The 116470-nt window shown below is 40.0% G+C and overlaps 9 protein-coding genes across 14 annotated transcripts; 7 read left to right on the top strand and 2 right to left on the bottom strand.

The window, feature by feature from the left end:
* Positions 1-3347: 3347 nt before the first annotated feature.
* Positions 3348-4464, bottom strand: LOC127769696 (lachrymatory-factor synthase-like). Its single transcript, XM_052295316.1, has one exon. It carries the CDS (start codon positions 4360-4362, stop codon positions 3712-3714), a length of 651 nt encoding a protein of 216 aa, XP_052151276.1. The 5' UTR covers positions 4363-4464; the 3' UTR covers positions 3348-3711.
* A 19733-nt stretch (positions 4465-24197) lies between these two features.
* On the top strand, positions 24198-25441 carry LOC127758243 (uncharacterized). The gene has a single exon (XM_052283872.1). It carries the CDS (start codon positions 24391-24393, stop codon positions 25102-25104), a length of 714 nt encoding a protein of 237 aa, XP_052139832.1. The 5' UTR covers positions 24198-24390; the 3' UTR covers positions 25105-25441.
* A 9520-nt stretch (positions 25442-34961) lies between these two features.
* LOC127779872 (casein kinase 1-like protein HD16) lies at positions 34962-41747 on the top strand. Its single transcript, XM_052306797.1, has 16 exons — positions 34962-35314; positions 36476-36610; positions 36695-36768; positions 36876-36945; positions 37066-37121; positions 37207-37278; positions 37366-37460; positions 37558-37624; positions 37713-37842; positions 37920-38138; positions 38686-38825; positions 38895-39069; positions 39661-39751; positions 40660-40817; positions 40940-41128; positions 41200-41747. Exons 1-16 carry the CDS (start codon positions 35135-35137, stop codon positions 41257-41259), a joined length of 1911 nt encoding a protein of 636 aa, XP_052162757.1. The 5' UTR covers positions 34962-35134; the 3' UTR covers positions 41260-41747.
* A 5211-nt stretch (positions 41748-46958) lies between these two features.
* Positions 46959-83332, top strand: LOC127781805 (probable RNA-dependent RNA polymerase 4). Of its 5 annotated transcripts, none has more exons than XM_052308867.1 (20): positions 46959-47386; positions 48075-48352; positions 48422-48735; positions 48880-49051; positions 49715-49798; positions 50136-50319; positions 50786-51002; positions 52543-52630; positions 52702-52833; positions 54166-54222; positions 54308-54379; positions 54929-55098; positions 56257-56405; positions 56585-56807; positions 57756-57981; positions 60625-60770; positions 61108-61267; positions 62093-62240; positions 63186-63358; positions 63457-64130. In XM_052308867.1, exons 1-20 carry the CDS (start codon positions 47083-47085, stop codon positions 63709-63711), a joined length of 3552 nt encoding a protein of 1183 aa, XP_052164827.1. In that variant the 5' UTR covers positions 46959-47082; the 3' UTR covers positions 63712-64130. The 5 variants fall into 5 exon arrangements, 4 of the variants coding, with proteins under 4 accessions (XP_052164827.1, XP_052164836.1, XP_052164818.1 ...); XM_052308876.1 differs by lacking the exons at positions 57756-57981; positions 60625-60770; positions 61108-61267; ... (1 more) ...; positions 63186-63358; positions 63457-64130 and adding exons at positions 79275-79503; positions 80300-80445; positions 80770-80929; ... (1 more) ...; positions 82358-82530; positions 82779-83332 and having other exon boundaries at positions 46961-47386; XM_052308858.1 differs by lacking the exons at positions 56257-56405; positions 56585-56807; positions 57756-57981; ... (3 more) ...; positions 63186-63358; positions 63457-64130 and adding exons at positions 78065-78213; positions 78343-78565; positions 79275-79503; ... (3 more) ...; positions 82358-82530; positions 82779-83332 and having other exon boundaries at positions 46962-47386.
* Positions 69077-72308, top strand: LOC127781829 (probable RNA-dependent RNA polymerase 3). Its single transcript, XM_052308897.1, has 4 exons — positions 69077-69550; positions 70511-71198; positions 71314-71443; positions 72290-72308. The coding sequence occupies exons 1-2, from the start codon at positions 69235-69237 to the stop codon at positions 70825-70827; spliced, it is 633 nt and encodes a 210-aa protein (XP_052164857.1). The 5' UTR covers positions 69077-69234; the 3' UTR covers positions 70828-71198; positions 71314-71443; positions 72290-72308.
* Positions 83333-93274: 9942 nt separating the features above from the next.
* On the top strand, positions 93275-98004 carry LOC127767439 (cytokinin dehydrogenase 2). Its single transcript, XM_052292778.1, has 4 exons — positions 93275-93968; positions 94058-94536; positions 96395-96660; positions 97116-98004. The coding sequence occupies exons 1-4, from the start codon at positions 93323-93325 to the stop codon at positions 97432-97434; spliced, it is 1710 nt and encodes a 569-aa protein (XP_052148738.1). The 5' UTR covers positions 93275-93322; the 3' UTR covers positions 97435-98004.
* A 4084-nt stretch (positions 98005-102088) lies between these two features.
* On the top strand, positions 102089-104812 carry LOC127766675 (uncharacterized). 2 transcript variants are annotated; one of them, XR_008016265.1, is made up of 6 exons: positions 102089-102452; positions 103201-103321; positions 103693-103814; positions 103911-104032; positions 104135-104403; positions 104515-104812. XR_008016265.1 is itself a non-coding variant. In XM_052291796.1 (6 exons), the coding sequence occupies exons 1-6, from the start codon at positions 102127-102129 to the stop codon at positions 104522-104524; spliced, it is 861 nt and encodes a 286-aa protein (XP_052147756.1). In that variant the 5' UTR covers positions 102089-102126; the 3' UTR covers positions 104525-104812. The 2 variants fall into 2 exon arrangements, 1 of the variants encoding a protein (XP_052147756.1); XM_052291796.1 differs by having other exon boundaries at positions 104135-104294.
* A 281-nt stretch (positions 104813-105093) lies between these two features.
* Positions 105094-107136, top strand: LOC127759974 (putative pentatricopeptide repeat-containing protein At1g17630). Its single transcript, XM_052284183.1, has one exon. The coding sequence runs from the start codon at positions 105128-105130 to the stop codon at positions 107036-107038; it is 1911 nt and encodes a 636-aa protein (XP_052140143.1). The 5' UTR covers positions 105094-105127; the 3' UTR covers positions 107039-107136.
* A 125-nt stretch (positions 107137-107261) lies between these two features.
* On the bottom strand, positions 107262-111817 carry LOC127759975 (uncharacterized). Its single transcript, XM_052284184.1, has 5 exons — positions 111202-111817; positions 108154-108206; positions 107987-108083; positions 107746-107844; positions 107262-107654 (listed from the first exon to the last, which is right to left on the bottom strand). The coding sequence occupies exons 1-5, from the start codon at positions 111595-111597 to the stop codon at positions 107496-107498; spliced, it is 804 nt and encodes a 267-aa protein (XP_052140144.1). The 5' UTR covers positions 111598-111817; the 3' UTR covers positions 107262-107495.
* Between the last annotated feature and the right edge of the window lie 4653 nt (positions 111818-116470).

Below are 116470 nucleotides of genomic sequence, written 5' to 3'. Positions count from 1 at the left end.
AATAACTCTCTAATATAAGATATGAGTCCCTTTACAGTTAAACTTGCTCTTGATCGCCTAAATTTAGCTATGGCCCATCGTTTCCGGCGAGCAGACGGTGCTGTACTACTGTGTACTCCGCTGGTTAATTAATTACTCGGTTATTATCTCAAAGAACACTGGGTACTGGCCGTCTCTTTAATTTTCGGACGAGAGGAAAAGCAAACGGGAGTTGGCTATTCATCGATCAATTGAATACTCCCTATATATTTTAATTTTAATGTATGACGCCTTTGACTTTTTAAAAAACGTTTGATCTTTCGTCTTATTCAAAAAATTTATATAATTATAATTTTTTATTGTGATTTGATTTATCATTAAATGTTCTTTAAGCATGACATAAGTATTTTTATATTTGCATAAAAATTTTGAATAAGATGAGTGGTCAAACGTTGATTAAAAAGTCAATGGCGTCATACATTAAAATACGGAGGGAGTATATTACTCCCTCCAGTGCTATAATACTCGTTGCTTCGGAGGTAATCCTCACTTATCCAGGAGTGACTATCATTTTAGTAATAGAAATAGTTTACATTTTCGATCTCTATCAAAAGGTATATGGTCTTAAATGAGTGATTAATTTATGTACCTTATCTATTCCCTGTCTTGCACTTTATTAAATATACCGGAGTGGCGCCGTCAATGAGTCGGGTTGCTTATGAGTTCAAAACTCCGTCCAACACTAAACGCAGGCAAGAAGCCAGTAGCGAGAAAAAAAAAAGGATCAAAGTACTATTCAATTGTTGGTAAAAGTGTAGGTACACTCAGCTGGTTAAGCACATAGATCTTTGTCATGTAGAACTAGATTCAATTCGTCGCCATTGGTGAGCCTAGCAACCCTATCTTCACTCTGCTCTGTGAACATCTCAACGTCGTTGGTGAGCCCGGCAATCTAATCTTCGCTCTTCGTTCCACTTGCCGGAGTGGACATCGGTGCTCTTTACTCTCATTCTAGTCATGTCCACTAATTCAAGCGTGCAAGGAATGCCGTAAATATGTTTGCTTATCAACCCTAGCCAAAAATTGAATTTTCGAAGCTTAATTTTATAGTGGATTTTGAGTTTTTTAATCGTAAATCACTAAGAACAAATATATAAAAGTTTTATTGTAAAATATTCTTATTTCTTCGTTCATTGTTCTACGGCTTATCAACCAAATAGCAAATGATGAGCGGCTTTATCTTATTTGAAACATCACCATTGGGCAAAACAGTCCAAAAACACCACTTTCGAGCTCAAACAATAGGAACTCCTGCCACAACACAGAACACTTTAACGTCAAGAATTATAGAGCTGGAGGGAGGAGTATGACATATTTATTCGTCTAAATTAATTAATACACGTGTCTAATAGTAGTAAAAACTAGTGGTAGCTAGGAAAATTTAAAATATGCAAACACATGGCCGAAATGTCACTAAATTAATATGTAACGGCTTACCGGTTTTTGACTCTTCTACGCACATGACATATATGGGGCGTGCCAATTGCCCCACGAGGAGATAAGGACAATTTCTTGGGCTGGGGTTTCTATACATCAACAACGTCAGATGGCGATGGATGTGCAATTCCTCTTTGATTACAGCATAGAAACTCTTGGGGTCAACAGGCGCCCACATTTCCTAGCTGACGAGGGTATGAAAATCGACCGGATATACAAACATCAATGAGTGCACAAACGTCTACAGTGGGATGGATGGAGTATAATGCAATTAACCTCCTTGTTTAAGGTAGCTAAAGTTAATGAATAATTTAATTTGTGTGATTGTTATTTGAAGGCATAAACGAATGAATAATAAATTAGTACACAGTTAAAATTTTATTTTAGATAAGTATTTAAGAAAAATATTATATATTTTTTATAAAACGTTACCATTTAGTATCTTGAAAAATCAAGAATAAAAAAATAACAGGGACAACATGTGCATTTCTTTTAGCATTTTTTTTTCATAATACTCCTACTCTAGTACACTACAATCTCGCAATTCCTACTTAGCGGTAAAGAAAAATACCGTCATTGTAGTACCTTTTTCCCCCTTATGCCCAGATCGGTCCACAACTTCTATGGTACCTTTTGGGGGTCGTCGACTCCACAACTTCTTTAAAAATTAACATGAGATAAAATATATGGATATTTCTGAAATCGAGATCTCTCGATATCATGGAACCAATCTTGCTAATAAAACAGGTAATGCTTATCGTTACGAGCACAGTAAAAGCATATACAATAGCAGGCTATAAGCCAGCTATAAACATATTTTAAAAAGATAAAGAAGGGAGAGAAAAACAGCGGGTTATAGATCTAGCTAGCTGCAACACGGACTCCAAGACGTAATGTGTGTATGACAGGTAGGACCAGATATTAATAGTATAGTAAGCAACTATTATATGAATTGGCTATTACATTGGCTATAGATGATTTGAAACTAGTAGTTGGCTATACTATTAAACTTGCTCTTACATGTAATGCTTATAACTCTAGTCGCAATTAAGCTCTCAAATTGTTTGAGCTACGGCTAATAAGATAAATTAAGTAACTTAAAAATAACTTATAAGTAAAAGTTTTATATTGTGTTATTTGTGGTTTTAAAATAATACTGAAGAATAAAGTACGACGGAAAAAACTTCAAAATAAATTCTTATATCAAAATTTTAAATTTTAGTTTCACCACGACTGATATAAGCTAACCAGCAAAGGAGGACATGCAAGTTGATTTTCACCGTGGATGTCATCTCAAAAGCAAATCCTTCTTTTCGTTTCATATTATAAGTTGTTTTGATTTTTTAATAAAACTTCTTTATATTTAACTATGTTTATAAAAAAATAACAATATCTATAACACCAAATTAGTTTCATTAAATACAACATTAAATTTCTCTTTTATAATATGTTTGATTCACGTATATAAACTTGGTCAAACTTTTTTTAAATTTGACTGGGAAAAAATAAACGAAGGGGTAGCTTCGAGCAGTAGCTAATTTACACCCTATACAATTTTGCGGAATCATGTTGCGCTGGCTTGTGCAAAGTCACACACAACTCTAGGCCTAGTAAACAAAAGGGAAACGATATTGTAAAAAAAAATGTTTCATAAAGTCAATGAAACTCATAGATAAATAATCTTTACATCGTGAATACATAACACTCCTTACAAAATAGAAACAAAAAAAAAATACAGTTCTCAATTGCATACGTCAGCACTCAGCTGCATATTAACTTGATTCCACGGAGGGGGCTCAGGGGAGGCAAAATGGCAGCGGCCAATAGTAAGCACAGCACATGGCAAGCACATGCAGGAAAGTACATGTGAATTAGTCAACATTAAAATTAATCCTTGCATTGACTTCCATATAATAAAATTTACAAATTAAATTACAAAACCAAATAATGCCACGATCGAACAGTACACGAGGAGAGACAAGCTAGAGACTGGTTTTTTTTTCAGTACTTAGTAACGTTTATTCCCATACCCCAAGCACGTACAAACACAGTATACCGTATACGTAGGTAGGTATACGTATGACGTACATACATACGGAAGACGGCGACAGAGTTCGTGTATTTTCATCGAACAATATACGTTTTTGCAGCCAAATTAGTTCACGTATAAAGTTGACCAGCAACCGCGCATATACTGGTATACTGTATCGATCGATCGACGGACCGGACGAACACTCAGACCGCGATAGAGTAGTTGTCCCGGTTGAGCTCGTCGGCGGCCTCGACGCCGCCGGCGGCGATGGTGGCGGCGTCGGCGGCGCGGGCGGACATGAGGTGCTCCTGCACGCGCGCCGCCATGCCGTCGAGGCCGGCCTGCAGGCGCGCGACGAGGGCCTCCTTGGGCGTGCCGCGCACGGGGTCGCCCTCGAACTCCCACCGGAGCTCGCACCCCGGCGCGTCCGCGTCGCCGCCGCCGGCGTCGGGGACGACGCGGAACGTGGCGAAGAAGACGCCGAAGCCCATGTTGTTGTCGTTCATCTCGTAGCGGAAGAAGCGGCGCGCGGCGTCGTGCTCGAGCAGCGTCTCGTGCGCCCAGTCCGGCGGCGCCCCGTCGCCGCGCGGTGTGCCCTCGCAGTACCGCACGACGGAGCCAGGCAGGGCGGCGGCCGCGCTCGCCGCGGCCGACGGCGAGGCGGGGCGGCACTTGGCGACGCGCGGGTGCCAGCGGTGGAAGGCGAGGAAGTCCGACAGCAGAGCCCACGCCTCGTCGGCCGTCGCCGTCGGCACCGGCGACACCACGCACCCTTCCCACTCCAGCGCCCTCGTCATCACCTTCTTCCCCTCCTCCTCCTCCGGCGCCGCCGTCGCCGTCGCCGTCGCCGCCATGTGAGCTGCCTCGCTACCGGCGGTGTGGGTGTGTGGGGGGTGTGGTGGCTACGACGAGTACACGATCCCGACGACGCGATGGCAAAGCAAATTTATAGGTGCACGAGCGGTGCCGGCGGGGTGTCCGGACCATGGGGCTCACATCCTCTATCGTAGTAGCACTATCATTATACATACCGTCGTGTGAGACAATAGAAGAGTGAGAATTACATATCGGTGACTATAACGGTAGTAATATCATGGCCTTAATTTAGTGTTAAATCGGACATTTGACTGGATGTCGAAAGGAGTTTTTGGAAATGAATGGAAAAACTAATTTCATAACTCGCATGGAAACCGCGAGACGAATCTCTTGAGCCTAATTAATCCATCACTACCACATGTGGGTTAATGTAGCACTTATGGCTAATCATAGACTAATTAGGCTAAAAAAATTCGTCTCGCGATTTTCATGCAAACTGTGCAATTAGTTTTTTTTATTTATCTATACTTAATGCTTCATGCATGTATACAAAGATTCGATATGACCTTTTTGAAAAAAAAAATTGGGAACTGATAGAGGATCCTCGCCTCCAAACTATGGGTTCGACATTTCCTATTTCAATATGATGAAGATAAATATTAAGTATAAACACGTAAAATAAAAAAAACATTAGCACCTAATTATTTTAAGTTTAAAATTATTTTTATCTAATATTTAAAAATAATTTCTATATTAAAAAATTAAATACAAAATGTACAGTTTAAAAAACAAGGTAAAGAAATCAAAATAAAATATGTATTTTAATCGAACACCGTACTTGATTTTGTATGATGGATTTATGCGTGGACGGTGCAGCGCCGGGATTGGATATTTGGATTGGCGCAGCGCTCAGGTCTTTTGTTGGGTTGCATGAGATGAGCGGGTGGGGCGCCCCACCGTGACAGGGGTATGCATGTACGCTCTGGGTCCAGTTTTTTTGTGCAGGCTGTAACGTAGCAGGTAATTAGAATCTGCCCCACCTTTGTCGGCCGTGAAAAAAAAATATCTGCCCTACAATTTTGGACGGGGATTAAATGATGCTCCCTCCGTTCCACAATATAAGAGATTTTGAGTTTTTGTTTGTAACAAATTTAACCACTCGTCTTATTTAAATTTTTTTTAAATATAAAAAACGAAAAGTTGTACTTAAAGTATTGTAGATAATAAAGTAAGTCACAAATAAAATAAATAATAATTTCAAAAAATTTTGAATAAGACGAGTGGGCAAACGTTGCAAGCAAAAACTTAAAATCCCTTGTATTATGGGACGGAGGGAATAACACTTACTTGCTCTGTTGTGGAATATGTGAAAGGATGTATGTTGTATTGTAGAAAATATGTATATGTTTAAATAATATGAAAATGATGTGGAGATGATAGTTTGACATTTCCTATATATTGACTTCTAAAAATATAACAGAATCATAAATGCTATATCATGTTTGCATGAGATTTGAAATAGTTTAAATAATAATAACTATTAGTGGGTGATGATGTAGCATGCTTGCATGTGATTTTAAATACTCTAGATAATGATAATTTCTAGTGGGTGATGATGTGGCACCCTTGCATGTTGAGATGTAGAAATTAGTAGATATTAGCTATATAGAGAATATAGATGATGATTCTAAATGCTCGGATTTTTTTTAACCATCTAACAAGCAACATACTGCCTAGATTATAAGCAGCGTATTGTCCAGGTTAAAATAAATAAGTATACATGGGCAACTTAAAAAGTCGAAACTACATGACGCTGCAAGGCCTAGAACTATCTCCTTGTCAACACTTATACTAATTTTTTTCTTTAAAAAAATGTACACTCTAATTATACTATACTTACACCTACAGTCTAATTACATTAATTGCAATTGAAAAGCCAGCCCTGAAACTCACACAAAAAGTCCAGAAGGAAGCCTTCTCTACTCCAATCTTCACAGTTTAACTTTAGTGTAACTAATTTGTAGCTGTTGTTTTGGCTAACTTGCCAACACATCATCCTTGCTCAGTTGGTAGAGCCCTGCAGTTGGTAATAATCCGATCAATGGATCTAATCCCGCTGCCCAGGAGTAGTAGATATTTTTTATGGAACGTTCACGCTAGCACAAAATCTTAATACCAATTGGACGGTGGAAAATCGAGTGATTTCTTAAAAAAAAATGTCGATAAATTTTTAGCAGAACTAAAATGATTTGCTGTACGAAAGAGTTGTACAGTGTTCTCATTGTTGGTGACTTGGTGGTTATTCAACATTTCTTTTCTTCATTCTTCGATAGATGTTTTTACAATTGGTTTTAAGCCAAAAACTTTTTAATAAATAATAGTAGCTCATGTTGAAGCAGAAGCTAAATTTTATCTGTTACTAAAAGAAGTCGAGTGTAAAACAAAAACATGTAAGGAGGCTTGAAAAACCGTTTGGTAAAAGAAAAAAGGGTAATTTTATCTGTTCTAATTTTCCCAAGAAAAAAATACTCCGCCCCTTAATAGTAATTTTACCACTTGGTTACCAACGGAAAAATCGGTGAACCACGATGACCGAGTGTTTATTGTCACATTTGTGAAGCCCGATTTGTAGCTGGCTACAGCCTACAGGTCGGTCGCGGTTGGCTGGATGGTACGCAGACGTCGCGAGCGGAAATAAATGGAGTCGTGCTCGCGGCTGGCTGTGGGGGACGAGTCGCGTGATTGGGCCATCCCAGCGATCGATCGAGCGAGCGAGCGATCGGCGGTCGGTCAGGTTGACGTCGCGACCGAACTGAATTGAATTTGGATGGCGATCTCATCCCTGATCCTGTCGTCCCCGGCTGTGTGGGTCACGGCCAAAGCGCATTGAATTCCCCCTTGGTATCGTCAAGCAGTACACTACTAGTACATGTGGCTGCCGAATGAGAGGCAGTCAATCAGCTACGGATGGATGGATGCTTTGGCTCTTCTCTTCTGCTCCATATTTTAAGCAGAGACGGTATTTTCCGTGTATAACGTTTGATTTTCGTTATATTTAAAAAAATATAAAAAATAAGTCACACATAAAATATTATTCATGTTTTATTATCTAATAATAATAAAAATACTAATCATAAAAATATTTCAAATAAAACGGTCGGTCAACGTTGGCCATAGAAATATACAACTACACTTAAAATATGATGGAGGGAGTACAAATTTTATCATGATTTTCGTTAGCACGTCTGAAATAATTTTTTTATATACAAGTTATTTTTAATATAGTATTAGATAAATAGATTTTTTCTAAGTTTAAAATAATTAAACCTCAGTAATCACGCGCTAATAACTTTTTTGTTTTTTCCCCTAACTTTATCTTTATTCTAAAAAACGAACAGCAACTTACTTTATCTTGCACTGCTCTGCTGTGCTCCTTTCCCGCGGCTGAGCTTGGCTAGCTGCGATGCTGCCACACCGTTGGTTGGTCCTGCACCAATAGCCGGTCGAGCTCGAGCATCTTGGTCACTGGCAAAGGACAACAAAGTCATCTCTGCTGCATCGTACTACTACATAGTACATGGACCTATTCAAAGCTAGCTAAAGCTTTGAGCCTTTGACGGGCAAGACGCCAAGCAAGCTGAGCCCCGGCCTGGCCGGCCCCAACATCGGCGGAGAGCCCGGCCGGCCGGCCAACCTGCGCTGCCGCTGCCACCGAGATCGACCTCACCGACCGGCCGGCCACCACCACGATACGGTTGCCTGCCGCGCGTCATGGCGTGTTGGCACTAGCAAGCTTGTCACCTACTCCCTCCCTCCGTCCCAAAAAAACGAATCTAGAGTTGGATGTGACATTTTCTAATAATACGAATCTAGACATATATATTATATATATTCAGATTCATAGTACTAGGATGTGTCATATCGGTATTAGGTTGTTTTTTTAGGGACGGAGGGAGTAGCTACCACCGCCGGCCGGGACAGTAGGGTTGTTCGTCCTCCGGCGTCGCCGTACACACCAAGGGGAGAAAGCCTGTATGCCCGGCTGGTCTTGTCGACCTCCGGGCTGAGTTCGGGAGTCAAGGTTTCGACACGGAAAACCCAACAAAGAATTAGTATATAATTAATTATTAATTAGGTATTAGCTTATTTTTTTTTAGAAATTTGATTAATATTTTTTTAAAAGCAACTTTTTAATAGAAAAATTTAAAAAAACTTACTATTTAGTAGCTTGTGAAACATATACGAAAAAAAGAGAAAGAGATTGGCAAAGTTGGAAGAAGAACAAAGCCTAGTCCTAGGCCCGGACCCCGGGTGATGCAAGGCTTGACGTACGTACAATGCTGTGGTTGGCCAGCGATGTCGTCGACAAGTTGTCTGATTCCATGGATCAATCAATTGATCGACCAATGTATATATCAAAGCTTATGTTTAAGACTTAGAGGGAGAATACATGTTTACAGCCCACAAAATACACTTAGGATATCCTTAACGTGTTCAAGTTCAATAGAGATATAAGATGAAATTCGCACTCTTATATCCTTTGGTCTATAACACATACTACAATGTATAAGCCGAGACTCACTAAGAGAAAAAAAAAAGACCCTACTCAATTAGGATTCAGAGAACAACATGTATATTGCATAGGGATAAAATGTTCTTTTTTTTTTCTGGTCTAGCCTTAAGTATAAGATTTTTTTTTGAGAACTAAGTATAAGATTGGCCATAGCAATATTCTTTTATTTACTTATCTCTCAAGACAAAAACAAAGCAAAAAATACTGCTTTGCTTTTTAAGGTTACTTCTTGTAACATTGTGGTTGCTCTTATAATGAAACTTCACTAATCTATCCCAGGCGTGTTCAAATTAAGGAGGGCGAACACACGGACACACACGTCATTTTTAAAGGGGTAATGTACGCTGCAGGACGCACTCAAAGCATGCACGCCGCGTATCAATCTTACGATAATTTGTTGTTTTCCGCTATACTGAGATGCTCAACTGATCGTGCATATACAAGGACACAAAGAGACCACCAGCTAGTTTGGCCTGGTTTAGTTCCCAACTTTTTCTTTAAACTTTTAACTTTTTCATCACATCAAAAATTTTTCTACACACATAAATTTCTAACTTTTTCATCACATTGTTCTAATTTTAATCAAACTTCTAATTTTAACGTGAACTAAACCCACCTTTAGTTAAAAGTATGCGCTGTTGCACTGGCAAGCAGAGCTAGCTAGCACGGTCCTGCAGAACTGAACCTACAGATCGAGGCCGATGCATTATCGTCCGAGGAAATTATGATCGAGGTTGCATATGCATGTTGCCGTGTCGGGTGCCGGCCGGCTTTGCGTCGCCCTGTGGCATGTGCATGTTTGCTAGCTAGCTACTGCATGATTTCTAATTCCACATTGCTACTTCCTCTATTCTAAAGGTGTGTTTAGTTTCACGTCAAAATTAAATGTTTGAAGAAAAAAGTTAGAAGTTTATGTGTGAAGAAAAATTTTGATGTGATGAAAAAGTTAAAAATTTAAAGAAAAAGTTGGTAACTAAACCAGCACTAATTAAGTTTATTTTTCATCGATTCCACACGTATCAATACATGTAAAAAACTAAAACACTCTTATTTTATTAAATTCCAGTGTAGCTATATATATATATATATATATATATATATATATATATATATATATATATATATATATATATATATATATATATATATATATATATATGTATACATATATATATATATACGTATATATATATATATACATATATATATATGGGAGCGTATCCTATGCACACAGGCCCTCACGTGTACACACCGTATACACCAACTAAAAATTATCACAAAAAATTCTAGGAAAATTCATACATATACTTTCAATAGTATTACATTTACGTGTAAAGTCGCATCTTCAAATTCATTCTACATAAAGAATAACAAAAAAGATAAAATTCTGACAAAATTGCAACCTTAAAACTGTCAGATTTTTTGTTTTTTTTGTTACGGCTAAAATATAATGAATTTGACGTTAAGATTTTAACCCTAGGTGTAATACAATTTAAAGTATATGTATGATTTTTTCTAGATTTTTTGGTGACATTTTTTAGTTGGTGTGCACGTGTGTACACGTGAGGGACTGTGTGCATAGGATATGTTGCCATATATATGGGAGCGTATCCTATGCACACAGGCCCTCACGTGTACACACCGTGTACACCAACTAAAAATTATCACAAAAAATTCTAGGAAAATTCATACATATACTTTCAATAGTATTACATCTACGTGCAAAGTCACATCTTCAAATTCATTCTACATAGAGAATAACAAAAAAGATAAAATTCTGACAAAATTGCAACCTTAAAACTGTCAGATTTTTTGTTTTTTTTGTTACGGCTAAAATATAATGAATTTGACGTTAAGATTTTAACCCTAGGTGTAATACAATTTAAAGTATGTGTATGATTTTTTCTAGATTTTTTGGTGACATTTTTTAGTTGGTGTGCACGTGTGTACACGTGAGGGACTGTGTGCATAGGATATGTTGCCTATATGTATACATACATATATATATACATACATATACACACACACACACACACACACATATATATATATATATATATGGCAACATATCCTATGCACACAGGCCCTCACGTGTACACACGTGCACACCAACTAAAAAATGTCACCAAAAAATCTAGAAAAAATCATACACATACTTTCAATTGTATTACACCTAGGGTTAAAATCTTAACGTCAAATTCATTATATTTTAGCCGTAACAAAAAAAACAAAAAATCTGACAGTTTTAAGGTTGCAATTTTGTCAGAATTTTATCTTTTTTGTTATTCTCTATGTAGAATGAATTTGAAGATGCGACTTTGCACGTAGATGTAATACTATTGAAAGTATATGTATGAATTTTCCTAGAATTTTTTGTGATAATTTTTAGTTGGTGTACACGGTGTGTACATGTGAGGGCCTGTGTGCATAGGATACGCTCCCTATATATATATATATATATATATATATATATATATATATATATATATATATATATATGCCGCGTGTGAAATACTGAAATTAAGCGTGCATGCTGCGTAAGCACTGACGATCAAACTACGACTCTGCAGTTTAATCACATTGTCCCTGTTGCTCCCATCTTCAACGTGCTCCAAAGTCGCCAACAGTATTTATACGCGACTAAGGCTTCCCTTCAAACTTTCAAAAATTCCATCACATCGAATATCTGTACACATATATAGAATATTAAATGTCGATAAAAATAAAAACCAATTGCACAGTTTGCATGTAAATTATGAGACGAATCTTTTGAGTCTAATTGCGCCATGATTTAAGAATGTGATGCTACAGTAAATATTTGCTAATGATGGATTAATTAGGCTTAATAAATTCATCTTGCAGTTTATAGACGGAATCTGTAATTTGTTTTGTTATTAGTGTACGTTTAATATTTCAAATGTGCGCCTGTATATTTTAAAAAAAATTGGCACACGAACTAAACACGGCCTAAGTATATACCGATCGAAATGCGACTAAGGTTAAGTTTGGGGAGAAGGGGAGAGAGAAGATTGAGAAGATATGCAAAACGAAGTGAGCCATTACCATATGATTAATTGAGTATTAACTATTTTAATTTTTGAAAAATGGATTAATATGATTTTTTAAAGCAACTTCTCTATATTTTTTTTAAAAAAATTACACTATTTAGTAATTTAGGAAGCGTGCACACGGAAAACGATGTGCTTTCTCTCCGATCACCCAACAAACGCAGCTTAAGTACATTACGTACCGATCGAATTGAAATGCATCGTACTTGCACAAATAAATTACCAATAGATGTTTGTCGCTGCAGTTGTACCGTGTACGTACAGACGGCTAGCTAGACGGAAGACATCCGGACATTCAGTTGTGCTTCCCTTTCAGCACTACTGTCGGCAATTGTACTGGTATATTATCTTTCCATCCACAGATATACTCGATCAGTCTTAGGGAGTGTTTGGTCTCCAAAAAATAAGTTCATAGGTCCCTCTTTCCTAAACACCCCTAGAATACGCTTATTTTTAGCTTCTTCCATTTATCTAAAAGTAATTTATTTTTAAGTAACTGTTACATCAAAATTTATGTAGTGAATAAATATGTTAGGAGTTGATAATAAGAGGAATAATTGTGTTGAGATTTGATAAAGTGAGAATATATTCTAGTTTTTTTTATTGGTATGTGTAAGATAGGTGGAAAATGAACTTATTTTGAAATGAACAGAGTAAGTGTACATATATATTGATTATAGTTCTTAAAATTTATTTATAAATATAAGCATTTCTAAAATATAATGCATTCCCCAATCCAATCAAAACACTGCATCGCCAGGCTTGATTTAATTCCTCTAATCAAATAAAGTTTTAGAAATATCAAAGTAACTAGGGGATTGCCCCGTGCAGTTTTGCACGGAGCTATATAATTTACATAGAGTTAGATTTAATATACAACTGAAATTTTATTTCTATAGAAACCATTATATGCAGAAATATAGTTCAATTCATATACAACTCCGAGATTCTATTTTCATATATATAAGATTTGGATTTTATATACAACTTTTAGATTTTATTTCAATAGGTTTGAATCTCTATAGATATAATTGTATTTTGTATATAACTATATTAATCCATCTATATCGTTATTATCGGAACCCACCGCAATCTACAAGATCCTTTTCTTTTAACGTGGGAATTTCTAGTCTCCACAATGAATGTGATGATTCTTTTCAAGGTTCTCTTAATAATATAATAGATTACAAGTGAATTTAATTTCTAATAAAACATAAAAAAATGCTTATATTTGTTGATAGGGGAGTAAAAGTTGATGTAGTGATTCCCATAAGTCAATCTCAACATATTTTGTTGACTTAGATGCACAGGATCGCTTGCTAGCTTCTTTTTCTCTTGAGCTGATGTACTACATATAAGTACATATATATATATGACTTGGGACGAGTTTAAAGAACACAGTTGTCACGCACGTTGCGATATCCCTATCTCCCTCTATATAGATATATTATATATCGAAAACAAGAGGCAGTTGTGGTGGTACTTCTGGTTGGTTTCGATAAGTCTTATCGAATTAATCGTTAATGATCAACTTGCCTGTTTATCTTCAATTAGGGAAAAGAGTCATAGAATTGTTCTAAATCTATACAGCAAGGACGATAGGATCTTGATGCAAATGACGCATCAACGGCAAGGTCGGCAATACGTATGATAATGTCCTTGCTCATTAATGCCCTTTTGGTTTTTTTTATCTGATGGAGGAAGTATATACATGTTGATTAACAAATTAATTTTTTTTGAGGGAAAATTAATTAGTTCTCAAGTGAAATTGATCAAATAGAACGAAAGAGAATATAGAGGACTAGAGGTCGAATTGCCGGGTTGATCATCATATCAATCAAAGCAATCGAAGACACAATATATGTGAGTTGATTGAAAGATGCATGGTACGCTTGGTCGAAAGCATTTCGCCTTCGCCGACGTCCAAATCAAACGAGCAAACTGTTGAATCTTGTGCGATCAGGAGCGTTACATATTTGGTGAGGTGAGGTCTCCCTGTTGCCTTGACGTTGATCATCTCTGCCATTTCATCCTCTCTCTCTCTCACACATTTTACCAATTTTTTTCTCCCTCTGATCGTTGAATCTTAGTTGCTACATGCTCCTTTTAGTCGATCTCTTCGTGCTTAAATTGTACCAATTCGAAGCAACTATTTTTAATGAACCGGTATTTAATTAGAGGGTGTCAATTTCATTGGAAATAGTAGGAGTACAAGTTGTTGTACAAATAATAAGAAAAAAAAATATAGGGTATGCGCCTTTTGCTCCTAAGACCCGAGTTTTGGTCTCCTTGATTTTCACCTCTAGGGATCTTCAGGAGTTTTGTGTTAGAATAATACTCCCTCCATCTATTTTTGATAGTCATATTTTATCTTGGCACACAGACCAAGGATAAGTAATTCTACTTATCATTCATTTAAATATGCTACTAGTCATTCCTCGTAAACAAGCGATTCATTAATATTTACATTTCTCAATGCCCATGTAGCCAATCACGTGTGGAAGAATGAAGAGTCATGCATTAAATCCAAGAAAGTCATTAAGATGATAAGTTGTTGGATTGAAATATACCTATCAAAAATAAAATTTTCAGATTTGAAAATATGACTATTAAAAATAGATGGAGGGAGTATATGGTTTCTCTCCTTTTAAATTTATCATGTCGTTAATAGGAAGATGGTGCGAACTTTTTTTTTCTTTTGTCCCTTAAAGGTGGCCAAAGTCGTGCACCATGACCATCGTAGTTGTACACCGTACCGTTGTTTTGATTTGCTCAAGTGAGGTCCATGTTGAGATCATGTCCCATATTTTTCTCGTGTATCTGCATTTTAATAGGAGGTGATAGGACGTCTTTGGATATGACGGCAAAGCAAGCATTAGGTATTATTTGGCCAGCCACAGATTGCTAGTTTGTTATTAGACATTCACACCCTATTTGGCGAAAATCTTGCATTTCTTCGGCGTCCACTGTTCTAGATCGAATGCAATTGCATTTGTCATCTTCTATTTTAAACTCAGGAAGTACACATATAAAGGAGATTTGAGAACGAATTGGAGAACGGAAGTGTGTACCGTTCAAGTGGGCCTTAAAGGGAGAGGCCCAGTTTTCCAGGAATGGGCTTTGATGGTTAAGGCCCAAAGAACCTCACAAGAATGGAGTCCAACTTGAGCAGGGGAAAAGGTACGGAGAAAGTCCACCTTGACTCCCTTAAATATCGGCGAAAATCTAATTTGTACCCCTTAACAAAAAAAAATCGGATAGAATGACTCCCTGAACTATTGAAACCAGTGCAATTTGACTCCAGCGGTTTTGGAGGGTGGTTTTGCTGACGTGGCGGTGTTGACCTGGTCTTAGTCCCACGTGGCGCTTATGTGGCATAGGAATTAAAAAAATCAGTGGGACCCATATGTTATTAACACACAAAAATATTATTTTGGGACCCACATGTCATCCCCCTCTCTCCAACTACTCTTCCCTTCTCCCATTCTCCTCATCCGGCGGCAACTTCCCCACTCTCTCTCCCGGCGGCGGTGCGGAGGTAGGGCACGGAGATCCGGAGGTGGCGTGAAGGCCTGTCTCCTCTCCCCCCTCTCTCCCGGCGGCCATGGACAACAAGGAGGACGGCGTGTGGTGGGGCAGAGATGTTGGCGCCGGCGGCGGGGTGGTCGACGAGGAGGACGGCAACGGAGGAGGTGGCCCGAGAGCCAACGCCCTCGCCGTCGGGCCCTTGCTGCCGCGCCCTTGCTGAGAGATGTTGGCGCCGGCGGTTGAGGTTGAGAGGCGTACGCAAAGCGCAGCGGCGAACCGCCTCCACCCGACGCCGCCCGAGCCGTCGCGCAGGGCCAACCACCGCCTAGCCTCAGCGTCACCTTCCTCCCCCCGTCGGCGCCTCCCTTTCCACCACCCCCATCCCCCGGCCCTCCCCGCAGAAGAAGAGAAAGGGAGGAGAAAGAGAGATAGAAAAGGGGGAGAGAGGACGGCCCTCCGCCCCTCATCCGCCTAGTTCGCCGGCGACAGCGCAGCGCGGCGCTGAGGCTAGGCGGCAGTTGATGCAACGCGAAGGCGCCTTGGAGGCGGCCCAGGCGGTGTCGGGTGGCCCGGCCGGATGGTGCACGACGGAGGGGGGAAGAGGCGACACGGGGAGGTGGCCGCTGCGGGTCGTGCTCGTGCGGCCGGCTCGGTCGTGCGCGGAGGCGGCGCCCGCGCAGCCGACTTGGTTGTGCGTGGCGGCGGCGGTTCGGCGACGAGCTCGAGCTGGGCTCGGGTGTGGTGATGACGACGGCTTGGGCGGATGAAGACGGCGGCTTCGGTGGTAGATGACGCCGGGGCATCGACGGTGGCGAGGTGGAGTCGGGGCTCCATGTCGCCGGCGTGAGGAGAGAAAGAGAGAGAAGGGAGAGGGATGAGGAAGGAGGGAAGAGAGAGGGTGACACGTGGGCCCCACATTTTTTTTGTGTCAATGACAAATGGGTCCCACACGTATTTTTTAAATTCGAGTGCCACCTAACCGCCACGTCAACGCCACGTGGAAGAAGACCAGGTCAATATCGTCACGTATGTGGCACGTCAGCGAAACCGCCCTCCAAATCCGCCGAGGAAGTCAAATTGCACCGGTTTTAATAGTTCGGGGAGTTGTCCTATCCGGTTTTGCGGTTCAGGGTCATAGATTAGATTCGGCCGACATTTAAGGGAGTCAAGGTGGACTTTTTCCAAAAGGTACATTGCGTGATCATTGGGCTTATACGAAGTGTCCGTTTTGCAGTGCTGGTCAAGCAGAAACACCTTTGAGAATTCTTACCCATCTCCCGTTTTCTTATGATTGCATACTTGCAGTTGCAGGGTGATTAATGGGAATATGGAATTAATACTATGATTTATAGGAAAATCACATTCTAGCACGAGAATATTCCTCTACACCGAATATCCCACACCTCTGCACTGCACTGTGTACTACTACCAAGGAAGGAGAAGGACACGAGCCGCCATGGATGGCACTCTCTTTCTCCACAAACACAAAGAAAAGACGGAGAGATCGACGAGGAAGAAGAAAGGAGGAGACTGCATGCCTAACCAGACCAGACCATAGCCTTTTCCACTTTCTTTTCTGAATCTTCTCTCTCTTCTTCTCCTCTCTCTCTGCGTTTCCATGGAGATGGAGGTGAACACGTACGTGATGAGTACGCGCGTACGATCATCGCGTACACATGTGAGAGCTCTGAGCTCTGGGGAGGGGCGGCTGCGAGATCTGAAACCACCGGCATTATTGGATTAAAGCAAAGCAAAGCAAAGCTCGCTGCAAGCTGTTCGCCAACTCGCCATGGGCGTCGCCTAGCTTAGCTCGAGCTTTTTTCTTTTTCTTTTTCCTCCTTTTTTTTGATCTTTTTCAGGCGTCTCTCCTCCTACCTTTGCTCCTCCTTTCCGTTTTCCAGCCGCCGCGCAGCCAGCCAACGACGAACGTACCACGGAAAGATCCATCTATGATCTATCCATCCAGCAATGCCCACGTTTAGCCCGCGACCAAACATTAGTTTCTTGTTTTGTTTTTTTAAATTTAATTTGCCTGAAGAAATCAAGCTGTAACTTTGTGTTTTTGAGGGGAAAAAACTTTTTTTTCAATTTTCCTGGCATTAATGTTGTTCACCACTTGTGAATTGTGATACTGTTGTTGAGATGATTTGTTTAGTCATTGGAGCTATCTGAAAAAAGACAGGATTTCTGCATATGCAGGTTGACAGGAAGGTTCGATCAGACCAAGAACAGGAGAGGGTTTCATGGAAATTAGTTTACTATCGAAGGAGACAGAAAGCAAACTGCACTAGATATACTATTCAGATATACTCTTATTATAGTATAATGTAGAAACAGCAAGGCTAACTGGTTACTGTACTTGGATAGGCTTGATTGCACAACTCACTGTATCTCTTTTCTCCCAACTCTAACGTTTCTTTTTCCCCACAAAAAAAGGTGATTATATATATGCTGATATGCAGAAGTCGAGATTGCTCTGGTTAGCACATAGTTTCAGCAACACATTGGACTGATGCAATAGGTCAATCTCGCTTGGCCTAACCCAACACATGTCCTGTATTCTTAGCAGTGAAGCTTCCTGTTTCTTTATGCTTATGTATCATGTATGTATGTATGTATGTTAATTCTTTGCTGTTTCTTGTAACAGAGGATGACAAAATCTTAGTCCACTGTTTTGCAGTTTTCCATGGAATCAAATGGTAAGTGTGCAATGTGTGAGACAGCCATGCTTGGCTCAATCTCTTCTTGCTTTGCTCTGTTTATCTGCATAACTTTTAGAAAGGTGTCTGCAAGGAGAAAATGGTTTACACTGTTGACATCTCAAGCTTTCCAATTATTGTAAGAAGAAGGTGATGACACTTTGTTACCAAACTATGCAAGTACGACCAAACAGCCTATACAACAAAAGGAGATTTTGAATCACATCGCTTGCCTTTTACTAGCTTATAAGATGCCCTTCAAATTTAAATTTTAAAATTTAATGTTGTAGTCGATTTTGGTTTTCTCATCGTAATTCATTTTTTTAGCATTGGTTTTTAAACCAGGAATAACACATACATAAAAGTTTTACTTATATTGTTTTTTTTCTTATATGCCATTTTGCTTATTGGATGGCTAAGATTATTTTTTCACTCTACTTTTTTTCTAAAAAATAGTGGAAAATCAACTATTACAAATATTGCATATAGCATGGAATGACCTGAAATAATCTTAGCCAACTGATGGAATCAAGAATGATGGCCATCATTAATTTCTGACTTGTTTTACAAAAGAAGAATGAACGCCATTTTCCTTCTCAACTTCACACTAATTACACTTTCAAGACTCCTATCCTTTTCTGTCCTAGCACATTTCAGCTAATTATAAGCTTTCCAAATAATGCAATCCCCCTTTTTTCTTTAAATCTTCCACAAATTGGAAGTTGATGTGTGGAATCTAGCTAGCTAGGTACTACTACTACCAAGTAGTACCACACTCTACAGCGCACTTAGCCTGACGGATCAAAATCAAAAGCACATCAAGGAAGAAGAAAAAAAAAAAAGCAAAGGGAGCCTGGTTTGGCAAAAGGGTGCAAAGTGCCTAAAACTAGTGTTGCTTTTGATTGTGTTTTGTTGATGGAATTGCCTCTTTTTTCTTCTCTTCATCCACCAGAGGGGACACATATTGGGGAGCACCAGCCAACTTGAGCACCAGGCCTGCTGCCCTACAATTATTTTGGCATTTGGCAGCTAAAACAGTCTCCAAATCTTTTCTGTGGCAACAAAACTGTCATTAAATGCACAAATTAATTAATTATATAGACCATGTACTGCATATGGATATTCAGTTGAAGTGGATCCCATCAAATAAATAAATATTGTCAAAGGTAGTGTTTTCCTCTGAGTGGAACTCAAAGTTCCACAAAGATTGCATAGTTGCACCCATTGTTCAGAATTCAGTTTCTTTCACTCAGCACTTGAGCATAATGCTGTGAGCTGTGAACCTGTAATATTCTGGCATATGTTTCTGTCATTTGCTGTAAACTAACCAAGAACCGACCATGATTAGCAAAGTTACTAAAAGGCACTCACAAACCATGCATTCCTTAGCATCCACTCCATACAGTGGGCTCCCTTAGCCAGGAAAGTAAGTTCAGATATGAATCCAATAAACTCCAAGGAAATTAAAGAAAGCAGAGTAGTACTAATCCTTCGTCTTTGAGCTCCGGGCTCATGAGTGCTAGCTTTAGCCAAAGCTAGCTAAGCTATGCCGCCATACAAGTAACCGAGGAAGAAGAAAGAAAAGCAGATAAATTCCTCACTTGAACACCAAGGAATTTATATTATTTGAACTTTTCCAAAAACCGGGAGTGTCTCTCCTTTTCATTTGACTGGGAAATGAGAACAAGCTAGCTGTATGCTACATCTTTTGAGAGGTTGTTTTGTTTATTTTTTTTAAGTAGGTCTGCTCTAATGTTGAACAATCTCTGTTTATGATTAATCTCTGCAACCAACTTGTTACTTTTAATCAAAGTATCAAACTGAACATGTATATTAGATCAGTGTTGTCGTTTTCTAGAAAAAAAAAAGCACTATACACTACAAAAATTTCTTTTACGAAATTTCACCATTTGCATTATATTCGACAAAATAGGTACATGAGGGACATTCATTTAGAGCATCACCAATGGTGCCCCTACTCCATTCTCCATCCTGGAATTTTAGGACTTTCATCTAAAAACTACTTCAACAGATATCCTACTCTTTTTCCAAATTTTTGAAGTTATCATCCCTGTAATATTCGCTCTCGTCATTTGAGAGGGAGTGACGCTGCTTCTCTTGTTCCCAATCTCGCATTCCCGTGACCCTTCTCTCCTTCCCTCATGAGGGGCGATCTTCTTCCATGTGTGGTTAGAGGAAAACGGGAGATTTTTGTTGGTAGTTCAATAGAATGACCCACTTTTTAGTTTTGGAAAATTAATTTTGGATTTTCTCTAGTTTTTTTACTTCCTACTATATCTAGATTAGAAAACCCAAAAACATAATTTTGGGATGGATTATTGCCAAATCTGTTGGTGATGCTCTTAGGATCTTTGAAGAATTAGAATCAATTTCGCTAAAACAATATAAAGAAAAATATGTGCCAGCATGTTTAAATAAAAAATGTTTTTTTTTCATACCACCCTGCTTGCGACCAGCAAACCTTTCTTTATTTGTTTGTCATTAATTCCATTTTCTCCAACCTGTCCATAAATGAACACACACCAATAATTCAGACCTAATTGCTTCCGTTTCCTTGACACATTTCCCTTTCGTTCTCTGGCTCTTCCTTTCAATTTGCTTTGCTAAAAAACTGTTCAGCAAGCATCCAATCGTCCGTATATTTATACCTTTGTACGTACGAATCCACTATCTTGATCTTATCAACTTGTACAGTTGTAACTGTGCAAAAGAACACAGATACTCCATTTTGATTGATTAATTAACTCACATGTGTACATAGTATATTTATACTTTACGCATCCGTATGATGCATATTGTTTCCTGAATCCTGACCAAGACATGGTCTTGTCGATTATAAATTTGATTTGATTTCGATCTGCCATGCGTGCCATGTGTGGGAACTAAAATTAATTTGCCGTATCATCCCGGTGGTAATTTCGCACCGGCGTTTTAGCGGTAATAAAGTGGCTTTAGGAGATGTTGTTTTCGAGCTGGCTAATGCAAAGCAAAGTAGGCACGTTACGATATACTCTGCAACGAACTTTAGCCACTTTTTACTCGCTTGTTGATCAGTTTGGTTTTCTAATTGCGTTTGATCAGTTGCTGACATTCTCTTATCACCACTTGCAGGGGGCGTGCTTTGATTTGGTATATATAATAATATAATTGAGTATTAGTGCCACAAACTTTATATTCTTTTCTTCGCAGCAGATGTTTATTTTTTCTTCTCCTAGCAGCTTTCAGCTTTCTTCATTGCATGCATTGACCTGATGTTGTGTACTTGTGTGTGTTTTAGTTGTGGTTCGCCTTGTTAACAGTTGCAGCTGCTAGCCGCCGCAATTAGGACTGCTAAAATATCTATCTTCTTTTCAACTTAAAAAAAGGATATTTGGAAAGAGGGGCGTCCCTCCAAATATTTTTTTTTAAAAAAATTATGAGCATGTTAGAGATTACATACAGAATCTTGGATTGAAACCACACACTTCTTACCACTGCACTGTCAAGTACATCTCCATCTTCCTTTTAACTCAGGTGTTAGGTTTCAACTTTTTAGTAAATGGAAGCTGTTAGGTATTCATATACAGTGAAGGAATGTTCACCGGGCTATAGCATCACGGGATGAAGCAGTACATTTATTTGATGGATTCACCTGGTGAAAAGAGGCATGCACTTTGTTTAGTCTTACTACTATACGCATATAGAGGCCTAGCTAGCTAGCAGGCCACTTTGAGTAGTACGTGTAACAATTGTTGGTGTACCAATGATCTTCGGAACATATGAATTTTGGAGAAAATTTACATGTTTTTTGTATGTACTGTGCCACTTCATTTCCTGCAGGATCAAATATGAAAAGCCGCATACAAAAGGAGACTCGACTTCTGAATAGGTTCACAATCCCATTACCGGACCGATAACCGCACAAGCGGTATCTCCGGTTTTGACGAAGGGGTTGTTTAGATTGTAACCAAAATAAATCTTACCAAAATTTTGACAATACCAAAATTTTATCAATTTGGCAATACTGCCAAGTTTTGCCAGGATTTCTTATGTATTTAACAAATTTTGGTGAAAAAAATAGATGCACATCTTTAGTAACATTATCAAAAATTGCTATGGTTTGAAATATCATCAATCTGAACAACCCTGAAAACAATTAGTAAACCCGTAAAAACCAATGAAATTCAGATAAACTTTGAATAAACTGTAAAACTTAGTTTTTCTTTTAAAACATGATCAGAAAACTGAGTAGTTTCTCTTATCGAACCGTTCCGGGAATTCCAGTTTTCATGAAATTCAGGCTGATTTTTGTTGGGATTGTGAACCCTGATTATGAACTCAAACAAAAGAAAAAACAGGGGACTTAAGAAACCTCAAATTCCAGGGGCGCCTCGCTTGCTTAATTAGCGAGAGAAGCGACGGGACCAAAGTTAGCTTGGCACCACAGTACACCACACCAAATATGCATGGCAAAATCGTATGTATCCAGTAGTGCAAGGTGGACGTTGCAAGCACCCGTTTGTATATGTCGCGATATTTCAAGATTTGCAACTTGCTAATGGCACTGTGTGTTCTGCTTGGAAGCTTCCTGGAAGGCGACCGGACCATTAGTTATTTGTAGAGCTAGTGTTATAGCAACATAATCCTCTCTTCTGACTTTCACTTTTATTTTTATCGTGTAAATAATTGGCATCAGGAGTAAAGCTTTCCCTTCAGCTCGTATATTATTGTTACTATAGCTTCACTTTCATAATTGGTGGAGGTATGCACTATAGTTAAATTAACTAGCACCCCCATGCAATGGAATAAGTAATTGATGTGAATTCGTCTAAGAAACATACACAAAGAGAAGAAAAGCGGCTGTGGTTTACAACTTGGAAGATGATCTGACCGATAAAAAAAATAAAAATCGGGCGCCCTCCATCATTCCTCCCTATCGATGGTAAATGTGTGTGCCTAACTATTGCCACCATCGGGAATCCGCACCCAAACTCACCCCCATCCTAGCAACTGTTGAGACAAGCGCCCTTGCTCGCCTCCACACTCCCGTTCTTCCTTATTACTCATCATTAGGGTTTAAATTTTCGGTTTGACCGATTCTATTGGAGATCACCGATATACTGAAATTTTCGAACTTTTGAATAAATATTACTCAAATTTGAACAAAATCTTACCAAATTCAAAAAAATAATTGCAGACAAAATAATATCGCATGGGGGGTTTGGAAATTTCATTCCGGAATTTCTAACCCTGCTCATCATTCCCCCAAGCAATTGTTGAATCCAGTCACACCAAGCTTGAGGGCTTTGGATCCTTAAGTACCAACCGCGAAGGAACGAGGGGAAGTCCGAATCAGCGCAGGGCGATGTGCATGGCTAGGAGCCGGTTGGCATTGGGGTTAACCTGGTCTGAATCGGTGATGTGGGAGGGGATACTAGAAAGGAGGATGAAGCTAGAGTGGTACATTTTGTGACCTTTCGACGTTTCAGCTAATGTATCAAAATGTTGTAGCATGGATTTCGATGGTGTTTCACACTTTTTGTCTTTGATGCATGCTGATATGTTGATGATCCAGTACTTGAAACATAATGTTTTCATACATTAGAGTAAAACGTTTCAAGTGTGATTCGATTGCGTTTCGTGATTTTAATACTTAATTGTATGATAATTTCTTCTGATGTTTCATGCTCAATAGGAAAAACTGTTGATAGGTTGATTACCAAGAGAGATCGAACAGGCAAAAATGTGTTCGCTCGCGGCACGATCGATCAATCCTCGCGATGGCGGCTCGAGCCACGCACCGTGACACGCGCGTACCGTTGCACCACCACCACCACCCGCAACTCGCAACGTTCCCTTCCCCTTTCCTTAGTTCTTAAGTCCCATCTACCACGTGGGCCCCACCCGTGCCAGCTCACCTCATCCCCACCACCACCTCCGGCCTCCTCCTCCTCCTCTATAAATACCGCCCCCACCTCCTCTTCCCATTCGTTCCATCCACCACCCACCCATCCAACACCACCCTTCTCCAAAGCTGCAAAATCCAAAGCGAGAAACCGCCATTGCCACCCACCTCGATTCCGCTCTCGATCTCAGCTCACTGCTGCATTGCGGCTGTCGCTGTCAGCTCGGATCGGCGCCACGGAGGCCACCGCGGACAGGAGGGCCGTGCAGCCGGCCGGCGGCGGCGGCGGCGGCATGGAGCCCGGGTTCGGGAAGCGGCTGATGCACGTGCTGCGCGCGGTGTACCACATGCTGCGGCGCGGGCTGTGCCGGAAGCGCCTCATGATGGACCTCCACCTGCTCCTCGGCCGGGGCAAGCTCGCCGGCAGGGCGCTCCGCGACGTCCTCCTCGCCCACCAGCCGCACGGCGGCGCGGCTGCCGTGGCGGTCATGGGAGGCGGCGCCGGGGTGGCGCGGGGTGGTGACTCGTCGTCGTCGCCGCTGTCGGCGTCGTTCTTCCACCACAACCCCAGGGACGTGGAGTTCAGCTGCACCACCACGCCGTCCTACGCGCCGGGGGTCTTCCCCTTCAGGTTCCGCGGCCGCGGCGGCTCACGCCACGCCGGCGGCGGCGCCAGCAACTACGGCGGGCTCGACGCCTCCGCCGTGGCCCGCGTCTTCGAGATGCTCAACGCCGACGCCGCGGCTGCTGCTGGCGCCGGCGGGGAGACGCCGCTGTCGTCGATGCCCGGCGCCACGCCGTCCCCGTTGCTGGCGCTCAGCCTCGGCCGCAGCCCCGCCGGGACGCGGCAGCTCCGCGTCACCGACTCGCCGTTCCCCGTCGAGCCGCCGGAGGGCGCCGTCGACGGCCGCGTCGACGACAAGGCCACCGACTTCATCGAGTGGTTCCGCCGCCAGCTCCTCCAGCAGCAGGCGTCCGCCGCGCCAACGCCGGACTACCGTGGCTAGCCCGCCGACCGCCGCCGCCATCGCCGCCGCGGCATGGGCGAGCGAGCGCGAATACTAAAGCACGAGAAGCTTATATATATATATAAGGGACTATGTGGCGTCAAAATTGTTTCACTGACATGTGGGTTTCGAGTTTTTCTACCTGCATGGCTGCGTGTAATTTTTCCTCGGTTAATTAATTTCCTCGCTTGTGATAAATCTCTATATATGTAGAGTTCACGAGGAGACGAGATAAAAAAAAGTGGACTTGCCGTTGCATTGCCCGCACAACTTGTATCTGCCATATCATGCATATGAGACGAAATGATAATTTTTGCACTTTAATTAAACTGGTGGCCTTTGCATGCTTAAATTAGTTTGTGTTAATTATTTCAAGTTTTTTTTTTGTTGTTGTCCTTTTTTTTAGAGGTTTTTGTTGTTGTACTATTCACACAAACTAATCGGAAGAAGGCTCGTTATAAATTAATTTTTAACTTAGAAAAAATGGCTCGGTGTTAACTTATCGGTTTCGTACTTTTTCATTTAAAAATGCATTCCTTTTATTTATAAAAAAAAAGTCTAAATACGATGAATAGCATGAGTGATCTAGATGAGGGGGACTCCGAATTACATCTTTGTATACAAGATTACTACTGACTAAACATAAAGGCACTAATGATATCGGTTTAACTTCGTCCTGAAATACCTACAGATAAATATATACTTTATATGTCCTAAAATAATTATAATTCTATGTAGCATATATAAAGAATTGAGGAAAGAAAACTATGGTGTCCCTTACTAGATATAATGTATTGGCAAGAGCGAGAGGGTGGTTAAGGGTAGAATTAAAAAAATAAATGATAAGTTATTGATGGAACAATTGATACTCTATTGTGATAACTATTTTAAGATAAATTTAAATTTTAAAATATAATTATTATAGGACAAAGGTATAACTACCTTGTTAGATACTAATCCTCAAGCATACGTACGGTGTATATGCGTTTATGTTGATTTTGATATGGAATCATCTATCGTGTCTGCAGGTAGTACGTGCATACATACGACTCGCACTTTCTATGGTTCCATTTCAAACCCCACAAAGGAGACAGAAACAGGGGAAAAAATTTAGAGTTTTGTTTTTCAGGTCAATCATGTGCATCAGTAGTTATTATCATCAGTTCATCACTACTAACTGCTCTTCGATTCGAATCAATCTCAATTACATATTTACATGCATGCAGCTAGCACCGCGGCTTAATTCATTTTCGTTGCATTAGCGTTGAACATTTTGGGCACACACACTTGCTCTGTGTGTTGGTTAATTTCAATATTGAAAGTGATTGTGCCAAGCTTATGCTAATCTCCTTCTTGTTGATAGTTGACATTATCCAGTATGTGGATTGAGCCTAGCATCGAATCGTTCTTTTTTAAAAAAATTCCTAGGAGTGTCAATTCTCAAACTGAGGTTGTGTTTAGTTCCTGAAACTGGGGAGAAGTTTGAAAAAAATTGGTAGTTTAGGAAAAAAAAAGTTGGGAGTTTATGTGTGTAGGAAAGTTTTAGATGTGATGTGATGTGATGAAAAGTTAAAAGTTTGGGGGAAGTTTGGTGTGAACTAAACAGGGCCTGAGTTACTGACACCCTCGAGAGAACTAAGTGTCGCCTACTAGATACCGGTCACCAAATCCAACAACTATGTGGGGTTAGCAACCAATCGACATAAATCCTTTTTTAAAGAAGTGTGGAGATAATATCCACACCCGTAGGAATACATATTCCATATGTATATACTCCATCTGTTTCTAAATATTTAACACCGTTGACTTTTTAGCATATATTTGACCATTCATCTAGCTTATTCAAAACCTTTTTGTAAAATATATAAAACTATATGTATACATAAGTATATTTAACAATGAGATAAAAAAAATAATTAATAATTACTTAAATTTTATAATAAGGCGAATGATCAAATATATTTAAAAAAATCAACTGCATCTAATAGAGGGAGTATATGAGATTTGAGATTGCGTATGTTATCTGTCGATCGATCGAGTTTCATGCATATGCATGCATGGACCCGTGTTAGGTATTTTCACGTACGCATATGCAACGACACGATACTCTCTCTTTAATTTCACTCTCTCACTCTTTTTTTTTTTGAACGCCGTCTCTCTCTTTTATTTAGGGAACCAGTAGTATGCAGCTATGCGACAGCATACCTGACACGTAAATTAATTTAGGTTGACGGGTACAGTGCGTAAGCCGGATAATTGGTTTTTAAGTGACATGTGTAACTAACTCGCTCTAGTTGCCGACACGTCATGTCCCATTGTCTGCGTGACGATCCATCTGTTAACTATCCTTCGAATTCATACTTTGCGATAGTTTCGTTACGTAACTGTATTCGGTGCTTAAATTCTATCCGAATTGGGCTGCGCAGCGCAGCTAGCGAACCATATTTATGTATTACGTATATATACGATTGTACTCCTAAATATATTATATTGAGAGCTAGCTAGCGAACACTTGGGGAATGAAAACACTTTTCCTAAAGAAAAAATGAACAGAAGCTAATTAAACTATCAGACTAGCTAACTCTCCCCGTTCCCTTCACAGTCCACCAGCAAAAATCTTTTATATTACAATGAAACATAAGTAATATAGTTATATTGAGCATGCAGTGTACTTTTTGAAAATAAAAATAGTCAAAGTCTGCACATTGGTGATATTCGGTTTTAACTCGATCAAAGGAACCGAGTAAGTATATTACGTTTTCTGTTAGCACGTTTTTAAATTACTAAATGACATGTTTTTATGAAAAAAAAATTATATGTAAAAGCTGTTTTAAAAATCAAATAGATTTATCTTTTAAAATTTATAGTAGTTAATATTTAATTAATTACTCCCTTCGTTTTATACTACACGTCGTTATTCAAACTTTGTTATGTTCGATAAAGTTTATAGAAAAATTTAACAACATTTAAAATATTAAATTGATTTTAGTAAATCTAACATTGTATAATATGTTTGTTCTGCGTTGAAAATACATAATATATTTTTTATAAATTTATTTAAATTTTAAAATATTTGGTTAGGAAAAAATCAAACGACTTATAATATGTTAATGGCTCTATAAAATGCCCCCTATGAAATGATGAAATGGATGGAGTATATATTAAGAGCAGGTACAATATCAGCCTATAAACCAGCTATAACCATATATATCGAGAAAAAAAGAGAAGAGAGAGAAGAAAACGGGCAACAGAGTAGCCAGCTGCAACACAGAGTCCAAAACGTTATGTGTGTATGAGAGGTGGGACCGGGTATTAATGGTGTAGTATATTTTTATAGTTAACTATTGTATGAATGGGCTATTAGATTAGTTATAGATTATTTGGAGCTAGTAATGGCTCTTCTCCTAGGTGGAGTAGAGAAAGTAAGAGCAAGTTTAATAGTATAGCTCATTACTAGCTCTAATTCATCTATAGCCAATCTAGTAGCCAATTCATACAATAGTTGCTTACTATACTATTAATATATATGGTCACACCTGTCATACATATATTACGTCTTGGAGTTCGTGCTGCAGCTGACTACAGATCTGTAGCCCGCTATTCTTCTCTTATCTTTTATCTCATTAAAATATACTTATAGTTGGTTAATAGTCTGCTATTGTATCTGCTCCAACCATATAGGTGGGGGCCGTGGTGGTCAGTGTCTTCCGTAACACTAGCGCTTGGGCTGATTGGTCGGAAGCAAAAGCAGAGGAGGAGGGGACTAGGGGAGGGCGTGGTGCACGCGCGGCCGCAATTGCACGTTACCTCGCACGCTAAGCAAACGTGGGTGTGGCTGCCTTCCATTTTTGCCCTCAGAGCAAGGTCAGTAGTACAGTCGGCTATACTTATCTCCATGTCATTTTAGAGTTGATATTATAGCCAACTAATACAATAGAGAAATTATTGAACAGGCTATATCTCATCAATCAAATTATTAACTGTGCATGCATATACTAAAGTGTATGATCAAAAGTGCACATTACCATTTGTGCGTGATATGCACATGAGCCTAGAGAAAGAAAGCCACGGTTCGTTCATGTGTTCAGAAACGAACACAACAGCAGATAGGAATCGGCAAATCAAAACCCAAACCAGATGAAAGACGAGCAAGCGGCGGGCGGCGGCAACGAACGAGCTGAGATCAAAACCGATTGCTCCTTAAGCATTCACCGGGACTGTGGATCGATCCAAATGCCGCGGTTGGCCAGATGAATCTAGAGCGGCAAGCGAGCGATTTGGCACATATCGGGTCGAGTTTTTCAGCCATGGACCATGGGCGAGTAGCCTCGCAAGATGCAGGCAAGCGGGATTGGAGAAACATTAACGGAGCTGAAGATTGGCGAGCGATGGCGTGCGGCGGCGCGGCGAAGATCTTGTCCGGCATGCAACGGAGAGGAAGAGGAAAACGCACATGGGATCGGACGAAGTGATGGTTGGGCCCACAAATGTATTTTCTATTGGCACCAGGAACTGTACCTACATATGTATGTGTGCTATCGCTAGCGCTAGAATAGTCGCCGGCTTCCTTCTCTTCCTTCCAGGTAGGATTTGGATGATCTAAAAATATTTTGTAGCCTGTTGAATCTTATTGTACCTGCTCTCATACTCCCTCCGATTAGTATTCGGCCGGGCAGCTCGCGCTAATCCTTCTATATTTGCCCCAGCAGACAGACTTCGCTTCGCTTTTCCCGCGTGTGTGTCTGTGAGTGTGAGTGTGTCTCCTCGCCTTGTCTTGCTGCACGCCTGCACGTACCGTGTCGTACGTACTCCACATCCCCACTCGCTGTCCCCTACTTTCTTAGTACCACCAAAAACCAATCTAGTATTAAATACGATGTTTTATAGCCTATCCAAATTCATTTATATTAAAAAATAGGAGTAACTATACAACATTCGATAGTTTTTAAAATGAAAAACTTTCAATTGTAACTATGTAGTTATATTGTACTAACTACTACTATGTAACTACAATATAAGTGATTTCTGAAAATATCGATGGAGCAACTGGTTAGTTGAACGAGCATGCAAGCTGCAGGCCCCGGGTTTGATCCTTGCCGTGAGCATCTGATTTTTTTTTCCATTTTCCTCCACAGCACAAATCTCAAAGCATATTGGATGGTTTAAAATTCGAAAATTTTCACCTCTGAAAACTGTCAACAATAGGATAGCAAATTCTTAAAAAGAAAAAATCCTATTTAGTATTGGGTTGGTTTTTTTTATGTAATGGAGGGAGTAGCTTTATTCCCGTATATTGATTGACAGGTGGACCCTACAATCTCATGGGTGAACAGATGGAAGATATCGTGACAAATATCTCTGCCATGGTACTTGTACACACGGGCAGATCAAGCTCTTTGCCCGTTGATCCCCATATAGAGAAGGAAAGAGAGGAAAGGGGAGGAAGAGGAAGAAGATAATAAGGGCGGGACCGTACCTAGCAATTTCAGACCCTAATATGAAACATAAAACAAGACTTTATGTTTAAAAATATCAATAAAAAGGATAGTAATTTGTCCATGAAAAAATATTACGTAAATGGTGGCAACGCCTTCCTTAAGTAAGAAAATTAAGTGCTTTTTAATGTAGTTATTTGATTTTCTTTACCAAGCGAAAAATGGAATATTTAGTACTAGAACGCTTGTTCATGTAGTCGCTATAAATTAGATGCCATGATTATTATCGAACATCTATTGGACCCAGAAAATATAAATATGTTCTAGGCAAATCAGTACATCAACATGAAAGGAACTTTTAAACAAATAAAATTAATAGGATAATAATATATTGGAAATTAGTGGCTTGTATTGAAATATAAGAATGTTGGGGCCTCTATTTTCTTTTTTTTTTTTGGGGAGGGGAAAGTTGTGCGGTTGATCAGGTGGCACATGGCCATGGATAGCCCTGGCACTCTGCATACGGGCTGAAGGAGAAAAAAGAATATAAGTTCTTCTCATTATTTATGGATACACTCAGAGTACTATACGGCCAAAATTTATAAAGAACAATATTTGATCTGAGTAGAGTCATACACCTACAACTTTATCATAACACCATCGCAATTAAAACCCATCCTCGCTTGTTAATCAAATCAAACGTTCTCCACTAATATTCACTCAATTCACGTAGAAATCAACCATATGCACGTTTGCTCATGCAGGGCGCCTATTTGGCGCGGGCTCGTGCGCTTTTGATAATGCTTTTGCTGCTGCTTTGGCTTTGGCAGTTGGCACACCGTGCGCGTGCGCCCATCGTCCTGAGTGACCGGCTGCTTTGACACGCCAAGGGCGCAGGAAGGAGAGGCAAGAGCACGAGGAAATCGAGCAAATCCGGCGACACTTTATTTTCTGGTGATTTTCTCCCTCTATTTTGCGTTAGAAAAATCGTTGACATACAAAGTGAGCGTAGCTTAACCCTAGGTTTCTTATCGTCAAGCCAATTCATCCAGATTTATGTATGAAACATTATAGATAATTGTTTTTTTAAGTAGTAGGTGATGTATCTGTCGAACGTCGGCGGTCGTGATTTTTTCAAGTGAGTATGCAGACATTATGATTTTTTTTAAAAGAAAGAGAAAACTCGTTGACAGGCCTGTGGATGTGGTGGTTCTACGACCGTCCGGCTAACCTGGCACGAGGCCAATGTGGGAGCGTCTCCGTTGCAATAGTTTTTACGTTGCCACTAGCGCGAAGGCGCGCGCCTTCCAAGCTCCAAAGCATGTGGAAAAAGGCAGGCAAATACGCATGCAAAAGGTGAAAAAAACACAAAACCAAAAGGCAGAGAGGGGTTAGCTGGTGCCTCGCTTTCGCCTTTACGACGCAGCTCGGCAGCTGGCTTTGCTTTTGCTTCGGCTGCAGGTGGGCCGGGCTGCTGACTTGGCCCATGACGCGACCCTTTTCTTCTAAACTTTGAGCCCAACCAGCCCAAAAACCTGTCATTCCTCCGGTCCGGCCAGTCACACGCTTAGCATTAAGCTAAAGCTTTTCTTCTATAATCTTTTCAGATAGCGGCCAGCACTATCTGTTAGGCTGTTACCACTAGCCATTGATTTCGACGAGTGATTAGTGAACGCATTACGCATACGACCTCTTCTTTTTCTTTTTTTTTCTTTTTTTATGATGTGTGTCATGACCCACGAAGAAAATCCACGGTCGAAATCGATGGTGAACTAAAATGGGAACTTTTTTTTTTTGCCGAGTTTGTTTTGTCACTCGTGCTATCGTGACAACATCCAAGGAATATGGCTATACGGAAAAAGATAAGTGAATCGCGATGATGTGATCATCGTACGCACCGCCACAGGTTGCTGTACAAAGTTATAATCAAGACTTGATAGGTCCCTTTTTTTTCTTAGCTTTGCAGAAAGGAGATGTTGATGTGAGCTAATCAGAACGGCGACATATCCAATGAAGACTACTAGATAAGTGAAAACCCATGAAAACCAGACCTAAAAAGTGTATAAATTCATGAGAAAAATAATGTAGATAGATGCAAGTATGAAATACATTCTCACCAAATTTTAAGTTCAGACTCAACTCTATTATAGAGAGAAAAAAGATAACTTTTAAGTGAATAGTAAGAGTAAAATACGTTGCAGGTACCACAACTTGTAAGGTATGTGTAATTTAGTCACCCATCTTGTAATTTGCTCAAATAAGTCACTTAACTTGTTTGGAGGTGCAAATCTAGCTGTAAAGGTGCAACGCGTATTATTTATGCCAAGGTGGACGCCACGTCAGCATGATAGGTTCACCTTGTATGCAAGGAACAAAGATGCAAATTAGCCCTTATATTGTTTCAATTTTTCGTTTGAGTACGTATGTTTGTTTGATACTCCAAATCTTCAATACGTGATTTGCTGCCAGTACTGAATCTTGCCTTATGTACAAGGATATATATTTGTCTTTATATTGGGAAATAAAGCGGTTTGTTCCTTGTGCTAAAACCAAATTTTATATGCACTCTTCAATGTGGTAATTTGACATCATACTCATGGATTAAATAGGAGCGCTCGTGGCCAGCGTTGATGATTTCGCCGACGATGGATTCATACGCAGCCACGCAGGCTATCACCGCGACTCGCTAGATCTGGCGCTGTCCTATCCCGTGCGCACGCCAACAAAAAAACCTACGATCATGGCTTAGCACACGGGCATAACATATCTAAATAGACCAATTAAATTAGCAAAGAGTAATATAGTAGAAGGGTTTTTCTACAAAATTGTATTACTTTCGCCAACTCATCATCACGTCTGCCATCGTATCGTCCACCTTGGCAAAAATAATGCGCGTGACACGTTTTTTATTATATTTGCACCTCCAAACAAGTTGAGTGATTTATTTGAGCAAATTACAAGATAGGTGACTAAATTGTACCCACCTTGCAAGTTGTGGTACCTGCAACGCATTTTACTCGAATAGTAATATAACACTATTCACCTGAAATTTTTTTTTGTTTTTCTCAAATAAAGTTGAGTTTGGACTTAAGATTTGGTATATTTATCTTTAATTTTTTTTTCATAAATTTATAAGACTTTTAAATATGATTTTCATGAGTTCTCACTTATTTGATGATTTTTATTGGATATTTCCCTCACCTGAACTACCTTGGAGTTCCACAGGTAGCTACAGCTAACTATCTTAGTAGCATTTGCATTACTTATGGTAAAACTGTACTGTACTGTAAAACCAAAAACCAAAGATCCTTCAAAGAGTGAGCCGGTATTTGGACGAAGGGGAGGAGCATGGGCAGTCAGGTTCCCCAAACTGTTTTTGTTGGTTACCCGGACAGTCTTATAACTTTGAACGTTAGTTCATAAAGATTTTTTCTTTTCGCGATATTTCACAACAATTGAGCATGCGAGTAAACTAAATTTTGTTTTCTCCCAAATGTAGATGATACCTTGGTTATTGAAGTCGATCCAATTCGCCACTGTAGTACATACTCCTTCGGTTTATATTATAAATCGCTTTAACTTTCTTGTTAGTTAAACTTTTATAACTTTGATCGAATTGTTTTCAATACAAAACAAACATCCTATCAAAATACATTTAATGTTACATATAATGAAATTAATTTGGTATTATAGATGTTGTTAAATTGTTTTTTTAAAAAATATTAGAACATAAAAGGGTTTCAATAGGAAAATAATCAAAGTACTAGGGTGGTGTTATTTTCTCATGAAGATGAAGATTAAGTTTTTTTCGTAAAATAAGGTGATATTAATGTATAGTTAATTGAGTTTTAATTATTACAAACTTGAAAAATAGATTAATATGATATTTTAAAGCAAATTTCGTGTATAAAGTTTTCGCATGAAACGTATCATTTAGCGGTTTGAAAAATGTGACACGAGTATTTAAAATTTTATCCGACTTTTGTTGGAGAAAGGAATAGGGCCAAGGGTTATAATATGAAACCAATGATGCAGTATACTAGAGATTAAAATGATGAGTCACAAAAGATTTTTGGTCCTTCGAAAAAAGAACTCAAGTAGGAATATAATCTTTCTCGAAGGAATATGAGTATAATCTTTAGTGGCAAGAGATGTAAAAAACAAAATCCCCACATGGATACAAGCTAACCAAACATGACGAGTAGTATATGATCTTTCTTGAAACGAATCTGAACTTCTTTTTATTTTTTTTCCTTTTTTTGATAGGACGAATCTGAACTTCTGAAGCCATCATACTTACAACTACACGCCAGTGTGGTATGATCCGCATGTGTTCGAGAGAAGGCGTATTCTACACAGTACGTAAGCTCGAGTCGGCGGCGTAATCCCCACTTACTACACAACACAGCTGTGGTACCAGGATTTTTTTCCCCACGCGCCCTACCTCGCAATCTCCCCCTCCTCCCGTCTCGTCGTCGTCACCGCCGCCGGCTCACCCCCCACCCGTCGCCGCCGGCGCGGAGGCCAAGCCCTAGCCCCAGCGCGGCCGATCGCCTCGCTCCCCCGGCGAGCCGATGGGCGTGCGCCGCTGAAGCATGCCAGCGCGCCGAGGCCGTGGAAAGCGGAAGCAGCAGCAGCCGCCGCCGCCGCCGACGGGCCCAGCGGACGCGAGGCAGCCGGAGGGGAAGCAGCGGGAGGAGGAGCGGAAGGGGATGGAAGGGTCCGACAAGGGGGGCGCCGGCGATGACGGGAGCCCCGCGCCGCTCCCGGAGACGGTAATCGCGGATTATCTATCCCCCCTTGGCTCCCCCACTGCGTGACCTAGATATGGCTGTCGATTTTTTTTTTAGGGGGCGTTTTGTTTTTTTGGTTTAGGGTTCTATTGATTGAATAGACGCTGCCGCTGGTGTAGATGAACTGATTGATCTATGCAAACTGTACACGCGGGATGGGATGGTGGAGTTTTACGCTTGTGGCAAAATAACTACTAGTTGTTCTGGATTCTTAGCTTACTTTCAATTAACTCTGATCCAACTGGTGACAAGAGAAGGGGAGGATAGCAGATGTATTGATTACAAATAGCAGCTGCACAGAACTGATTTTGTAGAGAATTGTGTGGAACTAAATTAGAACTTTTGACTAAATGTGAATGAAGAATGCTTATTGTGTAAATCTAGGATAGCATCAGTACGGGTGATGTTGACCAGAAGCTTATTGTGCATTTCAAGCAGAAAACTGATGAGATAGCTAACATCTTGAGTTCTAGACTCCATCTAGTTAATCTCTAGCATTTGATGGCACTTATAATTAGTGTGCCATGAATATACCATTTCTGGTGTTTGGTGCGTGTTTTTACTGAACGTAGATCTTGTCGGTTGCTTAATTATGTTCATTTCTGCCATGTATACGAAATTCAATTGGTTAGCTGAGTGTTGTTACTGTTTCATGTATTCTCTGTTCCTGTTTTATTCCTAACATTTGTTGAGTTCACATGCTGAGTGTTTGTGTTAAAGTCCAAGCGGAGATTTGATTGAGCATCGGTCTGTTAGGATTAGCTACCATCATGCAGATAAAAGATCTGCCTAGGAACGGGAGAATCTAAAGTGCCTTAATTTTATTGCGCACTATGTTGAGCCATATTGTAGATGCTACTGTATAGGCATTCTTTAGGATAATGGTAGCTTTCCATTAGATCAAAGCAGGATTAGTCATTATACAGGATCGTCATGTCACCTGCACTCAGAGTTGACTGCTTGAAACCTGTTTAGCTCACAAAAGATCAGAAATGTTGCAATGGCTGTTCTGATGATGAAATTTTGTATCATTTTATTACGCATGGAATAGCTGACCTGTCTCCTTTTACACATGTTTATAGGATTTTATATCATGTTATCATAACCATATATTTATTTTGGGCGGTTGTGTGCTTGGACCAGGTACAAATCGGAAATTCACCAACGTATAAGCTTGAGAGGAAGCTTGGAAAGGGAGGATTTGGACAAGTATACGTTGGCCGGCGTATTTCCTCTCCTACTCATGGTAACAGAAATTCTGGTGCAAATGCATTAGAGGTCAGTGTATCTCCTTGAATGATTGAAGTAGTTGGAACTGAGACTATTCGTACTTGCGTCAGTACTCATGTTCATTTCTGTCAGGTTGCGCTAAAATTCGAACATCGAACCAGCAAAGGTTGCAGCTATGGAGCTCCCTATGAATGGCAAGTCTACAAGTGAGTATTTCTTCTTCTGGCTCTCTACTGTGTTAGTTTTTCTTTGTGAATATCAAATTATCTGGATACGTTTACATTGATTACTTATGATAAACCTTCTCTTGCAGCACTCTTAGTGGAAATCATGGTGTCCCACGGGTACACTACAAAGGAAAGCAGGGTGGGTTTTACATCATGGTAATGGAGCATGGACTAGATTTTTTTTTTTTTGCTTTCCGGTTTATGGTTTGATTGGTTTCTCTTTCTCTTAAGAATTATCAACTACGTTTTTTCTAACCATACACATTTTTCATGCAGGTTATGGATATGTTGGGACCAAGCCTGTGGGATGTTTGGAATAACAATTCCCACTCGTGGGCATCTTTTGACTCTTCCTAATTAATCTTGACAGTTCAATGCAGCCTTTTCAATTTTTTAATTTGTGGCCTTCTTTTACAGGATGTCTGTTGAGATGGTTGCTTGTATAGGTATAGAGGCCATCTCCATACTAGAGAAGATGCATGCTAAAGGGTAACTCGACCTGCTCTTCAGATGTTCCGTAAGAGTGTTTCACATGGCGTCTCTGAAGTTTTAGCTAATAAATTTTGTTTATGACAGGTACGTCCATGGTGATGTGAAACCTGAGAACTTTTTGCTTGGTCCTCCAGATACCCCTGAAGGGAAGAAACTTTTTCTTGTTGATCTTGGACTAGGTAATTCTTAATCAACTTTTATCTTTATATTGTGTCAATTTGTTGTCATGTAATTATTTATGTTGCTTCCTTATGAACTTGTTTTGTACCAATGCAGCTACTAAATGGAAAGATGCTGGTACAGGAAAGCATGTTGAATATGACCAGAGACCTGATATCTTTAGGTTTGAATAGAAAGTTTATTACGATGCCTATCATTTTGCACATTACTTTATTGATGCGCTCTTCCTGTTTGTCTGCTACTGTAAACAGGGGTACTGTTCGTTATGCTAGTGTGCATGCCCACTTGGGAAGAACTGGATGCAGGAGAGATGACCTTGAATCCCTTGCATACACACTTATTTTCCTTCTCCGTGGCCGCCTGCCTTGGCAAGGATTCCAGGTTAATTTTGATTGATTTTATGACTTTTTTGTTGCTACATGCACTAATTTCGTTTTGTAATTCATGAATGAACTTAGGGAGAGAATAAAGGTTTTCTTGTTTGCAAGAAAAAGATGGCAACCTCTCCAGAATCTTTATGTGGCATTGGTCCACCACCATTTCGTCAATTTGTTGAGTATGTTGTGAACTTGAAGTTCGACGAAGAGCCAAACTATGCAAAGTGCATTGCTCTTTTTGATGGCATTGTTGGTCCAAATCCAGATGGAAGACCATTAAACACCGATGGTGCCCAGAAGGTACATTATTCCTTCAACCATTTTAATCTGCATCTGTATCATCTGTCAGAAAAAATGATCGTGTAGGAATCTCAGTTCCAATTCCCTATTTCTCGGATCAAAATTCAAAGCACTAGTAAATAATTAAAGTTACCTGATTCTATCCTTGGGCTTGAGAGTCATCACTAGTGTTATAACTAATATTATTTCCCAAGAATTCCAATTAGTTCAATGCCAACCTTGTGCTTTTAGGTTTTAGTGAAGGAAATCTATGTCCCACTATGAAACAACTCAATTGTGAACCTGCCTTTGAACTTCCTGTCCTGGCTTTCTGTAATATGAAACACCAAATAACGAGTATGACCTGCATAGACTAAAACATAGTCAATGTCCTGCCATTAAGACCACATGGTCAGATTGGTCTTTAGAGACAGTGACATATTCAATATCAAATGTATTTTGGTGGTAAAATAGTTAACTGGCAAAATCTAGTGACATATTAAATAATTCCTTATTTCTTTATGTAATAGCGGGCTACCTGCATAATGCTTTGTTGGATTGCTGCCAGCTTGTATATCAGGTTGGTCAGAAGAGAGGCCGCCTCACAGCGGCTGAAGATGAGGAGCAACCTAAGAAAAAGATTAGAATGGGAATGCCAGCGACCCAGTGGATTAGTGTGTACAATGCCCGTCGGCCAATGAAACAGAGGTATGGCACAGTAATCTGCTTGGTAGCAGTAAAATAATACTCTATTGTCTGACCACATTTATTTTTCAGATACCACTACAATGTAGCAGATGATAGATTAGCACCACATATTCAAAAAGGAAATGAAGATGGTTTGTTTATAAGTTCAGTTTCATCCTGTTCAAATCTGTGGGCTTTAATTATGGATGCTGGCACTGGTTTTACCGCCCAAGTACATGAACTCTCCCATTACTTTCTTCACAAGGTAAATAATTGCGTGTCATCCTACTATTGAGTATGTATTTTTTTTCCTATCTGTGGTTGGTTACTAATCAAGCATACTCAGCTCTATCCTAATTGTCATCTCATGGTATTGTTTTCTACTCCCTCCGTCCCAAAATATAGTAACTTCTTGCATTCAAAATTTGTCTCAAAATGTTGCTACTTCACCCATTCCATCATCTCAACCAATCACCGCCATCTCTTATTTAATTTCTCCATCTACTTCCTCATCTCAACCAATCACAACCATCCCTGTTTTAATTTAACCTCTCCTTAACCCCCTGAAGAACTCTAGAATTGCCTATATTTTGGGACAACAAGGTGCCAGGCACTAGTCCGGCGGCTGGGGGGCGCCTAGGTTAGGCTAACTAGTCAAATCCAAGAAATTAGCAAGCATATTGCATAAAAACAAGACTATATAACACTAAAATAGCAAGGAAACACCACCGAAGTTAGTTCAGCCTCTTAATGCACCATCTAATGCCTAATCGCGGCGGCTAACCGGCGCCTGGAGCTGACTTTTAGAACACTGAGATAAATGTATAATCACAACTTTAACTGTGCGCTTTGATAGGAATGGATAATGGAGCAGTGGGAGAGAAATTACTATATTACTTCTTTGGCTGGTTCAAATAATGGAAGCTCGGTGGTGATCATGTCAACAGGTATACAGTTTCATTTTGATGCCTTTAGTCCTGAATTTGCATGTTCGGTGCCAGGATCATTATGTAACAAGCGCAACGATTCATCTCAGAGAAGAACTACAGTAAACTCATCAAATGTGTACTGAAACACGCAATCGAATACTAAAAGAACAGGATATTAATCAAAACCATGATAAATATTTGATTTTAATAAAGACAAATTCGCAAACAAATGTTCTCTTTGGGGTAAATCAACACTATGCTAAGCAGCATATAGTTGATAACATTAGTACATGACATGGTTTTAATATATAAAATCAAGGTTTCATTGGTTGGCCTAATAAGCCAAAGCAAAAGCCAAAATTTGAATTTTCAAACTTAATTATGAAGTTAATTTTAAGATATTTTGAACATAGTTTTTTTAATATTGGCTTTTAAGTTGCTAAGAACACATATACAATTTTTTACCTATAAATTAATTTTTATTTCCTAATAAATCATTTTGGCTTATTAGGAAATATGGGTAACCGATGAGGCTGTCAATCTTTTGCCCCTAGCTATGATGAAATCACTATAAACTGCTAGACAACATTTGGATAAACATACCACTTAATATTGTTACCTTGACCAAGATAATACTGGATGAGGTGAAATTTGTTAAATGTTGATGCATCAAAGTATTCAGAAAGTACCACCGTTAATATGTGTAGTGAGAAGCCATTCACAGCGCAAACACTTGGGTATCCTGTAATGTTTACTGTTGAGGTGAAATTTGTTAAATGTTGATGCATCAAAGTATTCAGAAAGTACCACCGTTAATATGTGTAGTGAGAAGCCATTCACAGCGCAAACACTTGGGTGTCTTGTAATGTTTACTGTTGGTATTTATTATGAGCAAGAAGCCAAGAACTGACTTGAATGCTTCTCAGGAACGCCATATGCACAGCAATCCTACAAAGTAAGTGATTCATTTCCCTTCAAATGGATAAACAAAAAGTGGAAGGAGGGGTTCTATGTCACTGCCTTGGCCACAGCAGGAAGCCGATGGGCTGTGGTTATGTCCCGGAACGCTGGTTTCACACATCAGGTACGTTTGGAGTGTCCAAGAGCCTTGTAAAATTGAATTCATTTTAGCAGCAAGCTACACTGACTATCAATTGAATATGTAAAAGTCTTGAGATTTTATTATCTCGCATATCTCTTTTGTAGGTAGTAGAACTTGATTTCTTATATCCGAGTGAAGGAATCCATCAACGCTGGGATAGTGGTTATCGCATAACTGCAACAGCAGCCACATGTGACCAGGTGGCTTTGATCTTGAGCATACCTAGAAGAAAGCCTAACGATGAAACACAGGAGACACTGAGAACATCTGCTTTTCCTGGCCAGCATGTAAAGGTGACTATACCTTCTTCTTGTGCCTTGTTTGAACTGCATATAACAAATAAATCTGATAAATCTATTTGCAGGAAAAATGGGCAAAAAATCTTTATTTAGGCTCCATATGCTATGGAAGATCAGTGTCGTGAAGTGCATTTTCCCGAGCTGGTCCTTTGTAAGATTAAGATCTAATAATATGAACAACCGGTTTTGTGACAAGATAATGGGGGGATTTTGAAGTGCAAACTTTAACTTACTCGTAGCCTTCAAAAATATAAACTAACTATCCTAACTAACCAAAGCTAACGTTAATATGATGAAAGACTAATTTTGTTTTTGTATAATGAGTGCAGAACCATTTCCATTACTGATTTATTGTGCATAAATTATTCAATATGTAAAAGAAAAGAAAAAACAAAACTGCATTGCTCACATGTATAGACAAACTTAGTGATTCTGTACCGTGAGATTAGGTTTTAGACTTTGCTAAATTTTGGAGAGAAAAAAAAAAAGAGATGGACCTTATTGAGTAGTAGTAGTAAGCTTGAGGAGGTGAGCTGATTACCGCACCCAAATATGCGGTAGGCATGACTGTTGATTTTGCTCTCTTATCTAATGATAATCTGATTTCCGACTATTTATTCTTGTGGACTGCTATGACACTTCATCGCTGTAGCTTGCTTAGTGGTAACTGGTAAGTAGTGGAGTACTACTACTTATCTGATCTAAACGTGGTTAACAAATTTCTGTCACTGCGGCTGTATGGCTTATAACATTCAGATCAATGGTTTATTAATTGCCGCAGTAGCAAATGCTCCAGGAATCCAGGTTTTCCTTGAACATTAGGAGTACTTCTATCTCCTTTGGCAATACTGGCAGCGATTTGGTCTAGTGTGATATGGTACGACCCGGGTGCGCGTAATGTCGGACCGTCGGTGGACCGAAACATCGAAGACCCATGTTCTCTTTGTCTTGTTTAGTCTTTAAACTTTTAAATTTTTCATCACATCAAAATTTTTCTACACATAAATTTCCAATTTTTTTATTACATTGTTCCAATTTCAACCAAACTTCTAATTTTAGCGTGAACTAAACACACCCCTAGAGCAAATAGAGGAGTGGAGTAGGAGTACTTGGGAGTATGGGTGTGTTTAGTTCATGCAAAAATTGGAAGTTTGGTTGAAATTGCAACGATGTGACGGAAAAGTTGGAAGTTCACATGTAGGAAAGTTTCGATGTGATGAAAAAGTTGGAAGTTTGAAGAAAAAATTTGGAACTAACCAAGTCCTATATTTGGAACTAACCAAGTCCAACTTTCCATCATATCACATTATATCTAAAATTTTCCTACACATATAAATTTTCAACTTTTTTTTCTAAACTACCAACTTTCCTCAAACTTCTCCCTAATTTCAGGAACTAAACACAGCCCTACGGTTTATATGTTTTTCTGGCTTATCCGTACAGAATTACTTAAAATGTTACTCCTTTTGTTTCAAAATATAAGAATCTAGATGTTTAGACTATGTACTTTTGGAGGGGTTGAGAACCCCCTCCCATCCGCACGCAAAACAGAGCGATAGAATAAAGCATGATTAATTAAGTGTTAGTTATAAAAAATTTTAAAAAAATATTAATATGATTTTTTTAAAACAACTTTCATATAGAAACTTTTTGCAAAACACGGACCGTTTAGTAGTTTGAAAAGCGTGCGCGTGGAAAACGATTGAGATGAGTTAGGAACTTGGGGAAAGAACTCAACCTTAATGTATCTGGATTACTCCCTCCGTTACAAAATATAAGAACCGTCCCAAAATATAAGAATCTAGGACCAGGTGAGACATTTCCTATTACTCCATCTATCCCGTAATATAAGGTGTGCGCACGTTCCAAGATTCAACTTTAAAAACATTTGACCAACAATTATTATAATATAAAATTAAATTTTATTTGCTAAAATTAATATCATTGTATTGACATTTAAATTTACTTTAAGATGGTTATAATTTTGTTACAACAAACCTTGTAGTATATAAGAAATTATAAGTCAAACATTAGTTTTGAAGACCGTGTCAAATTTGACCATGCCTTATATTAAGAGATGGAGGGAGTACCATGTATCTGGATTACTTCTTCCGTCTCAAAATATAAGAATCTAAAATTGGATAAGACATTTTCTAATACAATGCATTTTAGATAGACTCTCTGTCCAGATAAGAAAATGGCATATTTCTAATAAAAAATATAAGAAAACGACATGTTTCCAATAAAAAATTACAAATAAGCCCACGTTGTCAATGACACTGGCCAATGACCTATTTATAAATATTCTTTTATTACAAATAAGTCATTTTTTTTAAAAAAAATTCACATATGTCCTCGACATCAATGATATTGATGTTGCACCCTTTGCATAAGTAACTTAGTTTATATGGAGAGGCTAGTGGGATGATGCCATTGTAATTGGTGGTCATATGGGATATGGGATCACGTCGCTAATGATGTTGGCCCTAAAAAAGGGTTTATTTTCGAAATAAGTTTTAAGGGTCTATTCGTGAAATAAGTTTTCAAAAAGACCCAAAAAATTGAAAAAATAGCCAATCTTTGGCATATGATAATTGTGTAGATGGATAAAAGAGCTGAGGATGGTCCAAATTGGCACAAAGATTTGTATCCGATCTAAAGTAAAACATTGGTTAAAGGATGGTTTAAAGCAGAACATTGGTAATACAAGGTGGCTCCAGGTGAAAATCACTAAAAACTAATTGCAGAAATAGATCGTAGGCTCAAAGCGAATCTCATTGACGCTGAGGTATAAGGTCACCGCGTCAATATTATTGGTGTCAACCTTGATAAGAATCCCGTCGCTATTCCCTCCGTATGTTTTCGAAACAACTGTTTTACACATGTAATTATATCCTTTTTTTTTTGTTTATGCTTTTCTGCATCCTGTATTTTGAAAAAAAATAACTATTATATATAGGTGACTTATTAGATTGGTTATAAATAACTAGTACTGCTAGACTATTAGTTCCGTAGTTTTGTTAGCTTTTACAACTTCTTTTTTACTACGAGCGCGGTTTTTAAAGTGCTAAAATGTACATTTTCTTAAAGAAATTTGTATAGTTTTTAAAAATTCAAATACATATTTTTAATCTGTAATAATTAATATTTTATTAATCATACGATATAGCATATATTGTTTTATATGCCATTTAAATTGCAAAAACAAAACTCCCGGTCAAACGGGTATCCTTGGTTGTTTTCATTAGAGTAATTTTCAGAAAATGACAACTATAGTGAGAAAATTATCGGTTTGTTACAACAATAGCGTGAAAATTTATCATAAAATTGTAATTTTTACATGTCACGAGCATACTGTTGTCACCTACATGTTTTATTGTTGCATACCACGTAAAATTACAGTTTTGTGATAATTTTTCATATATTAACGTTACAATAAATTGAAATATATATTACTAATGTTACTTTTGTTACGGGTGTAGTTTTTTTGAAATTCACTTTTTTTTTCATTACTAGTAGGAGTACTACCCCTCCTACTACCACTACAGAGTTTGGAGGGTGTATTTAGTTCAAACTAAAATTGGAAGTTTGGTTGAAATTGGAATAATACGATGAAAAAGTTGAAAATTTATGTGTTGAAAAGTTTTAATCTGATGTAAAAGTTGAAAGTTTGAAGAAAAAGTTTGGAACTAAGGCTGTGTTTAGTTTCTGAAATTGGGGAGAAGTTTGGAGAAAGTTGGTAGTTTGGAAAAAAAGTTGAGAGTTTATGTGTGTAGGAAAGTTTTGGATGTGATGTGATGTGATGAAAAGTTGGAAGTTTGAAAAACATGGCCTAGTTTCTAAAATTGGGGAGAAGTTTGGGGAAAGTTGGTAGTTTGGAAAAAAAGTTGAGAGTTTATGTGTGTAGGAAAGTTTTGGATGTGATGTGATGTGATGAAAAGTTGGAAGTTTGAAAAACATGGCCTAGTTTCTGAAATTGGGGAGAAGTTTGGGGAAAGTTGGTAGTTTGGAAAAAAGTTAGGAGTTTATATGTGTAGGAAAGTTTTGGATGTGATGTGATGTGATGAAAAGTTGGAAGTTTGAAAAAGTTTGAAAAACATGGCCTAAACAAGGGCTTTGGATGCTATAGTTGGATTCGTATCAGGTGCAGTCACAGTAGTGACTGCAACTTTGGCAGTACCCAATCATCCAGCCATCCAGCACACGAGGGATGGCCCAGATTTAACCGTGTCATGCATCATTTTAGCTATTTGAACAAGCATAAAACAGCTTCAGTTCAGATTTTGCCTGCAATTTCTCTCCCTTTGATCTGAATTTTCTTGAACTTTAAGACAACCCAAATATTGTTAAAGAAAAGTAGACACATACTTTATTTCATTATATTGAACTTCATAATATCTTGCATGCATAATTGACAAAACGAGCTAGAGTTTAAGCCCTTGTTTAGTTCCCAAAATATTTTTTCAAAAAACGTCACATCGAATCTTTGGAAACATGTATGACGTATTAAATATAGATAAATAAAAAAAGTAATTGCACAGTTTGCATAGAAATTGCGAGACGAATCTTTTGAGCTTATCTTTGATCTTATTTTTCTATTATAATATATAAAATAAAAAAATGTATATTTACTTTTATTATGGTGCTTTGAAAGACAAATCTATATATGTTGTCCTTTAAACTAAATATTTTTAAAATTATTGATGGTCAAAGTTATAAAAGTTTGGCCTCAACCTTATCTAAAACGTCAAATAATATGGAACCGGATGGAGTACATGATAGCTATAAGTGCTACAGTAACCCATATGTGCTAATCACGGATTAATTAGGCTTAATAAATTCGTCTCACGATTTTCAGGTGAGTTATGAAATTAGTTTTTTCATTCGTGTCCGAAAACCCCTTCCGACATATGGTCAAACGTCCGATGTGACACTCAAAAATTTTCTTTTCGTGAACTAAACACACCCTAACTATTTTCGCTTAAATTGGGTGTCATGCATCCACTGACACAAAAGCTTTCAAAATCAACTAGCTATGCTACTGCTAGATTAACCCAGTTACAAAAATTTTCATGATCCAAAAGTAGATCATCATCTGCTTCCAAAATCAGCACGATGCCTTCTAAGTTCTATTGACCTCTTCAAATGAACTTTTAAGATAAGATGACATCTTCAACATTAATAGAACCCTAGGGAAAAAACGATAATATCCAAATTCATTGCGTGTGATGTGCAGCAGTAGGAGGTAAAGTATGCTTCCCATGGTAGAATTGGCGCCAATTCTTACTTCTCTCTTAGACTTTTTCCTCCAAAACACATCTGCTCGAGTCAGAGAGTAGTTGAATAGCTGGGGAAAATTAAGCAACGAATCTAGACCATCCCTTATGTGCTGGATGGTTGGATGATGGATACTGCTAAAGTTTGTGACTGCACCTGATCCGAATCCGCTATAGTTTGGAACTTCGGATGAGATGGCTAGGTAGTAACTTTTGACGCGTCACTGCATCTGCCGATTCTGCCGCAGAAGCACACTAGCACAGGGAGGCCGGAAGTGTACTCCATATTCCAGTCCAAGCAACCAAAAGGAATCAATCCTCCACTCTCTGGCACCTGGGTCCCACATTAGGCACCGCCCTCCGAAGCGCGACACGTGGCCGTGCCAGGGAGTAGTCACAGTTGAGTACCTCGCCTCCCAGTCACCCCCCACAATCAATCCACCTCCCACACCCACTGCCATGTGGGCCCCCCCACCACCTCCTCCTCCTCCTGGCCCCCCAGCGTGGTGTGCAACTTTTAACCCCGCTCGCGCCTTCTCCTCCTTTTCCAAATTTCCTCGCTCCAAACCTCCAAACCGATCGATTCCTCGTTCGATCTCCACCGCCGCGGAGAGGCGCGGCGCGGCGTGGGTGGGTGTGTGTGGCCGCCTTAAACCCTAAACCCTCTCAACCATGAATCCCCACGGCGGTGGGAACAAAATGCGCGAGCCGGCGCTCCCGGCGGCGGTCGGCGCGGAGCTGGAGCGGCTGGAGGCGAGGCTGGGCCAGCTCGCCTGCGCGGAGGCGCGGCGGCAGCTCGCGGAGCTCGGCGAGCCGGCGGCGGCGCGGGTGCTCCGGGCGATTGGGGAGGCGCGCCAGGTCCGTACGCTCTCCGGCTTCATCAGGCACATGGCGAACCAGGAGAGGATGAAGCGCAACGCGCGGGGCATCCCCACCGCCCACAGCGCCGCATGCATCTCCGGCCCCTGCCGCGAAGGTGAGGGGGTTTGCTGCTTGGCATTTTTTGTTCACCGACTCTTTTTTTTTTCTCATGCGAGGCCAATATTTTGTTCACCGCCCATTTCGTTTTTTTTTTTGTGAGGAAAACCCTTTTTGAATTTTAATCTTAATGGATGGTCGCAGAGGAGGATTAGCTGCGTTTGTGCTTCCTATGGCAGTGCGTTTTAGCTTGTTTTTTTGGCTGCAAAACCCGCACTGTTTGGGAGATTTTTTCAGCTCTTTTTTTTTGTTGCGCCTGCGCCCCTGTTTAATGCTAATGCACTTTTCGTAGGTGGAAGGGAGTATCTTCCTTTTTTTGTTTTTGTTTTTAGTTGGGCTATCGATTCCTGCTCTCGATTTGGAGAATCTTGCCAAGTTGTGATAGGGAGCAACATTCTGTAATGGTGACGCTCAGTTTTCGAATTCAATGCTTGTCGATCGTATTTTTTTTCTCCTTAATTTTGCCACCCTTAAGTCGTGGTTTTGGTAACCGGTTGATTTTAGCCTCGTTGGTTCAGCTTAGTATGATGGCATTTTTCTATTTTTTTTTCTTTTTACCTTTGCATTTCGCCCATTTGGTATGGTTGATTTGGTTTGCATGTTGTTTCTTTCTAAGGTCTTTGTAGCTGTTATACATATCCTAAATTGTGAAGTACTTCTTACTAATAAGTCTTGTGGTTACACAGAGGAATCTATATCCACTCCACTGTACTACAATGAGGTTCAAATGGATGCTCAAACACCCAACGACATGGTGGAGGTTGGGAGTCCCAACCAACAGATGCCGCTCCGTTTGCATGACAATGGCGGTTCTGTCGGACATATTGCTCGTGTGGTTCCGGACCTTGCTAACCCAGCAGTTGGGAGCCCATATGGTCGAATATCTTCTGTGCTGCTGCAGAACCAGAACTGCGTTGAAGGTTATACGCCTTCCCGTGGAATGGTTTCTCCTGCGTCCAACCAGGTGGCTGTGCAGATTAACTTTCCTACCCAACCAATGGCTCATGCTTTGCCTAATGATGTTATGATGCAGGTTGGTAGCCCTGGCCACCGCATGCCATCTGGGCTGCAGAGACATATGGAGATTGACAGCCCCATCCAGCCGATCGTTTCTACTCCAGAAAGAGTTTCCACCCCGAGCCCTGTGCGGGATCTATCAAGATGTGTCGAGAATATGGCTGGCCCCTCAGGAAGTCCTCCATGTCCCATTTGGGTGATGCCGCAAATTCCTCCAGCAATCTGTCCTGACACGGCCAATGTGTTGAGGGAGGTAGTGAGCCCTCAGATGCTAGCGCTGGGAGAGTTGGAGTTCAGGAAGATATTTATGATTTTTGCTTATCTTTCCTGGTTAGATTCTCTTCGGTTTATGCTTTTTACATAATAAAGAACAAAGATGTTTTTATAGCAGAACATGGACTATTTTCTAAGGCTAATATGGCTTTTATCTGTGTTATGCTGTTGCTAATACACCATTTTCTCTTTTTGTTACAGGAATAAGAAAGGAGTAAAGCCTCCATTATCTACACCAAAAAGTAGTAAGATAGAAGATGTCCTCTCCGTGAACAGTATCAGATCCTTGAAGTCAATGTCCATGGCTCAATTTGAGTCACGAATCTGGAGCACATTTGGTCACGATAATATATCATCTTCAGATAGAGCAAAGGTTATTGCAACACCAGTACTCTTAATAATTTTCACTAAAGGTCTCTAAAAATGATCAAACATGATGATCCCTTTTCATATTGGATCATGATCATTGTAAATGGAACTACCTACGCAAGTCATTGTCCTTGAATTTTGTATGTGCGTAGATAACATAATACATGCTTACTCTAGTGCACATTGGCTCTCAGCTTCTGATGCCTTCCAGATATCACCCTTTCTTCATTATGATTCTAGGGTCCAGGTTTGCTAGATGTACTTCTGACTTGTAGCTCCTAACTTAAATGTCGACTTGGTTTACTTAATAACTACAAAAAAAAATTGAAATGGGTACTTGATTACAATCATATGACACTGCATACAATGATGGATGGAACAAAAACTACCTTTTGTACCCAGGTTTTGAGTGGCCAGTTCTTCAGAATGCTGGGACGTCACAATTCATTTCCTACGATAAGTCTGGGCCGGCTGACATGTTATCCACAACCATTATATCTTTTACATCTTTCTAGCAATACAATTGTGCATGTTTTTCATTCACAGTTTCCTTATGAGAATATTATGCTAACATTTTATTTTTCTGTTTTCCACTATTTGTTCCTTTTCCTCTATTATAAGTTATAACTTGAGCCTGATGAAATTATTCTCCATGTAATGCTTGCAGAACCTTGATTCTGGTCCAGGTATGTCAAAAGTCTACCGTTGTAATGTTGAGATAAGAGGGGGTACAGTTGTCAAAATTTTCAAGGTATGTGGTGCTTTTGATACTTTTATACGTGCTCATTGTTTAACCATGATATTTTTAGATGGCCTACTATTTGATGTTCTCCTATCTACCAGTCATGATTGTGTAATGTTCATGTTCATTGCTGTTGACTGTTTGCGAATCTACCCCTCACATAAAGGCCTATATCACCCATGCATCCTTCTTAAGCTGCCTAAGATTTTTCTGGAAGTTCTAATATAAAGACTAATTGCAATAAAGGTCAAGGCGCCAAAATCAACAAATGCTGCACTCTGTGATAATTTATTTTGTAAGGAACTTAAGGTGCCATCGTTATATTTTTAACATTGGCTGGGTGCAGGGACCATATATTGAGAATAGGAGGACTCATCTTCAGAAAGTTCTTGGTGATGATAACGTCCTTGTAGTAAACTTTATGGAGATATCTTCAGACACTGAGACTGATTTGTCTACCTATTTGGAACACTACCATAAGGTTGCTGAAGAGGGTATTGTTTTGGGTTTGCGCCGCTATCGATTTTTCCGTAAGTTACCTTTTGTTGCAGTGCTGGATCTATTTGGATTTAATACGAGTGGTAGGCTGATGAATACACATAATGTAGAGATGGTTATTGCAATTTATGATATGCCATTAGGGTCAAAGTTCTCGAATGTCTTCATACAAACAATGGTAACAGATTTTTTGAAGACATGAACTTAGGGTGATTTGGGTCATGTTAACTGGCATGGGGATGACACACATGCTTTTTTTAGAATTGTCGGAAAAAAATGGATTACTAGTAATAGTACTGTAATTATATGCAAATTAGAAAGCAATATCCAGTAACCAGTATGAGGTTGCCAACAGGTCAATTTGTTGCTGAGAAACTAGTGCCATTTTCTGAGTTGTAAACTCTTGTATTGTTACCAAGTGTCCCCATTATGTTTCATGGTTCCTAATTTGTCACTGTTTCATGATTGGATCTGCATTGATTAATGTGCCTTTTTTAGTTTACAAGGACGGCGGGAAAGAGAATAAAATGAAAGAAGAGAATAGAGAAGAAGAAAACAAGAAATGTACTTCATCTGTCAGATGCTACTTTGTTCGCACTGAGTCTGGGTGGAACATGGATGAACCTTACATACTCTCTGGCAGAACGATTGGTCAGGCTCGTGACCTATTCATGCACATCCGTACTGTTCTCACCTTGGCGAAATATATGCTCAGGTTTTTCCTTGACTTTTGAATAATATCAGTTAATCTATGCAGCATGGGTGCAATTACTGGGTGATGTCGAGCTTAGTTGCAGAAAATGGTTTTGCTACCATGATAGCAACATGTGTTCTTATAAAATACTCCTTATATGCCATGGGAAGTTCACTGGTTTCTTTATATGCCATTGAAAATTAGTTATTCTTTTTGACGCGAAAGGTAGAGAAGCTCTACCTTTTAACCATTGTATTAATGGTGAGCCATCGAATAGAATTTCCATGCTCTCTTATGCTATCCACATCAGTACATCACCATGATATTCAGTTGCCAAGGAAAAGTACAAAATCACCCTTCTCCCTTCTCTCCGCCTTTCCTTTTTTTTTCAGGAGATCTGCCTTTCTTCTTCACCTTATGTACCCTTCTCTCTCCTGGATTCATTTTCCTCTGTCAAAAAAAAAAAGATCATTTTGAAGGTCCGCTTTTCTGTATAACTGCATTAGCTCCGCTCAACAAAAGTATCTGCAAGTAGTGTAGGCAGCATTGATAAACCAAGGTTAAGGTTAATGGGCATGATTTATTTCCCTCTTTTCTAGCATCCAGCAATATATGGATACACTCCTCTGGCTGAGCCATGGCATTAATTCCATCAGCTGGACCTAGGAAATGGAGGAGCTGAGCTTCTGGTGCCAAGAGGTTCCTTGTGTTGTTTGGTGTTGGCCTCATCCACGGTGGCGGCGGTGAGACAAGGATCTTAGGACAGAAGGGCTATACCATATTTCAGATTTGGAGCAGCATACCATGATTAATTATCATGGCCTGTATGTGCGCAGGATGACGATCACGCCGGTGCATGAGGGGCAACAATGCTGTCTCTGTGCAATGGGCATTGGGAGGCGGCTGTGGGGGCAATGGGCATGCAGAGGACAACAGTGCCTGGCATTGGGATGATGGGAGTGGGACCCCACCGCTCTGCCGCTGACTGGAGCAGGGGGTGCTGGTGCAGGGAGGATGATGCTGGTAGCATGTGGAGAAACGTGCCAATGACGGGCTGGGAAGACGCTGGTGCTTGGGCAAAGGGAGAATACCAATGGGAAATATTGTGGATTTAGGGAAGACAGTAGTGGGGATAGAGACGAGGGAGCCAAGGGCAAATTATGTCATTCTTTTGACAATACTGGCATTATTTCTCTTCTTAATAGTGCCATGGTGACGTGGATGCCAGAAGATGACACTGAAATTTATTTCGATGGCATAGAAAGGAATAGCTCATTTTTATGGCATTTAAGGAAAACAGTGAAAATTCAGTGGCATATAAGGAATTTTCTCTAAAATAGAAGGATGTGCATTTTAGAAGGATTGAAATTTCTTAAACTGGGAGATAAGCTTGTATTTCCACAAGTCCATTGCCTACCTTATTGTTCATTTTCATTATTGTTGCTATCGAACTATTGGGCCCACTTAATAGAAGAAAACTAACTGTTGGACTCTGATTTCACCTCTTGCATGTGAGTGTTCTGTTACATTAAACCTCATGTCTTCTGTTGTAACGTTGCAGGTTTGCTTTGATAGTCTCCAAAACTATCACATTGGATGTTGGTTTATCAGAAGTTCTTGTCAAACTCATTGATGATGAGCCTTGCTTGGTAATTCTCCATCCTCTCCAATATTTGGTCTTGCTTCTGGAATGTAACACCTTTTTATTGTAATATCTCAGGATGAACATGGCAAAGAAGTTTTTAGAGATGGGGAGCGGTTGATACATACTGACGGGACAGGCCTTATATCTGAAGATTTGGCTCAGAAATGCACTTATAGTAACTCAAAGGGAAAATTGTTGGAGCCACAGGTATGTTTGTGAACTTGTGTCACTCTTATTACCTTCAATGAATTTCTACCTCCGTTTCATATTATAAGTCGCTTTGATTTTTTCTTTAGTCAAAATGTTTAAAGTTTGACCAAGTTTATAGAAAAACGTAGCAACATTTTTAACCCAAAACAAACATATTATAAAAATATATTTTCTGTTACATTTAATGAAACTAATTTGGTGTTATAGATGTCGCTAAATTTTTCTATAAACTTGGTCAAACGACTCAAACCTAAAAAAGTTTGACTAGAAAAAAGTCAAAGTGACTTATAATATGAAATGGAGGGAGTCGCTCGGGACTTTTGTTGCTATATACTCCCTCCATTTTTTAATAGATGACGCTGTTGACTTTTTCTCACATGTTTGACCATTCGTCTTATTCAAAAAATTTACGTAATTATAATTTATTTTGTTATGAGTTGTTTTATCACTCATAGTACTTTAAGTGTGATTTATATCTTATACATTTGCATAAAATTTTTGAATAAGACGAATGGTCAAATATGTGAGAAAAAGTCAACGGCGTCATCTATTAAAAAACGGAGATAGTATATTTTAACCTGTCAGACATTTTTTGGTTACTCTGAGGGTTATGGTTTTGTGAAGCATTTTTACTAAATCAGAAGCATTTGTGGATTATCTGATTGTTTATAAGGTATAAGGTGAGCACATGCACACCAGTGAAAAAGTTTGACAAACACAATTCATCAAAGTGCAGCATACTAGTAAGAGAAAGGAACAATCATGGTGTTGCTCATACATATGTACACATGCCTGAAACATCATTACGACTTTGTGATAAAGTTACAGAAAGAAGGAACTGAACCCTAGCTCAGTTGGTGGGAAGTGTGGATGTACACCACTACATCCTCACCACCTTAGTTCGGGTCATCTTTGGCTCTAACTTGTCCGCTTAATTAAATTGATACCATTTTCGTTCTTGTTGCCCCTCATATGGGAAGCAAATGACTGTTGGTACATTGTTTTTGCATTACCAATATACTGTTTTGTGACATTATTTCTCGTTCCTAATTGAAGTACCTCTTATGTTAACTTTTATTTGTGTTTATTCATTTCATTATTAGGTAGGAATGTGCCAACCCTAAAATTTTCCTGCTGTCATATCTATTGCACAGCTTTTGCATTCAGTTTCAGGGTGGGCTCAAATGTTATTGCCACTGACTTATAATTCAAAAATCCAGATATAAATATCAGCTGCCATTAACTTCTATTACTGTGCTTCATTCAACCTTAATGGCAATGTTTTGTTCCACGCTTTAAGCTATCTGAGAATTTTTCCCATTATTTCAGGACATTGTGGATTGTGCTGCAAGCAAATTGATGGGGTCTAACAACACCACTGAATATGTATTGTATTAACTATAAGATGTTCTGATTTACCCCTTTTCTGTTTTTTCTATGTTTGTTATTCTTATCTATTTTATTTTTCTAGCCTCTTCTTATTCAACTCCGCCTGTTCTACAATGGATCTGCTGTAAAGGGAACAGTCCTAGTTGACAAGCGGGTATGCACTGTTTTCTAAGACAATTAGTTTGTAAGCAGGTTTGGTATCAAAATAATTTCTTCAGGATTACCTCTTTATTCCAATCTTGGTTCATAGTTGCTTGAACATCTATATATTAGCGCCTTCCATATGTTTGTGCCGTACAATCGGAGATTGTCTAGTACGGGTCTTGCAATTTAATTTCATAATTTTTTATTTATTTTTTAGAACACGCAGGAGAATTTCATAATATATGATTATGTAAAAGTAGTATACAAGAAGAGCCGTATTTATCCGTGCTTCATTCAGGATAGGTGTGCTATTTCTTGCATCTCATCATTTCCTAAGACCGCCTGATCATTTCTTTGTTTGTTCATGTTGACATAATCTTTGCTGATATCCTCTTATTGTCATAGTTGCACTGGCCGAGTGGCCTTCACTGTCTTCACCAATATATGCATTGTTTACATAATTTTGAAGTGTACAGATCATGTCCTTTTTCTATCTTATCTTGACTGACCCTATATCTTGAGTGTACTTTATAAGAAATAATAAAGTCTCCTGTTGCAGCTTCCTCCTAGGACTATACATATCCGACCATCAATGTTAAAAATAAAAACTTATCCAGAATTATCTGGTGTCCAATCTGTCAACTCATTGGACATAGTCTCTGCACGAAATGCCAAGAAAAGTCTATCTGGGGTTCAGTCCGTGAATTCTTTTGAAATAGTCTCTACAAGGTATGCCAAATATCTGAGTTGCATTGCTATGTTAGGTATGGTGAATAATGGCTTAACACATATTAATGCTTTGTATTGCATGCCTACATCTTTTTAGATCCTCTGCAGAGTATAATTATGCTATCAAGTAGCATTATTTTCATCCCTTTCGTTTTTTTAGTTATACGTCACGCATCACGTGTCATATTTCGTAAGTGTGGTTGAAGCCAGAAACTTTGAGATGTTAGTTTTGCCTACGGTCGCTGTTAGTTTTTTTTTAGAGTATTTCCAGTGCATCCTCTTTTAGGCAACGCAAATGGCCATGAAAAACTGCAAACAAGGAAAACACTGGCTTTGCAATTCATGATATAATCAGGCATGTACGAAATTTCAGCTTAAAATCCATGATGTGCTAGGATAAACACAGAGGACAAATTTTGGTGAATTGTAGATCTCTCTCTCTCTCTCTCTCTCTCTCTCTCTCTCTTCTCTAAAGCCCAGGAGAATTGTGCTTCATTTCATTAAGACGGAAACAAAAAATATATAAGAAAAATAATTAAAAAAATGGTGAATTGTATCTCTCTCTCTCTCTATCCAGATTTCCTATACGGCAGAATGAATTTTGATTTGAAAATTTGATGCTGATAGATTGATTTTTTGTCAAGGTTGCCATTGCCATTCTTCTTTTCCAGAGTTTTTCAGGACCATCCACACAACCCACCCGGATATATTTTTCCCAATTTCTGCTACAGTTGCTATGAGGTGGCATAACTTGGAAATCAGAACAACAAAATACGTTTGATGTGTTAGATGTGAAACTCACTTTTTTTTCTATAAATAGGATTACTTGCCTTTGCTTAGTAATTTGAGTTTAGGTTTTTGGATGAGTTGTTGGTACATGAAACTCAGATGTCCAAAGGAACGAACTCTGCATTTAAATCATTGTGGTATTTGGGATTTTGGGTGGGCTGGTGGCCAGACTTGGAGGTTCCTTACTGTGGTTTAAGTGCTGTCACATGTCTAATCCTCATGGTTGGGGCCGGTTAGGTAGAGGCAGGAGGGAGAGTAAAGCTGAGCTCATTAGGTAGGTGTGTAAGGGGTAGTAAAGCTTTTTGATTGGCAACAGGCAGTCAGTTCTATTTTTTGTTCACAGTAAGTAATATCGTTTCTTTTTCTCAGCAATCGATCAGGAAGGACATTCACATCAAATAATTTAATTGCATTACTTCACTATGGAGGAGTTCCAGAAGAATTCTTTATGGAGCTTCTGCAGACTGCGATTGAAGAGGCTGACAATGCTCGTTTTGATTATGCTGGCGCACTGAACAGTTAGTTCGAACTACCCTCATTGCATTGCACTGTGTTCTGTACAATTTGTATATATGTGCTTCTTCATTCTGTAGAACCTGTACTCATCTTACTAGTTGTAATAGAGTTACTATTTTCTTTATATTTTTCAGTCACCTGTCCGTGTTTGATCCGGACTAATATTCTCATGTTCTTGCAGTTGCATTCAACTATGCTGACATGGAAGATTCAATGCCAGCACGGATGATTCTTTCCGGAATCCCACTAGAAGAGTCGTACTTGCAATCTAGGCTGGATTTCTTGTCTCTACTGGAAAGAAAAGGAATCAAGAATGGAAAGATACCAATTGATGACTGCTATTATTTGATGGGTACTGCAGACCCTACAGGAAAACTTGGACCTAATGAAGTCTGCGTGATACTGTTAGTAATGGAAATACTCTTTTGCTTCTTCTTGGTGTTTGAGTGTGTGTTTTTCTGTTATGCTTCAGTGATCCTTTGTTACCACATAAGATAGGAGTATCATTATCCACCATGGGCATCATTGGAACTACTTTAATGTCTTACAGTCTTCTTTAGTTGTAACGCACCAACATTACCATTTTTCTTACTATTTACAATCCTCAATTTTGAATCACAACTCAAAGGTTAGATTGGTTGGCATGTATTCTCTTTTCGCAACCGGACTGTATTTTTTATTCAAACTATCCGAAAATAGTGGCAACAATATTGGTTGCAATTGTGAATTTTGTCAGCAAATGGAGTCTAAAGAAAGTATTGAACTGACAACATAAGATCATAAATACATGTCATGTATTTGGACCCTCGAGACTTTAATGCCATTCTTTAGTTCATTCAACCTAATTTTGAATTTCTTGAGTATATCTGTATATGGCCTTTTTTAGCTCAGTAATTTGATCTGTTTAATTGTTTTTAATAGTTAGGAAAAAAAAATTCTACCAACAGATACTACTTCTGTTTTTCAATAGATGACGACATTGATTATTGATAGAACGTTTGACCATTCATCTTATTAAAAAAATTAGTGTAAATAACGAAAATATAATTCATGCTTAAAGTTTTTTTAATGATAAAACAACTTGCAACAAAATAAATGACACTTGTATAATTTTTTTGAAAAAGAAGAATGGTCAAATGTCATGCCAAAAGTCAATGATGTCAGCTATTAAAAAATGGGGAGAGTATATTGGATTACGAAAAGGGGTTTGAATTTGCCAAAGATAATAACTTTGTTCTTTGCTATATATATTCCTTGCATAAATGTGCATCAATATACAAGTATTAATTTGTAGCGTGCCTGTTATGTTTTGGGTCTTTCTTTACTTATTTGCTTTATATGTGGTTAAACAGTGATTATGGCCAAGTTTCTGGAGATGTTCTTGTGTATAAATATCCTGGCTTACATCCTGGTGATATACATGTCTTGAAGGCAACATATAGTAGCGACATAGAGAAGGTTGTGGGAAATTCTAAACATGCGATACTCTTCCCTACTACTGGACAACGGTCTTTGGCTGATGAGATGGCCAATAGTGATTTTGATGGTGACATCTACTGGGTCTCATTAAACCCAAAGGTATGTTAATTCCTGATTGACATTTTACTGTGAAGTTTATTGGAAATCATCGTCTTGGGAGATGCACCTAATATTGTTTTTGTGCTTGATTATCTTTTATGGTCAGCAAAATCCCTGACAGAGTTTTGCTCAGTTGCCCCTAGTCCACAGCGTAGTTGTTCCATTCATACAGCAGTTATGCTACTTTACCCATGGTCTATGTCGATTGTATTTATCCATGTAATGCTCTTGGAAATGATCTGTTCTTTATAAGAGAAGTGTCCGATGTTATAACTCCAGAAAAAATGGCTCTTTCGCCAAACCTGAGGAGCTAATTTGGTCACTGCACCCAAACCAAATGATATTAAATGTCATAGCTCCTTTGCTTTTAGAAGAATTCAGTTATTAGTATGCTTAGGTTTTAATGAGGAAAAGGCTTGTTTTACAACATTAACCTCAACCTCAAAAGTAGACACTATTCAAAATCTGGACGATCAAAATCGTCCACTTTATACCTTAGCCTGAATCGGATTGTTTTTACATGACATTCATTAAGGTGGCAGTAAGGGCCAAGGTTGAAATTATTTTTGAATTTTTGGAATTAGTGAGTTGACATAAAAAATATGGACAAATTCTTTAGTCGCACCTTGGAGTATAGTTAGTCTCAAGTGAAACAGAGTATATTTTAGTCAGTGAAATGAAAATTGGCTTATTTAGTTTTGAACACACCTTTTTCCAGATGCTTATACTTTATTTTTCTCGTACTAAATTTTCTAGGCTATATATACACCATAATATTATTGAGAATTTTCCAGAACTGATTCAGGTGTTTTCTGATTCTGAATGTTAAAAAATATACACCAGGTATAAATGGTTTTTGAATTTTTTATGATAACTAAATGACTTAAATTTTCTTTTTGATTGGTTGTTGGGAGTATTGAAAACTTGGATAAATTAGTCGAACATTTATATAAATTTGTAGGTATTTATTTTTTAACATTATTTTTGAAGGGCCAGTTATACTTTATCTAGGTCCACTGTACTGGTTAGAGGTTTCCAGAACGTTTTGAAATAGTTTACTAAGTCAGTTTAAAATTGGTTCGGCCTTGGGTGACATCGTCATGTTGCCAAAACAGGTCTGCGTTTGGGCTGAACTTGAAAGGTGATTGGTTTTGAAGTTCAGGGTGGTGTTTTAAGACCAATAAAGTTCACTTGGGAAAATATTTTCTCGTAAACGCAGGAGAGAAAAAAAATCCATTTCATTAAGAAGAAGTATAACACACTTACAAGTTACAAACGAGGGCTTACGAAAACCCTCCCACAGAAAACACACCACGGAAGGTGACGCACGACCACACCTTCAAGGACAACCTAGCTGCCCGAGGCAAGCAACCTACAGAGGAACTCTTGGAGCGCATGCTCTCCAGCTAGACACCACAAACTAGCCTCGGTTGTGGTGGTGGACTCACAACCTACAGAGGACTTGATCCATTGAACATGTAATCATTCTGGTCTTTCCAAATCTCCCAATCTACTACGATAATCAACGAGTTCAACCCCTTACGCTGCTCCTTAGGAATCTCCTTGACAACCTTCCACCACCATCCTGAAAAATGGGATACTGAAAAGCTGAGGGGCCGCATCCACCAATCCCAGTTTAAGATCAAGGTCCATACTTTTCCTGGAAAAGACACATGAGACAAGAATATGCTTCATGGTTTCATCCTCTTGATGACATAGGCCAGGTGTGGTAAGCCACACTTGGCTAGACGGTCTGATGTCGAACATCGATTGTCGACTGCCAATCACAAGGAAAAATTATGTTGTGGAGGAACCCAACTTCTCTAAATTCGCTCCCAAGTTGCAAACTTGATTGATAAGTAAGCATTGTATGCGACTTACTTGTGTAGAACTTGTAAGCTTCTATCTATGCTCATCCAGAACATCTTGTTGCAAGATTATCCCATCCACCAAGTCCCAAATATGTAGATACTCACAAATAACCTGAATTGTGAGTTCTTTAATATCAGCCACCCATATCCTATTAACCAATTCCTTTGCCACAGTGCGTTGCTTCCTTACTCTTCGGGGAATTGTCTCAAGAAGGTTAGGGTCCAATTCAGCCAATGTTTTGCGCAGCCATATATCAGTCCAGAACTTGGTGTTCTCCCCATTACCAATTATAGTTTCCGTAGCTACGTAGAAGAGCGCATGAACATTGTGACTTGTGAAATACTTGGATAGGCAAGCTGACCCATGGTCTAGAAGAATCAATTATTTGAAGCCTTTCTAGGTTATGTATGTCAAGACCACAATACTGTATTGGCCGGCAAACATGTTCCCAAGACAAAAGACAGTTGCTTTATCCTGTCCTTTCCAAAGAAATCCTCTGCTTTTCTTATAATAGCTTTGAACGCCCATTTGGGTGGATCCATAGCCATCTTAAGGTAGATAGGGTCCTAGGGTAGCTGTTTTTTTTGTTATGCCATGTTTGCTTTTTGTTGCAAAATTGTGCATCGCTGTTTCATTGTGTCTTTGCATTGTTTCACTATATGTTTGCTTATTATTCTTGCATGTATATGGTTTTGATATATAACAGCACATTCTCTCTTTTGAGCTTTTCAAAGATTATTGCTGCTCTGATAATAAAAATGGTCTTTTCAGCTGTTAGAACATTTTAAACCTTCGAAACCATGGGTTCCAGCTATTACACCAAATGGGACCAAGCAAAAGGGACCCGAGGATTTTAATGAATCCGAGCTTGAAAGAGTGCTATTTCATGAGTTCTTGAAAACAAGATTTGCACCTAGGTATTAATACCAAGCTCAGTTTTTCTAATGTATATTTTTCATTAGGAAACCATTTCTCTACTGTAAAGAAATTTACCTCATTTAACTTCTAGTATATACAACTTATTGAGGTGTTCAATACTTCAATGGATGTCCTCCCATGTGCCAATGATGATCCCTTGACCGAATTCAATATTTTTATAACTACAAGTGCTTGGGTATCTTTTTGTATGAATCCGATTAGTACATTTTTAAATATCTAATGTTGGTGACAATTTTCTGTAGCTTTTTAATATATACAACCTTATAAGTTTTGTACGATCTAACATGAGTTTGGATTTCTTTTTTCTCCTTTCAGTTATGCGCGTGCTACGGCAGCTACTAACTGGTTAGTATATATGGATCGGCTATTAACTGTTTCACTTGACGAAAGTGAAAAGAAACTAATTGAGAAAAAGATGCTCAAGTTAGTTGACCTTTATTATTTGGCTTTGGATGCTCCAAAGATGGGGAACAAGGTTAACTTCAATCTTGGGCTTACACAATGTTTGTTGCAAATGCTTTTACATGGAACTGAAATCCTTATTAACTTATGCTTTCATCTGGTATTTTGATAAACACCGGAAAGAAGGAAACAAATTGAACCAAGACCTTGTAGTAATAATTAGTTAATAACACCTTGATTAAGTTTGGAGTGAAATCAATTGGACTATTCTTATATACATGTCAACATATGAACTGAACTACTTATGAAATCATACTGAGGAATGTGCTGACAAGTCAGCCTATCCAATTCAATCCATATATGCTATTGGGTAGTGCGTGTGAAGGTTATTAGTTGCTATTATATTCTATTCTGGTAGTAAGTACTACAAAATTATAGCAAAATCAGTCATATGCACCTGAATGTTGCTATCTGCTGTGGATACACTACACTGGTCTTGATGTACATAGTTATGAAGTCACTCTTTTATTAAATTAATATACCATAACATGATGATTCTTTGTTCCATTAGTTGCGTCTTGATTGTGGTTGTGTGAACTTTTAACCATATGTGTTAACTCTCGGTATATTAGCGTGATTTAAGAATGGATGTACCATGCTTAGTTATGGGAATAACTCGTTGGTATTTCATATTTGGTTCTTATATATTACTTTTTATATGTACAGATGCATGGCCACATGAATGCATTTGACATATGAAGCAGTCAGATTAAGTAAAATTACAAGATACAAAATGAAATGTGCAATTGCATCTTAGTTATTTGAAGCTTTGTAATATGAGGGTATTGAATGCATATTGTGCTTTAACAATTTAAGCTTTGCCCACCAATCCCGACAGGTCAATATTCCACGTGATCTAATGGTAAAACAATACCCCCACTTCATGGACCGCAGTCCTTCGTACCATTCGTCGTCCATACTTGGAAAAATCTATGATAAAGCAGGTGATCCAAAACCGCTGCGATCTGATAATGTTCAACCAACCAGTAAGTTGTCTTTTTTATTTAGCTCCCTTCTTTTTTCAATTTGTTTATCTGTAGTAGGGATACTCCACACATTCTCTCTATTCTACCTGTAGCACATAGTAGGCTACAACTTAGCTTGAGCTTGCAGCAGTTAAGGTGGCAATGAGGATGTTGATATTAATAAATATATACTTCCTCCGTTTCACAATGTAAGACTTTCTAGCATTGTCCACATTCATTTAGATGCTAATGAATCTAGACATGTGTATGTGTTTAGATTCATTAGCATCTATATGTACTCCCTCCGTCTCATAATATAAGGGATTTTGAGTTTTTGCTTGCACTGTTTGACCACTCGTTTTATTAAAAAAATTTGGAATTATTATTTTTTTTTTGGGACTTACTTTATTATCCAAAGTACTTTAAGCACAACTTTTTGTTTTTTATATTTGCATAAATTTTTTGAATAAGACGAGTGGTCAAACAATACAAACAAAAACTCAAAATCCCTTATATTATGGGACAGAGGGAGTATATTGGTAATGCTAGAAAGTCTTACATTGTGAAACGGAGGGAGTATGTGGTATCATGGAAAGAGTCTAGGACTCTAGGTCAGTTTTGTGAGACTATAGGATCATATTCGTATAATTTATATGTAAAATTAATGGAGAACAATTACATCTATTCTAAAAAGTTGTCTGTGTATAACCCATGGTATGCTGTATGTCATCACTTTTTTTTTCTATTTAACTTTCAAAAACAAACGCTGCAAAAAATTTTGGCCATGCCATCCAATGTGGTGTGCTTCGCAACATTTAGAACAACTCATGATTTTGGCACAGAACACGGTTGATGTGAATTGTGATGTGGTGTCACAAGCAGGTTCCATATATTTGATGAGACAAGTACTTTATGAATGTTCTCTGTAACATGACATTCCTTTTCTCTTTTGTTTTTGATAATAAGGTATATCATCGCTCCCATGTTTCGCGGAGAGAGACGTGCCTCCAGCAATCAAGCAACTCTGGCAACACCGCTATAACGAGTACTTGGCTGATAGTTCACTTCTCTATGCCGAAGAGGCGGATGAAGAAGAAAAGAAGATAAAGTTTCAGGAACTCTATGAAAAGTACAAGCATGTGAGTGTCCTGTATTCTTTTGAATACCAGCTTTTTTTTTCCTAATGGTTGGAAAACAGCTTCTGAGTTCTGACCCAATCGCTCTTGCCAACATTCAGTTGCTCTACGGTGCATCTGAATTTGAAGAGACACCGAGGGACCTCGACGACGTGTTCTCCGAGGCCTGTGCAATCTACCAGATCGCGTATGAGAAAGCACGGTCTGCCAACAACGTCGCCAGATGTGGCTTCGCTTGGAAAGTTGCCGGCCGTGCATTGTGCCATTTCTACACGGTCAAGAATGAGGGTAACGCTGTGGTTTGCTCGCTCCAACTTCTCCGCAACTTCAGATTTACCAAGAAGTACCGCAAGTGAAGTAGCATCGCATTTAGGGATAGTTAATTTGTATGAAGTTTGGCGTATGTAGTATTGTAACAGCAATATAGGAGCAGGAGCGGACTAAGGACTTCTTAAGCTGATGGTTTAGTAGGAAAATGTCAGGACAGACTTTATAACTAAGCTGATGGGCCTATTAACATGGCTGCTTGAAGTGAACACAAGCAGTCAAGCTAAAGATTGCTACGTTAGCTCTGGAATCATTTCAGCATGCATGCATGCATCATGTATCACTGAACAAATGCACATTCAGAGCTTGCATGACTGACATGTGAAGTCTAAATGAAATATCAAGAGCTTGCATATTCACAGAGTGGAAACGACTTTAATATTGGTGGTTGTGTTTTATATGTGATGGCACATGTTCTAACACCGAATCATCTGATGAACTGCAGCATATCAAAGCTGGTACCGTAGTGTGTAGATGCATGCTGATTCGTGCTGTATCTTCAATCTTTGCTACAGCGGAGGGAATGGATGTTCCAATTTCGCTCACTGCGGCTTGGCTTCTACCGTGCCGTTGTCCACGATCCACTTGTTCAGCAGATTGCACACTTCTTCTGCCGTTCTCCCGAATGAATTCGTCCCAGTTGGGACACTTTGCCCGTTGGCCAAGTCTTATTCAATTTGTTAAAGATAAAAGGGAAAGACTCATGTATAGACAACTTTTAATTTGTAGAAGATAAAAGAAAAAAAATGCATGTATACCGTGAGAGTTTAGATTAACTGATTTCTTTTTTTCCCTTTTTGGAAAAAGAAGAGAGGGACTTTATTGGGTATAAGCTTGTCGCTTGAGGATGTGAGCTGATTACAGATTACGGCACCCAAATATACGGTTTCGTATGACTGTTAATTCTGCCCTACTATCACACTTTTAGGGTGCGTTTGGATAATGAGAAATGGAGGATGGCATTGGGATTGAGATTGAGAAATGAAAAAAAGGTTAGGATTAAATGGAAGAGGGAGAATGAATGGTTAGAATTTAAAAATGGGTGGAAATCATTTCCCTTTGACATTTGCCAAACACTTCCTTATGGATTGATGAGTATAACTGCTCAATAAAAACTGCAAGCAATCTGAGCCATCCATATTTTGATCTAACTATTCACATTCGTTACTATATGATGTATAAAAATAATATTTTTACTACAGTGATATGCATTGATATGATTCATTGATTTCTCATCATGTGGTGCTGAGGTGGTGTTTGGATCTAGGTACTGAAATTTTAGTCCCTTTCACATCGAATGGTTGAACATTAATTCGAATTATTAAATGTAGACTAATAATAAAACTAATTATATAAATGAGAGCTAATTCACGAGATAAATTTTTTAATCCTAAATAATATATAATTAGCACATGTTTACTGTAGCATCACATAGACTAATCATAGACTAATTAGGCTCAACAGATTCGTCTCGCGAATAAGCCCAGGATTATGGAGTACTAGGTTTTATCATTAGTTTATATTTAATATTTTAAATTAGCGCTAAACATTCTATTGGACTAAAATTTATCCAAACAGCCCTGAATCAACTGCACTGGATCTGATCACGATATCTTTCGGTATCAGTGGGTGTGGGGTGGTGTGGCGCGGCGCGGCGCTGCTCATGTCTGTTCCATGGCAGGGCAGCATCATGCCTACTACTCCTACTACTAGTCTACTCCTCTCTAGACTGGTGGAGTCGCCAGATTTGTGAAGGAATCAGTGCACTCTCTGCTTTCTGCTTTCTGGCAAGTTCACCACACCACGCCACGCCACGCCACGCCAGGATGACATGACATGGCATGCCCCCGCCCTCCTCTCTGCTAGTACTAGGCCCTAAGGACAAGTGCTATAGTATTTCATATGCTGCCTCTAAAAATGACACATAGTATTGGGTAATGAGGTGGAGGAGAGAAGTGAGGAGAGAGATGATGAACCACCCCTAAATCAAGAGTTAGCCTCCACACAAACTCCAAGAAGGATGTGAGAGTACTAAAGGCATTGCTATTTGTGTATTAGAGGTGACTTATTGTATATCTTGCATCTTAATTTATTGGTGAATGCCATAAATAAATTTGGAGTTAGCAACCACATCTATCATAGTACTTGCCCTAAGAGGCATCCACAATGTACTCCAAAAATGGTCCATAAGCAATATAATATTTGATTCAGCCACCTAGCAACATTGTGGAACTAGTCCATAGGAAAGAAATAACAAAAACTACTCATAAGCATATGGGCTGTCCATAGAGAATAAAATATATCATTTGTCTCTATCTCTTTTCTCCTACCAATACTATTTGCTATCCATATACATTGTGAAGGTTATAATAGTTAAAGTTCATATATGTGGGTCCCATCTCTATATAGCAAAAGTAGTCCATGTAGATCGGACCCACATATATGGACTATAATTATTGATATCTTCACAATGTATATAGATAGCAACTAGTATTAGGAGTAGAGAGAGGAAATAACATATTTTATTCTATATGGGCAGCCCATATATTTATGTGTGGTTTTTGCTATTTTCTTGCTATGGACTAGTTCCATAATATGGTTAGGTGGCTGAATGGAATATTTTATTGCTTATGGACTAGTTTTAGCCTATATTCTGATGCCTTAACCCTTTTCCGCTACTATCCGGCATCTCACAGGAATATATATTTCCTCCGTTCTATAAAAATTTGAATTCTAAAAATAAATTTAGACATCAGGATTTGATTTTAATAAAAAATATTATAATACCTTTTATTGAATAATACAGGATGGGAAGTTAAATGGTTATTGAGGGTAAAATGAGAAAACTTTTGAAACGAAATACATGATGGGGCAACTAGCACTTCAAAGTGATAATATATTGAAACAAATTCTTTTTGAAGAGATTTCAAAACAAAATTTGAATCCTAAAGATATTAGTAGTATTTTAGGATGGGTAGTATATTTTGAAACTATACTCGGGGATATGCTGCTTTATTTTTAAAGAATCCTTGCGTACTCCTTTTTACTCGGTCAACAAAATGCAGATTTATACCGTTCATATTCAACGTTTGACCGTTCGTTTTATTTGAAATTTTTTCTACGGTTAGTATTTTTATTATTGTTAGATGATAAAGCATGAATAATATTATATATGTGACTATTTTTTTTTATTTTTAATAAATTTTTAAATAAGACATACGGTTAAATGTTGAACACGGATATCTGTCTTGTTTAAAAAAATTGAAAAAAATTTAAAAACATACTCCATCCGTCCCATAAAAACTCAACCTAGTATTGGATATAACATATTATAGCACTACGAATCTGGACATATCTCTGTCTAGATTCATTATACTAGAATATATCGCATCCAGTCGTAGATTTGTTTTTTCACGAGTAAAGTACCGTTCATATTTTATCATCTCATAACAGCAAAAAATACCGAACCGAGGTTGTGTTTAGTTTCAAGCCGAAATTGGAAGTTTGAAGAAATTGGAACGATGTGATGGAAAAGTTAAAAGTTTGTGTGTTTAGTTCACGCTAAAATTAGAAGTTTGATTGAAATTGGAACGATGTGACGGAAACGTTGGAAGTTTGTGTGTACTAATTGATGTGATAGAAAAGTTGGAAGTTTGAAGAAAAAGTTGAGAACTAACCCAGGCATGTGTAGGAAAGTTCGACGTGACGGAAAAGTTAGAAGTTCGAAGAAAAAAATTGGAATCTAAGGGGATTATGAAACATGGACTTATTCACATCGGATGTTTGGATACTAATTTAGAGTATAAAACATAGACTAATTACAAAACCCATTCCATAACCTTGGACTAATTCGCGAGACGAATCTTTTGAGCCTAATTACGCCATGATTTGACAATGTGATGCTACAGTAAACTTTTGATAATTATGGATTAATTAGGTTTAAAAAATTCATCTCGCAAATTAGCTATCATTTATGAAATTAGTTTTTTATTAGTCTATGTTTAATACTCTAAAATTAACGTCTAAACATCCGATGTGACAGGGATTAAAAAGTTTTAGCCCATCTAAACCGATCCTAAACAGGGTCTGATTATAAATTTTTTAAAATAATACAAATGATCAAAATTGGATACGAAAACTCATAGTTGCATTTAGAGTAGGATAGATAGAGTATTTTGGGACGGTGGGAGCCACTTAATGCTATGCCATCGATGAGTCGATGCATGACACAGTGGAAATGGAATCCGAATTCCCCGTACCGATTCTACGGCAGCACAACACACGAGCACAGAGGAAGGATAGGGTGCCGAGCAAGCTACTCCTCCTTGGCTAATATTTACTGCACTACGTCGTAAAATTATGTCGTAATTAGATTAAAAAATTTATCTCGCAATTTACATGTAAACTGTATAATTGGTTTTTTTCCATATTTAATACTCTATTATATATATCTCCAAATGAGGAAAAAATTGCAAGTTTGAAGGGAACTAACACAGCCCCTATGCCTTCTTTTATCTTTAGGCTGTGTCTAGTTCCTTTTAAAGTTGAAAGTTTGGATTGAAATTGATACAATGTGACTGAAAAGTTGTGTGTGTATGATAGGTTGATGTGATGGAAAAAGTTGCAAGTTTGAATCCAAAGGTTGGATCTAAACACAGCCTTAGACCCTGTTTAGATGGGACTAAAACTTTTAAGTCCCTATCACATCGGATGTTTAGACACTAATTATAAATATTAAACGTAGACTATTAATAAAACCTATCCATAATCTTGGACTAATTCGCGAGACGAATCTATTGAGCATTAGCCTATGTGATGCTACAGTAAACATTATCTAATTATGGATTAATTAGGCTTAAAAAATTTATCTCACAAATTAGCTTTCATTTATATATAATTAGTTTTATAAGTAGTCTATATTTAATACTTTAAATAAAGTTAAGTCCCGGCTTTGTATAGATCCAAACACCACCTTAGGCTGTGTGTTTAGATCCAAAGTTCAGTCATTTTCCATCACATCAACATATCATACACACAACTTTTCAGTTATATCATCTCAGATTATAACCAAAATCCAAACTTTACGCGTAACTAAACACAACATTAAATTCGATGAGTTCCACTGGAATCCGAATCCTCAATCCCCCCCGAACCGATTCTACCGCAGCACAACACACAAGCACCGTGTCAACCACAGCCGCAGTCAAGCACAGAGGAAGGGTAGGGTGCCGAGCAAGCTACCCGAATTACTCCTCCTTGGGCCCCGCCCCACACCCCGCATGGCCCACAATCGACATCCACCTCCCACTGCCATGTGGGCCCTACCCCCCCCCCCCCCCCCCCCCCCCCCCAACACACCCACCGCCATTTCAACACCTCCGCGCGTCTTCCTCCCAAATTTCCCAACCTCCTCCCTCCATCGCGCGCCCCAACGCGAACGCCAACGTGATCGCCTCCTCCTCCTCCTCGTCCTCGGCTCTCCTCGCCGCCGCCGCCGAGAGGCGCGGGGGGGGGGGGGGGGGGCGCGGGCTAGAAGCCCCCGAACCCTCGTCATGTACAACCCCATCGGCTCCGCGGAGGCGCGGGAGCCGGCCGAGCTCCCGGCGGCGGTGGCCGCGGAGCTGGAGCGGCTGGAGGGGAGGCTGCTGCAGCTCGCCGGTGCGGAGGCGCGGCGCCACCTCGCGGTGCTCGGCGAGGCCGGGGCGGCGCGGGTGCTGCGCGCGGTCGCGGAGTCGCGGCGGGTGCGGACGCTCCCCGGCTTCATCACGTACCTGGCGAAGCGGGAGGCCGCGATCACGAGGCGCGACGCGCGGGGCGTCCCCACCGCCCTCAGCGCCCCCGCGTTCATCTCCGGCCCTTCCCGGGAAGGTCAGGGCTTTCTTTTAGTTCGCCGCGTGACATTTTCGGTTTCTTTCTTTCTTTCTTTTCTGGGGTTGGGTTGCGATGCCATTCTCGTTAACTAGGGTTGCTTGCACCAATTTGTGAGGGAAAAACACGTTTTTTTTTTTTTTGCTGTTTAGTGGCACTGGATGCAGTGGAAGGATAGCTCTTCGTTCTGCTTCCTCTGGTTGTGTGTGTGTGTGTGTTTTTTTTTTCTTGTTCTTTCTTTTTTTTTTCATTGCAAAGCGCATACAGTAACACAATATTTGGGGAATGTTTCGTCTGGTAGTCACGCGCTTGCTCGTAATCACAAGGTCATACACTATGTAAGGGGATTTCTCTTTTGCTTTTGTATTTTCAGTCCATTTTTCTGTTTGCGCTTTCAGTTTCTGGTCTCATTTTGGAGGAGAATCCTTCCGAGTTTTTCGGTTTTCATGCTTGTCGATGAGTCGTTCACGTTCTTGATTTACCATCCTTAAGGTTGAGGTCGTGGTTTTGGGATTTTGCTGGTTTTGCCTTCGTTGGTTCAGGTTATTATGATGGTGTTTCCCCTTTAGTTTTGCAGTTACATATGCATTTCGCTTGGATGTTGTTTCTTTCTAATGTCTTTGCTCAGATTGCTGTAGATCTGTAGCTGTTACATTTTTTTTCCAAATTGTGAAGTGTAGTACTCACTCCGTTTCGTTTCATATTATAAGTTGTGACTTTTTTCAAACTTCTGACCAAGTTTATTAAAAAAATAAGTAATATTTTCAATACAAAACAAACAAATATATTCAATGAAACTAATTTGATGTTGTAGATGTTGCCATCTATAAATTTCGTCAAACTTAAAGTAGTTTGACTGAAAAAATCGTAACTACTTATAATATGAAACAGAGGAGTAGTTATTTAATCATCTGATTTATCTGTAATGCTTGTTAGACTAACGAGGCTTCTGTTATACAGAGGAATCAGTATACACGCAACTGTTCGACAACGAGGTTCAGATGTACGATCAAAGCCCCAGCAATGAAATGGCTACTAGTCTCTCAAACCATGGGATGGTAGAGGTTGGGAGTCCCAACCAACAGATGCCGTTCCATTTACATGGCAATGGTGGTTCTGTCAGACAAATTGCTCGTTTGGTTCCACAGCTTGCTCAGCTGACAGTTGAGAGTCCATGTGGCCATACATCTTCTGTGTCGCAGAATCAAGGCTGCATTGAAGTTGGGACTCCTACCCAGGCAATGGTTTCTCCTGGGTTGAACCAAATGGCTCTGTAGATTGACAGTCCTGCCCGAGCAATGGCTCCTGCGGTGCCTAATGATGTTATGATGCAGGTTGGTAGTCCATGCCGTTGCATGCCATCTGGCCTGCAGAACTATATAGAGATTGACAGCCCCATCCAGCCGATGATTTCTACTCCAAGAAGAGTTTCCACCCCGAGCTCTGTTCAGGATATTTCAAGACTCATTGAGAATATGGCTGGCCCCTCAGTAAGTCCGCCGAGCCCCATTACGGCGATGCCGCAAAACCCTACAACGACTTGCCATACAACAGACAATGCATTGAGGGAGGCAGCGAGTCCTCAGATGCTAGCGCTGGAAGACTTAGGGTTCAGAAAAATATTTATGGTTTTTGCTTACCTTGCCAGGTTAGTTTCTCTTCATTTTTGTGCTTTTGTACCTGAGCATTCATTATTTCCTAAGTCAGATGACTTTTGTCTGTGTTTTGCTGTTGCTAATACACCTTTCTCTTTTATGTTTCAGTGAAAAGATAGAGAATGTTCTGTCGGTGGACTATATTAGATCCTTGAAGTTTCTGTCCATGGCGCAATTTGAGTAACAAATCTGGAGAACATTTGGTCACAAGTATATTGCAGCTTCGGATAGAGCAAAGGTTATTTCAATGGCAGTACTTCTATTTCCTGTATTTCATTGACGATCTCTAAAAATGATCAAAGATGATGATCCCATTTCATAGTAGAACTTGGATCATTCTAAACGGAGCCATAAGTAAATATATATAATTTGCACCTATGCATGTTCATTCTCCTTGAATTTACTTGTGCATCGAGGACATAATGCATGCTTACTCTGTTGTACATCCTGATCTGAGCTTCTAATATCTTAAAAGTATCATGTTTTCTTCATTTTGATGTTAGTGTCTAGGTATGTTACATGCACTTTTGACTTTTTTTTAAGACTAAAGGCTGAAAAGAAGCCTGCTTCTGTTGAAAGCAGAACCATACAGGTGGTACTACTGACTTGTAGTTCCTGACTTCCATTTCGAGTTAATTTACTTCAGAACTACAAAAACAAATAGAAACGGTACCAATCATCTAGCAAGGCATTCCATGATAAATGCAGCAAAACCACCTTTTGGACCGTGATTTTCTGTGGCCGGTTCATCGGCAAGCTGGAACATCACAAACCATTTCCTGTAATAAGTTTTCTGCAACGCATCATGCTTTTACAATCTTCTAGGGATGCACTTATGCATATTTTCTTGTTCAAAAGTTCCTTATTAGAAACACTGTCTGCTAATGATACCTAGTTCTTGTAAGTTCATCAGTTCCCTAGAACTTGGAACATTCTTGAGCATCAAGATCTATCAATAACATCATGAGAATATTATACTGACATTTCATTTTTCTAATTTCCGCTATCTGTTTCTTTTCCTCTGATAGTATATTATAACAGGCTGATGAAATCATTCTCCATTCCTCCATTTTAATTGTTGCAGAACCTTAATTCAGATCCAGGCATGACAAAAGTCTATCATTGTAATGTTGCGATAAGAGGGGATACTGTAGTCAAAATTTTCAAGGTTTGTGGAGCCTTTTGATAGCGTTTATTGATGTTCGTTGTTTAATAACGATATTTTTAGTTGGCCTACTAGTTGATGTTCTACCATCTACTAATCGTGATTGTATAGTGTTCAATTTGTTCATTGCTGTTCAGACTGTTTGCCTATCTAGCTTGCACATAAAGGTGCACATCACCCATATGCATCCTTTGCAGGCCACCTAAGATTTTAATAGTAGTAGTATGAAGACCAATGCCAACAAAAATTAAGGCACCCATATCAACAAATGCCGTACTCATGATATTTTTTTAAGGAACTTCAGGTGCCAATGCTAAATTTGTAACCTTATTTAACTGAATGTAGGGACCATATATCGAGAATACAAGGACTCATCTACAGAAAGTTGTTGGTGATGATAATGTCCTTGTAGTAAAGTTTATGGGGAAACTGTCAGACACCAAGACTGACTTCTCTACGTATTGTGAACATTACCATAAGGTTGCTGAAGATGGTATTGTTTTGGGTTTGCGCCGATATCGATTTTTCGGTAAGTTTCCTTTTCTTGCATCATTGAATCTATTTGAATTTATTACCAAGTAGTAGACTGGAGAATGCATGTAATACATAATTACTGCAATTTATGATGTAACACCACTAGTGTCAAAGTTCTCTAATGGCTTCAGAGAAACAATGGTCATGGATTTTCGAAGACACACTTGGGTTTATTTGGTTGTGTGAACAGGTCCATCCAGTCATTCCTGCGTGGCTGCGTGAGATGGCATAGATGTGTTTTCCCCGCAAGGTGTCTGGAAAAAATAGATTGACTGTAGTTATACACAAATTGGAAGCAATATCCATTAAGAGTCTGAACGTGTCAATTTGACTAAGAGACACCAATTCTACTTTACAAGTTGTATCCTAGTTACCAAGTGCCCCCATCATGCTTCCTGGTTGCTTTTTTGTTGGATTTACATTGATCGATGTACCTTTCAGTTTACAAGGATGGAGGGAAAGAGGAGAAATTGAAACAAGAGAAGATAGAAGACAAAAACAAATGCACTTCACCTGTCAGGTGCTACTTTGTTCGCACTGAGTCTGGGTGGAACATGGATGAACCTTATATACTCTCTGGGAGAACAGTTGGTCAGGCCCGTGAACTATTCATGCACATAAGTTCTGCCCCCACCTTGGCAAAATATATGGCCAGGTTTTTCCTTATGACTTTGTTTAGTAGTGTCAACTAATTAAATTGATGCAATGTGGGCATATGTACTGGTCGATGTCAAGCTTAGTTACTGCCTTACTGGTAATTCTGGTTTTGCTACCATGATAGCAGCGTATCGTTTTTAGATACAAAAGGAGATGCATAGAAGGGCTGGGATTTATTTAGTCAGAAGATAAGCTTGTTTTTCCAGAAGTCCATTGCCTACATTTTCAATTTCCATGTACATTTCATTATTGCTGCTATCGAACTATTAGGCTTTCTAAATAGAAAAACACAATTATTGGACTCAACTTGAGCGTGCTTGCATGTGATTGTTCTCTTACTTACGAAACCTGTGTTTTCTGTTGTAACAAGGTTTGCTTTGATACTCTCCAAAACTATCACATTGGATGCTGATCTATCAGCAGTTTATGTCAGATGGATTAAAGATGAACCTTGCATGGTAATTCCCTCCTCTCCAATACTTGTTTTTGCTTCTGGAATCACATTTTTCTTTATTGTAACATTTCAGGACAGACATGGCAATGTTGTTCACAAAGATCAGGAGCCGTTGATCCATACTGATGGGACTGGCCTTGTATCTGTGGATTTGGCTCTCAATTGCCCCACGAGTATCTTCAAGGGAAAATTTTTGAAACCACAGATGCGCTTTCTCCTCACTCCATACACCTTGAATGAATAATCTAAGACTTCTGTTCCCTTAAGCTAAGTCTTCAAGCTTCTTTTTTTGTGTGTTTATGTGTTTTCCTCTGCGTGTGGGTTGGACTCCAAGAACTCGCGTATGTTGTGGCTGTGTATTTCCTTGATGGATATAGAGGCCGGATTAATGAAAAGTCCATTATCTAAAATATATACATTAACCTTTCAGACATTCTATGTTTGTGTTCCCCTGATGGTTATGGTTTTGTGAAGGCGTTATTACATACTAATAAGCAAATTCGGATTACTTGATTGTTTATAATGTGAACAGATGCAAACCAACAATAAAGTTTGACAAACACATCTCATGAATGTGCAGAAAGCAGAATTTGTGGAGTTGCTCATAAAGATACTATGCAACATAATTACAAATTTTTAGATAAAGTTTCAAACATGTGGGCAGAGAAAAGCAGACCAGGAATCGAGCTTAGTTGGTAGGAGGTGTGGATGTACACCCTCACCACCCAAGTTTGGGTCCTCTAAAGCTCGAATTTAAGTCTTATCCTTCTTATTAATTAAATTGATACTTGGTGTCCATTTTTTTAGAGAAGGGTATTTTTTACCCGGCCTCTAAATCCAACCGGATATATACGGCCATACTTGGTGTCCTTCATGGGTGAACAGTTAATTGTTGGCACATTGTATTGCAATACCAGTTTACTGCTGTGTGACTTTCTTTCCTGTTCCTAACCAAAATACCTCTTATATTAATTTACCTTGTACTAGTGTTGATTCATTTCATCACTCACTAGGAATTTACTGATCCTGTTTTGGCTTAGAGATAGAGATTTATTTCCATGGAACTAATATCAAATATTAAACCAATCCTCTCTCTCTCTCTCTCTCTCTCTCTCTCTCTCTCTCTCTCTCTCTCTCTCTAATATAACAAACCTCCTTGTTAGGAGATAATCTCCTACTCCCTCCGTCCCAGAATATAAGGATTTTTATTAGGATTATTTATTAATCTATAGGCTGTTTGCCTGTTTATCTCCTAGACATTTACTCTCCTAGATAGTTACTCTTCTAGACCTTTGGTCTTATGTAACTCACTAGTATTGATTGTATCTCAGCATTAGCATTCATTGTAATTCAGCTATATATATGAGAGATCACCTCCCCCACATTGGTGAGACATCTATTCTATTCTCTACAATTTTTAGGGTTGGACATGGGTATTAAGAAAGTAGGTAAAATTAAATAGAAGGTTGTGATTGGTTAAGAAGTGGAGGTAGGTGAGAAAATTGAATGGTGGAGGGTTGTGATTGGTTAAGAAGAGAATGTTGGTGAAGAAGTTATTATATTTTGGGACAAACCTTAAGGGCTAAAAGTTGTTATATTTTGGGACGGAGGGAGTACTTTATTTGACTTATTCCTAATTTGGTACCTGCTAAAGTGCAAAGTAACTGCAATGGCCTGCCCACTGCTGTAACAATTGCCTGGTAGGAATTTTTCCTACTGTCCACTGCATTGAGTAAGGGTGGACTGAAAAGTTGTTGCTACTGACTCAGAATTCGAAAATCCAGTAATCAACATCAACCAACATTAAGTTCCGTTACTGTGTGTTATACATGACATCACCACCCTATTATGTTATATTTTAGTTATGTTTTCCTTTCTGGACAATCATGCTTCTCAAACTTAATGGTGATGTTTTGGTCCATGCTTGTAGCTAGCTGATATACTTTTTTTGTTATTATGCCTTGTTCAGGGCATTGCAACTTGTGATGAAAGTGAAACAGTGATGAGGCCTAACAGTTTGAAGAGGCATCGATCTCTCACCGCTGAACATGTACTGTATTAACTATTGCCTTGTTGTTCCGATCTACTCTTTTCTGACTTTGCTGTGTTTTCAACTAATGAGTTTGCTGTTCTTGTCTATTCTATTTTCCTAGCCTCTTCTTATGCAGTTCCGTCTGTTCTTTAATGGATCTGCTGTAAAGGGAACAGTCCTAGTTGACAGGCGGGTATGTACTGAGTTTTTGACATGATATTACTTATACATTGAAATTTGGTAGTTTTGTGTTATTTGTTTGCTCTTGTGTTATCACCTCTTGTTCCCAATTTTGATTCATAGTTTCTTAAGCATCTATGCAATCGGGCCTTCCTTGTATCCTGATAGCAATACAATCGGATCTTCTATTACGGATCTGGCAATTTAACTAATACTATATGATTGTGTAAATTCAAGCAATATTCAGAATATCATTGCATGATTTATATACTTTCAGGATAGACATGTTATCTCATACAAGGTCACTGTTTTCTAATAATTGTTGATCATTAATTCATTTTGTTCAATGCTGGTATTGTCATCTTTTCAGATATCCTCTTGTTGTACATCATGCACTGTCTTTTTCAATCTATTCAATTTTTACACAATTTTGTGTACAGATAATTTTCTTTTGCTATCTTATCTTAGCTACTATCCCTAGCATTCAAGTGTATTTTGTAAGAATAAGAATAGATCTCTTTCTGTTGCAGCTTCCTCCTGCAACTATACTCATCCGACCATCAATGGTAAAAATAGAAACTCATCCAGAATTATCTGGTGTCCGGTCTGTCAACTCATCGGAAATAGTCTCTGCATGAAATGCCAAGAAAAGTTTATCTGGTGTTCAGTCCGTGAATTCTTTTGAAATAGTCTCTACAAGGTACCAAAAATCTGAGTTGCATTGTTAGTTGTTACATCTATTTTTATATGTAGAGCATCCTTGGTTACTAATACATTTTAGTACTTAAGCTCTGGTTTTTGTGCTCTGGCTTTCTACCAGTGCAGTAAAAGTAACAGTTAATTTTGTTTAGATATTTTTCCGGTGCATCCCACCCTTCTGGTCCCCCTGTGCATCGCCTTAGAGATCCAACCAGGGTTCACATAATATTGAGGTTTTGGCATGGGACGAAAGTAGATTTTGAGCAAACTTTTGAATGGTTTTTGAGAAGTTCAAATTTGAAACAGTAAATTCGAGCGAAATTTGGTGAAAGCTGTTGTACTGCCAGGGGTTGGGATTGGTCCATATCGGAGAGGTGAACCCTGGACACTATTAATGGCCATGAAAAGGTGCAAAAGGTAAAAAAAAAAGAAATGGGTGCATGGTTCATGGATAACCGGACATTCCAAAAATAATTCAATGTAAAATCTATACTATGCTAGGTTAAACAAATAGTAAAAAATTCAGTGAATTCTAGCTTTCTATCTCTCTTTTGAGATTCCCTTTCAGCAGAATGAACTGTTTGAAACTTTGCGGCTGATAGATTGATTTTTGTGTCAAGGTTGCCATTCTCTTTCCTGAATTTGTCACGATCATTTGCACAGTTCCCCCGAGGAAGGGAGCACTTGATATCTTTTTCCCATTTAACTGCTACTGATTCTATGAGGTGGCATAGCATGGAAATCAGAACAAAAACACGTGTTTTGTACTATAAATGGGATTACTTTCCTTTGCTTAATAGTTCATGTTTTTTTGGGATGAGTTTGTGTATGAAAGCCCAGACGTCCGGTGCATTTCATTCATCGGTTGGTGGTACTTAAGGGGTTCCAAGTGCTGTCACATGTCATTCTTCATGGTTGGGGCTGGTTAGGTAGATGGCAGAGGGAGCGTAAAGCCGGGCTGATTAGGTTGATGAGATAGGGGTGGTAAAGCATGTTTTTTGAGGGGAGGGTGGTAAAGCATGTTGAGGACTTTACATTTTTCCTCCATTGTTTAAGCTTTTTATTGGCAGCAATTAATCAATTATATTTTTGTTCACAATCAGTACTATGGTTTTTTTTTTTTTTTTTTTTTGCTCAGCAATCGACCCAGAAGGACATTAACATCAAGGTTCTTGATAACATTACTTTGCTATGGAGGAGTTCCAGAAGAGTACTTTTTGGAGCTTCTGCAAAGTGCAATTGAAGGGGCTGAGAATGCATGTTACGATTATGAAGATGCACTGAGAAGTAAGTTCAAAATACGTTTGTTGCATTCAGTGCAATTTACATGTTGTCATAAGATTTCCATTTTATTTATGTTTTTCAGTCACCTGTTTATGTTTGATCTGGACTATTATTCTCATGTTGTTCTCACAGTTGCATTCAGCTATGCTGACATGGAAGATTCAATGTCAGCACGTATGATTCTTTCTGGAATTCCTCTAGAAGAGTCATATTTGCAACATAGGCTGGATTTCATGGCTCAACAGGAAAGAAAAGGAATCAAGCAAGGAAAGATACCAATTGATGAGTGCTATTATCTAATGGGTACTACAGACCCTACCGGAACACTCAGACCTAATGAAGTCTGCGTGATACTGTTAGTTACAGAATTACCCCTTTTGCATCTGCATATCCTTTCAGCGGTTTTTATATGTATCAGTGATCCTCAGTTTACTATTCACCAGTCACCATATAGCATAGGAATATCCACTATCCAGCATGGACACCACTGGAACTGCTTTAATGTCTTGTAATTTTGTTTAGTAGAAATGCACCAAAATTGCCATGCTTTCTTCCAAGTTCTTGCTGATTAGCACCATAAATTTTGCACTTTAACAAGGTGAGATGGAGTTTTTGCAATTTCCTTTTAGCAATGAGAACGCATTTTTGTATTCAAACAATTATATATTGCTGGCAACGATTTTGATTGCAATTGTGAAGTTCGTTGGTAAACAGCGGCTAAAGAAAATGTTTAGACTAGTAACTTATGATACTAAATACATCTGGGTATTTGGGGCTTCAGGACTTCAATTGCATTTTTAAGTTCATTTTCCCAAATTTAGACTAACTTGAACATGTAGTCTTTTAGACATCAGGAAATCTGTGTGACTGTTTTTAATAAATAGAAAAAAAATCTCAAATAGAAGATATTATGGATTATTAAAAGGTTTTGAATTTGTCAATGTTAAGAACTAATGTTCTTTGTCATATTTCTTCCTTGCATCCATTGGTTGGTACTGTATCACTTATGTTTGATCGCATTCTGGTTTGTTCTTTACTTATTAGCTTTATCTGCTGTTCAACAGTGAAAATGGCCAGTTTTCTGGAGATGTTCTTGTTTATAAACATCCTGGGTTACATTTTGGTGATATACATGTCTTGAAAGCAACATATATTAGGGATCTAGAAAAGGAGTATGTGGGATATGCTAAATATGCTATACTCTTCCCTATTTCTGGGCCGCGGTCTTTGGCTGATGAGATGGCCAACAGTGATTTTGACGGTGACATTTATTGGGTCTCGAAAAACCCAAAGGTTTGTTAATTTCTAATTGACATTTTGCCTTATTGTGCCTTTGTGCTTGATTATCTTTCATTCTCATTAAAATCCGTAGTGAAGTTTTGCTTGGTTCCACCCTCGTCCATAGTGTAGTTGTTCCATCCATATGGCCGTGATGCTATTTTAACTATGGTCTATATTTATTGAGTCTATCCATGTAGTCTTCTTGGAAACACTCTGTTCTTTGTAAGAAAAGTGGCCCTTGTTAAACCTTAAGGGCAAAATTGGACCTTTTGCCAAACATGTGTTATGGGCAAGGTTTCATAGAGGATAAACACCGCCAAGTGGATAGCTGGAAGGTGTTGGCTTGGTTGGGATGCCAGTTAGACATGAGGGGTTAATTTGGTTACCAAACTAAATAATATTGCATGCCTTCATGTTTAATGAGGAAAGTGTCCATTTTACAACCCTGATCTTCAGACCTAAAAAGTGGACCCTTTTCCTAAATTTAGACTATCGAAGCCATTCACTTTTCACCTTTTAAACTTGGCCCGAATGTAGAATGGTTTCAGGTGGCCAATCGCTAATGAAGCCCAAGTTCAGTGGCCAAAAGTGTTGGAATATTGACCTATCCGTTTTAATTATGCTTGCTAGTTCTTGGACTGATTACAGATTTGCTGTGCATGATTCATTAGTAAATTTGGCATTGTTGTTTCACTGTATCTTTAAATTATAATTCTTGCATAATAAGGTACTGATATAATAACAGCACATTCTGTCTTTAACTTTTGAAAGAATTATTGCTGACTGATCCTGAAAATGTTCTTTTCAGTTATTAGAACACTTCAAACCTTCTGAACCGTGGGTACAAGCTATTAAACCAAAAAAGACCAAGCAAAAGAAACCTCAGGATTGTAATGAATCCAAACTTGAAAGGCTGCTATTTCATGAGTTCTTGAAAACAAGATTTACTCCCAGGTATTAATACCAAGCTTGATTTTTCTGATGCACAGTAATAATTGTCACCAGCCTTCCTTTTTGGAATGGTAACTAGAACCATTTCACTATAAAGAAAACTTAGCAGCATGAATCTCATTTAGTTTTTAGTAGGCAATTTGTTGAGGAGTTCAGCACTTGATTGAATTCAATATTCTAGAAGTGCTTGAATTTCTTTTTATATGAACCTGATCAGTACATTTTTAAAAATCTAGTTTTGGTGACCTCCTGTAGTATTTCAATATATGCAACCTTTATTGGTTTTATACAATCTAACATGATTTTGGAGTTCTTTTCTCCTTTCAGTTTTGCACTTGGTACGGCAGCTGATAGCTGGTTAGCATATATGGACCGACTATTGACAGATTCACTTGACGAAATTGAAAAGAAACTAATAGAGGAAAAGATGCTAAAGTTAGTTGACCTGTATTATTTGGCTTTGGATGCTCCAAAGACTGGGAACAAGGTTAGTTCCAATCTTGGGCTTACACATTCTTCAGTTTCAAATGCTTTTACACAGTACTGAATCCTTATTACAATGATTCATGAACGGATGAACCAAGTGTAGTTATCTGAACAACTCGTGATTCATTACAATGATTCATGAACTGCCAATATTTTATACGGATAGCTGCAGTGGGTGTCCAGTACATAGTAATAAGCTGATTATTGGATAATGTTGTAATTAACATAGTTCAATATAAGTTAGAAATGGACCAGCTACCCGGTGTCCAGGGCACCATGGTGGTTGGAATAGTTGCATGGTGACAGGAATACGTTTAACGTATGAAGCAGTGAGATCAAGTAGGGCTACAAGATAAAGATAATAGATGAAATGTGCAGGTGTATCTTTATTATTTCATATTTGATGCTTTGTAAGACCAAAGTTCATTACATGGGAATGCATGTTGCACTTCAACAGTTTATCTGCTGTCCCAACAGGTCAATATTCCAAGTGATCTGATGGTAAAACAATACCCCCACTTCATGGGCCGCAGTTTTTCGTACCATTCATCATCCATACTTGGACAAATCTATGATAAAGCAGAAGATGTAGAATCTCTGCGATCTTGTAATGTTCAATCAATCGGTATGTTGTCTGTTTTATTTAGGTTCCTTTTTTCAGTTCTTTTATAGTTTTATCTGCAGTAGGGAGATGACATACATTATTTGTTCTGCTTGTAGCACATAGGCTATAACTTATGAGCTGAGCTTGCAGTAGTTAAGGTATTGCCAAATGGCAAGCATATTGAGAAAATGTGATGTTGTTCTCAGTATATACATATGTGGTATCATGGAAAGGGTCTATGCCATTTTTTAAAAAAAACGGTTTGCATTCATTGCATGAAAAAATGATTAATTGTAAGGCAGTCAATTAATTGGAAATAGTAATTAATAAACCATTATAGTTTCATGTTTATATATATTAATTTATTTATAGAAGTGATGATGAACAATTACATCTATTCTAATTAGTTACCTACGCACATAAGGATAATCTTAAATTATAATAGTTTATACTTATTCAGACCTAGAAATAAGTTGTGGAAAGATTTATTTCTAAAATTGTATTAAAAAGTTACAAAAAAAATCATCTGCTGTTTTTAATTATGGAGAAGACTATCTACTTACGCACTCAACCGTTAATTTTTTACTCATATGGTCCACCTAGTTTCAAAACAAAATGAATGGGAGGGAGAGATGTCAAAATTGTTCAATGAGAGAAGCAGAGGTTAGTTACCATTCTGCAGAAGCACTAGACATGATTTTGGCATAGAACACGGTTTCAATTAAATTGGTTTCATATGTTTGATGAGAATAGTACTATAATATGAATGTTCTCTCTAACAGTATGCCTTACTTTTTTCCCTCTTTTCCTTTTTACAATAATAAGGGGTATCATTGCTCCCATGTTTCATGGAAAGAGAAGCACCTCCAGCAGCCAGGCACCTCTGGCAACACCGCTACGAGGAGTACTTGACTGACAGTACAATGCTCTATCGCGCAATGGTAGATAAAGAAGAAAGGAACATGAAGTTCCAAGAACTCTACGAGAAGTACAAGCATGTGAGTATCCATCCAAATTTCCTGAGTAACAGCGTTTTCAATGGTCGAATTAATTACAGCTAGCTTTTTAACCTAACGAACCCTATCTTGCCGCCTGGGTGGCGCGGTAATTAGCCCTTAGTCGGGCTGTGGCCCTATGTTTGTACATGTTTGTTTTCTGTACGGTTTTATTCTTCTCTATTCTATTCAATGAAATTGGCGGCTCGCCGTTTTCGTTTTAACCTAACGAACCCTTGAACCTGCTGCAGATGCTCTACGATGCATCTGAATTCGAGCAGACACAGAGGGACCCCGACGACGTGTTCTCGGAAGCCTGCGTGATCTACCAGATTGTGTATGAGAAAGCACGGTGGAGCAACGACGCCAGCAGGTGTGGCTTCGCCTGGAAGGTCGCCGGCCGCGCGCTGTGCCACTTCTACGCGCTCAAGAACGAGGGTGACACCGCGCTCTGCTCGCTTCCACTTCTTCGCAAGATTATCAAGAAGGATCATCGCAGGTAGAGTGTCGTGTTTATGGACTACTACCACCAAATTAACTATCTATTGTATCAAGTATCTGTGTACTGTAGCAGTAATGTTAGGAGCAGACTTTTTAAGCTGGTGATTTAGCACTTCTCATGAACATGTGGGACAAAGTACTACTAGAAAAATTATTATGGGCCATGTTTATACCGGCATGGCTGCTTCAAGTGAACCTGCTGTAGTGAACTAGTGATTATCTGTAAGCGTAGTGTCCAGTGTGACAATGGGCACACAAGTATGCATGACTGTTGGTGTGCAAAATGGACAGCATGGATTCTGTATGGTACGAGGTTATCTCTGTTGGGAACTAGAGTTGTTTAAAATCCTGACTGGAACGTATAGGATTTAAAAGGAGTTTTTTTCTCTTTCAGGAATCAGTAGGTAGATTGAAGCCAGGAATTTTTTGCATGAATCGAGTCTAACTCAATCTAGACTGACATGATTTTTTTTTATGGGAACAATTCCAACCAGAATCAGGAGTTGATTGAGTTTCAGATGTCGCCTTGGACTGGATTTTTACCTTTTGATCTTTTTGAAAACTTATTTTACAAATAATTTCCTAGAAAAAACTTACGTTAGAAATGAACCATTTTCATGGTGCTAATGCTATTGGCGTCGTATTTCAACATGACGGTGACATCCCCATCGCTCCCAATAGAAGCTACTCACTATATTTTACACCTTTTATATCAGTGAAAAAAAGCCATGCCAACGAGGATCTATTTGTAAAAAAATTACAAATAAGTTCTTAGCGACACTTGTACCAAAGACCTATTTATAAATATTTTTATTACAAATAAATCCTTGGTGTCAATGACATTGGTGCTGATCCACCCCTTTGTATCAGTGTCTTAGCTTCTAAGAAGGGGCAAAGAGGGACGGCACCACGTCATATTTAACCACGGCGCCAATGATATTAGCGTCATAAAAGAAAGGTCCATTCCAAGATTAAGTTATTTTAGTATATATTTATAAATAAAGTTTTCAAAAAAGGACTACAAAGTAAAAAAAAATCCTCGTTGTGAAGACGATTTCTTCCGGCCAACACCGTCAAAGAATCACACGAGCACACGCAGGCCCGACTCGATCTTCCCTTCTCAAGACGATTAACGTGCTAATTAACTTACCTTTCGTTTTCAAGACGATTTACAGCATGCTAATTAGTCAGCCTTGGCCGCGGTCAAGTCACCGTGGCCTATAGCATATAATTAACGACACCCTGAGCCGTCACAAGATCTCTGATCTCCCTGACACCGAGAGAGAGAGAGAGAACGCCCTACAGATCTCCCAGCGATCTTGGCAAGATCTTTCCCTCTCCAATCCGGTGCGAGACGACGACGAAATCACATGCCATTTGCACTTGCAATTGCACTGATGAGTTTGCACGCGCGCGACACATGTGGTACAAGTACTAGCGAGTCAACTTTAGGCTGTGTTTAGTTCCACACTAAAATTAAAAGTCTAAAGAATTTAAAACGATGTGACGAAAAAGTTAAAAGTTTGTATGTGTAGAAAAGTTCGATGTGACGAAAATGTTAGAAGTTTGAAGAAAAAAAAGTTGAAATCTAGACAGGCCTTAGCCAGGTTAGACAAAGACGGGCAAGCTGAGTGACAAAGAGTGAGCTAGCAACACAATCCAGCTAGATTTAGCTAACGACAGCCGTGACGTGCTCCTGATGGACAGGGACGTCACCTAGCTAGCTATTTTACCTCGACTGCTCGACATGCATCTGCCTCGCGAGATTCACATGGAGATACGCCCGCGACCAGTACAGTGTTTGGACAACAACGAATCAAGGAGAGCTGGGAAAGACGTGCAGCCATATGATCTATATGCAGTAGCCAAATTTTTCTCAAGCTTAAATTTTAAGTTTTTCTTTGTCATATTTGACTTCTAAAACTATTTTCCGTTGCCTCGATCTCATATCTTGGTTATAAGTTACTCCATCCGTGCTATAATAAATTAACTTTCATATAGGAATTTGCATATAACATATTTCTAAATTCGTTAGAAAGTTGATTTATTTTAGAATTGAGGGAGTATTGGGCATGACTAAAAAAAACTCAAATTATTTTTTTGTTGCTTCGATCACATGTCTCGACTTACCCTAAAATTAAAGGGCATGCACCCAAATTTATCTCAATTAGAACTTAAAACTTGGGTGGTCTAGATTTATGCATCCCTCGACTAAGGCTCTGTTCGGTAGTGCAAGTTCTCAACTCCTCCTCCTTGTTTTCCGCGCACACGCTTTTTAAACTGCTAAACGGTGCATTTTTTGTAAAAAGTTTCTATACGAAAGTTGCTTAAAAAATCATATTAATCCATTTTTTTAAAAAAATAGCTAAAACTTAATTAATCACGCACTAAAACACTGCTTCGTTTTGTGTGCCGGAGAGTTAGGGTTCCAGGGTTCCCAACCCCCACTCCCGAACAACAGAGCCTAACTGAGCCTAGATCCTTAACCTGCTACATAAAAGCTCATCCATAAAAGATATCTATCGCGGCATGATAGAGTGTACTTCCTCTGTTTTTTAATATATGGCGTTGTTGATTTTTTTAATTTGACCATTTATCTTATTCAAAAATTTTATATAATTATTATTTATTTTATTGTGACTTGATTTATCATTAAATTTTTTTAAGCATAACTTGAAATTTTTTATATTTGCACAAAAACTTTGAATAAAACAAATGGTCTAACGGTTGTTAGAAAATCAACTATATCATATATGAAAAAACGGAGGTAGCATGAATTTGTCTACGAAAATTAAGCCTCACGTTAGTTACATGGATAGGTATACGGTGGCTTCTCTATCTTACAAAGCTCCGAATCGATCGTATCTTTGGGGAGATGCGATGGGGTCACGATGACTGATATATATGGATCACCTTCCTTTGAAGATCCCCGACATCCAATTCGATCATCTACAGCAGAATCTGTACCATGTTTCGGATCAGGTTCAGAGACGACTTCCACATGACTCGCCAGCTATACTGTCGTTGGCATTGTGTGTGAAATATATCACATGATATCAACACCCCAATCTACATTCTCAAGATCCTCTGAGATCATGTGTTGGCATGCATGGATCAATGAGGATCGGTACTTGATGGGGACTGCAACAGGCTTCGTGTCTGACCTATATACTTCATCCATAAAAAAAAATTACTTCTAACTATGAATTTAGACATACTGAATTATTCGTCCCAAAACAAACCAAACCTCAAACGGGATGTATACAAATTCTTTGTATTAGGATATGTAACATCCAAGATTCCCAAAATCGCCGATAATCGTGCTTACCACGGGGTACGGTAAAAGGAAAACCATGGTAGTCTTTTAAATTCAAAATTTGAAATTTTGATAAATTTTATATGGTTTCGTACGGTTTTCCACGGTTATCGCGCGTTAAACGTGCTTACCGCCGGGGCACAATAACCCCGGCTCCGGCGGTTTGGGAAACCCTGGTAACATCCCGTATAAGAATGGTTTATTTTAGGACCTGGAGTAGGCAATATCCAGATTCAAATCTAAAAATTGATTATCTTTTTTTCTATTTTTCCTGGGATAGATCGAGGGAGTATGTTGTGTATGTGACACGTGTAAAAGCTTGTGATCTGAAATATATAGCTGTAAAATGTGTACTATCGCCATCCTGAAGATTGATGCATATCGTATAATGTGTCCTGCGTGAAATCGTATTAAAAAATGCATGTAGTGCGTGTGTGACAGTGACAAACTGATCGAACCGAACTGCTTGTCCTAATTTATATTCTGGTTTGATATAGTATTGTTTCCTTTTGGAGATCGCAGATTTCACCTTTTGCCGCGAGTAAACTCACTGGATGCTATATGTAATTAAGTCTACGCCTGCATCAGGATTATTCAGGATCCTCGTGAAGATCTTATACGAACAAATCTTATCAAATTGAACGGTTTGTTGACGTCATCTGCATCTCTTGCTTTAGATATGCTGGGCACCATATGTTTCTGCAAATCTGATCGAGATGATGTGTGCGAAATATATATAAATTATGTTTCAAAAGGGGGAGTTGGAATTGGAGGGTGACAGTATGCTCTGCACCAATTCCGCCACTCTTGTATTTTTTTATTGCTTTCCATTCTTCAACTTGTGATCTTAAATTCTTATCTCCGTCACAACACACGGATATAGTGCGCATAAACAGAAAAAAACTTTCATATTATTTCAACACATGCATGAATATAGGGTTAGTTAGATGACACATACATGGTATTTGGTTGATTTCAAGCGCTGGACACCTAAAATATTTAGATATATGTGCAATTTTACTCCGTTTTAACAGCAATTTTGTTGTTATATATGTTTTTACTTTATTTTTATTTCATGTAATTTTGTAAATCTTTGTATATATGTTACCAATTTTTTGTTCAACCTGTTTATACTAAGAAGGGATTTTATTTAAATGAATAAATAATAGGGAGTGATATGAGAACCATATTGGATTATCATGCATGAAAAAAATGATAGAAAATTTAGTTTCAGGTAGCTAGAATTTAGACACTCCCTTATGACACACATGCACATAGTAGGAGGTGCACTTTTAATAGAACTTTAGACTAAGTTCGAGGGCAAGGGTTGGGAACCTTCACTCCTAGCACACAAAACAAAGTGATGTTTAGTGCATGACTAATTAAGTGTTATATTTTTTTTAAAAAAATATTAATATAATTTTTAAAAGCAATTTTTTAAATAAAATTTAACATACCGTTTAGCAGTTTAAAAATACGTACGCATGAAAACGAGTGAGGTTGATTGGGAAAGGAATGAAACCAACTCCCACATGTGTTCACATCTTTCGTGTAATAAGAAAAATATACAATTTGTATATTTATGTGATATATTTGGACTGCATACCGTAAAAGCTGTCCATCCGCAAACACTATACACATGGCAGGGCAACTTGGTCCTCGATAAAACCTGACAAGTTCTCAGCTGGATCGATCTCTATCTGTAGAGAGGCCACTAAGATAAAGATCAAGACGCCACTGTACGTACATGTGCCAAAATTGTCAAGGCGACAAGATTCGGGCAGGATGTGAAATGAGTCATGTTGGACAAAGAAGCATAAATAATTGCGTATCATCGATCGATCTAGCACGTACACAATCGAATATATTCATTTGTTAATTAGTACGTCGAGGAATGACCATTGACGGTCGACCACCGTAGCTATAGAGATTCATTCATTCATGACTTAATTAGGATACGATCTTCAACTAATTATATATAATACTGTGTTAAGCAATATATCTCCTAATTCAGAATTTCCACGACGGCCACACCTCGTCTTTTCACCTTGATTGGATCCATTACTTTGATTGCGACTTGTATATATATGATTCACTCATCTACGTGCATCTCTTTTGCTGTAAGAAAAAGTAATTGGTTAAGATCTGTAATACTGATTAGATAATGATAGGTTATATTTCTCGGATGAGCACTGCTACATATAAAATTCTTATAAACAAAGTTCTCAACCATGCACTTAATTTAATCAGTTTAAATTAAAATTATAAAAAATCAACTTAGCAACAAAGTTTTGAACCGTTTAATTTGATCAGTTTAAAGTTATATATATTCCAGAGTCGGTCACAAAAATATGTCATATCAACAATTGCATGCAAAAGAGTGAGTTTACTGCCCTTAGTAGATACTAAAAGATACTAACATATTCTAGCGTAAAATTTGGTATATCTTGGGGGTGCGACTCTATCCGTTCAAATTTCGTTGTTAACTTTTAGCTAATTTCTATGGTTGGATCCAACAATTTAGAACATCAATTAGCCGCATATATAGCCCCAAATGACAGAACAACTTGTAGTTACTACTACTACTACAGAACGTTAGTTAAGCAGTCACCGGGTGCATGCATGTGATACACGCATCATATCGATCAGAGGTACATGACGCCATCGTGCAGGGCACAGTAGGCGCACTAGCTAGCAAGCTGGTACTACCTCTGATCGAATCTACCACATACCTCTTTCCCCCCTCAAGCACAGCGTACGATTCGTCTCACAAGATTCTTCGTCATGCACCATTTTATAAGACGGACGTGCATATGATTTATCGTGCGTGGAGTAGTAGTAGTAGTATATTTTTAGCCAGAAATACTAGAAAACAATATACCATTACAAATGTATAATTTATGTCTGATATATCTCTGATTATCGTGTCTGTATCCAGTTAAGGTATATATTATATTTATATCATCATGGTATTTAGGTATTAAAACATGGTACCTCCAGGTATCATGCTGATGTCAGTATATAAAATGTTCCAGGTATCATATATACTCATTTTTTAGCTAGTGGGATATTAGCTAAATGCACGCCTCTTTGGTTATTGAGTGAAAGTAGTTCGTACAAAATTTGTTGAGATTGTTTTGGACGACCATTGAATGAAACTCGTGGATATGATAGATCTCGCAAACATAACGATTGCGGGTGAAGGATTCCTTGATCCGGAGCCAAATTAAATTGGTGTATATACCATCTGGCCCGGTTCAATGCAACATTAAGGATGTCCTCACGGGCACAGCAGTATAGACAAGTCATGATAATGCAAACTGCTCGTAGCCAGTTCAGATCGAAGGGGTTGGTTGGAGGCAAAATTACAACTTGATGAAGGAGAGACGACGAGAGATGTGGTGGCGTGTGACAGTAACAGCACTGTAACAAAAGTTGGAGGAGGAGGAGAAGCCTTTGAGGAAGCAGTGACGTTGCTAGCATTTAAAGTAAAGGTGATCCATCCATATGTAATATGTCAATTAAAAGGATGGTCCACTATACAATTTTTATTATATTAACTAGCACATATAGTATAATTTTAAATTTTTAGGTGGTCCATAGACCACAGTGCCACCTAGCTGGCTACGCCACTGTGAGGAAGAGAGCGTGCATGTGATGACCGAGGGGAGAACGAAGTAATTGGACCTGTTGGGCTGCACTCATACGGCTGTGGTGCAGCCGGCCGGAACAGTGCTTTGTGTAAGTAGCTACAGCCGCGTCATTGTGTTGCAGCTGCTGCATATTGCAGCCGAACAGGCCCATTATCTAAGCCGTCCATCCAGTCCAATCCGAGGGCTGATAGAGTACTCCGGAAATTCTATATGGAAATTTTCGAGGCCCCGTGAGCTAAGAAAATATTATTACATCCATGCTAAAATATAGCAACATGTATCTATGTATTTGTACAGCGGTTTTGTCAGGATACATAGATATAAGTTGTTATATTTTCGGATGGAGGAAGTAATTGCATAAACTATGATAAAACAGCTCGTAAAGAAAATCTAGTCTCGTTATGTATGTTAATCAAGTACTACCTCCATTCCAAAATATAATATCTTAACCTATTATCGGACAAGACATTTCTGAAAACTAGTAATCTGGATATACAGCATATCTAAATTCGTAGTAATAAAAATTAAAGTGTTCCATCCGATACTATAGGTTCTTATATTAATTTTAGAAAGAAAGAACTAAATGTATAGCGTGGCATGTATTCATAAGAGAGGAGGGAAATAAACAAGGGTTAAGGACAAGCTTTGGGTGTGTTCGGCACGCCGGTTCCCAACTTTCTCCTCTCGTTTTTCGCGCGTATGTTTTTCAAACTACTAAACGGTGCGTTTTTTTTTATTAAAAAAAAATTTCTATACACGAGAACCTCCAGCAGCGACACTCCTCGGCTCTCCTAGCTGCAATGCATGCGGACAGCTGGATGCAACGTATACGATCGAGTACGTGCAAGCACACGCGGCTGGTTACCCGCGCGCGTCGCGTACGAGAGCTATAGAGCGAGAGCGCGATCAGGTGGCCGGCCGGTGGCCGTACGTCTGCAGCCGCGCGCAGGCCAGCTGCAAATAAAATCATGGATCCGTGGATCGATCGTACGTGCGTTTGGCTGTCACCACGATCGATCAACGGCCACGACAGCGCCACCTGCCCTGCACGACGACAAACGATCGACCGAAGAATCAAAGATCTACATGTCGGTGCGCTGCATGCATATGCTTCGCTACGAATCCGCCTCGGTGTGTGCACGCACGTACTAGGTTTTGGCCGATCGATATAGCTCCCATCGCCACGCAAATATAATACTAGTACGTACTCCCTCCTCCGTACCTAAATATTTGACGCCGATGACTTTTTTAAATATGTTTAACCGTTCGTCTTATTTAAAAAATTTAAGTAATTATTGATTCTTTTCCTATCATTTGATTCATTGTTAAATATATTTTTATATATACATATAGTTTAACATATTTCACTCAAGTTTTTGATAAAACGAACGGTTAAACATATTTTTAAAAGTCAACGGCGTCAAATATTTAGCGACGGAGGGAGTATATATAATCGTACAATGTTTCGTTTTGGCAGCTCTTGCATGCGACGCGACGCGATACAATGGGAGGCAAGGCAAAATGTCATCTCTCGTACCTATTTGTTTTCTTCTTTGCACTGGAAAAAAGATCCGTGCATTTCAAAGGGAAAACTAATATTGCATTAGCATTTAGATGATCACGGTTTGATTTTCATGATCTAACCTCTTCCAAAAAAAAAAAATATAGCTGATTTTCAAATTTAATTTTCGGAGTTGATTTTGATTTTCCTTTTATCGTAGCTTATTTTTAAGCAAGAGCTTTTAAGTCGGCACGAAAAAATATATAAAAAAATTATCCACGAATTAATATTTGATCGCTAATGCATCACATAAGCATGTCTTGACCAATATTCGACCAGTTCCGTATGTATAATAAGGCTCTACGTATCGTCTTTTCTGTTTTTCCTCGGTCCATCTAGGAGATGTGCCAAAGTGCACATATGTCGAGTCCTGGAAACAGCAGGAGATATGGGGACGTCGTGACTGAATCGCGCAACGCGTGCACTTGAACTCACAACGCACACTGATTAGGAGTGGAAACAAAGACACACAGCACCGAAACAATCGGGCCAGGGCCGATGGATGAAAAATCAGTATGGACTCGAGCAAGGTACCAAAATATTAGATAAAAAAATATTTTTAATGTTTATAATAGTGAAGATTAGTTATCGCAGGCACTGCACTTCAGGGTGAACGAGAAGCTATAGGTAATGGCACACTATGCAGCATAGACGTGCAATCTCTCTATACCACTCATCCTCTTATGGGATTCTCTATGGCCGGATCGATTGCATGGTAGGGATGCAAGGGCTAACGACGACTATTGCATCCGTCTCAAAAAGGATGTGTTTCTACTATTTAAAATTTATCCTAAAAATATTATACCTAGAACCTAATAACTAATTAATTTGAGAAAGCTAATTAGGTGAACTAATTGGCTGAACATACCTAGCGTTCTATGCGGGGGATGTGAAATTTCTTTATCTTCCATTTTAAGTTTACTGGTTCACTTATATATTTGTCCTTGTAAAATTAACGGGTTGTTTGTCTAATGCTCTTTCATCTCAATGTGTTAATAGTATAGGGTTTATATGCTGAATTTGTCTCAACTTTTTTAATTTATTTTTGGATGTGTGGTCTAGTTTGGACTGAATATAAAAAAAAAATGGAGAAGGAAGGAATCAAACCTAGGGTGGCTATACTAACCGTGCTGCTAGCCATTAGGCCCAAGTTAGTTTTTTTTTTGAATTAATTTTGTCGAGTGGTAAATTCTTTTGAGAATTTTTCATGAATGGTTTTCGAATACATAATAGGATATCCCTCGAGGGTTCAAATGTGCTACCGGCCGAACTGCCTGCATACAACTCCCTTGTGGAGTACAAATTAATGGCCGCCCAGAATTCTGGATTCCGGTAGTGTATGTATATATGTGACCTATTATATTCCCACTTGTATTAATACTTTTACGTGTTTAATTATATCGACTTTAATTACCTCTCACAAACCATGGTATGCATGCAACACCATGTAATCTAGATTCTAGAAGGATATATATCACCCTTAATTAGCCTTTAAAAAGACTCTCCCCTAATCTCCAAAACGACAAACCAAACCAAACCAAATCTTTCAGTCCTTGTCACACAGATCTCAGAGAGCCTCAAGTCTCGGTCACCACAGCTCTACTGTCTATCTAGCTATCTATCAGCTGCCTTCCATCGTCAGCACACAAACTACACAAGAATCTGCTTATTTATAGGCCACCTTGTCCCTTCTACAATGGTGCAAGAACACACAAATTCACACACACACTGACACACACAAACCGATCGATTGATTGATTGATAATGAAGCAAGAGCAGGTCAGGATGGCAGTGCTCCTCATGCTCAACTGCTTTGTCAAGGCCACGGCGCCGCCGCCATGGCCGCCGTCGGCTTCGTCCGCCTCCTTCCTCGACGACCTCGGCGACCTCGGCATCGCGCCGCTCATCCGCGCCGACGAGGCGGCCACCGCGCGCGCCTCCGCCGACTTCGGCAACCTCTCCGTCGCCGGCGTCGGGGCGCCTCGGCTCGCCGCCGCCGCCGCCGTGCTCTACCCGTCGCGCCCCGCCGACATCGCCGCGCTGCTGCGCGCGTCGTGCGCGCGCCCGGCGCCGTTCGCGGTGTCCGCGCGGGGGTGTGGCCACTCGGTGCGCGGCCAGGCCTCCGCGCCCGACGGCGTCGTCGTCGACATGGCGTCGCTCGGCCGCCTGCAGGGCGGCGGCGCGCGGCGCCTCGCCGTGTCGGTGGAGGGGCGGTACGTCGACGCCGGCGGCGAGCAGCTGTGGGTGGACGTGCTGCGCGCGTCCATGGCGCACGGGCTCACGCCGGTGTCGTGGACAGACTACCTCCACCTCACCGTCGGCGGCACGCTGTCCAACGCCGGCATCAGCGGCCAGGCCTTCCGCCATGGCCCCCAGATTTCCAACGTGCTAGAGCTCGACGTCATCACCGGTACGTAGATCCATCACATCTACTAAGACACGCGCCGCCATGATCGAGGTAATTAAGGTAGGTGTTTTGACGTATACATGTATCTGCAGGTGTCGGGGAGATGGTGACGTGCTCGAAGGAGAAGGCGCCGGACCTGTTCGACGCGGTGCTGGGCGGGCTGGGGCAGTTCGGCGTCATCACGCGGGCGCGCATCCCGCTCGCGCCGGCCCCGGCGAGGGCGCGGTGGGTGCGGTTCGTGTACACGACGGCGGCGGCGATGACGGCCGACCAGGAGCGCCTCATCGCCGTCGATCGCGCCGGCGGCGCCGGCGCGGTGGGCGGGCTGATGGACTACGTCGAGGGCTCGGTCCACCTGAACCAGGGCCTGGTCGAGACCTGGCGCACGCAGCCGCAGCCGCCATCGCCGTCGCCTTCGCCGTCCTCCTCCTCCTCCTCATCCTTCTTCTCCGACGCCGACGAGGCCCGCGTCGCCGCGCTCGCCAAGGAGGCCGGCGGCGTGCTGTATTTCCTCGAGGGCGCCATCTACTTCGGCGGCGCCGCCGGGCCGTCAGCCGCCGACGTTGACAAGGTATACTAGCTAGCTACTAGCTTGCTCTGCGCTGCGCCGACCAGAGCGGGTCCCACCTCGTGATGATGGCGGGAACAACTAAGCTGCAAAAACTTTTGGCGCCACCTGGGGCTTACGCTTACGCACGCATGCAATTAACGGTGCATGAAATTGAAGTCTCTTGCGCCGTCGACATCGTCGTACTTGGCCTACCACTTTTGTCTGCCACGCGATGCACCTCTCGCTATCACACACCTAACTGGAAGTAATTAAATAATTATTCGATTCTGTGTTAATTTTTTTTATCTTCCTTAGTTCTCGGAGAGACAAAGATTAGATACTATAGTAACAACTTAGTAAGCTAGTATATGGAGTATTAGGTTAGTCGCTCTCACTAAGCTTAAACAGGTGTATAAAATATATGCATCGTCTGATCGTGACATATTCTTTTAGCTACTTATGGTGAAAACTTTTTCGTCCAAAACAGTGAAAAGCATGCATGCTAGTGTAGGTAGTAGCTACCAGGACGAATTATATCATTAACAGTATTTGTAGCACATCAAGGAAAAACTTGTCTTTTTAAACACTGTTACAGTCTTCAGAACGCACAACTTTAACAGGTATTTTTGTATTATATTTTTTTAAAAAAAATAAAGGTAATAAAATTATGGTATTGTAAAAGTATATTTTTAAGGAAAATCATATAACCAATCAAAAGTTTATGAAGATATACATATTGATGTTCAAAGTTACTAAAAGTTGACTTAAACATCACATTTTCATCTTGACCAAAGAGGGTTCATATATATACTCCCTCAATTTTAAAATATAAGCATTTCTAATTATATGCATCTAGACAAATGCATATAAAAATACTTTATTTTTTAAAGTGAGGGAGTATCAATTTTGAGCATGTAGCTAGACTAGATTAGTGTATGTCTACGCACATATTTGTTGATCTGCACAAAACTACTACTCCATCCGTCCTAAAATATAAGAATTTAAAATCAGATGGGACATACCCTAATACAATGAATCTAGACATGGACATATACTAGCAATACCATGTACTACCTCCATCCTAAAATAAGTTCACTTTTCATCCATCTCACACATACCAATAGAAAGTACTAAAAATTTCGGTTATTCTCTATTTTCACAAACTCCGATGCAATGATTATTTTAAAAATAAACTTATTTTAGAATAAATAGAATGAGCAAAATATAAACTTATTACGGGACTGAGGAATTAGAGCTTTGCCAGAAAGAAATCAGCATCAGCCAGCTTGGACCTACCATCCATGCATGCATCATGTGGCCATTGACACATCACATAGTATGTGCTAGCTAGCTAGCTTTTGATCATAGTTACATGTATCTAGCTAGGCTAGAAGCTGGAAACCGATGGATATGATGGATCTCTCATGGATGACAGGCCAGCCAAAGATCTGTGCGCCACTAGATACAGTGCATGCATCAGCTTGTATGGTTATAACCCTAGCTAGCCAGCTTTAGCACACACATGCATATGCATGCATGAGCCCCCATCTTTTGCAACACGACCGACCAACTATGTTGGCCATATATAGATAGCTAGCTAGTTATTCCATGCATATACAGTTTGCATTTCCTAGCTATAGCTTTTGCTATGTGATCCGAGAAGATCCTGCATGCACACACGTGACACGTCACACACACATGTGGACAAAGCACTGCCTCACTTTATCCTTGCATGACGTCACGTCGCCACCTGTCCATCCACGCTGCTAGTGCTGGCAAAATTAATAACTCGATCAAATTTCGGTGATCTCTCTGCAAAGAATTTGATGAATTTTACCAACATATATGCTTTAATTTCTTTGTTTGATTTTATTTGCAGAGGATGGATGTGCTGCGTCGCGAGCTGCGGCACGAGCGCGGGTTCGTGTTCGCGCAGGACGTGGCGTACGCCGGGTTCCTGGACCGCGTCCACGACGGCGAGCTCAAGCTCCGCGCCGCGGGGCTCTGGGACGTGCCGCACCCATGGCTGAACCTGTTCCTCCCCCGCTCCGGCGTCCTCGCCTTCGCCGACGGCGTCTTCCACGGCATCCTCAGCCGCACCCCCGCCATGGGCCCCGTCCTCATCTACCCCATGAACCGCAACAAGTAATAATAATAATAAAAAGCTTTACTACATATACACATGTATATAATTTTTACGGGGTGGATTTTTTCGCTTAAAATGACGATCCCTCATATTGTGCGTGTCGTCTGAAAACTTATTAAAATGTTTAAATAAAAAATTAATATGATACATAAATATATTATATATCACTACATAAACATTATAATCTTAAACTCAACTTGCACTAGTAGTAAAAAAACAAATTTGACTGCAAACAAATAGTGTGTACTAAGTTATTTATTTACTTATACTAGTATGCTACTTGAATTTAAACGTACATATTTATGAAGTGGTATATTATATATTTCCAGAGTATTTTTATGGTTCGTTTACGACATGAAAAACAATGTCCGTCCTCTTGAAGGATGAATAGACTTTCCTTAATTTTAACATATATGGTGGTAACTAAACATACGCACACGTGGATATGTTTCAGGTGGGACAGTAACATGTCGGCGGTGATCACCGACGACGACGGTGACGAGGTGTTCTACACGGTGGGGATCCTGCGGTCGGCGGCGGCGGCCGGCGACGTGGGGAGGCTGGAGGAGCAGAACGACGAGATCTTGGGTTTCTGCGAGGTGGCCGGGATAGCCTACAAGCAGTACCTGCCTTACTACGGCAGCCAGGCAGAGTGGCAGAAGCGGCACTTCGGTGCCAAGCTCTGGCCAAGATTCGTGCAGCGGAAGAGCAAGTATGATCCAAAGGCCATCCTGTCCCGTGGCCAGGGGATTTTCACGTCACCACTCGCATGAAATGACACATGTATGCAAATGCATATCTACATGCGTATATATACACGTATATATACATGTATGCATACACATATGGGTGTACTGTGCATACGTTATAGCACACTGCAGCTAATTAAGCTTGACAGGGAGATCGATCAATGGACAATGCTCTAGTCAAGCTAATATAAATAATGGAGTAGTAGTATATATGTAGTGCGAGATAATTAAGTAGTGTGTTTGCCTACTAAAAGGAGAGGCAAAGTAGTACTGTGATGCATGCATGCCAACTAATAGGTGATAAGTACGTGTGTGTGGCCGCATGTATGATTAGAAGAAGTTGGTTTTTAATTAATTAATTAGGTCATGTATGTAAATATATAGTACAGTACTACGTACTACTAGTGTACTACCAGCCAATTTGCATGCATGCATGGATGCCTTCATATGCATGTCGATCTCAAACGTACGGCATGCTTGAATGAATCATGATGCATATCTATCGTCGTCTTGTGGGTGTAAATTAAATTAATCTTAGTTATATGTATTATAAGTTTGCAATGTTTTTCCATGCATATGAATGCTAGTAAGATATCCCTCCTTACGTCCAAGAAAAAAAAATTACTTCTAGAATACTTGTATATCTAAATTCTTCATATATATATATATATATGTATATATGTATATATGTATATGTATATATGTGTGTGTGAGAGAGAGTTTTGTTTTGGGGGAGAGAGATCTAGATGCTCCAAAGTCCATTCTCATACAGTATTTCTCACGAAAAGGGAAGTCAGCTTATACTAATAATTATCACATACTCGATTCAGTCCAAAAAAAATTCAATCTAGAATGGAATGTGGCACCTCCTAATATAAGAAATCTAGACAACCATATGTTTAAATTTATACCGGGAGAAGATATAGAGGTTACATTTTTCTCTTAGATTGAGTTTTTTTTTTTTTACGGAGGGAGTACGTGACAACGGGGCCCGTACGTCTACGTGTACGTACATACAGCGCTGTACGTAGTACAGATGGAAAATCCAACGTTGAAAATCTCTTCACGTCATGAAGACGTGGAGAGATTTTGTGCGACATGCAGCAGCAGTAGCAATCTGTACTGTGAGAGTGACGACTTGTCAACTGTCCTGAATTATTAGTGCTCGATGTTGGGTGTACAAGCTAGATCCGAGCCAGATCTCCGATGGTACTACCGCTGAAAGGAACAGTACTGCATGCATAACTGTGTAGGAGTATATATATATGGACAAAAGTTACTTTATTTTATACCTAAGATATTTACAGGAGACTTAAATAAGTATGTTAAAAAAATATAAAATTAGTTATTATCGATTAAGATGATAAAATAAGTCCATAAGCTAAATTCGGTTTACAACTAGGAAAAAAAAGTTAAATCAGCTAGCCGTAGTACATCGCTAAACATCTGCAGTGCAATTAGCATTTGTTATTTTTGGTCGAATTTAGATTTACGTGTTTATGTAGGAGCTTGTATCATCGTACTCTATCGTATCAAATTTTATGATATCCATTTAAATTAATCACATACATACACCTAGTAGCTCAGTCCTTGTATTAAACTGCATCAATTCAGGACATTTTCCTGGCTGATGTAGGATCATGACCTATATAGGTATATAGACCTATCTAGCTTTATTTTGTATGATACTGTTTGGGATCTGTTTTGGCTAAATCTGTTAGCTTTAGCTGTTTGCTTTATGTGTAAACAAATACAGTATCAATCGTTTACTCCGAAAGATCGAGGCTGTAGTACTTTCTAGTCAACGTATAAGATATATGCGATTAAATCAGGATCTGGTACGAAGATCTTGCAAGATAATCACGAAGAAAAAACGTACACATTTGGTTTGACGTCTGCAGCTATCAGTATATATATTTACTCCTTCCATCCCATAAAAAACGATCTAATACCGGATGTGACGTTTCTAGCACTATAAATAATTTAAATATACATATCTATGCAGATCTATAGTACTGGATGTATCACATCCGATCTAAATTCATTTTTTATGAGACAGGGGGAGTATATACAGTATATACCTAGCTATCTACCCGCTTTTCTTACAGATCTTCCACATCCAGCACGTACTGTGTATCAAGCCAGAATTGATGTAAGATCGATCGATCGATCCATATGGAAACAAGAGACACGAGATCCCAGAAAGGCGTACGTGATCACGAGTCAAGATCGATGGAGAAAGAGGGAGATCGAAGCAAAGGATATCTTCAGGCGAATCTGGGGAAAGAAACTCTGGCCTTTTCCTGATACCTTGCAGAGCTCGATCGATCGATGTAAGCCAATCATCAGAAAGACAATTGACGACGACGGCCAACGACACCGGAGATTCACATCATCATCGATATATCACATGGATAACAACGACATTGTTGGTTGCTTTTGAGCTGGCCAATCTGTGTTTAGTTCCAACAACGACTTGATTAATTATCAATTAATTAATTGGTAATTAATTTGAGGACCGAAATATGATCGAGTAGCTTTCTGTTTGCACAAGGAACACTCGATCTGTCTGCGCATGACAAGAAACCACTATATATATGAACTCACATAGTAACTTAGCTGATAGCTTTAATTAACTGAAACAAATTAACGGCCGGCGTCGGTCGATGCGTACGTGAATTAATTGTACAACATGTGCACATAATTGATTCAAATTAAGGCGATTGATAGAGAATAAATCTAAAAATATATATATGTTTATTATAGTCTCCTGGAGTAGTAGTGGTTAGTATCACTGGAGTAGTAAGCTAGTACCTGGTGATCTGAATTTTTAAGAAAAAGATTGGGATAGCAATGTGACAAGTACTAGTACTGCGTATCTAACCGGAGATCTGCAGGCGGGCAGTGCGGTTGCATGAGCATTCCATTTTCGGTCACCGCCGCGACGCCGCCCAGCTTCCCATATTTGAACGCTAAATGATCACCCCAACTTATATAGCAGATGTGGTACGCCAAAGTAAAATTTGCCCTGACTCCAAGTATATCGCATATGAAATAATTTTTTTGAAACAATATAGCATATGAAATATTAATGCTATTAGAGATATTTTGGCCGTTTCTCGGCAGTTGATACTCGGCAATTGCGAATCTAAATTGGAGAAATATATATATTAGAGAAATATTTTGGCCGTTTCTCACTAGTAAATTGCTTGTTTTTTGAGAATCTTAGATTTCTCTAAGGGGGTGTTTAGATCCAGGGGTGTAAAGTTTTGGCATGTCACATCGGATATTATATAGGGCTGGGTGTCGCATGTAGTGTTCGGGCACTAATAAAAAAACCAATTACAGAATCCGTTAGTAAACCGCGAGATGAATTTATTAAGCCTAATTAATCCGTCATTAGCAATGTTTACTGTAGCACTACATTGTCAAATCATGGAGCAATTAGGCTTAAAAGATTCGTCTCGCAAATTAGTCGTAATCTGTGCAATTAGTTATTTTTTTAGCTTATATTTAATACTTCACGCAGGTGTTCAAACGTTCGATGTGATATGGTGTAAAATTTTGGGGGTGGATCTAAACACCCCCTAAACATATTATGGTACGCCATGAACACACCTCTTGCCCTATGCCTCATGCCCATTACCATATATAGGCTGTTTCATTTCCTTGTGTTGGGAACTAATTAATCTCCTCCACACGGAATAAAACGAGATCTCTTATTAGCACATTATTAGTTAATAAAAATTGCTAAAAAGAACTTGAAAAGGGAAATTAATATGATTTTTAAAACAGCTTTTCTAGAGAAACAATTTATGAAAAACACGATGTTTAACTGTTTGTGAAACGTGCGTGCAGAAAATATAGTGAAGTTGGAAAAATTGTGCAAAGAAGAGTTTTTAAGTAGCTACATCTGCTTCAAGAGAGTCTCCCACTTCTCCAAACTACCAAAATTGTTAGACTTTTACTGCACACACCTCGCAATTTGTTTCTCAGACTCTACCGCTCTTCCAAATGTCCTATATATGAAATGCAATATTTCCAATTTTAGATACATATATGACATCGTTGGTTTTCTTAATTTGGCTTTTTATAGATAATTGTGCAAATACACTTGAGGTACAAGTCACGTTTAAATTAATTATGATGATCTATTAGTAATTTTATTCAATTTATTTATTTATTTGAATAATATCATTGGCCAAAATTTAGAGAAAAATCAATGGTGCCATATATATTTAAAATAGTTGGTTGAGCTCACCAAAGTTGGAGAAGAAGATATCAATCCGAGATGGACAACAAATCTGTATAATCCTAAGATCATGAAATTCAATATTTCTTAAAAAAATATTATTTGGTCGATGATTAAAAAGATACAATTCCCTCTCCATTTCATATTATAAGTCACTTATTTAAGTTTGACCAAATTTTATAAAAATGTATATTAGCACTTTTAACACAAACCAAACATATTATCAAAATATATTCAATACTACTAGATAAAACTAATTTAATGCTCTAGATATTTCTAAATTTTTCTATAAACTCATCCGAACTTGAAAAGAATCCCAGGGACTAATTTGTATGGCCGATGAATGGAAGGGACCTGGCTAAAAAAGAATCCCCAAGAAAAGCAGGCCCACAACCGCAAGGCGGCCCAACACCAGAAAAAATTCACCGCATTCTTCTGCTCCACTGAGCACTCCCCCTGGCCACATGCATCTCGCCGCCGCCGACCACCCCCACCGCGGCGGCGGCGGCCGCGCCGCCCTCGGCCTCGGCCTCGGCCACCTCGCGGCCGCGGCGCTCCGCCGGGAGCACCGGCGCCGCGCGCTCGCCGGGGGGGCCGTCCTCGCCTCGGCGCTGCTCCTGGTGGCCACGCCGCGGCTCCGCCACTCCCCCGCGCTCCACCTCTTCGCCGACATGCGCAACCTCCTCGGCGTCCCCAACACGCTCAACGTGCTCACCGCCTACCCGCTCCTCCTGGCGGGCGTGCCCGGGCTCGTCCTCTGCCTCTGTGGCAGTGGGTGCTTCGGCATCAGGTGCGCGCTCCGCCCTTTGCCCTTGCTCGGCTGCTGTTCGGTGAAATGTCTCGCCTAAAGGATTATAAAGAAGTGCGTGAAGTTACATTGTTTCGTGATTTGCAGCGAGGGAAGAGCTGTAATTAAAGTACTCGAGAATCGAGTACCACGAGCTTGAACAAAATTATATAGGAGGTCAATTTACCCTGATTATGCTCGAAAACCTAGAGAGAGGAGGCCAGTTTGTGCCTAATTGTTTCATAACTGCTCATTTTACTACTCCCCTGGTTATGAACTTATTTACAGTTACCAACAAAGTGAAAGGGTGGTTATGAACTCCCCTGGCTCTAATAAACTGCTTCTGTCTGAGAGAAAGATGGACTGTAATGTTGGTGACCAGTGAAATAATATTTTTGCTGCTATGCTAGTATAACTTTGCCTGGGCCTGTAGCTATTACATGCTTATTCATCTAATTGCTTTAATAATCTGTAATCTTGCTATATTATAGAGTGGGTATATAATGGAATTTGAGCTAGGGTGTTCCACCAAACCGTGTACTCAAATCTTTAAATTTGATGTTGAAATTTTATTTAACAAGTGTGTGATCTTCATGTTTCTTGAAATACTGCTTATTGTACAACTAGGCTGGTATTGAGGGCATGATGCTTAAAGAGATATTCCTATTTTGCTATCCTTATTTAACAGAAAAACAGATCAGCAGGTAAGATCTGGTGTTTAATATTTTGTTTTTACTGTGGAATTGTGCAGCTTGAGATGGGAGGCCTTGGGATGGTTCCTCTTCTATGCTGGGAATGTAGCAGCAGCATTTGGCTCGGCTTACTATCACCTCAAACCAGATGATGACCGCTTAATTTGGGACAGGTTGCCGGTATCTAAATATCTCATCTTTCTGTAATTTCCCTATCTACTGTTTACTTATTTCGTGGTGTTTTCCATGGTTTCTGGACTTGGAATTTTTTTTTATATGTTGTCATTTTATGCTTCGAGTCCATTGGGAGAAAAAACTGTATTAAGTAGTTCATGTTCAAAAAATGCAGTTCACCTACTTGAATGTCCTTAATATCATCGAAGTATTAACCATAGGCAAAAAGAGAAAAAAAAGGATGTGTCTGAGTTTCCATACTACTGTGCTAGGCAGCCAATCTGACTATCATGTTATCGTGCATAACCAATGCTATTAATGAATATGTATCTATCCTTTTCCTCGATATGAATGTTCACTGGATGCTATGAACGCAGATGATGATATCAGCTTCTTCAATGTTGTCTATATTGGTAATTGAAAGAGTTGATGAAAGGGCTGGGTTATCTTGTTTGCTATCACTCTTATCTCTCATACTGGTGAGCAGTGCATGTGAAAGGTAATAGTGCCCCAGCACCTATAGCGTGTTCCATTGTTGATGTCAGTATATCAGATAATAAAATGAGTCCTCTTGCTCTGTTCTCGATGATTTCAGGGTTCTTGATGATATGCGGTTATGGGTAGTTTTGAATTCCGCTCCTTGCATTGCAATTCCTGCAATGCTATTCTTGTTTCCTCCAAAATATACACACTCAAGATTTTGGTTTCTTGCCACAGGTAACCGTTAACATCTTATGTAGTAAGGTTATGTTAGCAGAAACTCTTTCTACAAAAAAAAGCTTGAACGAAAACTGTTGTTTGATTGGCATCTTGGTGCAGGTTTTTACCTTCTTGCAAGATTTGAAGGCCTTGCTGACAGAAAGGTATACAGTGTGAACCGGTACTTCATCAGCGGCCATTCCTTGGAGCACCTTTGCTTCGCGATGGTTACCTTGATTCTTACTGTGATGCTGTCCTTCAGAAATGTTAAGATCGTCAGGTACATTTTTTGAACGGCTGTTCCATAGAATAGTTCTGCTCAACCTTTTTCCATATTATGATAGGTCTAGCAACTCAAGGACATGATCGCTCTACACTTCCAGTAAATAGTATGCATATCCTGAAGCATCTCTTTAGTACACTATGCCTGTGAAATCGTTTGTGCAAAATGCAAGTTATATGTCTCATGCTAATCTTGGTTCTATTCTACATCTCCGCAGAGACTCATGACATCCTCTGCTGGTCAGGGATCATCTCAAAGTTCTGAATGTTCAGTAGACGGCCACCGATGCAGCTGACAAAAACTTTCTTCACAGCTAACTCATCTACCTTATCCTTGTTTTTTTTTTCCCTTGGTTTCTATTCTCTCCTACACCCTGATGTGTTCCAGATTGATGTGCCCCTCCCTGACTTTGTATGTTCATGTTGTAATTTGTGAAGCAACCCAGAATTGTACGTGTTTTGTTAACTTTTGAGGGTAAAAAAAAAGGGTACTTAACGGCGAGATTGCAGTGCTAATTTTTGCCCTGAATTCAATTCAGCCATCCATTCCTCCGTTTATATTAGAAGTCGTTTGATTTTTTTTCGTTGTTAAAGTTTCTCATGTTTGATCAAGTTTGTAGAAAAAATTAGCAACATCTATAAAATTAAATTAGTTTCATTAAATTTAATATTAAATATATTTTGATATATTTGTATTGAAAATATTAATATTTTTTTTACAAATTTGATTAAATTTAAAAAAAGTTTGATAAATAAAAAAGTCAATCGATTTATAATATAATCCGGAGTTCATAACTTTTGCTTTTACTGGCAAGTGGGACCCACTCCCAGATGCGCTGTCTCCTTCGCGCTCGCGGCTCTACCTCTCGTCCCAGCCATCGGCCTCGCGGCGCGCGCCATCTCTCCGCCGCCGGCGACCAACCGATCCACCATCACCACCCTCCGACCACCAGCGCCGTCCCATGGAATCGCCTCCTCCGCGCCCACCTCGGCCGTTCCCGCGGGGACCTCGCCCTCGCGCTCTACCGACGCATGCGCGCGCTCTCCCCGGCGCTGCCGAACTCCTACACGCTCCCCCTCGCCCTCCGCGCCGCCGCCTCCCCGCGCGTCGCCTCCGCCGTCCACGCCCACGCCCTTCACCTCGGCCTCCACGCGCAGCACGACGTCGCCGGCCAGATCCTCGCCGCCTACTCCAGGCTCGGCCGCGCCGCCGACGCACGCCGCGTGTTCGACGCAATGCCGCCGGGGAGGACGACCTTCCACTGGAACGCGCTCATCTCCGCCTACTCCAGCGGCTGCGACCCCGACGCGGCGAGGGACGCGTTCGCGCGCATGGCCGCCGCAGGGGCGCGTCCCGACGCTGTGACGTGGACGGCGCTGCTCTCGGCGCACGCGCGGAGCGGGAAGCACGCGGATGTCCTTCAGCTGTTCGGTGAAATGCAAAGGAGCGGCTGCGAGGGGAACGCCGAGTCCATGGCCGTGGCGCTCTCGGCGTGCCCTTACGCCGGCGACCTTGCATTGGCCAAAGGGAAGGCGATACACGGCTGCGGCGTCGTGAAGGGCCTCATGCATGGCTACCTGTTCGTCACCAACTCGTTGATCTGCATGTACGGCAAGCTCGGAGAGATGGACGACGCCAAGAAAGCTTTCAGGGACGCGACGGCGAAGAACACCGTGACATGGAACACCCTGATCACCAGCTACGCCGCGGCTGGGCTGTGCGACGAGGCGTTGGACGTGCTCGCCCAGATGGAGCAGATCGGCGGCACGGTCGCGCCCAATGTGGTCAGCTGGAGCGCGGTCATCGGCGGGTTCGCGTCGTCCGGCGACACTGACCGCGCACTGGAGCTGTTCCGGCGAATGCAGCAGCAATGGCTCTCGCCGAACGTGGTGACCATGGCGACCGTCCTCTCCGCTTGCGCCGACCTACTGGCGTTACGGCTGGGTCGAGAGCTCCATGGCCACGCCATGAAAGCCGAGCTAGAAAGGCACTCGCTGGTCGAGAATGGGCTCATCAACATGTACGCGAAGTGCGGGAAGGTCTCCGGCGCACGGAAGGTGTTCGACGGAATGAAGACGAGGGACCTGATCTCATGGAACTCGATGCTGGCCGGCTACGGCATGCACGGCCTGTGCGACGAAGCCCTCGCTCTGTTCACCGACATGGCCGGAGCTACGGTTGAGCCCGACGGCGTCACCTTCGTCGCCGTCCTGTCGGCGTGCGGCCACGCCGGGCGTGTCACGGAGGGCCGCCGCCTGTTCGATCGCATGGTGAGAGCGCACAAGATCACCCCATCCATGGAGCACTACACATGCATGGTCTACCTCCTCGGCCGCGCCGGCTTGCTCCGGGACGCGTCGGAGCTCGTCGAGACGATGCCGGTGAGACCTGACCTGTGCGTGTGGGGAGCATTGCTGAATTCCTGCAGGATTCATGGTGATGCAGCCATGGCCGAGGCCACCATTGCCAATGTCCTGCAATCCGAGGACCAGAGCACCGGCAACCACATGCTGATCACCAACCTGTACGCCATGTGTGGCATGTGGGACGAGTCCAAGAAGGTGAGGGTGATGACGAAGGAGGCCGGATTGAGGAAGAATCCGGGGCAGAGCTGGATTGAAGTGGACAACAAGGTGGTCGCCTTCGCCGCCGGGAGCGCGCCGCCGAATCTCACCGGAGCTGAGGATGTCTTCGGAATGCTCGATGATCTATATGCAGAGATGGAAGATGAACAAAGATGAACAGCAATGCACCATGGATGATACTGCTAGCCTAGTAGCCTTCTACTGACTCTGAATTTCTCAAGCCATTCCTCAAAAGAGAAACAAGAAATCCGAAGCAAGCAGCAAGCCATCACCAATTCACCCATCAGTGCAGGCTGTGGCATAAATGGCTCGGTCCCAGTTGTTTCTGCATTGAAGAAAGCTCAATTCCATCAGGGCATCCACAGGCAAGAAATCTTCATGGCCGAAGTACCAGATAGGATATATGAGAGCATTTGCTGGTCGTCAGCCAACCACCTGAATCTCTCAGGTTTTATGGTCAAGGACTCTGGACTTTCAGGCGCCCAAGAGCTTGGCAAGCGCATTACACCATGGTTGCAACTAGCAACATTAAAAGCTCCACCAGGAACAAATTCTGGTTACGGGTTCGGGCTACTATTGACGATGGTGAAATCGCGCGGTCAGTTATCAAACTCTACTTGGGTAAGATTGAGGTCAGCTTCCTGTGACGCTGCCAGAAGGCGGCGTCGCTCTTCTCCTGAGCCAGCAGCTCCTCGAATGTCATCTCTGCGGCCTCGGCGGCAAGGGCATCCTCACGTTCGGCCTTCTCCACCAACGCACTAAGCTCAATCAACTGCCAAGGTAAATGGCATTGTTATCACAACCTTCATATTTCAATATAACAGGGCAGAGTTGCTTTTAATAAGAACATAGTAAAAGTTTACCAGTTTGTATGACTCTGACATCTGAAGCTGCTCTTGAATATAGTTGTAGATATCCGCATCCTTCTTTAGCCTTTTGTGCTCGGCTTCCAATTTATGCACCTATGCCAATACCCGAGACGTCAGTATATAAAAGAGACATCAAAAGATGTTGTTAGCAAAGATTTGCATGAATAGATCTTCTGGTCGCAAATGTATCACTTAGTCGTGTTGGTACGAAATTTGTTTTTGTCAAATGCATCACCTGTTCGCAGAGGCGGTCATAACTGTTAGCCCTGCGACTACAAGGGTTGGATAGTAAGGCCTTCTTTATTCTGCAGCTTCTTTGAACCATCTCCGACCTAATAGGCATAACACATTATTTGGAGTAATGGATGTCTGAAGCTAAATTTCATGCAAATAGCAACATACTTGTGCAGCAGTTCATTTCTTGCATCTACCAAACAGTTAATGAACTCGTGAACCTGAAAAAAAAAAGTTAAAAGCTATATAAATCATGATACACTTCAACATTACAGGGTAGAATCTAATTCGTAGAGGCTGTTACAGAATGTAGAAAACTAAAAGCCAAAAGAAACAAACAGTCGCTGAACAAAAGAAGCTTTGGTTTCTTTTCAGCAGCTCAACGTTGTCTCAAGCCCATATTACCTGGTTGAGGCAGCATAACAGAACATATGAATTGTGTGTTGTCCTTTGAGTTGGTGGCTTCACTCTTAACTCGAAACAAAATTCTGGAGTCTTAACACTACTACAAAAAGGCGGTTGACAAACAGGATTCCTATTTCTGGTATATAGTTGGTTAAAATGTAGAGCACACAGACCAAGGAATCTAATCACTGAAGAAGTGGCCATTTAATCAGATTATATGGTCCAAAATATTGTGATCAACCCAGGAACAGAGCAAGCAGCTAAGATACTACTCCCTCCGGTTCCATAATTTTTGAAGTTTTGGACAAGGTTGAGGTCAAACTTTTGTAACTTTGATTATCAATAACTTCAAAAATATTTAGTTTAAAGGAACTAAAACAACATATATAGATTTTTCTTTCAAAGTATAAGAAAAGTAAACATGCATTTATTTATTGTATATATATTATAATAGGAAAACAAAGTCAACGATATACTTTGGAGACCGTGTCATTGTCCAAAACGTCAAGAATTATGGAACCGGAGGGAGTACGTGCTCAACATATCATTATCCAGCAAAGTGATGAATAAAGAAGATTATGTCCATAAAAGCAAGAAAAACACTTATGAACTTACAATTAGGTCTCCCTTTCATTAGTGAGCTCCACTCGACACTTTGATTCCTCTTTACGAATCATTTTTTTACTGAAACAAGCACAATAGAAACTCCATACTACTTAATTGGGTAAAGACAAGGGTCTAACTTCTAAGAGTGATCTTTTTATGACATGGATCATACATTGGATCCATACCAAGTTAGTGAGGCTGTAAGGAGTAGTTAACTCTAGCTAGGTAGCAAAATTCCCCCATAAGATGCATAAAAATGGAATTCTTTAAATAATTGGCACCTTAATAGAAAATCAAGGTTCATCTGCGAAAAATAGAAAGTTGGAAACACTGGCACCTTAATTTCACTGAATCACTGGTTAGAAACGCAAATTCTGATAGCACCTGCTTGAATTGCACAAAAACTACAGGCGATGAATAATTTGGTGGTGAACACTTCACACATTCACCAAAATTTCCTATTCTTGTTCTTGCATATACTCAAAACAGACCAACCTCCCAACTCAAACTAAAATCCGACTGTTAAATAAATCCACCAGATCTAGCTGTATCACAAATACAAGAAAATATTACTAACCTTGCCAGTATCATTCCTTTTAGCACGAACAATTTGGTACATCTCATCATACACCTCTGTGATCCGCCGTCTCGTTGCACGGCACAACAGCAGGAGGGGGAAAGGTGATGTTTTTGCTTCCTTTTTCTCGTGAACAGACACCACCTCACCCAAGCCCTTCTGCTTCCCCCTCCTCCCCCGCCTCCTCTTTCCTCCACTCTCGCTACCAAGCGGCGTCGAACATTGGGATGATTCAAGAGGTGAGGAGTGCTGGTAGGGGGAATGGAGAAACGTGTTGGCGAGGATAGTAAGGAAGAAACGAACAAGGGAAGTCCTCATGGCTATGGGTTCCGGCAGAAGATCGGAGGCGAACCCTCAATGGTAGGGCCGTAGGAGCCGGTCACACAAGCTATATCTAGATCTATTTCGATTATTTTGTTTTTGTTTATTTGTTCCTAGGAGGGCGTGGCCACGTGGGTGCGGAGGTGGGTGGGCGGTGGGCGGTGGGCGGTGGGGGGGAGGGGTTAAGTTGACTCCGTTTGCTTGGCACTTGTTTGAGTCAATGGTAGAGGATTTGGTGCTTTCTAAAAAAGAAAATGGCTTTTGCTTGCTTTCCTTCATTAAAAGCTTCAGTTCTGATTAGATATGCCGTGCACAGTTACCATGAATGTGTGTCGATTGGGTCAATGACCCGGGGTTGTGGAGCATGGAACAGCACTTCTACTACTAAAATACATAGGTGGTGTGTCACACATCTCATGAATCATACACGTAGTAAATGAATTCAGTATGAATTACAGAAGGGCGTGTGGTGAATATTGTGAACAGTTCGTTGTTCAATCTTCAACTTTGAGATTTATTTCCTTTCTAAAAATTTTCAAGGCAAGTGAACACTTTAACAGCCAATGACACCAATAAAGTTAGAAAGTTGCACCAAGAATTGACGAGCAAAACAAACAAAACATTCGCTCAGCCTTTGTGCTAATCTATTCCAGTTTATGTGCCACCCAAGAAAGCAAAAGAGGACGCAGACCTACCAGATGAAACCACGCCGTGCAATTTATACTTCACAGGAAATGGCCCTCTGCCTACGTAAAAACTACGAAATAAAATGAGGTTTTGCCAAACCACTGTCATGTGGCCTGAGTACTGCATAGTGCCAAAGTCATATATGCATTTATCTAGTTTTACCAACACAGCAAAATAGAAGTCTACCACTGCTCTAGTTTGGGTTCTTTTTCAGCAGGTAACAGTGACACTGTAACCCTGAAGATATATTGCTGTCAGTGTGAATAACACTAGTGTAGTTTTTTTATTTCTGTCCTAAACAAACTTGCCGCATGTAGAGTCAGCAAAACCATTGATTTAATACTTGCCGCACTAGTGAAAATGTACAAACCAACATCATTAAATCCATAATATCAAAACCTAAGTCTGATTCTATCTTGAAAGTCTGAAATGAAAGCAATTAGCAAAACAAACAAACAAACAATGAACGGCACCCAGTTGTATATATATATATATAAGTCAAGCATGCTACTGGAGTCACATCTTTATACATCCCTAATTCGAGTAATCGCAATGCACAAAATCCTTGCATCTGAAGCGACATTTGTGATATGGAATCAGAGACGCGGCGCACTGCTGACCTGATGGATGGTGAGGGAGTGGGCCTGGCTGGCCCGCGCGAGGTCGTCGTACCGCGCGGTGATCCGCCGCTGCAGCGCGCCGGCCACCGAGGCGAGCGGGAACCGCGGCCGCCGCCGCAGCAGCTGCAGCTGCAGCGCCTCGTCCCCCTCGCCGCCCGCCGCGTCGTCGTCCCCGGCGCCCTTCCGCTGCCGCCTCCTCGCCTTCCGCCGCTTCCTCCTCTCCCTCCCGCCCTCCTCCCCCTCCGCCACCCCCGCGCCGGCCTCCGCCTGCTCGGGCAGCTGATGAGCCTCGCCCTCGCGACAGCGGCAGCGACCGCGCAGCAGGGCGAGGAAGAGCGCCGCGAGGGCTACGAGGAGGAGGACGATGAGTGCTAGTTGGTGCGGCGGTGAGTCCATCGCCGGCGAGAGCTCGTCGTCATCCCCAGGCGGGAGCTGATATATCTTTTTTTTTTCTTTTTCCTTTTAAAATTTTATTTTCTCTCGCTGGAGTGCGGTTGGGAAATCGAAGTGGGAAGCGTGGGAGGAGAGGAAGGAAGGAAGGAAGGAAGGAAGGAAGTTGCGGCGTTTTAAAAGCTCCGCGCGGCACGGCGATGCTCTTTCGCTTGCTTCGGTGTTTCGAGCTACTCTAGAGTCTAGACTTTCTAGTGGTGGAGCTGCAATGGAAGGTATTCTACGGATAAGGATGATACATCAAAGGATCTGTTTCGTTTCTGTTAGCTACTAGGCCTGAGATGTGTTTAGTTCACGCTAAAATTTAGAAGTTTGATTGAAATTGGAAAGATGTGACGAAAAAGTTAAAAGTTTGTGTGTGTAAGAAAGTTTTGATGTGATGAAAAAGTTAGAAGTTTGAAGAAAACTTTTCACATCAAAACTCTACACACACAAATTTCTAACTTTTCCGTCACATCGTCCCAATTTCAATCAAACTTTCAATTTTAGTATGAACTAAATACATCCCTAGTCTCTTGAATCAATATATCTTAAACAGTCTAATTTTTTATCTAGATTTTTAAATCTTAATAAAAGTTATAGTTTTACAGACTATAGAATGAATTGGAAGTTAAAAACTAAAAATTCTAGTTTTCTAGATTTTTATAAAGCTGACAACCAACCAGTCGCTTCTCGTGATTTTAGCTCCCCAAATAGACCCAAAGTATCGATCTCGGCGGCTATCGAGGTGGAGGATGAAGAGACCGATATAGGGCTTTACTTTGGGTGTGTTTAGTTCACGCTAAAATTGAAAATTTAGTTAAAATTGGAACGATGTGACGGAAAAGTTAAAAGTTTGTGTGTAGAAAAGTTTTGATGTGATAAAAAACTTGAAAGTTTGAAGAAAAAGTTTAGAACTAAACTCGGCCTTCGTTGGTTGCAGCCTGCAGATGAGTTTGATTGAACGTGACGTGTGATGTGTTTTGTTTAGTGAACGTTCATCCACTTTGGTTGGGTTCATTTCAGCGTTTGACACATCCTCCTATCTTTATAAGCATGTCTTGAGATTAACAAGGTCAATATTCGCGTTTCACTATCAACAGATATGTCATCAGTATTGAAATAGTTAGATGTAAATACGAGTACACGTGCTAAGTCTAGAACTTAAAACCTAGATATACTCATGAACATGTTAAAAAAAACTAACCATTTGAATTATGTTCACTTTCGCTAGGTGAGAGTATATTACGTGGATTGATGGTACTTAGTATTTTTTCTATACTTTCCTTTGTTATAAAAGCTAGCATGTGGGTGTATGCTTGGTTACATGCGTCCAAGTTATACAGAGGCTAAGAGTATTCCAGGTATGAATCTTTTTTTCCTAATTAACTGAGCACAACAATGCTTCTATTATCTAAAAACATCAATAGTACATTGTCTATGAGCACCAAATTTATACCCTAGCAGATGGGATCATCGTGTACCCACGACGGGGGGTAGATTGAGACTCAGTCTCAGGGGTGGACCAAGAGGCTATGAGGCCTCGATGTAAAAGCACATGCTAGAGAGAGGGGCTACCTCAGGGTGTGTTCGGATGCCCCTTTTCCCAACCCTCTCACTCGTTTTTCACGCGCACGCTTTTCAAACTGCTAAACAATGTGTTTTTTGTAAAATGTTTCTATACGAAAGTTGCTTAAAAATCAAATTAATCCATTTTTTGAAAAAAAAGTTAGCTAATACTTAATTAATCACATGCTAATGGATTGCTCCGTTTTCCGTGCGAAGGGTTCTGGTTGGGAACTAGTGAACACACTCTTAGAGCAAGTTTAATAGTATAGCTAACTACTAGCTCCAATTCATCTATAGCCAATCTAATAACTCATTCATACAATAGTTACATACTACACTATTAACACCTGGTCCCACCTATTATACACACACTGTGTCTTGGAGTCCGTGCTACATCTGGCTACAAATCTATAGCCCGCTGCTTTTCTCTCTCCTTATTTATCTCCTTAAAATATATTTGCAGCCGACTTATAGCCTGCTATTGTACCTGCTCTTACTTTCACTATGTATTTGGCTGCCGAAAGGCCTAGCATAAACTCTTGATCACTTCATACCCACCCACTGAGTCCACCACCATATTAGCTAAGTTCTCTCCAATCTTTAATTTACTGTCATGATAAGTTTATTATACAACCAGAAAAATACCCGTGCGTTGCAACGGGTGAAGACTATTTTAATCTTATTATTATTATTATACGGTTTAGCTAAGGTGAAATTTATCGTGGAAATTCGCTTGGATATTCTTTTTATAAAATCATGAGCCGCAATTAGGGGTCCGATCGTCTCAAGTTAGCATGTAAATTTTTTAAAGAGATTTCTTATACGACTCCTTCTGTATCTCTAAAAACGAACAAAATTAAAAACCGACTCAAAGATGGATCTGTATTTCTAAAAACGATTGAACTTAAAAACCTATTAAACACGGATGATGTATCAAAAGTACCGACAAAAATATCTTCAATTTTTTATAATAGCAGAGATGAGGATGTTTTATTATTTGTAAGAGTAACCGGTGCAACGTATGATGGCGAAAAGATTTGAATCCATTGGTTATCGTGAGAAATGCTTATGAGATCTCAGTCAAAGTTTGTTCAAATGTTTTCATGTGTGTTTGTTGTCAAAACGGTTTTTTTTCCAATAAGATATTTTTTATTGACATTGTGACTTCGTGGTTTTAGTTATAGAACACCGTAAAAGATGTTATCAAAAGTTAAATATTTGCTACTGGATACAGTTATTACTATTTTGTTCATTTTGTTTGGTGAAGAGAGGGAATACAACGAAATATATCTGAAACACCCTTGAGGTACTTGCATGTGAAAATTTCAACTTGGACACAATTCGGAGGAGTGGAGGCAACGTACGGACGGTGATGTAAAAGAAGGTTGTTTGCTAATCAGGACTTGTTTAGTTGGGGAAAATTTTTAGGTTTAGTTGTCACATCGGATATACGGATACATATTTGAAGTATTAAACGTAGTCTAATAACAAAATAAATTACAGATTTCATCAGGAAACTGCGAGACAAATTTATTAAGTCTAATTAATCTGTCATTAGCAAATGTTTAATGTAGCACCACATTGTCAAATCATGGCGCAATAAGGCTTAAAAGATTTGTCTCGCAATTTACACATAATCTGTGTAATTGTTTTTTATCTATATTTAATATTTTATGCATGTATCTAAACATTCAATGTGACAGCGTGAGAATTTTTGTTTTGTGAAATAAACAGAGCCTATTTATATTCACCAGCTTCGCACGGTCCACGGTACGCAAGGTTTTTCTCCCCACCCATAACAACAGTAGATCACTCTTAGCATGCTTCAACGATGACGAGAAGGGAAAGCAAAATAGAATATTTGTGCATGAAATGTTATGTTTCGTCTGCCATTCACGAGACATAGGTACAAACTGAGAGACCATAGCCGGAAAGTATTTTTGTGGTCTCAACTCTCAAGGCAGCAAGGTGAAGAAAGGAACATCAACATCATCTCCTGTAAGAAGGTGCATGATGCATTGGCGCCCATAGATGTCATCAACGTCGGTGGCCATCACGGTTACGTCTAGTAAGTCGAAACACATGATTGGTAAAAACGAACTAGGATAAAAATGTACGGGAAAAGTACAAATTAACCAACCCCCCTCACCCCACACACACACCGGGAACTATCACGGTCGACCGAATTACCCCTCTAAACCCGAAAATCAGACATCGTTTACCCTATACTTTCAATACTGGATAAATTACCCCATCGACCCAATCCATAATGTGTGGCAGTCTAGTCAACATTCTATTTATAAAAATGTGTGGGACCCACCTGTCATACTCCTCTTTCACTCTTCCTCTCTCTTCTCTCTCACTCTCTGTCTCACTCTTCCTCTCTCTCTCTTCTCTCTCTCACGGGTCGGTGGCAGGCGGGGGACACAGAGCGGCGGCGGCGGCGGGGGCGGGGAATGAGGAGGCAGCGTCAGCGGATGCGGCCACGACGAGCAGTCGCCCCCTCGGCGCAGCTTCCCTCCTCCTCCCCCCCTCTCTCTGTGTGTGGCACCGTCGGGAGAGCGGGCACGATGGGGGCAGTGACATAGCTCGCGGCGCACCCCGTCGGTGGCCGAGGACGAGCTCCTCCTCCCCTGTCCCCTCGTCGCCGCCCCCACTCCACTGCCACCGCTTGCAGCGTTGTTCCCCTCTTCTGCTTCATGGGGCGGGTGGGGGATGCCAGGAGGGACACAACATCGGCCTCCGGCAATGAGTCCGCGGTCCGCCGCCCATCCCCGAGCTACCTCAGCCTCGCCGTCCTCGACGCCCCGAGCGGTCTCCACCATCGCCCGTCGCCATCCTACCACCCCAAGCTACATCTGTCCTCGCCGCCGTCCTGCCTTCCTCGCTCGCCGTCGTTCCACTGCTGTCCGCCGCTGTCCTCGATGCCCCGAGCGGCCTCCGCCACCGCCCGCCGCCCCCAAGCTCCATCCGCCCCTACCGCTGTCCTGCCGCCCTCGTCCTCCAACACCCTCCTCGACGCCGCCCGCCGCTGCCGCGTCCTCCCCGCACTCTACCACCGCCCGCACGCCGACTGCCCGTCTAACGCGCGCCACCGGCGCCCGCACGCCGACCGCTGTGCGAGCTTTGTGCCTAAGAGAGAGAGAGGGGGAGGAGGTATGACAGGTGGTATGACCGCCTCTCCGCCATGGCCGCCCCGTGCGTGCCACTACTCGCCTTCGCTTCCGCCTCCGTTGCTGGTTGCACGAGTGCGCCACCGGCGTCCGAGCAA

Source organism: Oryza glaberrima, chromosome 1 (assembly GCF_000147395.1).
Source record: "Oryza glaberrima chromosome 1, OglaRS2, whole genome shotgun sequence".
Lineage (NCBI taxonomy): Eukaryota > Viridiplantae > Streptophyta > Magnoliopsida > Poales > Poaceae > Oryza > Oryza glaberrima.
Note: the sequence above shows the minus strand (reverse complement) of the source record. Positions and strands in the feature narration are given on the sequence as shown.

Bases quoted from the DNA above. Each gene is read 5' to 3' on its own strand.
- LOC127769696 (XM_052295316.1), bottom strand. From the start codon at position 4,362: ATGGCGGCGACGGCGACGGCGACGGCGGCGCCGGAGGAGGAGGAGGGG.
- LOC127758243 (XM_052283872.1), top strand. From the start codon at position 24,391: ATGGAGCCCGGGTTCGGGAAGCGGCTGATGCACGTGCTGCGCGCGGTG.
- LOC127779872 (XM_052306797.1), top strand. From the start codon at position 35,135: ATGCCAGCGCGCCGAGGCCGTGGAAAGCGGAAGCAGCAGCAGCCGCCG. The intron at 35,315-36,475 runs GTAATCGCGGAT...TGCTTGGACCAG, and splicing joins CCGCGCCGCTCCCGGAGACG to GTACAAATCGGAAATTCACC. The intron at 39,070-39,660 runs GTAAATAATTGC...GCGCTTTGATAG, and splicing joins CCCATTACTTTCTTCACAAG to GAATGGATAATGGAGCAGTG.
- LOC127781805 (XM_052308876.1), top strand. From the start codon at position 47,083: ATGAATCCCCACGGCGGTGGGAACAAAATGCGCGAGCCGGCGCTCCCG. The intron at 48,736-48,879 runs GTTAGATTCTCT...TTTTTGTTACAG, and splicing joins ATTTTTGCTTATCTTTCCTG to GAATAAGAAAGGAGTAAAGC. The intron at 54,223-54,307 runs GTATTGTATTAA...TTATTTTTCTAG, and splicing joins CTAACAACACCACTGAATAT to CCTCTTCTTATTCAACTCCG.
- LOC127781829 (XM_052308897.1), top strand. From the start codon at position 69,235: ATGTACAACCCCATCGGCTCCGCGGAGGCGCGGGAGCCGGCCGAGCTC. The intron at 69,551-70,510 runs GTCAGGGCTTTC...TCTGTTATACAG, and splicing joins CTCCGGCCCTTCCCGGGAAG to AGGAATCAGTATACACGCAA.
- LOC127767439 (XM_052292778.1), top strand. From the start codon at position 93,323: ATGAAGCAAGAGCAGGTCAGGATGGCAGTGCTCCTCATGCTCAACTGC. The intron at 93,969-94,057 runs GTACGTAGATCC...ATGTATCTGCAG, and splicing joins AGAGCTCGACGTCATCACCG to GTGTCGGGGAGATGGTGACG. The intron at 94,537-96,394 runs GTATACTAGCTA...TTTTATTTGCAG, and splicing joins CAGCCGCCGACGTTGACAAG to AGGATGGATGTGCTGCGTCG.
- LOC127766675 (XM_052291796.1), top strand. From the start codon at position 102,127: ATGCATCTCGCCGCCGCCGACCACCCCCACCGCGGCGGCGGCGGCCGC. The intron at 102,453-103,200 runs GTGCGCGCTCCG...GGAATTGTGCAG, and splicing joins AGTGGGTGCTTCGGCATCAG to CTTGAGATGGGAGGCCTTGG. The intron at 104,033-104,134 runs GTAACCGTTAAC...ATCTTGGTGCAG, and splicing joins ATTTTGGTTTCTTGCCACAG to GTTTTTACCTTCTTGCAAGA.
- LOC127759974 (XM_052284183.1), top strand. From the start codon at position 105,128: ATGCGCTGTCTCCTTCGCGCTCGCGGCTCTACCTCTCGTCCCAGCCAT.
- LOC127759975 (XM_052284184.1), bottom strand. From the start codon at position 111,597: ATGGACTCACCGCCGCACCAACTAGCACTCATCGTCCTCCTCCTCGTA. The intron at 108,084-108,153 runs GTATGTTGCTAT...TATGCCTATTAG, and splicing joins AGAAATGAACTGCTGCACAA to GTCGGAGATGGTTCAAAGAA. The intron at 107,845-107,986 runs GTGATGCATTTG...GTATTGGCATAG, and splicing joins ATGACCGCCTCTGCGAACAG to GTGCATAAATTGGAAGCCGA.